Source organism: Macaca mulatta, chromosome 14 (assembly GCF_049350105.2).
Source record: "Macaca mulatta isolate MMU2019108-1 chromosome 14, T2T-MMU8v2.0, whole genome shotgun sequence".
Lineage (NCBI taxonomy): Eukaryota > Metazoa > Chordata > Mammalia > Primates > Cercopithecidae > Macaca > Macaca mulatta.
In genome coordinates, this window is record NC_133419.1 from 1741190 (window position 1) to 1866292 (window position 125103).

The window sequence follows — 125103 nt, forward strand, 5'->3', positions numbered from 1 at the left end:
CGAAGACACCATCTGTAAGAGCCATTTATGAGACAATGGGGGAAATTTGAGCCCTGTCCAGGTTTGATCATATTAAAGAGTTACTGGTATTTGTTTAGCTGTGAAAATGGATTTTTGATAAAGGGTTCTTATCTTTTGGGAACATGAGAAGACAGACAGAGGCCCACTGGGACTTGCTATAATAAAAGGAATCTAGAGACGGAGTTGCATGGTGGGAGGCACTGGCTGGCCATTTGGCGGTACTCATGGAATCTAAGGAAGCCTTGGAATGTTTGTGTGTGTGTGTAAAATTCTCCCAATAGAGGGTTTGGAAATAATCTGCCTTCAGACTACAAGGCAAGTTTCAAATGCAAAGGCCCAGGGGTCAGGAGCCCCTCAGAACTGTGGGTACCTGGCTTTCTCTCCACCAAGCACTCCTGGCAAACATGGGTTGTGACTCGTTACGGAGAAGTTGCCCCTGGGCATTTGTGAGTCAGGGCTGCTGTGTGTCAGAGCGTAGCCAGCAGCAGCTTTGGGACCCTTCCCTCCACGTGGCCCTGGGGCGCCACTGTTCAAGTTCCCAAAGGACAATCCAGCTTCCCTCCGCCTTGGCCTTGGCAGCTGAACACCTCATTCCTGAGCAGCCTAAACACACCCAGAGACTGACCAGTAGGTCTTAAAACTTTGCTCCTGCACCATCTGACATCCGACTCACTCAGCACAGCCACAAGCTGCAACAGACATCCAAGACATAGGAGCTTGAGAACACGGGGGCCACACCTACAATGGGGCAGCTTATGAACAGCGCCAGACCCAGCAAGCCAGGATGACAGCCACTGACACCCCATTACCATGGGAATCTTGGGGCTTGCGTGTCCAGCACCACCTCCATGGCTGCATAAAGTTAGACATGGGAGGGAGGGAGGAGAGGAAGGAGGGAGAGAAGGCAAAATGGAGCAGGTGGGTGGGTGGATGGATGGATGGATGGATGGGTGCCTGGATGGATGGATGGTTGGATGTTTGGGTGGATAAATGGGTGGGTGGATGAGTGGGCAGATGAGTAGGTGGACGGATGGATGGATGCATGGATAGAAGGATGGACAGACAGGTAGATGGAAGGATGATTGAGTGGATAAATGGATGGGTGAATAAGTGGGTAGATGAATGGATGGATGGATGGATGGATGGATGGATGGATGATTGGATGGATGGATGGATAGACAGATGGATGGTTGGGTGGATAGATGAATGGATGGATGGCTGGGTAGATAGATGGATGAATGGATGGATAGATGGATGAATGGATGGATGGATGGATGGATGGTTGAATGAATGGATGGATGGATGAATAGTTGTGTGAATGGATAGATGGTTGTATAGATAGGTGGGTGGATTAGCAGGTAGATGAGTGAGTGGCTAGCTAGCTAGCTACCGATCTATCTACCTATCCATCTGGCTATCCGTCTAGCTAGATAGATGCAGAGAGAGAATAGACAGGGGCACACAGAGGATGAAGGAAATGACAGATGTGAACGTATCTGCGAAGCCCCATAGACATGCAGATGAACACACACTAGCAGGAATAGCCACTGACATCCCAGGCACCTTACAGCTCTCCATGCTTCCCACATGGTAACTTATTAGTTAACTCATGGCAGCCCTTGGACATGGGTACTGCAGAGGGGGCATGTGAGGCACAGGAGGGCCCTCCTTCTTGCTCAGCATCCTGCAGCTAGTAGGCAGAGAGACCCATGCCAAGTGTCTCTGGGTGCCATGCTGGCACCTACAGAAATGCAGGGTTACCCAAACCCCTGGGGATCAGATGGGCCCACAGAAAGGACAGAAGCTGGGCCCGTGGATGACCCAGAAGCTCAGACACACCCACAAGTACACGGAAGTAGACCAGGGACCCACAGAAACTCCAGAGTCAAGGAGATTCTTGGAACCGCAGAGGGGAACCCACACAGTCAGACACACAAAGCCAGATGGCTCTTTGACCAGGATGCCTGCCTGGGCAGTGAGTGGATGGGTTAAAGGAACTTTCCTCAGTCCCACACCCCACACCTCGTGCCATCCAGACCTGCCCGCAATTAGGTCAGGGAGGGGTGGCTGAGAGTGACTAGGAGAGGGCTGACTTTGGGCCACACCAGCCAACAGCAGGTATCACCATGAAGTGACTCTAGGGCCTGAAGAAGCCATCGAGGCCAGCAGTAGAGAGGTTCCACTGCCACCACCCCCAAGCCAACCCTCCTCTCTACCCTCAGGGCCTGCCCTGAGCCCGCCAGAGTTCTCTGTATTTGGACTCGCTGCCTTTCCGGCCGGCAGCCTCAGCAGGAACCAGCCCTTTGCTGGCCTACTTTGAGCTAATCCTCCACCCTGCCCTGTGGACACTGGGCAAACAAGCAGCCAAGTGGACTGGAAGTGTACCTGGGGCCACTCAGGGTCTCCAGGCAAGGAGGGAGAGGAGCTTGGGAAGTTCCAGGTCCCCAGGTCACCGCAGGGCAGCTTCCAGGCCAACACAGGCCCAGTTGGATTCTGGTGAGCTGGTCCTGCGCCCCTGCCGTGTGCCTGCGTTGCTTCTGCCTGGAACACTGGCCCTCCGATCTCCAGTCCTAGGACAACCCCCAGGCCACTGAAGGCTTGCTGGGTGCTCTTTCCCTGGGAAGCACTGTGGGCATAGGCTCTTGCCTAGTGCTGGGCAGGCCTCTCCAGACCCTGACATGGGCAGTCTGTGTACCCCTGTTCCCTGATCTTGCCTAGTGCTGGGCAGGCTTCTACGGGCCCCCACATGGACAGTCTGTGCACCCCTGTTCCCTAAGCATGGGCTTAAGCCTGGTGTTCCTGTGCCATCCCAGGGAAGATGAGCTGCCCTGTGGGTGGGTCTGCTCTGGCCCTGGAGGACCTTTCTCGAAGGTTAGAGTCCCTTACCTACCAGCCCCTAACCATGTCCAGTTCTGGAGAGGGTGGGCGTGGACAGGGAGGCCCACGGGGCTGCTGGTGGCCAGGCCTGGAAGGGCAGGCTGGAGTGAGGGGCAGCATACCCAGGGGGCAGGTGGGCTACAGGCCTCTGGAGGTCCCCGCGCTCCCCCGCCCAGCACCAGGCTCTTGCATGTCTTCACCTCTGTTCAGAATCTGGTCCTAAAGAGGTGGCAGAGGCTGGAGGCTGAGAGCCACCCCAGACTTAATGGAAGTGAACAGGAAGCCCCCATGATCCAACATGGCTGGAACATGCTGTGGCTGTCAGAGGCGGGAAAAGCAGGACAGCCGTGCCCGCTGGCTGGCTGGGACTGGGCAGAGGCTGCCCAGAGGAGGGTGGGCCCAGCCTCCTCCCCATCCTGCTGGATGAGGCCAGATTTGGTTGGCTGGACACTGTGCTGGCCACTGGTGGACCCCATGTGCCCCACTGGAAGCCAAAGGAAGTGGCCAGCGGTCAGGAGCAGAGGTGGAGGTGGTGAGACCTGCAGGCGCTGGGCAGCCCGGGCATCCGCCCATGCCCTCGCCTGCCAGCGTCTTCTCACAGAGCTGGGTGGCACCTGACATCTCTCTGTGTGTGCCTTGGCCAGGAGGGCAGCGCAGGGTGCAGGGAGCCAGTGGCCGCCGCAGAACTAAGACTCGGCCCTTCCAAAGCAGGTTTGTGCAGAGTCTAGACGAGCTACAGGATGTTTCCACCAAGAAGGCAGCTGCAAGAATCAGGGCGACAGCGGAGATCCCAGAGTCACCTGGGGAGCTGACGTGGAGAGAGCGAGCATGTGTGTGCGTGGGTGAGTGTGCACATACATTGTGCGCACAGGTGCTTAGCAGTGTTCCCGTGCCTGGTGTGCGTGTGTGCGTGTGTGTGAGGCTGTGTGGGTCATGCGCCCACACTCACAGGCGAGGGCTGGGCTGACACTGCCAGAAAGTGTCTCTTGTCCTCTGTCTGCAAGCTGATGCCTGGTGCTGGGCAGGCCTCTCCAGACCCCGACATGGGCAGTCTGTGCACCCCTGTTCCCTGATCTTGCCTGGTGCTGGGCAGGCCTCTACAGACCCCCACATGGGCAGTCTGTGCACCTGTGTTGCCTGAAGTGTGGGACTAGGCCTGGTGTTCCCGTGCCATCCCAAGGAAGATTAATCCTGCTGGGCTGCCAACTTCCACAGACCCCGATATGCTGGGGTGACCTTTGTGCTTCGAGGGGTCTTTTTTTTCCTTCTCTCCCAGCCACTCGGATGACTTCAGTGGTGGCTTCTGAGGCCTCAATGTCAAGGACTTAAGGTAACCCTCCGGGTTCTGCTCAGAGCTCGTTTGGGGGCGGAGGAGGGTCCCAGGGCGGAGGGCTGTTCAGAAAAGACCCCAGTTCAGAGACTTCTGTGCAGACCAGGCCCCCAGGACGGAGACTTTTATCTAGAAAAAGGACCCTTGTGGGGAGGGACCCCAGGAGGAAGGCTCTGAACAGTCAGGGGTCCTAGGATGTCCCTCCCCGGGAGGAGGAGGGTCCAGGCCTGCACTGGAGAGGCCGTCGAGAGGCCTGTGTACGGAAGGGGGCGCCCGAACGCCTGCCAGGCTGGCGGGCTCGGCTGGGAGGCAGCAGGCGGAGTCTGGCCCGTAGGGCAGGGAGGGAGAGCAGGGGTCGGGCGGGAGCCGGAGGTCAGGCCACCTCCAGGAGCGGCCAGCAGACAGCAGGGGGAGCTTGGAGTCCAGCTGATCCGGCTCTGCCGGCAACCTTGCTGCTCTGACCCCTCCGGCAGAGGTGCCCTGTGGAGCCAGTCAGTCTTTTCGGCCAGCAGTCGCCCTTGGGGATGACCACAGGGGAGGCTGAGAAAGGCCCTGAGGGCACCTTGGGGTTGGATCCTGAGCCACCCCGGACGCAACTCGGGGGAGCCGGGACTCAACCCCTTGCCCGCCAGCCAGGCAGGTGGGGGGCCCCAGTCAGGGCTTGGTCAACGGGGAGCCCCAACCCGCATCACAGATGCACCAAGCCTGCTCGAGGGCAGTGGGGAGAAGTGCGGCCCTCAGGATGTCGGGTGCTCCAGGCCTGAAACCCTCTGGCTGGTGGGCCCCTCTGGAACTGCAGGGAGGAATCTGTGGCCAGGGTGGGGCTGGAGGCTGTGGGTGACCCTGGTTCCTTTCTTATTCTCTGAGCCCAGCAGCCACTGTCTTGGACTGCTGTGAGTCACACAACCCTTGCCCCAGGTCTGCACGCAGTGACAACTGCACACAGTGACACCGGCCCAAAGTGGGGCCTGCAACGGTGACACCTGCACACGGGGCGCTTGTTCACAGGGGGTCCGTGCACGGTGCAGGCAGTGCCCGCAGGGCGCTGGTTCAGCCTGGTCAAGGCGTGGGAAAGCCCCCGTCGCACCTGCAAGTCCCCCACCTACTTGAAGGGAGCTCCCGGCTCATCCTACCAGGAACCCGGGGGGCTCCGAAGCCAACCTCTGGCCAGCCCCTGAGCTGGGGGTGCCTGGAGAGTGTGGGGCCGGCAGCAGTGGGAACGGGGCTGGAGTCCTGAGCAAGTGGCAGGGGGCGGGGCAGGGGGGACACAGCACCAGGACAGGCGGGGGCCCCAGGGCTCTCCAACCTGGGGGTCAACTGGGACTTCCGGGTCCTAAGTGTGGGGACCCCACAGGGCGGGACCCAGTGCCCTCCTTCTATCCAGGGATACAAAGCAACCTGCTCACCACAGAGCCTGAATCGGGCCTCCTCTTCTTCACCAGAAAACCTGGACAGCCCCTCATCCAGCTCCCAGAGAGCCCGGCTGGCCCCAGCATATCCGAGAGTCTGCCTGCTCATCTCTCCCACGGGGACCCTGGTGGGTAGGACCCAGCTCTCACTCACACAGGGGCTTGGAAAACTGAGGCAGCTCCCAGGTGACCCCAGGAGTCCCCTAGGACAGGAGACGTGGCATGCACACTGCGTCATTCTCTGACCTCCAGGAAGCACACGGTCAAGAGACTTGGGAGGCTGAGCCAAGGGCCTTCCCGCAAGGGAGACAGAGTGGGCGGGGGCGCAGGCTCCAGTGGGCTCTCTCCCTGTGCCACAGCCTCACAGCACCCAGCGTCCCAGCCAGGTTTGGAGCAGGGGGCCGGGGTCTGCAGCCGCCAGAGGTGTCACACCCCTACCGCCTGCCTCTGCCTCCACTCCTCTGGCCCGGGACCCTGTCCCAAGCCGATGCTAACACATCTGACAGCCAGGCCGCCATGTGTCCCAGCCCAGGCAGCCAGTGGGTGGGTGGCCAAGGCAGCCTGGGCAGGAAATGGCAGCGCGGTGGAGGGCCCTGGAACATTCCTCCAGCCTGCGCGCTCACTGATCTCTCTGGCAGCCAGTCCAGGACATGCCTCAGTCGGGAACTGGGCTCCCACACCCCAACACCCCCTGGTTTCCAGGACTCTGTGTGTACAGGGAAGGCTTTGAGCACTCGGCTCCAAACTGAGAGTCCCCATTCTCCCCTCTCGCCCCACCTCGGTCAGCCCCTGCGTCTGCCCCCACTCCGTGCTAGTGCCAGCGGCATGAGGGTTTGTGTTGGCTTTTGGCCAAACCCTGGAATGTGCCTGCTGGCTGCACGGCAGCTGTTCTTGGAACCGGGCTACAATGCACAGACTGTCTCTGAGACGTGGGCGGATGGGGTGCAGACTGCCCAGAGCTGCGCGTGAACCCAGGCCCTGAGACAAGGCTGAATGGTCTCATACAGGCCGACACACCAGTGAATGGGCTCGGGGCGTCCAAAGATGCAGCAGAACCTGGAACTGGCACTGGGGGCCCTCGAACTGGGACTCGGTCTGTGTGAGGTGCGGGGCACAGGTGGCTGACGGCACATGCTGCTAAGAACCCCTGGTGAATGGGGAGCAGGGCACCCCAACACTCAGACTCACGGGGACTCGTGGTCCAGGTGCTCAGGAGGGGTGTATGAGCAACGGCACCCTGATTCCAGAGGGGCATCTACAGTCACAGGCAAAAGGCATGTCGCTGGCTGTGCAGGATCGTGGGGGAACAAGGCACCCCAATTTTAGGGTCAGTGGGGTTCATGTGTCTCAGATGCTTCTGGGATTGTGAGGGCTTCAGGCCTCTAGGAAGGGGCACAGAACCCTGGAGGCTTGGGTGGTGAAGCTGAGAATTCGTGAATAGGGCACAGAGGCGTCTGGACAGGGACGAATGTAGCTCCCACGGCCGAGACAGCTGCTAACGAAAGGGCAGCGGGTGTCCAAAGACACAGGGGAACTTGGAACTGGCACCGGGGGCCCTCGACCTGGGACGTGCGTCTACGTTCAAGGCAGGTGGTGGGGGCTAGGCTGCCAAAGACCCTGACAGACGGGATACAAGGCATCAAAGCCCTCAGGCAGCTAGAGAAGAGCGGGGCTCAAGGGCTCGGAATGTGGGTGCACGGTCCCCAACGCTGCATGGGGTGAGGTAAGCCGTCGCACAGCGAGTTGGGGTGGAGCGTCCAGAGACCTGGAAACCCAGGGCAGAGTGCCCGTTGGGCTGATGGCTGAAGTCCTCACTACTCAGACTGTCGGAGGAGGGGGTAGGACACCCGGTCAGCTGCCGGACACTCAGACAAGGAGGTTCCAGAGCCAAACTGTCTGAGCGACCGGGTCCGTGGGACCTGAGCCTTCACAATAAGAGGGCCCCGTGCAGGGGGACCAGGAGGAAGGGCGAGTGTCCAGACACATGGGTGAATAAAGGCTATGCTCTCTCTGTCCTCAGGGGACTGGGAGCACCTTTGCAGATGAGTGCAGTGTCACCCACACTGTCAGAGGATTCCAGACACGCACCACTCAGAAACGCGGGTGAGGAGCACCCGCCGCGTCTACGCTGAGAGCTGCAGAACGGGCTGCCGGGCCCTCGGGCGAAAGGAGACAGCCAGGGCTTGTGGGGTCAGATAACCTCACTTCTGACATACAGGGCACCACGACCTTCAGAGTCCTGGGGTCCAGGCTGCCCAGACACTCAGGCAAGTGGAATGTCAGGGCCCCAGTTTCTCCGTCATCCAGGTATTCGAGTGATTGGTGTTCCGGTTCCAGAACTGTCAAGAGGGTGGATGGACAGAGACTTGCCCAAGCCTCTAAGCCATGGGGTCCAGAGACCCAGACACTCAGGCTGATGGGAACAGGAACCCACACACTGACACCAATGGGGTACAGGGCTCTAGGTGTTTGGAATAATGGGGTACACGTGTCAAGACGTCAGATGATTGAGGCGGAGGCTCAGCTCTTCGGAGGCACGTTACAGAGCCACGGGAATGAGCAGTTCTCAGACAGGCAGACATGAAGGCAGAGGGGGTGCACCCAGCAGTGAGGTACGTGGAGCACAGGACGTCCAAAACCACAGGAATGAGGCACCAGGCTCCTGGCCCTGGGCTGGCACCCAGGCTTAAGTATCATGTGTCATGGGGGATTCAGAGGGTTCAACAGGTGGGGGGCGCGCTGTCCTGGCACCCTAGTGACAACAGGAGACAGAGAAGGGGCAGGTCACCTGACCCTGGGCATGAGGGAGGGGGCTGCACAGGCACTCAGGTCCCCAGACTGTGTCCCCCAGGCACTCTCAGGCATGGGGTGTAGAGATTCTGATGCCAGGGTTCCTGATGAACACAAACCCCCCCCAGACAAGGTAAATGGGGTCCACACAAAGCTGTGGGGCATTGGGCCCCAGCCATGAGGTCCCCAAGGCCCTTGGGAGATGAGGTCAATGCGGGGAGGACACGGAGAACTCCCATCCTCTGACACGGCGGCTGCGATAACGGCCATTTGAGGAGTAGGTTACACGCCCCCCGACTTCCAGGTGACAGGAAGACACCCAGACACTTCAGGACGTGGGGGTTTCATCGCCAAAATCCAGAGGCAAATTCTCAGAGGATAGGAATTGAGCCCACGGATTCAGCACCAGCCATGTTCAGAGGAGTGGGGTGCAGGTCCCAATGCCCAAGATGGAGCAGAGCCTCCCAGAGACTCGGTGATGGGGTACAGCCTCCCCGGAGGCTCAGATCATGGGGTGCAGCCTCCCCAGATGCCTGGTTGATGGGGTACAGCCTCCCGGGATGAAGAGGCACAGACAGTATGCATGAAAGGTGAGTGTGGCACATACAAGCTAAGACACAGAGAATGGGCACAGGGCATCCCAAACCACAGAGAACCATGGCAAGCTGAACTCCCCCATCCCCAGCCATCCCAGGCCCCAGTTGATGAGGGTGCCTCAGCCCTGCGGGGCGCAGCAGCTGGGGTCAGAGTGGGCGGGCAAACACACGCTCACTCAGCAGACTTCTCTTTGTGTGCCAGTGATTCCTGGCTCCCCAGAACCAGCGTTCGCCTTGCATTCCAACCTCAAGCATTCCCCAGGCGACCTCAGAGGAAGCATCCCCGTCCAGGAGCCCCACCAGGGTCTCCACGAAGCTGCTGGCTGCCAAGCCGCCGTCTCGGGGCCTCGGGGCTGGCCTCGGGCTCCAGCTCTGTTTGGTTTTCTCCTTCCTGCCCTGGAACCTCAGACGCCCATCTGGCGTGAAGGCGCCCATGTACTGGGGAAGGTACAAAGCCCCTACACAGCTGGCTGCAGAGAACTGCGCGCGGGGCACGTAGCTCAGCTGTACCCTGGGGCCGGCGTCGAGCCACCCCCTGCACGTGTCCCCTCGCTTGCCTAAAAGCCCCACTAGGGCAGCCTCCGGCCCTTCTCATCCCAGACTGGGTCAGACTAGGAGACAGACCCCTGCCCTGTGCAAACACCAGAAGGACGTACACATCCCCACACGCCCAGGGCCGCGTGTGACCGGAGGGGCCCGGAAGTGCACATGTGTGCCCACACGTCCCCCTGCTGTGGCACAAAAACATCCTCGGGGCCTAGGCTATGTCCTCCATACGTGCTGCCTGACCAGCCCCACAGGGCCGGCCCTGCTGGGATAGGTTTTCCCGTTAAGCATTAACCAGCAGCAGATAAAGGCTCTGAGGAAACGCCCTGGCCTGGGGTGGCCACTCCACGGTAGGCCCAGGTCACGGATTTGTGTAGAGTGACCAGACCAGACTAACCAGCCAGAGCAGAGGGAGGGAAGCTTAGGCTATAGGCCCTGCTCGGGGGTCCAACTGAAGCAAGAGGCACTGAGGTTAGATCGGAGTGAGGACTTCCAGCCACTCGCCCAGCTGATAAGGGGGTTGCTCATTAGGAAACCAAGAACTCAAGAGGTTGGGTTAGTCCAGTAGGAGCCAAAGGCACGGAGGGGAATGGCCTGAGGGTGCCTGGGGCTGGAAGCGGAGGCAGCGGCAGAGCCAAGCAGGCCCTCCTGGCTCTCTGTGAGCCCCCTGCCCCACACTGCCCAGGGCAGCCCCACCTGGCCCCTACCCTCCTCACACTTAGTTCCCCCACGACCCACAGCACCTGAGGTGCCCTCTTCCAAGCCAGGCGGCCCTGCACCTCAGGACCCCTCCCGGCATGCAGAACCTGCTCAAACCAGGTTCAGCCAGGCCGCCTCCTACTGCCCCTCACCAAGGCCAGCCTGAAGGGCCCATCACCCCCTCCTGCAAAGCTGCGTAGGGCTCAGGGTGCCCCCAGCACCAAGAGACCCTTGGAAACAGGCTGGAGCCCAAATGCTCGGCCTTTGCGCCTCGGGGAGACCTTCCTAACGCGGGGAGTTGCCCAGTTCTCACGGGCCAGCAGTTGTGGCCACAAGGTGGGGCTCCTGCAGCCCTGCCCCCCGCACCCCTCCTCCCCCAGGAGAGAGTTCCCCGTCACCAGAGGCAGTGCTGTCTGAGAGCTGGACTGGCCTCCGGGTGTCTGAGAGGAAGGCCTGGTGGCTGGCCGGCCACAGGAAGCGGTGGGTGTCAGGTGAGAGCTTTTACACCTGGGGGGCTGCCATCCCCCGCACTCGGGGAAATCTTGCTTTTCCAGAGGAAGGGCCCACGGAAAGGTGCTCCCACGGAAGCAGAAAGCATTCCATGTAGATTCACCGTAGAGGGAAGCATTAGCAAGCCTGAAACAGTGCCTGGTCTTGGGCTAACAAGAAGTCTAAAGGAGGGGCTCGCCCCTGTTCTGCCTGGTGGGGACTGGGGGTCCCAAGGGGTGGGATTTAGCACAAAACCTCATGGCAGCTCTCGGGGTCCTTGGGGTGACCAGGGAGGGCTACCTGGAAGAGATGGGCTCACACTGGCCTTGGAGGGTGAGCAGGATGGGGATGCAGAGCAGCTTGGCAGCTGCAGGAGCAGAGCAGCCACCTTCGTGGGGAGAGCCGAGCTGCCTTCCAGAGCCTTAAGGAGCCTCCTGGAGCGGTGGCCAGGCGGGGAGCCAGGGAGGAAGGACCCGTCTCCCTTTCCTGGGAAAACATGGTGTGAACTCCCAGGGAAGGTTTTCCCAGCAGGGCCACAGGAGATGGACAGCCAAAGCTAGACAACGGGGAGAGCGGCCCCGGAGGCTCAGGCAGGGAGGGCGGGGAATTCCCAGATCAGGGCCGGGAGACCTGAGAGCCCCCAGCGCCCAAGGGTCTCCAGGGCGCTGTCCCCAGGAGCCGGGAGGGAGGCCGGGTCCTGAGGGGTGGACGGCGCCACCTGGTGGCCACACGCCTGCTGTACCTGCACCTCCTTCGGGTCCCGGCGGTCCAGAGGGACCCTGCACCTCCCCAGGCCTTGGGACCCTCAGCGTCGGCAGCCAGCGCCCCCAGGGTCCTGGGGTACTCCAGAACAGCTTCTGGGTGGCCCCTGTGCTCCTCGGGGGACAAGGTCACCAGGCTGGCCCAGGAGTGCCGCTGGCCGGCTGCAGCAAATCACTGCAGGGGTGCTCTCATCTCCCCGCCCTGACCGTTCTTAGACTAAAGGAGGGGGGGATGCCAGCAAAGCAGGGGCACAGGGGAGGAGTGCACGCACACGCACACATGCCTGCACTCACAGATGCAGATTCTGTATTGGCAACTTATCCGGAATCTCAACCATAAAAATCTCCAGTGAAGCTACTTTAATCTCAGCACGTACACAGGCTCTGACATTTCAAAAGGAGAAGTTGCCTTTAAACTCCACGTGGGGAGGAGGCAGTGGCCTGTTTGAATCTGGCTGGCACAGTCCTGCTCCAGGGACCCTGTGGACCCAGCCCTTTCCATCAGCCACCAGTAGGGGCACTCTGCCAGCCACGTGTGGGACGCCCAACCCACCTGGGAGTGTCCCCCAGGGGCCGAGGGGCTGCCGAGGCCAGTACACCCACACTCCATCTGCAGGTGACTCATGCAAGGGGTCCCCCGAACAGGACGAGCTCTGTAATTTGTGAGGCCCAGTGCAGAATGAAAATGTGCAGCGTCTCGTTCCAAAATTAAGAATTTCAAGATGGCCCCAGCACGCATTAAACCAAGCAGGGACCTCTCTGAGCATGGGGCCCTGTGCACAGGATGCAGCCTGGAAAGCTGGCCCTGACCTCCGCATCTCCTTTTGTACCTCTAATCCCTCCACAGTGCTGGCCCCTCTGCTCTGGGGACAGGCTGGGCTTCCAGGGCCATGATGGCCTCCAAAGCCACAAAACTAGAGCTCCCAGCCTCGGTCCACTCGCCTATAAAACACCTGGCCTGCTGACCTCACAGGGACAACATGCATGTGGGGCTGGAACCTGGACCCTCTCTCCCCCTTTGAGCTGCAGCCCCCTCCTCTGAACACTGGGGGTTTGGGTCCGTTCTGGGAGTGTGCCTGCCTCTCCCAGCCTGCCAAGGAGTGGGGCACTGATGCTGTGTGCGTGTGTGCACGCGCGTGTGTGTGTGTGTGTGTGTGTGTGTGTGTGTGTGTGTGTGTGTGTCTGGAGTCAGGGTGGGGTCCCTTTCTGTCTGTCTACTTGCTCTGCCCCAGACTGGGGGGCTGCATAGGTGAGGGTATCTGGCCTGAACAGCTGCTTATTTCCAAAGGGATGGCCCAGACTGGGCCCCTAAGGCCAGGCTGACTTGGACATGACGAGAAGGCCCCAGGCTCTTGTGGGCAAAGCAGGGGAGGCGCCGACGTGGAGGAACACAGTCTCCTGGCCGGCTGCTTCTCTCCGGGGCGGGTGGAGTCAGGGAAGAGCTGAGCTGGGGAGTCACCCCGGGCCCGGGGTCACCGTGGGCCCCATGTGGCACCCTGGTTCCCCTGCCTGTAGGTGGGAGGAGCCAGTCTGTCCAGGTGTGCTCCCTCCCCAGGCCCCAGGAAGGCGGGTACAGGGGCCAGCAGCTGCACCCACCCCACCCTCCTTCCCACCCACATGCCGAAGGGTGGCCAGAGGCAGGCAGGTGGGCGAGTCCAGGCGGCGGCTGAGTCAGTGTGTGAGGAATGTTCTGGCCGCTCCCAGCTGCACCCTGCCCCTACCTGCCCCCACCTCACCTTCGTCCCCAGGCGCTGTGGCCCTGAGCCCCTGCCAGGAATGCACCTTTAGCTGAGGCCTGCTCAGTGAGCTCCCCCAACAGCCAGCCCTGCTCCTCGCCCCACGACCCTGCAGACCCCTCTGGGCTTCCATGTTCCTGGGGGCTGCAGTGAGCATGCTCCACCTGCACGGCTGGAAACCATAGTGGGCCCCAGCTGTGGTGGGTCCTGGGGTAGGGGCAAGGAAGTGATGGGACCGCAGAGATGAGACCCCCAGGGATGAGATGGGACCCCCCAGGCAGGGCCCAGGGTCCAGGACCCGGGAGAGAGAAGCAGGGAGGGAGAGGGCTTCCTAGTGGAGGAAGCATCCTACAGTGGGGGCAAGGGTGCTCTGAGGGCCGGTGAAGGCAGGGACTAGGCTGCCCAGGCCCTGCCTGCTTGGCTGGGGCTGGGGGCTGTGGGGAGGTGGCCAGGAGGCTGGGCCTGGGCAGCTAAACTGGAGCTTTGGCCAGGGTCCAGAGCCTCCCTCCCTTCAGCTTCCTGCCATGCAGAGCCCTCGCCCCTGGCCACCCTAGGCTGCTTCCTTGCCCAGCAGACCCAGCACTGGTTGCTGCCAGGCAGATGGGGCACCGGGCAGGGGCTGGAGGGGCTGCCCTCCCAGCTGACCCAGCCTCCTGGGCCGCTTCCTCCAAACCAGCAGGGTGGAAAGATGGGGCACCCACCAGACTCTCCCAGTGCCCTGGCCCCAGCTGGTACCACAGCTATACCTGGGCTTATTCCAGACCTCATCGCCGGGACCCCCTGTGAGTTGTGGGACTCCCAAGAGGGGTGTGGGGATAACCCAGCCAAGTGGGGGCTGCAGCTGTCCGTAGATGCACTCAGCCCGGCCTCTACCCCAGGGCCCCGCTGGGCTCTCATTGCAGGCGCCCTTGCCGCAGGCGTCCTCGTCGTCTCCTGCCTCCTCTGTGCTGCCTGCTGCTGCTGCCGCCGCCACAGGAAGAAGCCCAGGGACAAGGAGGCGGTGGGTCTGGGCAGTGCCCGTGGCATCACCACCACCCACCTGGTGAGGAGCGGCCCCTTCTCGCTCAGTCCAGAGAGGGCTCGAAATCCAGGTTCCAGAGCCTAGGGCGGTGAGGCGAGTTCAGCCCCAGGGACGGTTTAGCCGCCACAGAGGCAGGGGCAGCGAGGGCCTTCCTGGCAGGGAAAGTGGGTGAACGGAGGTGAGGAGGAGGTCACGCAACAGGGGCTGCTCCATGGGCCCAGGGGAGCCACAGCGGGTTCTTGAGGAAGGCAAGGGATACCACAGACCCCACGTTTGAGGTGGGTTTGGCTGGTCTCACACAACACACAGCGAAGCCGAGGGTTTGTGCCTGTCAGGTGGCCTGGCCTGGCCTGTCATGTAGTGCTGCCCGGGAGCCCAGGGCTCTGATGGGGCATGATGCCAGCACCACCTGCCCCTTGTCCCGACTCACTCCAGGTGCAGCCTGATGTGGATAGCCTGGAGTCCAGTCCGGGGGGCGCTCAGCAATGGGGGCGCCTGCAGCTGTCCCTGGAGTACGACTTTGGAAGCCAGGAGGTAAAGGACCTTGCTGTGCAGGACCAGTGGTTCTGCGAGTTTCCGGAAGGGGTGATGGGTGGAGTGCAAATCCTGTGCCCTGGGTGGTGGGGAGCTGACAGGGCAGGGGCCCTTGGCTGAGCCCACCCCCCTGGCTCCCAGATCAGGGTGGGCCTGAGGCAGGCAGCCGACCTGAGGCCCGGGGGCACCGTGGACCCCTATGCGCGGGTCAGCGTCTCCACCCAGTCCGGGCACAGACACGAGACAAAGGTGCACCGAGGCACGCTCTGCCCTGTGTTTGACGAGACCTGCTGCTTCCACGTGAGTCAGGGATGGTCGGCTGGGTGGGCCTGGACAGCTGGGTGGGCCTGGGCTGGGGCAGCAGGGCCTGGTTCACGCCGCTGCCTCAGATCCCGCAGGCGGAGCTGCCGGGGACCACCCTGCAGGTGCAGCTTTTCAACTTCAAGCGCTTCTCGGGGCATGAGCCCCTGGGTGAGCTCCGCCTGCCACTGGGCACCGTGGATCTACAGCACGTTCTGGAGCACTGGTACCCGCTGGGTCCGCCGGCTGCCACTGAGGTGAGGCGCTGATCACCAGGTCACAGCCCAAGGCAGAGCTGGCAGGGCCCTGAGGCCTGGTGGGCAGCAGCTGCGGGAGCCTGAACCCCAACTCGGCCAGAATCACCCTCCCGGGCTGAAGCTCCTCTTGCCGCCCGCAGCCCGAGCAGGTGGCAGAGCTGTGCTTCTCCCTCCGGTACGTGCCCAGCTCAGGCCGGCTGACCGTGGTGGTGCTGGAGGCTCGAGGCCTGCGTCCAGGACTGGCAGGTGAGGGTCACACCTGCCCATGCTGGTGTACAGAGCGGGGGTCTGTGCTCGGCCCTGAGCCCTGGGATGCCCCTTCGGCACCTCTTACCCTCCCAGAGCCCTACGTGAAGGTCCAGCTCATGCTGAACCAGAGGAAGTGGAAGAAGAGAAAGACAGCCACCAGAAAGGGCACGGCTGCCCCCTACTTCAACGAGGCCTTCACCTTCATGGTGCCCTTCAGTCAGGTCCAGGTGGGTCTCCGGGAGGCAGGGGCAGAGCGGGACCCAGTGCCGGACCACGAAGACCACAGTCTTTCTCCTCCAACTCCGACACATGGCCTGTCTCTGCACAGAATGTGGACCTGGTGCTGGCCGTCTGGGACCGCGGCCTGCCGCTCCGGGCTGAGCCCGTGGGCAAGGTGCACCTGGGTGCCCGGGCCTCGGGGCAGCCCCTGCAACACTGGGCAGACATGCTGGCCCACGCCCGGCGGCCCATTGCCCAGTGGCACCCCCTGCAGCCAGCCAGGGAGGTGGACCGCGTGCTGGCCCTGCAGCCCCGCCTGCGCCTGCACCTGCCCTTGCCCCACTCCTGAACGCGCCGCGTGCCTCGGTCTCCCCGCTGAGCCCAGGCACTTGCCCAGGCCGCCCTGCAGGACCACTGCAATAAACGCCTTCTCCTGCCACTGTGTGTCTGGCTGGAGCCTGGAGGGGATGTAGAAACAGGGCCTGGCTCCACTCGCCAGGGCCCCCCCACAATGACAGGGGAGGGGCTCCTCTCCAGAGTCAGCCAGGCCCTGAGGCCTCTGACTGGTCCCTGCCGGACCCTCTGGCAGGGGTGGGAAACCTGCCCACGAGCACCGATCCCCACCCCCGGGCCACGTGGGAAGACCTGGGAGGTGGGGGCCAGAGAGTCGGGACCACATGGGATGGGGCGAGCTAGAGCCAGCCCTGTAGGGACACAGTGGGCAGTGGTGTTTGGGGGCCGGTGAGCGTGGAGGGAGGACCCCCAGCACCTCAGAGACCAGCACTGCAGGGCCTTCCCCGCATGAGCAGCAGGGGGCAGCAGATGCCTTCGGAAGTTGCTGGGGCCTTTAGGGGCTCAGTCCTGGCCGGATGCCCCTCCCAGGCCCCACACATCTGGGCTGCCTTAGCGGCTGGAGCCTCCACGCTGCTGTTTCCTCTGATCCTCCCCATGGGGCTGCGAAGCCGGCAGGGCTGGGGCCAAGAGCCCCCACTCCGAGAGGGTGCCAAGTCACGGTCCAGGGGGCCTCTGCAGGGCGGGGGCCTGGGGGCTGGGGGGGTGAGGGCCGCCTCAGGGTCTGAGTGAGAAGGCAATGCCAGGCCTGCCCGGGCAGCCAGGCGGGCCCCAAGCCCCCGCAGGTCAGAGAGGCTCCCAAGGCAGGTGGTGCCACTCTCCTTAGGTTGAAGGATGTGTTCCAAGTCGCCCGGCGAGGGGACAGTTCCGGGAAGGCTGGGAGGGGCCCAGAGGCACATGCGGCGTGCCCCTCACTCCTGGTCCTGCTCCCCAGGCAGGGAGATAGCATCACGCAAGGAGGGGGCAGTCCGCCAGCCCTCGGCCGATGTGGCGGAGCCTGGAAGGCCACATCTGGAAGTCCAGGCCTCACCCCGGGAGCCAGGCTTGCCGAAGGGGGTCAGGCCTGGGCTGAAGTGGGAAACGGCCCGTTGCAGGGGCTGAGTGGGGAAGCTGGCCCAGCAGGGAGAGGCTGTGGCTGTCACCCAGCAAGCAGCCAGGTCGGTGGGCTGGACGCTGACCTCGGGCGAGATGGGCTGAGGCGAGGTGTGGATCCTCGCAGTGACCCCTCAGCTGACCCAAGCCGTGTGCCCGGCCGAGGCCACAGGCAAAGCCAGGCACACTGTCCTCAGGCTCCTTACAAGAACAACAGAGGCATCTCCAGCGCGTCACCAAGCCCTAAATAGAGCAGCCCAGCCATGGCATCCCCCACCAAGACTTCTTGGACTGGGCGGCAGCACGCGGCCAGGCCAGGCGGCCGGACAGGTGGGGAGGTCTCTGCGGCTCTCCGCGCCCCCATTGGTCTGAGGAGGACTCCATGCCCTTTCCGAGCAGGGGCCCAGCCTGGGGGAGGCCATTTATACCCCTCCCCCTGGGCCCACCAGCCCAACTCACTGCTGCCGGCCTGACCTCGCTCCCAGCCCTGCTGCCCAGATTCTAGGTGAGGCCCAGCCCGGCCCACCAAGGCCGGGGCACAGGATGTGGCTCGAGCTAGTTGAGGGAGGACTCCCTGGGGCAGGGGTCTGGGGGCCTGGGGGATGCCGCCGGCAGCCCTCTTTGGGGGCCTGCACGGATCCGGGAGCGAGAAGGAGATGCTTGGGGAGGCAGCTCTAGTGCGAGGCAGGTTCTAGACAGGCCCTGACCACCAGGCTTCATCTCTGGGGACCCTGGAAGGAGAGTTTAGGGGTCAAGAAACCCCAAAACCTGAACCCCCAGGCCAAACTGAGGAGCGATTTCTTCCACGCACTTAGGCCCAAAGCCAAAGCCAGAGGGTTAAAAATAACAGCGTCACTGAGGAGGCCACCTGTGCTGGCCCATCCCGCCCTCCCTTGGGGACAGCTGCAGCTCCTCAGGCTATGCCTGGGACATTTTGGGAACACTTTCTCCTCTTACTTCTCACCCTGGGGAATTCCAAGACATTGTCCTTGAAGGAGGTGAGAGTAGGGGGTGGGAGGGAGGGGCTGTCATCGGGAGGCCTGAACCCCTCACCACCTGATGGGCACAGGCATCGCGGCGGCAAGGGCCCGGCCAACACCCCTTCCTTCCTCTCCCCACAGGCTCCAAGCTCAGGACCTCAGGATGGGAGAGTAAGTAGCACCCCTGTACCCCCATACAGTGACCCTGCCCACCTCCTGCCCTGTCCACCCCATCACACGCTCCGACCCCGCCAGACATGGCCCTAACCTCTGTCTTCTCTCCCCGTCCTGCCTGCGTCCTCTCTCCCTGGACAGTGAGGAGGTAAGTACTTGCTGGGGGCTCAAAACAGGACGAGGAGGGAGCTCCCCCAACTCAGGATAGGTCATCGGTCACAGCCTCAAGGCCCTAAGGCCCAGGGAATATGGCCCGGCCCTCCCCGCTGGCAAAAGTGCCCCACCCACCCACCAAGACGCAGCCGAAAGAGAGGAAGTGGCTGCCCCGAGCCTTCTGGGGCAGGGGAAGTGCAGCTGTGGCCTGGTCACAGGGGAATCACTTCTTCTTTCTGATTCCTGCACTTCCTGCCCCTACCTCGCCGGCCGACCTGCCCCCAACTGGCCTTGAGGCTTCCTCTCCCCCAACCTCTGGCCTCCCAGCACCATGTGCCACCTGGGCAAAGTGTCACACACCACACAGCGTGTCCCAGAGCAAGGTCTGGGGCCAGTGAGGCCCAGACTGCCCATCATGGCCTCGGGAGCTCCCAGGCTCCGCTGGTCCCTGAGCCGGAGCCCCTGACCTGGCCAGGGAGCCTGGAGAGGGGTGGGGGTGCTCCAGGCCTGGAGGCCCTGACTCAACCCCCTGTCCCCTGCCCTGCAGAAGCGGAACAGGGCCATCACGGCCCGCAGGCAGCACCTGAAGGTAGGTGTGGGCTCCCCGGGGGCCGCCCAGGTGGGTCTGCAGGGGGGCCAGCTGCAGCCCCCTCACCGCCTGCCCCGCCACAGAGCGTGATGCTGCAGATAGCGGCCACAGAGCTGGAGAAGGAGGAGAGCCGCCGCGAGGCCGAGAAGCAGAACTACCTGTCAGAGCATTGCCCGCCACTGCACATCCCGGGCTCCATGTCAGAAGTACAGGTACTGGCCCCTCCCCGGCCGCCTCGCCTCCCCAGCAGCAGGCCTGCCTGCTACCTCAGTTTCCCCACTTTTGTCAAGAGGGCCAGCGGGGTGGTCAGGGCAGGGGCAGGTGACCATGGCTGCCAAGTGTCAAGACGGTCACCCGCCCCCACACCCACCCCTAGGAGCTCTGCAAACAGCTGCACGCCAAGATCGACGCGGCTGAAGAGGAGAAGTATGACATGGAGGTGAAGGTGCAGAAGAGCAGCAAGGAGGTGAGTGGTGGGCGCAGGCGGGCAGCAGGCAGGCAGGCAGTAGCCCAGCGGGCAAGTGGGCGGGCCAGGGAGGCCGAGGCCACCAGGACCTCAGGCTTCCACCTGGCTCTCCTGCCCACAGCTGGAGGACATGAACCAGAAGCTGTTTGATCTGCGGGGCAAGTTCAAGCGGCCCCCGCTGCGGAGGGTGCGCATGTCGGCTGACGCCATGCTCAAGGCCCTGCTGGGCTCCAAGCACAAGGTGTGCATGGACCTGAGGGCCAACCTGAAGCAGGTCAAGAAGGAGGACACAGAGAAGGTATGTGCCGCGGGGGGAGCACCACCACACCTGCCCTGCCAGGGGAGCATCTCCCACACCTGCCCTGTCCCTGGGGAGCACCTCCCACACCTGCCCTGCCAGGAGCCCTGCACCACTGCCCCTCCAGGGTGCCATGCAGGTGACACTCCACTGCCCAAAGCAGAGGGTAAACTGAAGCTGAAGGTGGTGTGGACCAGGGTGCACACATAAGTGGGGGGGCCTGAGCTCTCTCCTGCCTTCCCCTCCACAGGAGCGGGACCTGCGAGACGTGGGTGACTGGAGGAAGAACATCGAGGAGAAGTCTGGCATGGAGGGCCGGAAGAAGATGTTTGAGTCTGAGTCCTAGGCTACTCACTGCCCCCACGCCTGCCCTGGTGCCCGGCTCCCAGCAGAACATACTAGGGGGATGCACCCAGAGCCTGCCAGGGAGGGCTGGCCTCACCTCCACTGTCAATAAAGGATTTGAATCCCCATGGCTGGTCTGGTCTGGCTCTCCCCAGCCTCATCGGCCGTGCTCTGGACCCCCGCATCTGTGGCCTGCAGTGTGGTCAGTGGCCAGCGGGGAAAGCCCGGGAGGAGGCCACAGGGGTCCTGGGGATTTCAGGCTGGGAGGGAAGCTGCTTCCAGCAAGGAGGTGAGCCTGGGAAGGCCCCTACAGGGGAATCCACCCCAGGCTGCATGGGGCTGGTTGGTAAGGGCCCTGATAGGTCCCTTGGCGTTCCTGGGGCTTGGCCTGGGCATGTCCAACACGCAGGGCTGGGGACGGAGGCTGCGGGACCGAGCCAGGTCTGGGTGGGAGTTCCCGAGATGAGCAGGTCTCCCATTTGCACAGCCATCCAAAGGCCCTGCTGGGGCTCCAGAGAGATCCACACATGTGACACACGCATAGCCTCCGCAGTGCTGGGGGCGGCCCCCTATTCCTCCCAAGCTGCCCCTCCTCAGGGAGCTCATCTGAGGCAGGAAGCCAAGGGCTACATTAGACCCCAGGCTGCTGTCCACATGTGCCCACCCCCAGATCCTCCTGCTCATCCCCCTCCCACATCACTTTAGGGGCAGACCCCCAGCCCCGGGGCCTCCCTGCTTTTCCTATCTGCCCCCTGCCCTGAGGGCTGAGGCCTGAGTTGGGGGTAGGGCTGGGCACGGGGAGCGTGGAGGGTCGAGCCTGCATGGTGGGCCATGACCAGGCCAAATTGGTAGTCTCCCGGCTGGGGACCAGCATGGTGCTGGGGGCTGGCCGGCCTGGTCACTGGTCCTTACTGCCACCCTGAAAGGCAGGCTGTGTCACTCCTCACCATGCCAGGGGACCAAGAGACCTGTGCCCATCGGGCAGGGGCTAGTCCTGGCCCTGACCTGGCCCCAGTGCGGTTCCCAAGTCTTTTTTCCACTCAGCCCCAGATCCCAGCCCCATCTGGCCACCAAGGACAAGGCAGTTGACAGGTCCTGACAAGACCGGTGACAGCAAGGCCGCGTTATCAGCCCTGCTCTTTGAAGGTTGACAGAGCAGGCACGCCAAGGTCCCTGTGCTCTGATCTGCTCTGGGGAGCTGCCAGCCCGCGCTCTGCCCTTGTCCCCGGGAGGTCTGTTCGACTGATCTGCCGGAGGTAGGACGTGCAGCAGCAGTTCCGCCTCGGGCTGCCTTGAGGGACTGACGTCAATGGGCGCCTGGAACGGCCTTGGCTGTGTGCAGTCCCCTGCCCCCCCGGGCACCCTCCAGCCCTGGCACTCAGCTCTGATCTTTTCTGTAGCTGGAGCCCCACGCCAGTCCAAACCCCCCACCCGGGGTTTCTCCCAGAGCCTTCTGTAGGGGAACTCATGGAGCAGGGCAGCTTGGGGCCAAGGGGGCACTGCCTGGTGGGTGCAGCCATGGTGGAGGTGCATGGCACCCCATGCCAGGATGATGGGACCAGGCGCGGCCCAGGGTGTAGGAGGCCGTGGGGCACAGAAGAGACCTGGCCTGTGGGGGGGACGCTGCACAAGGCCAAGCCTCAGCTGTGGCCTGAAGGAGGACAAGCGCGGAGGCAGAGGGTGCTACAGGCCGGAGCACGTCGCAGGCAGAACCAGGCGGGCAGCAGGCAGAGCAAGGGACAGGCGGCGGTGGGGCCTGGCCTCGGACCCCTTGCAGGGGACACAGCAGCTTTCCAGAGCCTGTGCCCACCGGGAAAGGGGGCTGGACCCGAACCCACAGGGCATTAGAGGAGTGTGGCAGAGGAGCTGAGGTAGGAGCATCACACCTGGCTCCCAGCCTCAAGACTCAACTCGGCCGGGGCAGACGCGCTATGCGGGAAGATTCTCTTTTTTATTTCAAAGCAAGGAAACGTTGAACACAAACACGAAATTCCAAAGATTGACCCTCTGGGGTGGGTGGGGTGGGGCCAGAGCAGGGGCGGAATGGAGAGGACCCCTACGCTGATGTAGGTTTGGGGAATGTTTTAATTCTTGGGCTGGATAGTAGATGCACGGGTGTTTGTTAAATTCCCAACAAATGAGTAAGGGAGTAAATGAAGGAGTAAGTGAGAGGCCTGCGGAAAGCAAGCCAGCAGATATCAAACCGGCGCCCCCCGAGCCCGGCTCCTTCCCCCTCGGGTGATGCTGGTGTCCCTGCTGGAAGTGAGGCCTGCGGCCAGTGCTGCGTGTGGCTGTCCCCCAGCTCTGCATTCTAGAAAGACCTCAGCAGAGTGGAGCACAGAGCAAGTCACCGCTGGGTCAGGGGAGTGAGGAACGGAGACATGGAAGGGGCTGGGTCCCCAGGACTTGTTGGCTGAGGGACGTGAGGAAGGCAGGCACCTGCTGGGGGCACGGGTGGGCAGGGACTGTTCTCCAGGGCAGGAGCCCTGAGAAAGTGGCTTTGGGAGGAGGTGAGCCACTCACTTTGGGGCTGCTGGGTTTGGGGGCCCTGTGGAAATTCCTAGGGGAGAGCTGGCCCAGGCAGCCGGAGCTGTGCTGGGCTGGAGATGTGGATGTGGGTGTCCTGGGTGGTGAGCCGATGGGCAGAGGTGCCCAAGGCCAGGGCGAGAGGAGAGGAGGGGGAGGGTGGGGACAGCCAGGGCAGCTGGGGCAGCCACCACGAGCCCCAGGGTAGTCCCAGAAGAGGAGGGGGACAGGCCCAGGGCAGGGGATGTGGGCAGGCCTGTGCATGACTCCGGAGGTCAGGGAGGACATGGCCTCTGAAGTCCCGGGTAACCCGTGCTGGGCTGTGGCCAGGAAGGGGTTGGGGAAGACTGGGCACAGCGGGCCAAGGAGGGAGGGGTGGGAGGAAGTGCACGGGGCGCCCCTGGAAGTTGCGGCTGCTGGAGACAGAAGGCAGGGGTTCCTCGGGGAAGGCAGGTGTGGGTGCTTCTGCACACGTGGGCGTTTCCTGCTCTGAGACTGAGCCACCCAGACGCAGACACCCCAGTATCAAGGAGCACATCAGGCCCCAGGCCCTGTTCTCTAAAACCATCCTCGCCTGAAGGACCCAGGGCTCCTCGGAAGAAGGTTGACTGCAGGGCGGGGCAGGAAACGTGCAGGAAGAGCCTGCCATGTCCTTTCTGCTAGGAGGCCGCGGTGACGCAGAGGGCCTGCCCTGTGCCCCCGCCGATGGGAGCGGCCATCAGGACACAGACTGGCAGACAAGATAACACTCAGCGTCCGCGGCGAACGTGCTCAAGTTCACGGCTGCACTGTGGTTACACAAAACATCTGCATTCCAAGGAAACAGACCTTCAAGTCTTTAGGAGGAAAGGAGGGAGACAGAGAGGCAGAGAGACGGAGACAAAGAGAGAGAGACAGAGACAGAGAGACACACAGGCAGAGAGACACGAACAGAGGCAGACAGAGAAAGAGACAGAGGTTCAGAGAAGCAGAGAGAGGCTGAGAGGCGGAGAAGCAGGGGTCGAATGGCAAAGCGGACGTGTGCCCTGGGTGAGGGGGGTACAGATGCACCTTGTCAAATTCTTATTCTTGAAACTTATCTGTGGGTTTGAAATTATTTCCCCCGAAGCTAAACTTTCCTTTAAACGTTAAAGCAATACAATTTGTAAGCGACAACAAAAACAGACGGCATGAAAACCACCACAAGTTAACAGAGAGGACCTCACAGGGCTCAGGTGTGGGTAGAGAGGTGCCCCAGAGGGTGTGGGGGACTTCGGGGGTGGTGGGGGAGGCTGAGGACTGCGTGTGTGCCCCTGGCTGAGGGCCAAGGGCGGGGCTGGGTGCCAGGCCTCCGGGGACACCTTGGTTAGGGTTAGGGTTAGGGTTAGGTTTAGGGCCAGGGATCCAAGGCTGGAAAGTTGCCCTTCAGGGACAGCAGGAGGGAGGCCCGGGTGCCCTGGGCAGGGTGGGCGCTGGGTGGAGCTAGGACGAGGCAGGTCACAGGGCTTTGTTCTCTCTGCAGGGCTGAACTCAGAGGGGCTTCCCCCTGACCTTCACCCTCACACACTCGGTCAAGGGGAAGCCAGGAGTGGGGTCCCAGAGGGGGACACAGAGTTCCCCCATGAATGTCCACCTGCTGGACCCCCTGTGTGGTCCTCAGGGGTTCACTGGGCTTCCACTGAGGGGCCCCAGGATCAGGGCTGGGCTTCACGCTCTCTCCTCAGCTGTGCCTCGCCCCTGACCTGTCCAGCCCTGTGTCCTTTTTGTTCCCCTGGCACCGGCTGTGCCTGGGCCCAGACCCACCTTTGCAGGCCGGTGCCTGGCTCCAGCCATCCTTGGAAAGCTGAGCCCGGCGCTTGCCAGACCTCACCCACTCCTCCGGCTCCAGCTCTCACCAGACGGCCCTGGAGCCCAGGGTTCGAGCTGCCTCTGTGGCTCAGCCCCCCACTCCACCCCAACGGGGTGCCCAGCCTCGGTTTACCCAGACGTACGATGAACATGGAGATGAGAGCGTCTGCCTCACTGGACCATCTGGTAGGCAGGGACCCGGCTGGCACCTCCTGCCTCCCTAAGCTCCTCGCCTACCATGCCCCCCAGAGTCAGCCCGACTCTCCCCCAGTCCCAGCAAGGCCTGGCTCGGACCCCTGTACCACCCAGCTGCGGAATATCACACCAGGACCACCAAGCCTGCCTCTGCCCCAGGCCTGGAAGCTTCTCCCCAGACTCTCCCTGTGGCCGTCTCCTTCATACCCTTTAGTTCCGGCATGGTCACCTCCTCCGTGAAGCCCTCCGTGAGTCCCCCAGCCATCTCTGTGACTTCTCCTGGTTATTTTCCAGAATGACCATGGGCTTGTTTTTTCATTTGATCACTGTTCGTCTCTTCCCCTGGGAGGGAAACTCCACAAAGTTGGGGACCTGGAGTTATTTGCAGCTGTGTCAGCGCTGCTGGGGCAAGCGGCTAGCTTACACCCATGACGGGACCTGGGGACAGGGATAGGCGTCTGCATGGGGATTGTCTAACAGTCCCTACAGGACACTGGGGCCACCATGTACACTGGGGTCCTCTGGCAGCCGGCGTCCCCCGTTGTGCGGGGCTGGTCGTGACCAACCAGGAAGCTCCCCGGATCCCCCTGTTGCTTCCGCCTCCTGCAAGCACCTCTGTCCCCTCGACAAGCACAGCCTGGCCCCAGGGCCTCCCCCTCTCCTGGCCCCGTCACCCCCACCTCCTCACCACCCCCTCCCATCTCCCTTTGCTCCCCGTCCTTGCCAGGCTGCTCTTGACTCCCTGTCCCCTCCTTGAGCCATCGGGAAGGCCTGGGTCCTTGCAGACCCGAGTCTCTGCAGCTGCCCCTCCAGCAGGCCGCCAAGAATCATCACGGCATCGGGCCGGGCAGTTTCCACAAGCTTCCTCCTCCTGATCCTCCCCTCCGCCCCCTCCACCAAGCCCCCAAAATCTTTCACTCACACCCCAAATCACCCGGGCCCCCCACCTCAAACCAGAGGCCACTGGGGCAGAATCCAGCAGTTATCACCGCCCTCTCATGAAGTGTCCCACGCCCCCCAGAGCACATGTCCACAGCGAGGCCATTCATGGCACTCAGGTTCGCTCCCTGCCTGCAGGTCTCAGCCAGCCCTGCTCTCGCTGGAGGTTGAGTTTCTCATGAGTGAAGGCCCCAGTCACTCTGATGCCACCAAATAGTGGAGACAAAACCAAGCTCTAAAGATTTTAAAAGAGTGAGAGAGGAAAAAAAAAAAAAAAGGAAGGCCAGGTGTGGTGACTCACGCCTTTAATCCCAGGACTTTGGGAGGCTGAGTGGCGGCCTCGAGCTCAGGAGTTTGGGACCAGCCTGGGCAACAAAGTGAGACCCCGTCTCTACAAAACAATATAAAAATTAACTGGGTGTGCTGGTGTAGGTCTGTGGTCCCAGCTAGGGAGGCAGAGCTAGGCTGAAGCAGGAGAATCGCTTGAGCCCGGGAGGCGGAGGTTGCAGTTAGCCCAGATCACGCCACTGCACTCCAGCTTGGGTGACAGAGCGAGATTCTATCTCAAAAATTAAAGCTTTAAGAATTTAAAGAAAGAAAGAAAAAAAAAAAAAAGAAGGCCAGGCCGATGGCTCATGCCTGTAACCCCAGGATTTTGGAAGGCCAAGGCGGGTGGATTGAGGCCAGGAGTTTGAGACCAGCCTGGGCAACATAGCAAAACCCCATCTCTACGAAATTTTTTTTAAGTGAAAAATAAAGTAAAAACTAAAAGCAAACAAGATAAATAGCCAAGCTCTCCGACTCAAGGCCTTTCGTGCCAACCGACGCCCATCTTGTTCGACCCAACCTGTGTCTCTGCGTCTGCTGGAAAACTTCTGCCCTCGGCTGGCCTTGAACCCTGGGCTCCCCCAGTGCTGCCTCCCCAACCCCCGGCCTGTCCACTCTGTGAGGGGCAGTTCTCTGGTCACTGCCCTCTCCTGGCATCCCTCCGATCCACCCGGCCCCCTCGAAGGCTTCCCCGCCCCTTTCCTGTCTGTCTTTGTCTCCACTGAGAGCTTCTCTTCCTCACTCTCTTTACTCCTGGGCCAGATTCCCCAGCTCACCAGTGGCCACGGTCAGTGGAAGGAAAGGGACCAAGGGACCCCAGCTCACGTGCAGGGAGAGGGCACAGCCCCCAGCTTTGCTCCCCACAGCAAACGCCTCCAGCACCTGCGGGTGCCCACAGAGTGATTCACCAGGGAGGGGCGCTGCGGGATGTATTGTACTGAGGAATGTCCTTTCCCGCCCATGGTGCTAGCACACAGCGTCTCCTGCCCAGGTCTCTCCCAGCTCAGCTGGGACTTCTACACGCACCTCCAGCCTGCTGCACAGGTCCTAACCGCTGGCTTCTCCCCTCAAATCCAGAGCAAGACCCTGCACCACCCAGACATCTGCCTTGTGGCCTCTGCACCTGGAGTGTCCCTGTGTCCTGCCCGCCTGGCACAGACCTCCTCCTGGATGACCCCTCAGGGCTTTGCTGCTTGGCTCCATCCCCTGGAGTCTGATGCCCTCAGCTCGCTCCATCCCAGAATTCAAACTAACTCATTGCCTGACACAGCCGCTTGCTGGTCCCCGTGCTGCTCGCTGGACCCTGCACCAGATTTGGAGACAGGACAACCGAGGGGCCGGAGTTGCCCTCCACACACCTCCCTTAGAGTTTCAGGAGGGAGTGGCACTGAGGGAAGAAATGATTCTGCATCTCATTCTTGGGTAGACTCTTAGCTCTTCAGAGGAAGGCTATGTTCCTATTTAACCTCCCACCCAGCAGGGCCCACAAGGTCCTCAAACATGCACGGACTGCCCAGGTGCAGTGGTTCTTGCTTGCACTCCCAGCATGGGAGCACATGGGAGGCTGAGACAGGAGGATTGTTGGAGCCCAGGAGCTCAAGACCAGCCTGGGAAATACGGCAAGACCCCGTCTGTACACACAAAAATTTTTTTAATTAGCTGGGCATGGTGGTATGTACCTGTGATCCCAGTTACTTGGGAAGCTGAGGCGGGAGGATCACTTGAGCCAAGGAGGTAGAGGCTGCAGTGAGCCTTGGTTGCACCACTGCACGTCAGTCTGGGCAACAGAGCAAGACCCTGTCACACACACACACACAAACACACACACACACATAAATATGCCCGGACTGCCTGAGGGGTGGCTGGGCCCCTGCTCGGGACACCTCCCCCCTTGCCCATGCCTGCCAGTCCAGGCTGAGTGGAGGGAAGGGCTGGAGGCAGGGGCTTGGCCAGGGAGGGAAGAAGTGAGAAGGGGGTGGACCACATGGACTGGGCACGCTCTGGGATGGTTTTTACTTTTGTTTCTTTGTTAAAATGTTGAGTGATTTGCACATCAACGTGGAGGGTGTACGGAGGACAGGCTCGGGGGACGGGGAGGAAGGTGGATGGGCCACAGGATAGCGTCTGGGGAGGAGGAGCTGAGTGAGAGAGCAAGAGTCTGCCTTCTCCACGATGGTGATGTGGGCAGGAGAGAGGGCTGGACGGCCACAGGAGGACACCCCGCACCCTGGCTTCCCTGCCCTCTGTGATTCGGGAGGTGAGGGCGCACATCTGCTGAGAAGGCCTCCCAGAGCACCGTGAGCATCCTGGAGTGTGGCCTATTCCTCAGCCTGGGTTCCCGGAGAACAGGGCAGGGTTCCCCCACACTGTGGCCTGCTTGCGGGACGCACCACCAGAGCGACTGTCCTGCTGCCCTGCCGCTGCAGTGATGTCGAGCTCCCGCATTCTGGAAGTCCGAGATCCCGGGGTGGACAGGGCTGGTTCTCCCGAGGCCTCTCCCACTGCTGGGGTTCCCGGTGCCCCTTGGTGTGACTGTCCTGTGGATGCCTCACCCTCATCTCTGCTGTCTTCTCATGGGGAGTTCCCCACCATGGGTGTCCATGTCCACATTTCCTCTTTTTGTGAAACGGAGTCTCGCTCTGTCGCCCAGGCTAAAGTGCAGTGGCACGATCTCGGCTCACTGTAACCTCCGCCTCCCAGGTTCGTGCCATTCTCCTGTCTCAGCCTCCTGAGTAGCTGGGATTACAGGTGCCCACCACCACACCCGGCTAATTTTTTTTTTTTTTTTGGTATTTTTAGTAGAGATGGGATTTCACTGTGTTAGCCAGGATGGTCTTGTCTCCTGACCTCGTGATCTGCCCGCCTCGGCCTCCCAAAGTGCTGGGATTACAGGCGTGAGACGCTGCGCCCAGCCCACATTTCCTCTTTTTGTAAGGAAACCAGTCACACTGGATGAGTGGCCACCCTCCTCCACCATGACCTCATCCAGCTAATGACACCTGCAGCCACTCTGCTTCCAAACACGGTCATGCTCCGAGGGACTGGGCTGGGGTAGGGTTAGAACTTCACCATATGAACGTTGTGGGGGGCATGATTCAGCCCCAACAGGGTTGGGTAGGCAGAGGGGAGGAGGGCACACTCTCCAAGCCCCGGGGCAGGCCGATCATCACCCCAACCTTCAGCTCCAGGGTCTATGGGCCTCCCGCTCTGGCCACGTGGCTTTGTAGACCTGGGGCTGAGCGTGGTTTTGTGCTTTGTGTCTCCCTCTTGAAATTCTTAAGGTTTTTTTGTTTTTGTTTTTGTTTTGTTTTGTTTTAGGTGGAGTCTAGATCTGTCGCCCAGGCTGAAGGGCAGTGGCACGATCTTGGCTCACTGCAAACTCCGCCTCCCAGGTTCAAGCAATTCTCCTACCTCAGCTTCCCGAGTAGCTGGGATTACAGGCGTGTGCCACCACGCCTGGCTAATTTTTGTATTTTTATTAGAGACGGGATTTCACCATGTTGGCCAGGCTGGTGTCAAACTCCTGACCTCAAGTGATCCACCTGCCTCGGGCTCCCAAAGTGCTGGGATTACAGGCGTGAGCCACCACGCCCGGTCAAAATTCTTAATTTTGAACCACAGGGTCCTGCATTCTTATTTTGCTCTAGCTCCAAAAGTGAGGCAGCCTGTCCAGCCTTCGGGCAGTAGAGGGCGGGATGGGGTGGACCCCAGTCTCCATCTGCCTGTTCTCTTCCTGGCAAGGTTCCTGAAGCTCCCAGTGAAGAGTTTGGGGCTGCCCTTCTGCAGGCCAGGGGAGGGAACACAAGGGCAGATGGACATGGGCATTGCACCTGCTGACACGGCGTCTGGATGGGTGGGTGAGCAGGATGGCTGCAACCTGGAGGCGAGACCTTACCGCCCCGAGGGGAGCCGTTTCAGGATGGCCTCAGGAGGGAGGCTGCAGAGTGAGAACTGCAGGGCCGTGCCATGTGCTGCTCTGCAAGGGGGGCTTGGGGGCCCTTAGGGACCCCCAGGGAGGAGGCACGGGGAAGATACAAGCATGACCTATTCATCTCCACAGCGCTGGGCCTGGCCTGGTTCTAGCCCTGCCCATCATCTGGGCCACGGATCCCTCTGGTGCCTCCACTCGTGAGGCTCTGAGTAAGCCTCTGCCGGTCTTTGCGGTGTTTGGTGGGTGGGGGACTCGCTGCCTCCCATGGAGGCGGCTCCTGGTTCGGCCCCAGCCTGATGGGCCAACACTCTCCGCCCTGGGCCTTCCCGACCCCTGGCCTCTCTCCAGCCCCTCTTTGCCTCGGGAACCCCTGCAAATCCTTGCTGGTTGGATTTCTCAGGCCCAGCCGCTGGCCAGGGCTCCCTTCTCCCCTTCTCCTGGGCTGAGGTTTCCAACAGGGAAGCCTTTACCTCCTCCGGGGCTGCCCCACTTCGGCCCAGCTTAAGTCCTCCCCTGCCTCAGCTTTTGGGGTCTGGCCCCCACAGTCATGCCTCCTCCTGACCCTGGAGCCGCTGTGTGGCCACTCCCAGAAGCTGAGGGCAGTGAGGGCTGGAAACAGCCTCCATCCCTCCCCTCGGCCCTGCCTGTGCCTCTCGGGAGGGTCCCTGAGGCACCCCCATTAGAGCCTGGGGACACGAACCACTCGGTGGTCAACTCCAGCGCCCAGAGCATGGAGAGCAGGGGCGGGGGGGGGACGAGGCAGCTGCCCAACAGCTCGGCATCAGCCAGGGAGCCCAAGACAGAGCAAGGCACCTGACGGGTAGGATGCAGGGGCACCCCGGGCACAGCCCCTAAAGCCCCCTGGAACCCACAGCCATTTGGGGTGCTCAAGGCAATGACTCCAGGCTTTGAGAAAAGGTTCCACCAAGTTCCATGAGAGCCTGTAGGAGAGCCGGCCTCTGGGGAGATTTCACCCAAAGAGGCTACAACGCTCACATGGTGCTTATGGGATCACAGACATGCTTGTCCCTGATGCTGCAGGAGAACCAGCCACTCACAGCTGAACCTGGCGGCCAGAGCTACTAGCGGGGACCAGGGGCAGCATGCCCCGCGCCCTCCCAGCCTTGATGAGCTGCCTGAGGCCATCTGGGCCCTTGCACCCCGTCTCCGTCCCCCAGGCCCCTGTAACTTGCTTAACGCTTCCTGAGAGGTGGTTTGGTTTTTTGTTTTTTTTTTTTCTTCCTCTCCTCTTGTAGCAACAGATTAAAAAACAACACCACCCCGACCCAAGCCAAGATAGGTTCCAAACCTCAACCTGCCGCCGGAAGGGGGAAGTGAAACCCGGCGGGGGGTGGGGGCTCCGAGGCCGCCCCAGAAAGCCCTGAGAGCCACAGCACGTACACCCACTCCAGGAATCTGCCAGCACCCTGTGGGGCCCAGACTACAGGCCGATGGCAGAGGCTTCGAGTGACCCAGGCGCTGAGGAGCGGGAAGAGTTGCTGGGGTAAGGGTCTGTGGCGACACCCAGCGCCCTGTGCCGTGTCCACGGGTGCATAGTCCTTGAGCTGCATGGATGGTGGAGAACGGGGGTGGCTGATGGGGAATCTGGGCTCCTCGAGGAGAGAATGTGGATGTCCAATGGGGAAGCTGGGGACCCACAGACAGGTGTCAGGAAGTCTTGCCGGGACCCCCGTCTCATAACAAGGGTGGAGGCCTCTTCTGCCTGCCTCTGTGCCCTGAACTCACTAGGGGAGGCGCGTGGGATCCTAAGCCCATGGTGGATGCCTGAAGCGGGGAGACCCCAAGACGTGGCCTGGACTGCTGGGGAGGAGCTGGGGACTGTGGGCCCTGTTAGCTTGGGAAGAAGCGAGGTGGGGGCTGGGGAGCAGCTGCTCTGGGAGGGGTGGCACTGGCCTGGGCCCAGCCACCTGCCCACAGGACTATCTGAGAGGGGTTATCCTGCCTTGAGGGTCTGGAGGCTGCCAAGCTTGGGGTCCAGCAGGCCTCAAGGCAGGACACCCAAAGCTGCCTCTGACTTGCTGTAAAGGACAAGGCCCAGGATTCTGACAGGTGCCTGTGCTGGGTGCCGGCCACCGTGTGTTGGTTGGGATGGGGACATGAGGGGGCATGGCAGAGGTTGTGTGTGGGACTACCAAGGCCAGAGCTGGGCAGAAAAACCCCGCAGCCAAAGGCCTCCTAGCGGGCAGCTGTACTCTGTGGTACCAATGGACATCCAGCCCTGTGCTGGGGCGGGTGGAGAGGGCTAGGGGCCTGGTAAGTGGGCTCCGTGGCAGGGGGGAGCTGCCGGCCAGCAGGCATCCAGGCATCGCAGCTAAGCCTCGCCAGGGGAACCTGACTTGCCCCCGGTGCAGGTCCCAGCAGAGATGGGAGGGCTCAGGGCGTGGGGTGCGGGGACAGGCAGGGCTTTGAGGGGCAGAGGGGCAACATGCTAATGGTCAGGGGATGGCCCGTGCTGGGGATAGAGGCCAGCTTAGGAGCAGGCCAGCGGGGGCTGTGGCCTGGTGTGCGGAAGGGAAGGTGCTGGGGCCCAGGTCACAGAAAGGGCGTGACGCCCGGAGTCACACAGGATGAACCTGAGAGGAGGCCCAGGGTGACGCTCACACACCCCAAAACTGCAGCCAGGGCTGCTACCAGGCTCTGCCTGGGTGCTGACGGCAGAGGGTCCCTGTCTAATCGACCCAGGGCGGTGCAGGACCGCCTCCCTGCCTTCATGCAAAGTGGGTCCTGGCCCCAGCTCCTGTGCTGTGTTGGCAGTTGCAGTCACTGTCCTGTGTCTGTGTCCTTGGTGGCTGTCACATTGCCGTGGGCCTGGTGTGTGTGAAGGGTCTGCATCTCGGACTTCTTGCTGCCAAATCCCACTGGGGCACAGGTGTGGGGGCTGCTGAAGGGACGCTGCGTGCCGTGAGTGGAGTGGAGGCTAAGCAGAGGCCACGGCTGGCTGGGGGCTGGGTCGGGATGTCCGTGCCTGTCCCCAGGGAGAAGTGGGAGGATGCCCTGCCCAGGCCGTGCACAGGGAGACAGGCTGCTGGGCGCACAACAGCTGTGTCGGCTCCAAAACGGCCCCTCCTGTCAGCTCCGCCCCCAGCCCTGGACGAGGTGCTGCTCCTGGTCACCTCATGCCCATAGAAGGGCAGGACTTGAGCCTCTGGGCTAGGGCACCCCCACCTTCCTCCTTGGCCTCATCCTTGGCCACCCCCTCCCAGCTGTCTCATATGCCTTGATCCCCGGGGCCAGGCAGGGTGGGGGGTTGGGCGGCCATGGCCAAGGCGCAGATGATCCTGGGGCATCTTGGTGCAGATCCCGGGAGGCCAAGGCTGCACCTGTGCCGGGCTGTCAGGAGCTCCAGCTGGAGGACGATGGTTCTCCTGGGCTCTGCAGAGCCTGGACTCCCTCCTTGGACATCCCCGGCCCCTCCAAATTGCATGGGGTGGGGAGCCAAACCTGACCTTTCAGAACGAAACTGAGAGCCCGTGCGGGGTAGGCTTCTCATTTCAAAAGGTGATTAAGGGAACCGGGGAGTTTCCTGTCTAGGATGGGACAGAAGTCCCCCTGCACCCAGACAGGGATGTGTGGCCTAGGAGGCCCCCCGTGGGAGTCCCCAGGAAGGCCCAGGCTGGGCGGGTTCGGCTGAGGCTGGAGAAAAGCAGATGAGACATCCCCCCACGCGTCTCACAGGGCACCAGGGATGCCAGGCTGTGACGGTCTCAGGACATGCCCCCCACACGAGGCCCAGGGCAGGCCAAGCCCCTCCAGCCGGACAAGTGGGTCCAGCCCCTCAGACTGTCCCATGATGTGGCCCCTCCCCTCAGACTGCCTGGGATGGGGCCAAATTCCTCAGAACCACCCCTCCATGATGTGGCCTTTCAGATGCCCCCAGGACAGGACTGTCCTCTCCCACCGGGCCTCAGGCCAGAGCAGGTCCCCTGACCCTGGGCGGGATCCGGGCTCCACTTCGGCTGCCAGCCAGGCTGGACTGCAGTTCCTCCACTCGGGGGCACTCCTGTCTCGCCCGGTTGTCCAGCTGACAGTCACTAGCTTGTCCTTGTCCCTTGGGGGCAGGGATGAGGATTTCACAGAGCTCCCTTGTGGCTCTGGGGGGACTCCCTGGTGACGCTAGGGGGACGCCTGCCCTCCATAGCCCCCAAGAGCAAGACTCCCCACCCTGAGAAACTACCCAGCCTTGGGGGCCTTGAGGCGATGAGGACGGGGCAGTCCCGGCCCACAGCTAGGGAGGGTCAGGACACCCTCTCAGACCTTGGGTTCGACATATCCAAATGTTGGAACCCAACTCTGCAGGGGTGCACCCTCCCTGGGGTCACACTTCGTATGTGGCTGCAGTGCCTGTCCTTGGCCCAGCTGCCCTGGGGCTCCCATCCCATGCCCACACCTAGAAGGCAAGTCTGCCTGCCTGCATGCCATCCCACAGACACCCTGGTGGCTCTCTCAGTCTGCCCCTGTGCAACCCAGGCCCCTACCAGGAAGACCCTGCCCCCAGTCTGTTCCCCATGCATGACCAGGCCGTGTCTCCCACGCAAAGAACCATTCACCAGCTACAGGCAAAGACCATGGCTCTGGGTGGCCAGGCCAGGCCCTCCTGGCCTGGCTGAACTCACTTCCCATCCCACCGGCTTTCCCAGCTCTTCCCAGTTTTGGAAGGTGTCAGAGCCCTGGCACGTGCCCCTCCTAGCATCACCCAATCACCCTGCCCCTCTGCAGACCTTCAAAGGCTTGCCCAGCCCGCGGTGGGAGGCTGCTGCCCGGGGCTCTGGCAGGACCTGCCATGGACAGCTCCAGTTCTGCAGCCCCACCTGGCCCATCAGAGCCTCCCTCGCTTCTCCATGTGCTGAGCTGAGTTGGGAAGGGGAGGGATGACCTGAGGGGCCTCTCTGGCAGGGACCCTTCTGGACTCTGTCCCTGGAGAGCCTCAGAGCTCTAGATTCTGCAGGAGGACGGGGCTGAACTCACCTGGAGGCCCCAGGCAGCCCCTGGGAAGCCTTCATCTGAGCAGCAGGAGCCCACTGGATGGAGCCCCCAGGCAGTCAGGCCCTTGGGCAGCCCTCCCGCCCACCTTCCCTCCCAGTAAGGGCCGGGCACCACCCAGAGGATGCACAATGCTCCAAGCTGGGGTAGGCGGCCCTGAGAGCCCCCAGCAGTGCCCATGGCTGCTCAGGAAAGAGGGCAGAGCTGGGGACAGTCGGGGAAGCCACCTCAGCCCCAGCCCTGGCCCCACAGGGGCTGCTGAGGGAGGTTGGGATTGAGGTCTAAGCCCTGGGGCTCCCTCCCTACACCTTCCTGTGGTCAAGACCTGATGTCTGGACCCGGGATCCCTGGGGAGGTCCCCTTCCTCCTGCCCTGGGCAAGGGGTCTCAGGCACCTGGAAGTTTCCCAGGGACGCAGAAGGATGTCTTCTTCCTCTTGGGCTGGCAGGCGCTGCTGTCCGCTGACACCCAGCTGGGCTGTTTGCACAAATGGGAGCATCACAGGCCCCACCCCCGCTGATTCTAGAAGCCAGAATCCTTCCTTCCCCCGCCCCCTTCCTGGTTGCCTTGTGTCTCCTAAAACAATCCTGTAGCCACAGAAGGGCAGTGCCAGGAGGGTCTGGGGGCCAGGTGGTCCAGCTGGGACAGGCCCTGGCAGGTGGCACCTTGGGGTGGCAGGATGGTGGGCCTCCCCTCCACTACCCTACAGGCCAGCCTGCTCAGTTCCCTGAGAAGGTGCCAGACGGATGGGTGAGCCCTAGAGAAGAGGAGGGTGTCGGCAGTGGAAACAGCCAAGTGGTCTCCCGCCTGAGTCCTCAGGCTAGTGAGGGGTGGGGGTGTGAGCTCTGCCTTGCAGTCCCAGCCCCTGAGATCCCACTGCTGGGGGAGAAGGAGGGGGATGGGCTGCAAGGCCCCAGGGCTGGTCTTGCATGAGCTGCTATAGGCCTAGAAGTGCTTTCTGGGTGAGTAAGCCCTACCCCTCTGAGGCCTCAGTTTCCCCATCTGCACACTCAGAATGTAGCTACTCAGACCAAACACTCGCTCCATGCCAGTCTTTGCCAAGTTATTTATTTATTCATATATTTATTTATTTATTTGAGACAGAGTCTCGCTCTGTTGCCCAGGCTGGAGTGCAGTGGCACGATCTCGGCTCACTGGAAACTCCGCCTCACAGGTTCAAGCAATTCTCCCACCTCAGTCTCCCGAGTAGCTGGGATGACAGGCACCTGCCACTGCCCCCCGCTAATTTTTGTATTTTTAGTAGAGACAAGGGTTTCACCATGTTGGCCAGGCTGGTCTCGAACTCCTGACCTCAGGTGATCCACCCGCCTCAGCCTCCCAAAGTCCTGGGATTACAAGCATGAGCCACCGCGCCCCACTTTTGCCAAGCTTTTTAAACCAAGCCTCTTGTTTCATCCCCCAGAGCTGTGAGGCAGGTTCCTGGAGCTTCCCATTTCACAGATGGAAACCGAGGCTCACCGGGGCCAAGTGCGTTGTCCAAAGGCTGCTCCCTGCCTGGGGAGGGGCCAGAGTCCTTGCCCCCGTGGGGTTCGGGTGCTGAGGGCCCACAAGACCCGTGAACACCAGCAGGGAGCAGGACTGGGCTGCCCTTCCCGGGGACTCTCTGACCCCACACCACACACCAGCCACTGGACTCAAAGGCTCCCGAGAGTGCCCGAGCACTGCTCATGGCCAAAGCTCAGCATGCAACCAAAGGGACCTCCCGGAAAAGCAGAACTGGGACTGGGCGCTGCTGCACCAACAAGGTCCTCCACTTCCCTCTAGCCCAGCCCCGCCCAAATCCCAGCCCTCAGCATCTTTTGGGGGGCCACTAAAGACCTTCTGGGAGATGGCAACCCAGGACCACAAGGCAATCGGAGAGGGCTTTCCGCATGCGCCGAGGCAGACAGAACCAGGCCCTGGCTGTGGACGAGGATGTATTGATACTTAGAAGAGAGGGAGGCGAGCGGGTTGGAGGGGCTCGGCCAGGGGGCAGCTCAGCAGGGTGCCTTCCCCAGGGTTAGACTGTCTCCAGCCAGCCCAGCCCCCACCCCGTCCCCAACATCTAGGGACCTGGAAAGAGGTTCGAGGGGCTGTATGGGGGTGGGGTTGATAGGAGATTAGGGGGTTGAGAAAGTCAGGCCTCCTAGCCGTGTACACCCAGCACAGCCCCGCCAGTGCCAGACACAGGCAGATAAGGGAGGAGAGAGATGTTGAGCAGGGGTGGAGGGAGGAAAGCCCCTGGCCCTTTCTTGGGGCCAGGCAAGTCCTATCCAGACTCCGTCTGCTAACTGCCTCCAAGCTGCTTGTGCTCTGTCAGGGAAGGGAGTTTGTGGCAGGGAGGGCCTTTGAGTCACCTGTATCCCCCAGCAGGAGGGGGCAGGCACTCTGGCCCCTGACCGTGAAGCCTAGAGCAGGGCCGCTCTGTGCAGGGCATTCAACAGCATGAAGGGTTCTAGCATCCCTCCTGGGTTCCTAGATTCCCCGGGAGCAGGGGTGCAGATGCAGGGGCCTCTACACACACCGCACGCTTGGGGAGAGTGGCTGAGGTGTCCAGGAGGCCCTGTCCACTGGGGCAGGGGGTGGGTTCTATACCCAGTGCCCTTCCCAGAGCCCCCGATCTCCAGCTGCCCATGGGCTGCAGATGAGGGTTCAAAGTTGCACATGGGTCACTGCCCTGCTCTACCCCTGGCAGGTGGGACCTCACCTATTGCTCCTTTCTGCTCCAGAGAAGAGCACGTCCACCTCATCTCAGAGGTGCCTCTGCTCCTCCTTCCTGGGTGGAAATTATACTTTTGACAGTTTGGTTTCTGAGGCAAAGCTGACTCCTCCCCTTCTCCAGGGTACCTGTCCTCAGAAAAGCAATGGGACTTGGGATGGAAGGATCTAGCCAATTCATTCCAGATGAATCTAGAAACAATCCTTTAGCCTTTCTCCTAGACTCAGTCCCAACCAACATCTGAGCTTCATCACCACCACCCAGCACCCAACATTCACCACCTAGCCCCCAGCGCCCAGCTCCCAGCACCCACCACCCACCACCCACCACCCTGGACCCTACCCATGGCTCTGGCCCATTCTCCTGCTGTCAGCAGTGCTTGCTTGGACAGAGGGCCACACTGAACAGATGCCTGCTCCAAGCATTTGGAGGCTGCCTCCTTTTTAAATCAGAGACATTTATCTACCAGGGATCACTTGGGAGCCACTGAGGCCACCACCCTGTCTTCCCCTGTCCCCATCGGCTTGTTCAAAGCACCTTGCACTGGGATGCTGCTCTGTGAACACATATTTGCAGGTATGTGTCAGGAATGATGAGAATGTGTCAATAAGAAGACAGATCCCTACCCCTGTAGCCCCTGCTTAGGCTCTATCAAGGTGCTCAGCCTCCTGGGCCATGGTGGTCTGCTTTATTCTTGGGCCATGAGCTTATGAACCATGTCTTAGTCACGTAAGAAAGGAAAAATAAAGATTAGAAAAGAATCAATTATGGAGAACAGTATGAATGCATGGAAAGATGAATGAAGAGTGATAGGAAGTAGGAACAAATGGATGGATGGATGGATGGATAATTGAATGATGGATGGATGGATAATTGAATGATGGATGGATGGATGGATGGATGAGTGGATGGATGGAGGGATGAGTGGATGGATAGGTGCATGGATAGATGGACAGGTGAATGAATGGATGGGCAGATGGATGGGGGTGGATGGATGAATGGGTGGATGGACTCATGTATAAATAGAATATAACTCATGTATAAATAAAAAGAATTATTTAGTAATTGATTAATGGATGAACAAATGAGCAGATGAACAAAAATAGATTGATGGACAGAAGAACATATGTATATATGGATGTTTGGAGGAAAGGACGAATGGATGGGTGGATAGATAAATGCAGATGTGATATTTAGAATATTTAACAAAGCATGTGGTACAAATATTAATCTATGAGAATGGGTGCTGATTATATTCATACATTGAACTGTGTTGTACCTGTGTATCCTGGCTGATCATCAGCCCAATAGCTAAGTGAGCAGATATGCCAAAACAAAAGATGAGTGGATTTATGGATGAATGGATGATGGACGAATGGGTGTATAGATGGGTGAATGAATGTATTGATGGAAGGACACATGAAATGGAAGTGTGGATGGGTGGATGAGTGGATGGCTGGAATATGGACATATAAATGATTGGAAAGATTAATAGAAGGATGTCAGGAGAGGTAGACATATGGATGGATATGGGTAATAGATAGATGAATAGAATAGATGGATATATGGGCGGATATAACAAGAGATGAGTAGAAAGATAAATGGATAGATAATGAATCAATAGACAACTGAATCCGTGCTAGGTGAACGATTAGAAAGACAGATGTGTGAGCAGACACTACTAAATCAGTAATTTTGCACTGTCTTCCTGGAACACGTCCTCCCATTTCTCTCATCTCTTTTTAAATAAGAAAAGAATTACTTCTTTCCATGAGGCTTTCATATATAAAAATCCAAGGAGATAATTACTTATTTCCATGAGGCTATCATACATAAAATATCAATCCCCCCAGAACTCCATATGCCTTTACCTTGATTTATATTTTCTGTCATATTTTCCATCATCTGACCTTTATTTATTTATTTATGTGTTTGTTCCAAATGAAACATGATCCTCACTGAGAGTAGGGACTTTGTTAGTGCTGAATTCCCAGCACCTTCAAAGTGTCTGAGTTCAGTACAATTTATTGAATAAATATATGGAAGGATGGAGAGATAGATGGATGGATGGATGGATGGATGGATGGATGGATGGACGGACGGACGGACAGATGGATGGATAGATGGATGGATAAATATATGGATAGATGGACTCATATACAAATTTGTAAATGGAGAAATTAATGGATAGATGTTTGGTTGGTTGAGTGAATAGGTGGGTGGAAAATAATAAGTAACATTGATTATGGGCAGACTATGTTCCAGTAACTGTTGTAAGTGTTAAATCATTTAGATGACTTAATAGACAAACTGATGGGCACACATGTGTACAGAAGGGTAAACACACGTGTGTGTATAATTGGAAATGGGATTCGCTAGGTGAGAAGATAGATGGGCATATGGATGGATAGTCAGAAAGATGTATGAATGGATGTATGGATGGTATGGGTAAATAGAATATTTGGACAGACAAATGAAAATAAGAAAAGAAGAACATTTGGATATAGAAAGATACATTAAAGAAGGATAAATAGCTCACTGTTTGGCTGGCTGGACAAACGGACATACAAATGGATGAGTGAACATGTAGATAACAGTAATTAGCATGTAATGAGTGGTTAAGTTCCAAATGGATAGATGGCTTGCTAAATGCTTCTAAGTGTTTTCTACATATTTAGACATTTAGATAAATGGATGGATGGCTAAATGGATGGCTTACTGAATGCATCTGTGAAGTGTTTTCTATGTACTAAGACATTTAGGTAAATGAATGGAAGGATCGATGGATGGATGTCAGATACTTGTTCAATGAATAGATGTATAGAGAGGGGTGGACATGGTTATATGGATGGATGCCTGAATGGGTTAAATAGAAGGATATATTATGTTTATATAGATAATTGGATGAATAGATACATTGGAAATTGATGATTGATAAGTGATACATGAAAAGACAGGCATTCATACAGAAGGATGGATGGGTGAATGGATGGGTGAATGGATGGATGGATGAATAATGGGTAGATAGATGAGTGGTTGGATGGACGGATGAATGGATGGGTAAATGAATGGATGGCTAGGTGGATAGATGGATGAGTGAATGGATGGATGGATGGATGGATGGACGGATGGATGGATGGATGGATGGATGGATAAATGGATGGATGGATAGGTGGATAGATGGATGAGTGAATGGATGGATGGATGGATAAATGGATGGATGGATAGGTGGCTAGATGGATGAGTGAATGGATGGATGGATGGATGGATGGATGGATTGATGGCTGGATGGATGGATGGGTAAATGGATGGATGGATAGTGGATAGATGGATGAGTGAATGGATGGATGGATGGATAGATGGATGGATTGATGAGTGGATGGATGGGTGAATGGATGGGTGGATGGATGGACGGATGGATGGATGAGTGGATAAATGGATGGATGAATAGATGGGTGGGTGGATGGGTAAAATGGATGGATTAACTGATAGATGAATGGAGAGACGGACAGAGAGATGGATGAATGAGTGGGTGGATGGATGAGCACACACATAACAGTGGAGTTGACATCAAATACTCTCCCATATTGTCCCTCACAAGACATGCCCTAGTTGTAAAACCTTGAGTCTTGGCCACTACATATAAATATCTGTTCTTGTCACTTTCCATCTATCAGCATTTCTGACAGATGATCATTCCCTAGTGACAGGGAAGTCCTGCCATTCCAAGGTAGCTCTTTTCCCTGTGGGAATATTCTTCCTTCTTTTGAACTAAAATACGCCTTGGCCACATTTCGTTCCTGGCTCTCTGTGGCTGGGACTCCCTCCAGAAGTCAAAACAGGAGGCAAGGAGGAAACAGGCAGGTTGAGGTACAAATGAAGCACAAGCTCACTGCGCCCCCACCCCAGGTAATCTCACTTCACCTGGGTGATCTGGCCTCCCTGAGTGATCTCACTTTCTCTGTGTGGTCTCACCTACCCCTGGTAATCCCACCTCCCCTGAGTGATTTAACTTTCCCTGGGTGATCTCACCTCCCCTGAGTGATCTCACCTCCCCTGGGTGACCTCCCCTCCCCTAGGTAATCTTGCCTTCCTTGGTGATATAGACTTCTCTTGGTGACCTCCCTTCCCCTGCGTGATCTCACCTCTCCCAGGTGATCTCACCTTCCCAGGGTGACCTTTCCTCCCCTAGGTAATCTCGCCTCCCCTGGGTGATCTCTCCTTCCCTAGGTGGCCTCACCTCCCCAAGGTAATCTGGCCTCCCCTGGGTGATCTTGCCTCCCCTGGGTGACCTCCCCTCCCCTGGGTGATCTCACTAAATGTTTGTCCAACCTGAGGTCCAACCCTGGCCACCATCCCTCCTGCTTACTCCAGAATCCTGTGGCCTCTGCAGCTCTGTGGACGCTGGGTATGTGGGGTCAACACCGTGGTCTCTAGTGTCCATTCCCTGCTCCTCCTGGGTTGTGCCGGGAGAGGGGAGATGCTGTGGGCTCCTCTCTCCAGGACTGGCCGAGACCCATCCTGGTGCGTGCGTAGGGAGTGGGGACGGACTTCCTGACCCCCGCAGTCTCCATGGGCTAACCCACCACCTGAGTCACCACAGCCCGAGCTATGGACCCATGTGGAATTTTCCGATTGTCGCCGCCACCCCCGGGCGCGCTGCCCTCAGCGGTGATTCACTCGCTCGCAGTGAATCTGTTCACAGCCTCACCCTTGCTTCCCTCAGTGTTCCCAAGGTGCTACGCAGCCCCAACTGCCTGGCCCGGCCAGAGTCATGATAGCTGGGGAAACAAGAGGGGGCTGTTCTCCGTGGATGTGGGGATGGGGAGTGGCATGGGCGGGTGGCTGTGCATGCACAGATGGTGGCCCAGGACAGTAACCCGGTGGCCAGCGGCCAGCAGACCCGGCTCTGGTTCTGGCTGTGCCAGGCCCTGGCTCTGTGACCTTGGAGGCCAGTGCTGCTGGCTGGACCTTGGTTTCTCCATCCGGGACATGGGTACAGTGGTGGTTCTGAGTGTCAGCAAGCTGGGCAAGCCACCGGATGTGAGACTGCCGTCGTAGAGCTGACCCTCGGTGAGCCCTGAACACGAGTCCTGACCCTCCCCTCTCCGGGCCACCCGTCCCTCCCCTCGCCCGGCCACTAGCCCCGAATGTTCTCCAGTGAGTCACAGTAGCCAAGCCCAACCAGAGGAACAGAGGGCTGGGCTGCTCCTCCCTGGGCCAGGGCCAGAGGACGGGGGCAAGGGGGGCCTGGCTGGCGAGGGCACCAGGGTGACTTTGTGCCCACTGGCCACCTCTTGGGACCATGGTGTCCCAATACCAAACCGAAGACGCCACGTTGGTGGCATCTCTGCTTCTCGGGGCATCTCTGCAGTCTGGTCGGTTAGGGGGGCACCAGGAAAGGCAGCAGCCTCCCCATTTGGGGACCAGAGAGGGTTCCTGGGGTGCCAAGCCTTCTCCAGAGGTGACAACGAGAGCAGAGGCCGGGAATGAACAAAGGGAAAGTGGAGAACCAGGAGGGGGGAGAGGGGAGGAGGGGAGAGGAAGGGAGGGGAGGGGAAGGGAGGGGGAGGGAAGGAGGGAGGGAGATAGAGATAGGGACAGAGACACCAGAGGGAAAGGAGAGAGGAGAGAGGGGCTGAGTGCGAGACGGGGAAGGAGGGGACGGGACAAAGAGGAACCAGCGAAGGGTCCAGGCCTGCGGTGATGGTGAGGGAGGTGGCAGGTTGAGCGGGGGCTGGACCAGAATGGCCGACGAAGAAGAAGAACAGAGGAGGGCCCGGGCAGGGCCTGGCAGAGGGCATAAGGCACTCTGAGGTGGGAGGCGACGATGGGCAGAATAGGCCCCAGTGCCTGGGCAGGGGCACCACGGAGGGCTAGGGGAGACCGAGAGGTGGGCAGCGGCTGCCAAGGTGGCCGGAGGGGAGAGGCGGAGGGAGGAAAGGAAAGAGGAAGGGAGGGAGGGAGGGAAGGAGGCAGCCACGCTGCCCATCAGCGGGCCACAGAGATCTGGCTGAGCCCCACGCTGCTGGGCTGGGAGGGTTTTCACTCTGACATTTTTACTCTTCTCGGGAGGAGGAGGTGGAGGTGGAAGAGATGGAGGCGGGAGGAGAAGGGGGCTGGGGGAAACAAAAGGGAAGCAGCTGCTGGGCGTCCTGAAGTAAGAGAGGGGAACGGGAGACCCACAGTCAGGGAGACCCGCAGGGATGGGGACACAGGGACCAGTCTGCCCACAGGGAGCCGGCCCGCAGACTCCTGTGCCAGGGGCCAGAGGGGCCAAGACACACAGGCAGAGGGTCACAGGGACGAGCAGACCACCAGACAGAGAGAAGGGACAGGGGAGGGGTGAGAGCCAGTGAGAGACCGAGGGCCAGGGCAGAGCGCCAAGGAAGCGCAGGAGCGAGAGGGGCAGGGAGAGGCAGGAAAGCCAAGGAGAGCCAGGCATAAGGGGCAGGGGTGCGGGAGGAGGGCAGCAGAGAGGAGGACCAGCAGGACAGGAGCCTTCGAAGATGCTGCTGTATCCCTGGGGCTGGGGTCAGGCCAGGTCGCCGCCTGAGCAGAGGCTGCAGCATGGGCAGTCCTGAGCTGAGGAGGAACTCTAGCAGACAGGGCCTGGATACCCTCTTGAGGTAGGTCCCTCCTGCCCCGGCTGGGCATGGAGGGCAGGGCAGGGTAGGATGCTAGTGCTGGGCTGCCACATGCACTGGGCCAGGCCCCCGGGCATGGGGCCACTGGGCCTCCCCCAGCTTCAGTGGGCTCCACTGCCCCAAGAGTGGGCAGGGAGAAGGTGCCAGGCTGGCCGCGTGTCCACGTGTGAGTGTGGAGGCTGCTTGAGGCCTCTCCTCCTCCCAGCTCCTGGCAGCCGCCCCCACATCCTCCTCCCCTGTCCCACCTGCACTGCCGGCTGCACTGTCGCTCTCTCGCACCTCTCCCCGAGCCCCAGGGCTTCTGCTCAACTCTGAGCCCCCAGGATGAAGGGCCCATCCTCTGAGTGGCCTCTGGAGCCTCCCGTGGGGTCCTTCGGACCCTGGGCACGCTCCTGTCACCCTCACTTCACAGATCATGAAACGACTTTGGGCTGAGCTCACCCGCCTTGGCCGCATCACACCAACCCTGAGTGGGAGGCTCCTCAGGGCCAGGGAGGGTACCTGGGCCTTGTCTACCTGCAGGCATTGGGCCAGTGTGGTGCCCTCTCCCCGCCTGTTTCTTCCTCTGTAAAGTAGTGGTGTGACCCCTCATGGGGTCAAGCAGGAGAGCAGAGTTTGGAGGGCCCAAGGCTCCTCAGGACCCAGCCTGGGCAGTCAGATATCCCTCTGCATCTTCAGCCACTCAGCCACCTGTAGTGCCCTTCCTCCTCCTCAACCTTTCAGGTTTTTAGCCAAGTTGAAACACCACCACCTCCTTGAAGGCTGCCTTGCTTCTTCCTAACCTGGAGGGCTGCCCTGCTCTGACTCCCTTTGATGGCATAGAGCATGCTGGCCGGACCTCAAGCTCCTGGGAGGCAGAGCTGGCATCGGTCAGCCTGCCACTGCCCACCCAGGCCAGGCACTCCATGCTGAGACTCTGAGAGAGCAGGGAGCCAGGGATGCCCATGGGGGTGGGCTCAGCAGGGTCTGAGGAGTTGAGGGCAGCCCGGCTCACCCCTCCTCCCCAGCTCCCACTTATTGAGTCCCTGCAGATGCAGAGAGATAGTTCTGATCCGGTCCTCACCTACAGGGTCTCCGGCTGCCATCCCAGTTCAGGACCAGCACCAGGATCTGCAGTGGGCCCCTGGCTGGGCACACCTCATCCCAGCCTCCCCCTACCCCTGCCCCCCGATGAGCCTCCTCCTCTTGGGCTTCCAGGCTCTGCTGGTCGGACCTCCCCTCCCTGCCCAACGGGGATTGTGTTTCCCCAGGGAATGCTGCTGTCCCTCAGGAGCTCTGTGGCCTGGGATTTGAGGAGTGCCTGGGGTCAACCCCCCAGACTCACCAGTGCTACTTAACAAATGGGCCCAAGAGAAGGAAGCGCAGTCCCCGGGGGAGCAGCAGAGTCCCTGCCTGTCTGTGCAGGGGCTCACCCCCTTGTCACCAGGGGCTTGGCCATGAGCACCCGTCCAGCAGGCCCAGCACAAACTGCACCCCCGGGTGAGCAAGCAGCACTCGGGGTGCACTGACGCCGCATGGGCCCAGGCTCCGGGCCAGTCCCTGTGGACCTGGGGAGGACACAGCGGGGAGGGGACCTCATTAGAGGTGGTCAGGCAGTGGGATGGTGGCATAAGGACCCGTCCCTTTGAACTCCCTGGGAACTCGCCCTGACGGGGGCCAGGCAGAGGGCAGCAAGAGTCCCTTGTCCAGCTATGGGGGACAATCATGGTGAGCTACATGAAGCAAGGCTCACACGTGTGCACTAACGCACACCTCCTCCAGGACACAGACCCAGAGACCACTGCACCGCACCCACCCACCACACGCACACTCGCAAGCATACACGCACACACATGCACACGCACATGCACACACACACACACACTACCACCCAGGACAGTGCTGCACTCACCACCACTGCCATGATCACTTCTCTGCAGTCTCCAACAGCTCAAACTTCCCCAGTCTCAGCCCTCCAGGCCCAGCAGGCTGCCCCCTACCCACTCCCTGTTGGATAAAGGAGCGAGCCAGGCCCAGAGAAGCTGTGGGTGAAGAGACTTGCCCAAGGCCACTCAGCAGGGCATGGTAAGCCCAGGTCCGCAGGTCCCTCCTCCACCCACATCACCCCACCCCTTCAACGGGGATCCCCTGGGTGTCCCGCTATGCCGGTTGCAGGGCTGGGAGAGGCATTGCAGTCAGGGAGAGGCATTGCTGTGTCCTCAGTGATGAGCCCTGAAGGGCCATGCTAGGTGCCAGCAGCCGCCAGAGAGCAAATTCAATGCAGTTTACGTTCATTAAAAATGGTGCTCTGGGCCAGTGGGAAAACGTGTCCCCCCTGCCCCATCCTCCCCTGCCCCATTGTCCCCCACCCCTGCCCCAGCGATTCTCCTTGTCTACACCTGGTGTGAGCCCAGGGGCTCTGCATGTAGCCGCACAATACCATTTTCTCCAGGTCTGGCTGTTCCCAGCCTCTGCCAGCATGCGGCTTCTGGCTGGCAGGGTCGGGCCCTGGGCTGACCTCCCCCCAATGCCTCCCTGCCAAGTCTGCCCTTCCAGGCACCTGAGAGTCTGCCCTGTGCCTCCTCCCTGCCCCTGGGCAACTCGGAGCTCTCCCAGGGCCAGCTCGGGCAAGGCCAGTGTTAGGGATGGTCAGGGGACCTAAAGAGGACCTCAGCCCACTTAACTCCAGAGGTCACCCAGACTCAGCCACTGGCCTGGTCCTGCCACCTGTGGGGTCCTGGCTTGGGAGAGGGCAGCAGGCCGGCTGTGAGTGCCTTGTAGCCTGGCCCGGAGTGAAGAGGGGGGCTGGGGATCAGCCTGGCAGACATTCTTATCAACCACTGAGGTCCCCAGAGCCCTGTGCCCACCTCAGCCATGGCTCTTTGGGTGGTGTGAGCCCCTCCAGTCCCTCATCTCCGGCACACATCTGCCCACAGATGTGGCAGCCACCCCATGCTTGGCTCTCCCCAGGCCTCTAAGGCCCTCAGGCAGGGACCCGCCCTGAGTAGCCTGGTCCAGGGACCTCTGGGGCTCCTGATGTGGCCAGTGGGGCAGGAATGGGCTGGCAGCCTGCTGGGCTGGCCCTGAGGGGGCTGGGGGAAGCCAGGCCTCCAACCACAGTGTCCAAAAGGGCGTGGCTGCCTTGGGCCCATCCAGGCCCGAGATCCTGAGGGTGGGGTAGCCCCCGCCCTGGCAGGGCTGGAAGTCCGTCTTTGGACAGAGCCCGTCCTGCCCAGAAGCCCAGCCAAGCCAGCAACAGGGGTGCAGGGACCGAGTGGCCCAGCCCCCTGGGCAGGGTGTCAGGGCCGGAGCCCAGAGGACTGCGGTTCAGGCTTCAGTCCCAGCCGGCGAACCAGAGCTGGGCAGAGCGGCCAGCAAGCGGCAGCCAGGGTGCCCTGGGCACTCGACCCCCAGATGCCCCTGCTGGAGCCGTAAAGGGGAGGCACCCTGAGCCCGGAGGGAGCATGGCCCCAGGGACTGAGCATCCGGCTCAGAGCGGCTCCACAGAGGTTGGTAGCCTGGGGTTGACCACAGAGGTCTCTGGAGGGCAGACACGAGCCGCTGCAGGTGGGAGCTTGTAGGAGAGAAGCCCTTGGGTGCCCCCTGGATGGGGTGGGGACCATCAGAGAGAAGGGTGAGGGTCTCTAACCCCAGCCCCAGGCTCCAAGTGGGCTGAGACCCGTGGCCGTGAGGGTTGGCTACTGCCCGTGACGGACTAGGGAGGTCTTGGTGAGAGCCGAGGTGGTGCTTGTGGAGGTGAGATTGGGCACCAGGCCTGGCCAGGGATGCTGGAAGGGGGCAACACTGTGCCTGGGGCTCTGAGGGTCTCTCAACGAGAACAAGCCCTACCTGGGGAGAAGTGAACAAAGAAAAGAAAGAAAGAGCGAAGGCATGAGAAAGACATGAGAGAAAGGGAGGGAAAAATGTGGAAAGGGAGGGCAAGAGCAGGGGCTGCCTTGAAGAAAGGAGAGGGGAGCAGAAGTGGGTGCAGGGTGGCGGCAGGAGGGGAAGGGCAGAGGGAGGGGCTGAGTTGCGAATGGAAGCTGCGTGAGGGTCCCGGGCACTGCCCTGTGCAGCCGACCCCAGGCGTGAAAGGAGGGGTCTCTCCCACATGGGCCCCACCTAGCAGGTGCCTGGGGCAGGAGGCTGCAGAGCCACTGTCTCACGCAGCTCCTTGGTGCTGCAAAGACGGGAGGTGGGAGGAAAACCAGAGAATCGAGAAATGGATGCTGAAGGAACGCGGTGAGGCCAGGCGAGGGCTGGCGAGATTGCCAAGGAGAGGACGGGCGAAGAAAATGGAGCGCCCAACAGAGGACGGGGCACGGGGGAGGGCTGGCTTTCCCTGGGACTGAGGAATGAATTTCTGCGCCCGGACTTGGACCCCCTGGGTCAGGACCCTGCCCTCCACTCACATTCAGGGGCAGCACCTCTTCCGGCCTCTGTCCCTGCCTGGTCTTCCCCACACCCAGTTCTTGGGGGTTGAGGGGTTGGAGCCCCAGCCACGTCATCAGCTCCCTAGGACCCCCACATGAGATGCGCACCTCCGAGCCTCCGTGTGCGCGCCTGTAATGGGGATGCTGGGACTGCGGCCCTGGCAACTGTTGTGAGGACGGAGGTGCTGGCTGCCCTGGTGCTCGCTGTGCCTCTTTAAATGGGGATGTCTGGACCTCAGGCGCAGAGGACCAGGGCAGGTCCACTTGACCTCAGCCACTAGGACTTCCCAAGGCCATGTGAGTCTCCCACGGCCCACTGAAGCTGGTCCTTCATACCCCATTTTGCAGATAGGAAAGCTGAGGCTCAGGGAGCCTCCAAAGCTTACCCCTGTCCTGGGAGTTGGCAGGGGGCGTCCACAGTACCAGGGGACACACACCAGGAAGTCTCCTGGGGAAGGAGGGCCAGCCCAGGGGCAGACTCTTTTCTGTGCTGCAACGTCTCCCCTGCACCCCAGGGATGATGAGTCTGGGAGGGGCTGGTCACCCATGAAAGCTTCGGGGAGGGGCTGGTGGCCAGGCCGGGCACCCCAGAGCTCCACAGGCAGACATGGCGTGGCGGCGTCAGGCAGAGAGCTTGGTGGCTGGGTGCTATGGTAGGAAGATCCCAGTGCTGTGAGAGTGAGACAGGTGATTGAATGCCAGGCTGGCTTGCCCGTTCTCTGTGGGTGCCGGCTGTGGCTCCCGCCCAGGTGGGCACCACGTCTGAATAATGTATGAAGCCTCCGGTTGCATGGAGGATGGAAGCGCTTTGGGCAGCATCTGTGGGCAGAGCCTTCAGGGATGTGAGGTACATCTGGGCACAACTAGCTGGCAAGGAAAGAGGATGGCAGAGCCTCAAGCCGATGCCAGGGACTGGTCGCGTGTCCCGGAACGTGCCAAAAACCTGCCTCGTGAGCATGGCGAGAGCTCTGCCAGGGCAGTACCAGCTGGCCCAGGAGCCGCAGGGCTCCCGAGGGCCATCCAGCAAAGGCGGGAGGCGTAACCGGGCTGTCAGTGGGACCTGTGGGTGTCAGGGCTCCTTGTTCCCCTCCTGTGGGAAGCAGGCGCCGAGCGAGGCTGCATGTAGATGCCTGTGAGGGTGAACTGTGGCGGAGGACACTGATTGCCGGGTGCAGATGAGGGCCCCAGAAAGGTCCCCCAGGTTGCCTCACTCGTGGCACGGGCCCGGCAGCATTGTGGTCAGTGACACGGAGGAGGACAGAAGGCCATGTGCACAGCACGCAGAGCAGGAGGAGGGGGGAAGAAAGAGCAGGCACGGGGCAAGTGGAGCCGCAGCCATGCCTGGATGCAGCAGGCAGGGCCACCCACGAACAGGGCGGGGCCCTAACCTCCGACCCAGGCCGGTTGCAGCAGATGGGGCAGAGATGTGAAACAGCTGCAGAGCGGGACGAGGGTGCTGCCGGCACAAGGCTGACCACGTAGCACATCAAAAGAGGTAGGGCACCCAGCGCAAGGGAGGTGATGGGCTGGTCAGTGGGACATCAAGCCAGTTCTGGACTCTGCTCTGAGGACAGTCCCTGATCCAGCCTCTGAGGACTAATGGGAAGCCAGGGGTAGAGGGGCTGGGGAAACAAGGCTCCATTGTCCAGTCTCAGCAGGGGGTCAGGGCTTGGGGCTCTGTGGAGGCCACACCATGAGGTTTCCAGGGTCATAGATACCCTGAGGTCAACACTGTCTGCCGGTGCGTGGGCACCCCTCCTGTTGGGTGTCTGGGTAGAGTTGGGGTCTGTCTGGCTGGCGTAGACACCTTTGGGACTGGGTGTGTGTGGTGGGCAGGCCTGGGCTGCAGTCACCCCGGCCCACACTGGTAGAGCTGGGGTCTGTCAGGCTGGCGTGGGCACCTTTGGGACTGGGTGTGTGTGGCGGGCAGGCCTGGACTGCAGTCACCCCGGTCCACACTGGTAGAGTTGGGGTCTGTCCGGCTGGCGTGGGCACCTTTGGGACTGGGTGTGTGTGGTGGGCAGGCCTGGGCTGCAGAGTCACCATGGCTGGCACTGGTAGAGTTGGGGTCTGTCTGGCTGGCGTGGGCACCTTTGGGACTGGGTGTGTGTGGCGAACAGGCCTGGGCTGCAGTCACCCCGGCCCGCACTGGTAGAGTTGGGGTCTGTCCGGCTGGCGTGGGCACCTTTGGGACTGGGTGTGTGTGGCGGGCAGGCCTGGACTGTAGTCACCTCAGCCCGCACTGGTAGAATTGGGGTCTGTCTGGCTGGTGTGGGCACCTTTGGGACTGGGTGTGTGTGGCGGGCAGGCCTGGGCTGCAGTCACCCCGGTCCACACTGGTAGAGTTGGGGTCTGTCCGGCTGGCGTGGGCACCTTTGGGACTGGGTGTGTGTGGTGGGCAGGCCTGGGCTGCAGAGTCACCGTGGCTGGCACTGGTAGAGTTGGGGTCTGTCTGGCTGGCGTGGGCACCTTTGGGACTGGGTGTGTGTGGCGAACAGGCCTGGGCTGCAGTCACCCCGGCCCGCACTGGTAGAGTTGGGGTCTGTCCGGCTGGCGTGGGCACCTTTGGGACTGGGTGTGTGTGGTGGGCAGGCCTGGACTGCAGTCACCCTGGCCCACACTGGTAGAGTTGGGGTCTGTCCGGCTGGCGTGGGCACCTTTGGGACTGGGTGTGTGTGGTGGGCAGGCCTGGGCTGCAGAGTCACCATGGCTGGCACTGGTAGAGTTGGGGTCTGTCTGGCTGGCGTGGGCACCTTTGGGACTGGGTGTGTGTGGCGAACAGGCCTGGGCTGCAGTCACCCCGGCCCGCACTGGTAGAGTTGGGGTCTGTCCGGCTGGCGTGGGCACCTTTGGGACTGGGTGTGTGTGGCGGGCAGGCCTGGACTGCAGTCACCTCAGCCCGCACTGGTAGAATTGGGGTCTGTCTGGCTGGTGTGGGCACCTTTGGGACTGGGTGTGTGTGGCGGGCAGGCCTGGACTGCAGTCACCTCAGCCCGCACTGGTAGAATTGGGGTCTGTCCGGCTGGCGTGGGCACCTTTGGGACTGGGTGTGTGTGGCGGGCAGGCCTGGACTGCAGTCACCTCAGCCCGCACTGGTAGAATTGGGGTCTGTCTGGCTGGTGTGGGCACCTTTGGGACTGGGTGTGTGTGGCGGGCAGGCCTGGACTGCAGTCACCTCAGCCCGCACTGGTAGAATTGGGGTCTGTCCGGCTGGCGTGGGCACCTTTGGGACTGGGTGTGTGTGGCGGGCAGGCCTGGGCTGCAGTCACCCCGGTCCACACTGGTAGAGTTGGGGTCTGTCCGGCTGGCGTGGGCACCTTTGGGACTGGGTGTGTGTGGTGGGCAGGCCTGGGCTGCAGAGTCACCGTGGCTGGCACTGGTAGAGTTGGGGTCTGTCTGGCTGGCGTGGGCACCTTTGGGACTGGGTGTGTGTGGCGAGCAGGCCTGGGCTGCAGTCACCCCGGCCCACACTCATAGCCTAGTCATGGCATCACCACTCTGGGGTGAAGTTGAGGCAGGAGCTCGGGGCCCTCATGTAGCACTGGGTGGGTCATGAAGCTCAGGGGACTTCAGCATGGGAGGAGGCGAACCCATCGCCTCCCAAGTTGGATAGCAGTCCCAGCGGCGGGGTCGGGGGACAGAGGGAAGCAGGTTCGGATTGGGTGGGTAGGGAACCCAGAGGAACAGACCCTCCCTGTGTGCCTCTCCCCAGAGGTAGAGGCAGGAGAGGTGGAGGCAGGGGGAGGTGGAGGCAGGGAGAGGTGGAGGCAGGGGGAGGTGGAGGCAGGGAGAGGTGGAGGCAGGGAGAGGTGGAGGCAGGGAGAGGTGGAGGCAGGAGAGGTGGAGGCAGTGAGAGGTGGAGGCAGGGAGAGGTGGAGGCAGGGGGAGGTGGAGGCAGGGAGAGGTGGAGGCAGGGAGAGGTGGAGGCAGGGAGAGGTGGAGGCAGGAGAGGTGGAGGCAGTGAGAGGTGGAGGCAGGGAGAGGTGGAGGCAGGGGGAGGTGGAGGCAGTGGGAGGTGGAGGCAGGGAGAGGTGGAGGCAGGGAGAGGTGGAGGCAGGGAGAGGTGGAGGCAGGAGAGGTGGAGGCAGTGAGAGGTGGAGGCAGGGAGAGGTGGAGGCAGGGAGAGGTGGAGGCAGGGGGAGGTGGAGGCAGGGAGAGGTGGAGGCAGGGGGAGGTGGAGGCAGGGAGAGGTGGAGGCAGGGAGAGGTGGAGGCAGTGAGAGGTGGAGGCAGGGAGAGGTGGAGGCAGGAGAGGTGGAGGCAGGGGGAGGTGGAGGCAGGGGGAGGTGGAGGCAGGGAGAGGTGGAGGCAGGAGAGGTGGAGGCAGTTAGAGGTGGAGGCAGTGAGAGGTGGAGGCAGGGAGAGGTGGAGGCAGGGGGAGGTGGAGGCAGGGGGAGGTGGAGGCAGGGAGAGGTGGAGGCAGGGGGAGGTGGAGGCAGGGGGAGGTGGAGGCAGGGGGTGGTGGAGGCAGGGACAGGTGGAGGCAGAGGGAGGTGGAGGCATGGGGAGGTGGAGGCAGGGGGAGGTGGAGGCAGGGGGAGGTGGAGGCAGGGGGAGGTGGAGGCAGGGGGAGGTGGAGGCAGGGGGAGGTGGAGGCAGGGGGCAGAGACACAGACAAGCCTCAGGTCATCAGGAGTTGGGGACTGGCATCTGAGATTCAGGGAGGATGGGGAGAGGGGAGGGCTGTGCATGTGGGGAGCAGGTCTGTCTCCCCTTGGCTGTGCCTCCCTGGGGAGTCCTAGACAAACGCACGGTCACTGCACCCCTTCCTCCCTGCCAGGACCCTGCCCACTGTGGCGACCCCCAGGCTCAGAGCAGGCACAGGAGCCCCTCCTTTGAGAGACTTCCTGCCAGCTCCCCTCTGTGGTTCCTGATCCACATCGTGGGTCAGCGCTGGTTTCTTGGCAACTGCTAAGATCTGTAAGGGCAGGGAAGAGAGAGCTAACTCCTCCGTCTTTGGGTCCCTAGCACCTGACAAAATAAACTGCTGGCTAAGGAAAGATGGAGGGAGGGAGGGAGGGAGGGAGGGAGGGAGGAAGGAGGGGAGGAAAGGCAGGAAGGATAGAGGGAGGAGGGAAGAGGGAGGAGGGAGGAAGGGAAGGAGGGAAGGACAAGGAGAAGAATGGAGGGAGGAGGGAGGAGGAAGGAACTGGACCGAGGCTATGGCTATAGAAGAATCGAATCGTGCCCTGGGCCATCCCAGGCAGGCTGAGAAGAAAAAGCCGGAACCAAGCCTGGGCTAGCTGGGTGGTTGTGGGGCAGGAAGTAGCCATCAGGGTGGCAGCCGGAAGAGCAGGGAGCCCCGCAGAGGAGGGAGGCTGGGGACGGTAGGGGCAGTGTCGGGGTGAGGTCTGGTCTCCCCATGCCTCTTCCTAGGAACGAGACCTCAGGCTCCACTCCCCAGCTGTGAAATGGGCGAGAACTGAGGGTGGCTGAGGCTCGGGGTTGTTCAGGGCGGGGTGGGGCTCTGAACCCAGCAGGCCGGGCACCCAGGCCAGGGCTCCAGGGGAGGCCAGGTGGGGCGAAGGCCAAGAAGGGGCTGGGGCTGGGCAGGAAGGGCATCTGGTGACCAGAGCCCTTTGCCTGAGCCAGCGTGGGAGGGAGGTGGGCTGGATGAGTCAGGGAGGCGCCAGGAGGGGCCTTGTCAGAGGTGACCCCCTCTGTCAGCCCCCAGGCCACTGAGCCCTGGGTACCGAGAGCCGGCAGGGGAGGCTGCAGACAGAGGAATGGAAGCTCCTTGGTTTTGGGGGCTCGGAGTAGAAGCACCTAGGGGGTCCCTCAAGAGGCCCCCAAATGCTGCCCCATGGTGAGAAACCAAGAGAGGCCCTGCAGGAACCCCCAGGTTACAAAGCGCTGCCACTGTGAGAAGCCAACCCTGCCGGCTGGGGCTGGGCTTTCTGCCTCACCAAGCCTTTTCCCACCCAGAGGACCCAGAGAGGGGCAGCTGTCCCCCCCCCGGGGGCACAGCGCCTCCTCCCTGTGTGATGGGGTGGGGCCCACAGTCTCCTTTCTCGCAACCTCCCCGGGCTGACCCCGGGTTCCACTTGGCCATGAGGGCTTCGGTATGTAAAGCCCATGGGAGGCAGAGCCTCCCGCCCCCACCAGTTTCCGGCTCTCTGTGTCGCCCCCAACACTGGGCTGGTGCCATGGAGGGAGGCTCCGCCTCCCCCGCATCAACTCGCCAGGGAGCTCCGTCTTCCCAGGGTTGTGAGGGAAGCCAGCTCTGCAGGCCAATGTCCAAGTCCAGGCGTCGCCTCCTCCAGGGAGCCTTCCAGACCCGATCTGTGCGGCAGAGGCCCAGAAGGACCTAGGCGTGGGGATCCTAGCGGGAGGCAGAGGACCCCGCACATGCAGAGAGGGTCCGAGTGCTTCCTCCTGAGTGGGGGTCACCCATCTGGCTCCAGCCGCACAGAGCTACTCCCTCTAAGCTCTCCGGCTCTCTGCCTTCCTGCATTAGCTCCCACACCTGGCTGGCAAACCCCAGCTCGTCTTTCAGACCCAAGTTCAAGGCCTCCTCCTGCTCCGGGCGGCTCATCACCTGGCCTCCCCAGGCAGAGAGGTGAGAGTTCTGATCGCTGGGGCGTCTCCCTCGCCCCCTGGCCCAGGACTACAAGGAAAGGGGTTGACTCCCTCCCTCCCCTCCACGCCCAGCAGGGTGCAGACAACTGGGAAGGTGCTGGAGGCCCAGGGGTCAGGCTGAGCCAGCACCAGGCACTGGGGGGCAGGTTCCCATCTCTACACCCCAGCCCCAGGCGGATGGCGTGTGCCCCTCCCGCTGCCCCACCTGTCACCCACGTGCTGACCCCGGGCTGTCTCTGCTCCTGGCTCCCCTCCCAGCTTCGTCCCCAGCTGCCTCTCCAGGGAGGGGTGACAGCTGGCCCGTGCTACACCCTCGGGCCCCTCCCTGGACTGCCCCCTCCCTGGGGCGGGACCCCTGCGTGTGGTACAACCAAGGGGCCTGCTGATGGGGGCTCATGTGAGCCGTGCCCCAGAGCTGTGGGTGTGGGTGCTGCCAGCTGCCACTGCCTTTGCCCTGGCTTCCCAGATAGACCCAGACCCACACTCCGAAGCTGTGTTGTGAATGCTGTGGTGGGTGCCTGGTGGGGTCGGGGTTGCTGTCCCACGACCCTCTGGAAGCCTCAGCCATGAAGGGCCCCTGTGGGCACCTTTTCCCGGCACACTGTGCTGTGTTTCCCATTCTTGGGCTCTGCAGTGACTTGAGGGGGCAAGTCTATGACCACAGGGGAGGCTGGGCTCACGAGGGGACCAGAGACCTCAGCGCCGTGCAGGGAGCCCTGAGCCACCCTGGTTGGAGGCCCAGCCCTACTCTCCAGGCCTCCTGCCAGCTCCCTGTGGTGTCCAGGGGACCTGTGGTCCAGCCCGGAGGAGGAGTTCCCCCTCCTCTCGACATCCTGCCTGCAGCCCCTGCTCTTCACCAGAACCTCCTCACTCCCCAGGACCCCAGAGAGGACCCTCTCCAGCCAACCACTGGGCTCAGAACAGCCGGGTGAGGCGGCCACAGGAGCTGCCTGCAGGGGGCAGAGTCGGGACGGGGACCGAGCCGGACACTCATTCTGGAAGTGTCTGCAGGGGGACGTTGGAGGTGGGCAGCTGGGAGTGCCGAGCTGCGGACGAACATTGTCAGGCCCTCGGTGGGGACTGGGAGGTAGAAGTGGGGGGGTCTGTGGAGGAAGGAGAAGAAGGGCCAGCGTCCCGAGTCGGGGGGTGGTCGGCAGTGGATGAGGACGGCAGGAACAGACCCGAGCTTGGGGAGTCCCACTCAGAACAAGGCACCGTCAGGGTTCTGTGCATTCTGGTGATCCTGGCTGGCAGCCAAGCCCCGAAGCGGAGCCTGGGACTGTGAGGGTGTGGGGGTGTGCCGGGGTGGGAGGTGGATGGAGCCCCCCCCTCCACTGCCTGGCCCCTTGGGCTGAACCTTGGGCTTCGGAGCCAGAACAGACACAGGAAATCGCCTAATTGCATTTGCGCAGGAACACCAAATCCCTCGCAGCTGCACGGGGCCGAGCCAGGGCCACGGGTGGGGTCGGCCATTTGAGAGTCCTGACAGCTCTGCTGTGCATGCCAAGGGGCCTGGGCCGTTGGCCGGGGGGCGCCTTTCCCAGGCCAGAGGCCCCCACCCCACCCCAGGAGAGCTGCCCCCCTTTCAGTTCCCAGAACAGAGCCCAGCTGTGGAATAGTGAGGGGGTGAGGTCATGGGGAGGGGGCCCACATGACTCACATCCTGGGGTAGGGGAAAGGGAGGAGACGGGGAAGGGGCCCAGAGGCCTCCACGTCCTCAGTCTGCTGGGTCAGAGGCCAGGGGCTGGCGGGGCTTCTCCCCAGCCTTGGGTTTTAGGGGAGACACCAGGAGATGCTTACTCTGCACCCCCACTCTGTCCTCCAGGCCCCTAGCCAGGGAGAGCTCAGTCGGGGTGATCTTTGAGGGGCCCCAGCTCGGCAGGGGTGATGTTCCCAGAGTACACACCTGGGCCTCGTGCCAGGACCGCACTGCCGTTGTCAGGGCAATGGCAAGGCAAACAGTCAATGTTTGCCTCACTAAACAGCCTCACGAAAGTGAGGCTGCGGCACCCGGAAGGGATCCCTGGAGGGGGACGTGGTCGCCTTGTTCCCAAGCCTGTTTGCACACACACGTGACTGTCAAGGGTTCCCGTGTGTGAGCACGAGCGTACTTGTATGTGCCTATGGGGTGCGGGCGTGTGTGCCTGTGTGGCTGGAGTGTGGGCTTGTGGAGAACGTGTGTGAGTTGGGTGTGCACCTGCGTGTGCCCCGGGCCTGGGGAGCCCGAGCACGGCTGCGCTCCATGTGTAGGACATGAGCTGTGAGCAGAGCCAGGGCCTTTGTGGGGCCGTTGGGGCCCGGACTTATTGCCCATAGGGGTGCACCCGAGGAAACGTGTGCACACGAGTATCTGGGGTCTCTGCACCAGTGTGGGCTTTTAAGCTCTCCTCTCCCCTACGGCTTGGTGGAGGGGGTCTGTGGAGCTGGAGTGAGGGCCCTGGACCCATCGGAAGCCCAGGTCCAAGGAGGAGCTGGGGCTCCATCTCATGCCCCAGGCCCAGGGGCACACACCCCAGCTGAACCCTTGCTCACATGGAGGGGCTGGGACATGGGAACACGGAGAGCAACATGGCCAGGCTTCCCCTCCATGGAACCCCTCCACCTCCTCAACACTCTGCCCCAGTTCTGCACCACCCTCCGTTTGGAGGGGCTGGGGCGTGAGTGAGCATGAGGGCCCCTGCGCCCCAGGCTCTGCCTCCCCAGGTGGAACGAGGCCCAGCAGCCCCCAGCCATGCGGAGGCCGGCAGAAGCGGGAAGCTGGGCCTCATCTGCCCGGATGATGGGAGCCAGGTGTGGGGAATTAAGTGGCTTCCTCGGGGGCCGGGAGTTGAAGGCATTTCTGAGGAGCAGGACAGGCAGGCGGATTCGGGGGCGTAGGGGGCGGGGTGCACAGGCGGCTGGGTTTGCGTGGCTGGAGTCCCCTGTGGCTTCGGTGGGGGGAGTGGGCCTTGAACTCGGGCCTGTGGAAGGGCCTGGCTTTTGTCTGAGAGGCTTAGGGGAGACCTAGGAGAGATTAGATCATGTGCTGGCAGGGCTGTCTGGCCAGGGGACTGGGGCCTGGTGGGGATCAGGCTGCAGGGTCAGGCAGCGGACACTGGCCGGGAAGAACTGAGACCCCAGCGGCAAGACCCCAGCCCTGCTCCCCGTTCTGGCCTGGGCGCCCTCCCTGGGTCTGGGATAATAAGCCCTGTAGGAGTGTAGAGACCCTGGACCCCCGACTCAGGCTCTAGGAGGGCGACGGGAGGCAGGGCCACGACAGCTGAGGCCGAGGTGTCTGCAGGACCCGGACTGTCTGAGAGGTGCCGGGCCGGGGCTCTGATAACCGGGTCCAGGCCAGCCTGTGTCTACCTCTGTCCCCCAGTGGGGCATGTGGGACCCCGAGAAGCCATGGTTTCAGTCTCTGAGAGCAGAAGCACTCCCTTACCTCAGTTTCACCATTTTTGAAATGGCTCAAATGACCGGGCGAGGTGGCCCATCCCTGTAATCCCAACACTTTGGGAGGCCGAGGTGGGTGGATCACCAGAGGTCGGGAGTTCGGGACCAGCCTAACCAACATGGAGAAACCCGGTCTCTACTAAAAAATACAAAATTAGCCGGGTGTGGTGGTGCACGCCTGTAATCCCAGCTGCTCAGGAGGCTGAGGCAGGAGAATTGCTTGAACCCGGGACGCGGAGGTTGCCGTGAGCCGAGATCGTGCCATTGCACTCCAGCCTGGGCAACAAGAGCGAAACGCTGAAACAAACAAACAAAAGAAACAGCTCAGAGAGACTCTGCAGAGGGCTCTGAAATAAGGATGGGGTGGGGTTGGGTGAGCCGACCCTGTAAGGTGCCCCCAGCTATGGGGTTAGGCCCAGGCAGGAGCCCACCGGTCTGCTGGGCTTCTGTTAGCAGGGCTGGTGGTGGGACAGGAGGTGTCCTGCCTGGACATGTGCGGGGCCTCCTTTCCTCAGCCTTGGACCTCATGTGGGGCCCCCTTTCCCCAATACACCCTGCGTTTGGGGTGCAGGAGGGAGCACCCGCAGGTAGGGTGGAGGTGCCACCTGGCGACGCACTGTGGCCAGTCTCCCTGGACTCCAGTATCTTCTTCCTGGGCCCTCCAGGGTCACCTGGGTCTAGGTCCTGGCTCTACCTAGGGAGGAAGGTGGGCTGGGAGAGGGGGACAGAGGAGCTTTTGTCATGTCCTTGAGTTTCTTCAGGCTTGAATGGGCCTTGGAGTCCCACCTTCATCCCCACAGGGCACAGGGGTGCCCAGATCCTCACAAGGCCCCGGGACCCTCGCCTGGGTCAGAGGGCACCTCATGACCACGTGGGCAGCCTCTATTTAAAGATGGACAAGGTGAGGCCTGAGGGCCAGCCTGGGACTGCCCTCGTGGACCAGGGCTGCCCACACTGTGTGGCCCAGCAAGGCCCTGCATAGACAGGAGGAGTGGGTGCAAAACCGCGCCGGTCTCGGCTGTGGCGTGACTGTCCCTCTGTGTCCCCCACCAGGCCCACTGCTCAGTGGAGCGTGGAAGACGAGGAGGAGGCCACCCGCGACCCATGCCGGCAGGAGAGAGACCGGCAGCTTCAGGCCCAGGATGTGGACGGAGGCAGCCATGTCCCCGAGCGGCCGGAGCACGAGATGCTGTGAGCAACCCCCACCGCATGCCTGGCCTCTGACCCCTGTCCGTGCACCCTGGGGCCTGAGCTGAGGGGGAGGTCAAGGGCCTGGGCTTGGGGGTCCCAGTGCAGCACGAGAACAAGGAAGAGCCCCCAGAAGCAAGCACGGGAGGGGGCGAGTACTCCTGGGGTGAGGGGGGCTGCGGCCCTGGGTGAGGGTCTGCTAATGCCTGGCTGCCTCCTGGACGTTGACCCAGGCTCTGTGCTCGTGAGCTGGGCCTTGCTTGTACTGCCTCTGACCCCAGCCACGCAGCCAGCCCCTGGGCCCCCAACCAGACTCCCCCGCCAATGACTCACAGAGCCACGTCCAACTTGGCGGCCAGGCTGGCTTGCTTCCTCCTTGGGCCCAGGAGGCCTCCGCGGCTGGGCTGGGCTGTTTTTCCAATAATGCTCCCCTTCCTCCTGGCCTCTTTTGTTCCATTTTCTCCGAGTCAGCAGCCTTGGGTAGAGTGGGGTTCAGCGGTCACCACGGTCAGGCCCTCGGCCACCCCCGCCAAGAGCCCTAGCTCTCCAGGAGCTCACCCTGCCACATAGGCGCTTAGGAGGAGCCTGGGGATCAGGGCAGCCCTTGGGGAGCCCCAGGATGATAGGGGAGGCATAGCCCTGCCCTAGGGAGCCCCAGACTGACGGGGGGGGGGGCCCAGCCCTGCCCTAGGGAGTCCCAGAGTGATGGGGGAGGCCCAGCCCTGCCCTCAGGGAGCCCTACACTGATGAAAGAGGCGCAGCCTTACCCTCAGGGAACCCCAAACTGATGGGAGAGGCATAGTCCTGCCCTCAGGTAGCCCCAGACTGATGGAGGAGGCACAACCCTGCCAAGCCTCAAGGAGTCCTGAACTGATGGAGGAAGCACAGTTGTCAGGCTGCCCCAGACTGATGGGGGAGGCACAGCCCTACCCTCAGGGATTCTCTAACCACAGGAGACACAGCCCAGAGCCAGCTCTGTGGCAGACAGGGTCTCCCACACTTGGAGCCCAGGGCCTGAGCAGGTGCCATGAGGTGAGTGTGGGCCCCGAGCAGAGGAGGCAGCAGCCGCCCAGTCCTAAGCTCCCCCCTGCTACCCTCAGCCTCAGCCTGAAGCCCTCGGAGGCCCCTGAACTGGATGAGGACGAGGGCTTTGGCGACTGGTCCCAGAGGCCAGAGCAGCGGCAGGAGCATGAGGGGGTCCAGGGCGCCTCGGACAGCAGAGAACCCCCCCGGTGCAGGAGTCCTGAGGGGGAGCAAGAGGACAAGTGAGTGAGGGCCCCGAGGGTGGGCAGTGGGCAGAGCGGGGCTCCCGCCAGGCCTCGAGGGTGGGCGCTGGGCAGAGCAGGGCACAGCAGGCTCCCTTCAGGCCCTCAGCCTGTGCCTGAGCAGCCACCCCATCCTCCCCTTTCCAAGCCGCCCCTGAAATGCCCCCATGGCCAGGAAAGGGGGAGAAAGGAGGGGAGGGAGGAAGAGGGCGAGACAGCATGGTGGCCGGCAAAGGGCCGCGAGGAAACCTCATTCTGGGGCTCTCCAGGGCCCCTGGGCCCCATCCAGGCAGCTGCGGGGCCAAGCCGAGTGCTGCCACATCAGCACACAGCTGCGGCCGCTTCCGTAATGGAGGCTGAGAGCCGCCGCCGCCCCTTCCTCCCTCGGGGCTGGCTGATCTCCATTCCCACGGAGGGGAGCAGGTATTTCCAGATGTGCATGCCGGAGAGTGGGGTGGGAGGACACACTTTCCAGATGTGTGGATGTGTGTGCCGGCCTCAACCCCAGTGGGCCCAACGGGGGCTGCGTGCAAGCCCCACCTCACTACCCCTGCCCAGCCTGCTCGGGGTCCTTGCTGCTCTCAGATACTTGCGGCCACGATGGGGCCGGCCCCACCCGCTCTGCGGGGCCCGGGCCATCTAGGACCCCAGCCCTGCTCAGGACCCCCTTGCCTTGAGTGGGACCAGAGCCCGTGGCTGGGCTGACAGTTCTCCCTGGTCGGGGTCCTTCCTGCCCCCTCTGAAGTCCTAAACCAGCCTGGAGCTCTCGGGACCAGTGTTGCTGAGCGACGCTGCCTTGTCCTCCTATAACCAGGGCACCGGTCGTGGTCTGGCACAGTGCTCGCTGCCCCCTCCCCAGGCCTCAGTCTCCCCCTACATGCTTGGGAGTCAGCAGCCCTGCATTTCTGAGCCGGGGCAGCGCCCTTCTCCCTGGCCTCGGGCCTAGGCGGGCCAGGCTGCTCCCAACAGCAGGGGGCGCTTTGACTCTTCCGTGAAACCCAGCTCGAGAAGCCGCCCTACCCCCTGCACCTGCCAGGCCGCACAGACTGGCTGCTGAACGGGCCCTCTGTGTGGCTGCTGCTGGCTCAGACCCCTGCCCACCTTGGGCGGGTGGGTCTGGGTCTTGGCTGGCACGCACACCCAGGGGCCTGAAATCATGGAAAATTCGAGAATTTCCCATCTTCTCCTCCAGGTTCAGTCCTGCTCAAATGCAGAGCCGCTGGAAGCTGCCAGCTGGCTGGCCTCCCCTCCCCCGCAGCCGGCAGCCCCTTGGCCCTGCTACTCAGTGGCCTGGCCCCTGCCCCTGCCTAGCCCTCCAAATGACCCAGCCTCCAGTCCCCCACACACCCCAGGGCCCCCACAGGGAGCCGAGCAGGAGTGGTGGTCCCGGCAGCCTGGCCCCCCGGGCACCTCACCAGACCAACTGGGTGGGCGGGCAGCTGCCAAGCTGAGGCCCAGCCAGGAAGCTGGGGTTGAACCCAGCCTCAGTGCCTGGGGGCCCCTCCGTCTGTAGAGCCCCGCCTGGGGGGGGACTGGGCAGTTCCCCAAGGGCCTCAGGCCCTGACACAGGGACCCAAGCAGAATGCGCCGGCTCTGAGGCCGCTGGACCTTCTTTCCCAATGGGCTTGGGTCTCAGATCCCTTGGCACTCAATTAGCCTGACTACCTGCATTTTACAGATGGGGAAACTGAGGCTTGGAAAAAGGAAGGGGTCAACCAAGCAATCCAATGGCCCTAGAACGGCTTTGCCTCCCTTTCCACCCACAGGCCCGGCCTGCATGCTGGTGAAAAGGAGGACGGTGATGAAGTCCACCTGGAGGAGTTGAGTCTGAGCAAGGAGGAGCCAGAGCCAGAGGACACTGTCCAGGACCACCTGGGGGCCGCAGGGGCTGAGGAGGAGCAGGAGGAGGTGATGGCTCCACCTCAGAGGGTCTGACTGCACCCCCACCCCAGGGATGAGCCTGCCTTTGCTGTCTGCACCACTCTGTGGGCCCTGTGGGTCTAGCCCAAAGTGGGTCAGCACCCCACACCCCTAGACCTTGCAGCCCCTTCTGGGCCCACATTCTCAGAGAGGGTGAGGCTCGGTGATCCTCTTGCAAGATCCGGAGACATTTCCCCAGATTCCTCAGTCCCTCCCCACCAGCTCTAGAACGGGAGCATGTCAGGGCCACAGAGAACCTGGGGCTCAGGGAGGAACAGCATTTGTTCCCACAGGTGCTGGGCAGGGCAGGAGGGATACCAGCAGAGGGTCACCTGGGATGTCTGTTTTGTCTTGTTTCTTTTCTAGCACCAGAAATGTCAGCAGCCCAGGACACCCAGCCCCTTGATCTTGGAGGGGACCATTGAACACAGCTCACCTCCTCTGAGCCCCACCACCAAAGTAGGTCAAGCGGCAAAGCCTGCCATCTTCTCCCCTCTCCCAGACTCATACCCAAAAGGCCAGTCCCACATGCCAGCCACAGGAAGACCAGGCCCAGGCCCGGCTTTTGTCTGCTATCCCCCGCATTTCCTGATGCTCAGCAAAGCCCCATGATATAAGGGTTGGGGGTTGGATTGGTGGATGGAGTAGTTGTGGGGATGGAGGGTGGGCTTTACCTCAGCTGCTGCAGGCCTGTGTTTCTCTCCACCCTCTGCAGCTCATCGACAGGACCGAGTCCCTAAACCGCTCCATAGAGAAGAGGTCTGTCTGTCTGTCTATCTGCTTTCTGGGCTCAGATCTTAGGTTTCCCCAAGAGGGGGTTGAAGGGAGTCACAGGGTGGAGATCTGGAGACCGAGGGGCGCTCTGGGGGAGGCTTGGGCAGGTTGGGAGAAGCCTTGTGGGAGACATGGGGCCTGACACATCTTCTACCCTCCAGTAACAGTGTGAAGAAGTCCCAACCAGACTTGCCCATCTCCAAGATTGACCAGCGGCTGGAACAATACACCCAGGCCATCGAGGTATTATCTGGCTCCTGTCTGCTGCCAGGTCCCTCCTCCATCCTGGCACCATTCCTTCATTCAACCAACGCCCTTCCATCCAATCAATGCCCCCTTATTCAACCAACACCCTATCCAACCAATGCTTCTCCATCCAGTCAGTGCCCCACGACCCAATCAGTGCCCCTCCGTCTAATCAATGTCCCTCCATGTAACCAATGCCCCTCCGTTCAATCAATGCTATTCCATCCAACCAAAAATCTCCCATCCTATCAATGCTCCTGCATCCAGTTAATGTTCCTTTATACAACCAATATGCCTGCAACCAATACTCCTCCAATTATTCAGTGTTTCTCTATTCAATCAATGCCCCCATCAGAACAATACTGCACCATCCAATCAATGCCCTTTCGTGCTATCAATACTCCTCCAGTCAATCAACCAGTACTCCTTAATCCAATCAATGACCCTCCATCCAATCAAGATTCCTGCATCCATCCAATACTACTACACCCAATCAATGCCCCTCCCATCCAATCAATTCTTCTCCATCCATCAATGCTTCTCCATCTGACCAATACCCTCCATCCAACCAATACTTGTCTATCCAATTAATGGCTCACCATGTAACCGATGCCAATCCCACATGCCAGCCCCTCCATTCAATCAGTATCTCTCCATCCAGTCATTGCTCCTTCATTCAACCAATACTCCTCCATCCAATCAATGTCCCTTCATCCAACCAATATTCCTTCATCCAACCAATATTCCTTCATCCACCAACTCCTTTCAATACAACTAATACACCTTCATCCAGTCAGTACCCCTATTCGTTCAGTGCTCCTCCATTCAATCAATTCCCCTCCATCCAACCAATGTTCCTCCAGCCAACCAAAACAACTTCATCCAATCAATGCCCCTCCATCCAATAATGCCTTGCATCCAATCAATGGCCTTCTATCCTATCAATTTCCCTCTAACCAACCAAAATAGTTTCACCCAATCAATGCCTCTGCTTCCAATCAATGCCCTTCTATTCAACCAGTACTTCTTTATTTAATCAGGACATCTCCATCTAACCAGTATCCTTCCATCGAACCAATACTCCTCTCCTAAATCAGTGCTCCTTCATCCACCCAGGGCCCCTCCATCCACCCAGTACTCACTTATCCAACAAACACTCCTTTATCTTGCCAGTATTCCTCCATCCAGTCAGTGCTCTTCTGTGCAACGAATGCCCCTCCATCCACACATTACTCCTTCACCCAATCAATGCCCTTCTATTCAACCGGTACTTCCGATTTCAACTAATTCCCCTTCAACCAACCAATACTCCTCCATCCAACCAGTACTCCTCCATGCAATCAATGTTCCTCTACCCAACCAACATCCTTCTATCAAACCAATATTCCTCCATCCAATTAATCCCTCTCCATCCAACAAGTACCCCTCCATCCTATCAATGCTCCTGTATCCTACCAATATTCCTCCATCCAACCAGTACTTCCCCATCCAATCAATACTCCTTCATTCATTCAGTGCTCCTCCATCCAGTCAATACCTTTCCATTGTACCGGTGCCCCTCCATCCAACCGATACTCCTTCATCCAATCAATGTCGTGGCATGCGATCAATGCCCCTTCATTGAACCAATATGGCTCTGTCCAACCAATACTACTCCATTCAATCAATGCCCCTCCATCTAACAAATACTCCCTCATATAATCAGTACCCCTCCATCCAATCAATATTCCTTCATCTATCAACACCTTTTTGTACAACCAATACTCCTCCATCTAATCAATGCTCCTCCATCCAACCAATACTCTGCAATTTAACCACTGTGCTTCCATCCATTCAATGTCCCTCCATCCATTCCATGGTCCCCCAGCCCTACCCCATGAGCAGCATGGAGGCAGACCCACATCTGTCCTGTGCGCCATCATCTCCCTGATGCTCTTCAGGACCGGGAGATGTCTCACAATTGCATTGAATGTAAGAAGGCACATGTTTTCAGTGATTCCCCACTCTAGGGCTGCATTGGGAAAGCACTCCCAGGGAAAATACGAACACAAAGCAAGGGGTTGCCCAGTGTGACCCTCTGATGTGACCACGGTGGCTGTTCACTAAGGTAATCCTGATGCTTTGCCTCCTCTGCAGACCGCTGGCCGGACCCCCAAGCTAGCCCGCCAGGCCTCCATAGAGCTGCCCAGCATGGCCGTGGCCAGTACCAAGAGTCGGTGGGAGACGGGTGAGGTACAGGCTCAGTCTGCCACCAAGACTCCGTCCTGCAAGGTAAGGTCCCCTCCAGGGGCAAGGCTAGGCTGCAGAGCCAGCACCTGGGAGTTTAGCAGCAGGCCAGTTTTCTTTGTTAAGGCAAGCGTGGGACTGTCCAGCGTGAATGTGGGTAGACAGAACACTGAGGCACTGCAGTAGGGTTGGGTTCACCCTTGCTGGTGTAGAAGGCTGTGTTGTTTGAGTGGAGGTGGATGGCACCTTTATCCCTTTCCCTGCCACTTCCACTGGGATCACACAGTAGGCAGGTCCCAGGCCCCCTGACCAGGTAAGGCAAGGCAAGAGAGAAGGGCCCAGGGCTTCTACTCCCCGAGATCCAGGGGTCTGCACTTGTGACATATCCTTCTGCTGCCCCCAGGATATTGTGGCTGGAGACATGAGCAAGAAAAGCCTCTGGGAGCAGAAGGGAGGCTCCAAGACCTCATCAACAATTAAGGTAGAGCCTTAATGTGGTTGGTGCAGGAAGGGTGGGTGCAGCAGGGGAGGGCAAAGAGGGACTGTCCTCTGCATCTGTGAGGGCTTCCCACAGGCAGAGGCATTGTCTTTCTGCTGCTCTCACCTTCACTCTTGGTCTCCTTCCCCAACAGAGCACCCCATCTGGGAAGAGGTATAAGTTTGTGGCCACCGGGCATGGGAAGTATGAGAAGGTGCTTGTGGAGGGGGGCCCGGCGCCCTAGGCCTCCTGTCTCGGTGAGTCCCCGGCAACCGGCAACCCGTAGAGTGGGACGAGGTGCACGCACGTGCACTGTGCTGGGAACTTGGCAGCCTGGAGGGGGCCTGGAGCCCTGTTGCATGCTGCAAGGGTGGACCCCGAGTTGGCCAGAACCCAGACCATCTCAGTCTCCCAGCCCTGCACAGATGCTGCCTCCCTCATCTGACACCAGATTCAAACTCTCTGTTCACTTCACTGGAGACAGCCCAGCTCAGCCACTGCTCCACTAGGGAAGCTCAAGGCTCCCATCTGGGACTCCCCAAAAGCCCCAGCAGGGCTCATGAGGGAAGTGAGGGGCAGCCTGGCCACCACAGGGCTAGCATTGAAGAAAGCAGGTGGCATGGAGCCCAGGTTCCCTGACCATCTGTATGCTGGTGGTCCATAGAGGGGCAGGAACTTAGGTCCTACTCCCTGTCCCAGCCGAGAGTCATTCAGAGGTCCTGATGCCCTCCCCATCCCATGCTGCAGACAGAGCAGTGCCACTCCTGCCATGGTTAGACACACATTTATTAGTGACCTGGACCCCAGGCTCCATTTCCAGCACCCATCACACCCCAGGGTGGGGCAACTGTCCTCCTACCATCTTCCCTGCCAAACCCTGACTCTCAAGCAGCTGTGGCAGAGGCTTTTTCTGGCACCTCTGTGTCCCTCTCCTGTGGTTGGTGACCCCTGCCAGAGCCTGGCTGACTGCCAACTGGGCGCCTTCACTCTCCCTGCCGGGGTCACAGCCCCTTCTCGGTCCCACTTGGCCAGGCTGTTCCCACAGGGTTGGGACTGAGGGCTCCCTCCTCATCCAGCGGTCAGAGCCTGGGCGTGGCCAATGCTGAGACCCTCGCTGTCCCACCAGTGAACCCCTCGAGTTCTGCCCCCTCAGGCTGTCAGCCCCGGTAGGGGACGCAGAGGGGGGCAGTGAGAGGGGTCACGCTGGGCCCTCCTCTACCCCCTGATAAGCCCCTCCCTGCCTGCCCCTGAGCACTTGTATTGGTGCCAAGTCTCACGCTGGCTGAGGCTCCCCCTGCACCCTAGTCCCAGGGTCTGGCTCTGCCATCAGGAAGAGCACGCAGCAAAACTGCTGACTGCTCCTGAGGCCGATGGCCAAGCCAGCCTGACTGCACCCATGCCTCAGCAAGCAGAGATCTGCCCCCAAACCTTTGACAGCAAAAGGGAGGAACAACGCGAGGCCCAGGCCCCTGAGCAGCCTGGCCTAGGTCAATAGGTGCGGTCCTCCGCCATTTTCCCTAAAGTTTTCATCCCAAGGCCCCCATCCCACATCCCAACGCAGACCCCTTCTCTGTTCCCCTCACACCACTGCAGCCCGGGGGCTCCAGCTCGTCCTCTCTGCCCTTTCCACCTGATCACCTTCCTGACACCCAGACTTCCCTCAGCACCCCGTGTGCCCTTCCCAGGCTGCCCTGCACCCCATGCCCCTTGGGCCCTGGTGCATCTTCATGCAGTAACTATGGGCCCCCAGCTAGAACCTCAGCCCCCTCTTCTGTCCACCTCATGGTTCTGGGCCCTGGGGGCCGTTCCGGCCACTTCACTAGAGCCTCCAGCCAGTCGCTGTGCGGTTGAAGTTCTTGGGCTGAGGGTTCAGCTCCAGGATGGAGCAGACTGTGGGAGGGGGCCGGGTGGCCTCCTGCAGCTTCCGGGCGTTGAAACGAGGCCGGTACAGGAAGGGCAGGCGGGTGAGGCCAGCTGGGGTGCGCTCCCCACCGCTGGGCCCCGTCAGGCGCCCTCGGGCCTCCACCACCGACATGCGGTACAGCACAGCATCCCACATCCTGGAGGCCCGGGAGGCGGGGACCCGGGGCACGGCAGGGGTGGGCGCCTCCTGCTCTGTGGGGGCGGGCATCTCCGGCTCCAGGCTCTGCCGCGGCCCTGGGCACGTAGGCTCCGGGGCCTCCTCCAGCAGCTGCTTCTTGAGCCGCGTCCAGCCACTGAGCCGGGGCTTGGGTGCAACTTTGGGGACAGGGCATGGGTGAGGGCCTGATGGTGGGGTAGGGGATGAGGCCCAGGCGGGGCTGGACACTCGCTCGGCCTCAGCGGCAGGGCCAGCCATGGGGGGCTCCTCCAGTTGCTCTCTGCCAGGGCCCACGGGGGTCAGGTTGTGCGGTGAGGACTCCAGCGAGTGGCAGGTCGGGGCTATGGGCACCACGACCCTGGCACTAGCCTCTCTGGGCACCGAGGCATGGAAGCTGGGTGGCGGCCGTGGTACAGGGGGCTCCTCAGGCCGGGGACTGGCAGCCTGGGCTGTGGTGGGCAGTGGGCGGATGTGAGCCACTGGGACCAGGGGCTGGGCCCTGGGGAGACGTGGGGTGGCATCTCCGTCCTGGCTGTTGGATCCCCCTTCTGGGGCTGTCCTGGGGGGCTCAGGGGTCCCGTCGTGTGGGGATGGTGCCAGCTGGATGTGCACCTGGGTGATGTGGGTGCCCCCAGCCACAGGGGCTGAGACAGGGACGAAGCCACTGGGGGGCCGGGCAGGTTCTGGGGCCGGGGCTACAACCTGGGGCCCCGTGGCCTTGTGGGCAGCTAGAATCCTGCGCTGGGTGAGGCCGACAGACAACGTGAACTTCTGCAGGGGTGACGCCATGTGGTAGATGACGGGGGTGTGCGGGGAGCGGGGTAGGGCAGCCACTGTGCGGGGAGCCTCAGTGGGGCGTGGGGCTTCAGGAAGGCGTGGGGCTTCGGCGGGGTGCGGGCCCTCAGCAGCGTGCGGGGCTGTGACCTCCTGGTCGTGGCTGGCCTCACTCACGGGGGACAGGGAGGTGCGGAAGGCCCCGGGTGGGGCGAGGTGCGCGCCCCCCATCATCTTCTTCCGGGCTGCCTTCCTCAGGAGCTTCTGCAGACGCAGGTTGTCCTTTCCTGGCTTGGGCAGCACGGGCGGTGGGGGTCCAGGGGCTCCCTGGAGGCTCGGACCACTCACCTCGGGTGCCATCGACGCGGCTGAGATGAGCATGGCTGTGTCCTAGGGTGGGAGGGACAGTAGTCAGGCCAGCCCTCCTCCCCACCGAGGTGGGAGGCCTGTGCCTCCTGTGATCCAGGGAGGACCTGGGGCCAGGGCTGTGGGGGCCTGAGTATTCGGCTTCCTAAACACCCAGAACCTGCCGGGGCCGTCCTGAGCTCGACTGTGCCTTGGGGACTTTGGGGTGGCCCGACCATCACCCTTGTGTAGAAATGAGGCCACAGAGACCGAGTCCCTCCAGGGATGGGGCTAGAACCTGCCTCCAGGTCTCTGTCCTCCATGCCACCCCAGCACAAAGCAGGCCCCAAGTACACAGCCTGGGTCAGGCCACAGTGCCGTGTGGGCTGGGGTGGGAGACGTGGGTGAGCTCCAAGTGACAGGCATGCCCCTGGCCAGCTGCTGGCTGGGCCCACGGCTGGAAGAGCGGCTGCCCACAGACACGTGAGGGGCGCCCCGTTGTCGCCGGCCCGACCACAGGCGCGTCCGCTGCGAGCCAGCGGTGAGGGGTGGCGGCCAAGAGGCTCGGGAAAGCTGAGGCTGCATCATCAGAGGTAGATCGGCAGGAAGGTGGGAGCAGTTTTCGCTGAGCTATGCTAAATGGGATATTCCCGCAGACCTCCTGTCTGGGGTGGTCCGGCCAAGCCGCCCACCCTGGTTTCTGGGCACCACGTGTTTGCAAGGACATTGACAAATGGCATCTGGGCTGAGCCAGAGGCTGTCTGGTTTGGGGAAGGAGGAGTCCTGGGGGCTGCTACTGGTGGGGGCTGGCTCTGCCAAGGCAAGAACAGAGCTGCTGGAGGGGTGGGGGCGGAAGGAGCCTGCCCAGGACCTACTCTCAGCTGCCGGTCTCCTCTGGATGACAGGACGGCAGGAACCACGAGAACCCCGGTTCTAGCTCCCGGGGTGGGCAGGCTGCTTTCCCTCCACCTGGAGTCAGGTCTCCAGCCAGAGGTCCTGACCCAGGGCACAAGTGCTCACACTGGGAAGCAGGCCTCTGAGGCAGGACATCTTCTCCCGTGGTGGAGTCGGAGTGTGGGCAGGGCAGGGAGGCCAGCAACGAGCAGGCTCTGTGGGCTTGCAGGAGGCAGGTCTGTGGCCCCTCCCTGGACCCTAGCCTAATGCCCCCTGCACCCCATGCCTATGTTCCAGCTTCCTGGGTCTGCAGGTCCAGACGGGCGACACCCTCCATGTACCCAGGGGAGATCCCAGCCAGACACCTGCACCCCCGCCCTGGCTAAGAAGTTGCTTCCTGTTGCCAGCATGACCTACCCTCGCCTCTTTGACGCCCCCCGCTGCCACCTCCTTTTGCTCCTGGACCCTTTAGCCTCTCTGCCCTTCCTCTCTCTGACCCCAACCACCCCCCGCCAGCTCTGCTTCTCACTACCTGGGGGAGGAAAGAAACTCCTGATCGTTGGCCAGAGGAACTTACCCCGGAGAGGCCAAGTACCTTCTAGGAAGTTAGGAGGTTGAGGCACAGCCCTGTGCAGAGAGGGCGGGTCACCCCCCAGATCCAAGGGGAAACTGCAGGTCAAGGGCTGGTAACGGCCACGCAGGAAGCTTGATGCTGCATCCCCCCCGCACTCTGCTTGCCACCCCCCACCCCGCCATTTTATATAATAAAGCTCCCTGTGTATTCTCGTGTGCTGGCTGTCTTGTACTCACTAAGGGGGCAGGGCTGGCCAGGATGGAAAGATTGGGCCAGTGGCCAGCCCATTCCCACACTGCACAGCATTCTGTGGCCTCTGGGTTCAGGCAGTCTGACCTGTCTCATGGCCTTTGCAGTGTAAGCCTCCAGGACGTAAGCTCTCTGGTGGCCTAAGTCAGAGCACACACAATGGGTGGGGTCCAGGCTTCCTTTTCCAGAATGTCCGTGATATCCCTACCCCCACCATGACTAGCCCAATATAAACTTCTGTGCCCTGACTGTGCACTCACTGAGGGCAAGATTCACCTCGGAGCCTCCCCCAACACCACCCAGGAGGTGCTCAGTGAAGGTTTGGTAAACAGTCAAATGGGTGGATGGGTGGGTGGATGGATGGATGGGTGGGTGGGTGGATGGATGGGTGGGTGGGTGGATGAATGGATAGATGAATAGACGAATGGGTGAATGCGTGGAGAGATAGGTGGGTGAATGGATGGGTAGGTGGGTGAGTGGATGCATGGCTGGGTGGGCGAGTGGAGGGATGGGTGAGTGGATGAATAGGGGATGGATGAATGGATAGAGGGATGTATGGATGGGTGAATGGGTAAGCAGGTGGGTGGATGGATGGATTGATGGATGAATCAGTGGGTGAATAGGTGAGTGAATGGATGGGTGGGTGGGAGGATGGCTGGCTGACTGGCTGGCTGGCTGGCTGGCTGGATGGATGGATGGATGGATGGGTTAGTGAATGGATAGGAGGATGGATGAATGGAGGGATGTCTGAGTGGATGGGTAGATGAGTGGATGGATGGATGAATGGAAGGATGTCTGAGTGGATGGGTAGATGAGTGGATGGATGGATGAAAGGATGGCTGGATGAATGGACAGAGTGAGGGAGGGAGGGATGGAGGGAGGGATGAGTGATGGATGGGTAGGTGGCTGGGTGGATGGATGGATGGAAGGAAGGAGGGATAAATGAAGGGATAGGTATGTCGTTGGATGGATGGATAGGTGGATGCATTGGAGGGATTGATGAATGAAGGGATGGATGCATGGATGGGTAGATGGATGGACGGATGGATGAAGGGATGGATGAGTGGATGGACGGATGGATGGATAGGTGGATGGATGATGGAGGGATGGATGTGTGGGTGGGTAGATGAATGGATGGATGAAAGGATGGATGGATAGATAGGTGAGTGAGTGAGTGAATGGATACGTGGATGGATGAATGGAGGGATGGATGAGTAGATGGGTAGATGGGTGGGTGGATGGATGGGTGAAGAGATGGATGCCTGGAAGGACAGAGGGAGGGAAGGATGGATGGAAGAAGGGATGAATGAGTGGATGGGTAGGTGGGTGGGTGGATGGATGGATGAGTGGATGTATGGATGGACGGATGGAGGGAAGGAGGGATGGATGAAGGGTGGGTGGATGAAGGGATGGAGGGAGGGATGGATGGAGGGATAGATGGATGCATGAATGGGTAGATGGATGGATGAAGAGATGGATGGATCGATGGATGGATGGATGGATCGATGGATGGATAGATAGATAGATATATGGGTGGATGAATGGATGGATAGACTAATGATGGATGGACAGATGGCGGGAGGGATGGAAGAAATGGAGGGATAAATGAGTGGATGGGTAGGTGATGTATGGGTGGATGAAGGGATGGACAGACAGAGGGATGGATGATGGAAGAGGAGGGAGGAAGGAAGGAAAGGAAGTAGTGAAAGTGAGAGTGAATGCATGGGAATGAATAGATGGGTGGACGAATGCACAACTGTGAAACAGCAGACAGCCTGGGGACATCCTCCCTCCTGTCCCTCCTCTCCCAGCTCCTGCACTGGGGCCTGACACTCAGCCCTGCAGCCCTCAGTGTCTGGGAAACCCCTTTGAGGAGCAGGCCCCCCAAACTCTGATGTTCTGGACTTCACTTTGCCATTCCCTTGGCTCCTCACAGCCACTATTTTCTGAAGGTTTCATGTCAAACCCTGCTTGTCTCATGAATACACACAGTTCAGAAAAGCAAAACCTCGACAGAGCCACCACCCACACAAGGGAGATGATGTGTCCCCATCCTTTCTCAGATGCCCCAGCCACTGAGAGAGCATCCAGGCCACCCTGCCCAGCTGGGGAACCACCCGGTGACAGCACTCCCTTCCTTTCCCACCCGATCTGGATGGGACGGTGACCAAGGGCAGCCGGCAGAGGCAGGCCCAAAGGCCGCAGCTGGGCACTCAGCACTGGGGTGCAGAGTGGACAGCACCAGGGGCAGGGGGTAGTTGGGATCAGCAGTGCTGAGGAGGCAGCCACTGCCCCCGCCGGCCCCCGACCAGCCCTGGCCTCTTGTCAGATCCTCCGCACCCCTCAGCTCAGCCTCGAGGACAAGGACCCAGGGCCTGTCCCTCTGAGCTCTGCCTAGCCTCAGCCCTGCTGTGTTTCTGGTGCAGCCTCCCCTCCATGGTTACAGCAACCCCATGCCTCTGCTTCTGGAAACCTGGAGGTCAGGCCATGCCCAGTGCAGACGTCAGGAGGCTCAAAAGGGCTGCAGCCTACGAGGCCCCTGGCCAGGGATGGCAGACGAAGCCCTTAACCTCTGTCCTGTCTGCCAGAGCAGCCACCTGACATCCTGTGACCCTTGCTACAGGCCCCTAGGCCAGCCCCACACAGAAGACGGCCATCATCTCTGCAGAATGAATCAATTAATCTGCACAATCAGAAGCACTAGGCATGTGGGGAGGCAGCTACCTTGGGCTAGAGCAGCTCAGTCCCCAAGTGCTGTGTCAGCTGCTCCTGTCCTGGGCCTGGCAGTGTCTGAGCCCACAACTGGGCCAAGTGGCCTCAGGCTGAAACCAGTTTGGGCACTCAGGTCAGCTCAGGGCATGAGGAGAGGCTCAGGACCCTCTTGGTCTCCACAACTCCCAACCATGCGTACTGGGTGCTGGGACCTAGATTGAGGGACCCCGGCCACCATCTGGGGGTCACCCAGGCAGAGCTGAAGCCAAGACACTCGGGAGGTCATCCTCCCTCCCACAGCCTGCTCCCCACTCCCTGGGCTTGGCTCAGCTTTCACCAGTTTCAGAACCTTCCCCATCCCCCAACAACTGCCCTAGAGCCAAGGCCCCATGGTCCGTCCCATGGTCCGTCCTCAGACTCTTCCTGCATGGAAATGCGTCCCCAACCCAGGCTGGGCCTCCCTTGTGCCGTGCCCCCACCCAGGTCTATAGTGGCCCCTGCCCTGCCTCCTCTCTCGGACCACCCTGGTCAGGCCAGATGGCAGCAGGGCGCAGGTTACCTGGTGCAGACCCTCGAGGCCGCTGGTGCCTGCTCTGTGCAGTCCCTGCTACGCCTCAGGCCCAGCGCCCTAAGCGGGAGGTCGCCGATACCCAAAATAAAACCTGCCCTGTGCTTCTGACCTCAGCCGGCTGGGCGGAGAGTGCCTGCCAAAACCCGAGGAGCTGGGCGGGCAGCACCCTCCCCTGCTGGCCACCCGGGGCCAGTGCAGGGCCATGGCATGCCCACCTTCAGATGCGCCCCTCAGGACCCCTGGCTTGGGCGAGGACTTGGGTGGGCACAGGCTTCCCAGGCCTGCGGACTGAGCCATATGTAACCACAATGGTGGGCTCAGGGCTCCGTTAGGGGAGCCGGCAGGGCCAGCCTGGAAAAGGAGGTTGGCCCCACCATGGGAGAGGACAGGGTGGGCCCGCCGACCTGCAGGAAGCTGCTCAGGTGCCTCTGAGGGAGCAGCTCTGCAGATGTCCCCAGTGGGCAAAAAGTTGGTCATGGATGTCCAGGGGCCAGGGTTGTACATGGCCCCCAAAGCCCTGCCCATCGCGGACATGGACGGGGAGGGGAAGGTGTGGAGTGCAGAGGAAGCCACGGACCCAAAGCAGGACAGGGACGTTCCCAGCAACTCCAGCTTCAAGAGCCTTCCCAGTGCCCGGCACTCAGGGGGAGGCAGGCAGGGGACAGGCCCCGTCCTTTGAAATGGCAGCCTGGGGCCAGCCCGCCTTGTCGTGTGACCTTAGGCACACCCTGCCTGTCCTGGGCTCTGCGGCCTCATTCTTCCATGGAGGGCTGGAATGAGGTGCCAACCAAAGCCTTCCAGAAGGCCCCCGGCCCGGCGCCATGGCACTGTGAGCCCCTGCGCGTTGACCTGATGTCCCTGACTCTAAGCCTGGGGAGGACAGGGACCTCGTCTGTGCCTCTCGGGACTCACCCCTGTCCTGGGCGCTGGCCAAGAAGGAACCAACCTGTGCCTAAACCGGAGAGTTCCACAGACACCACCGCCCACGCTCAGCCTGTGGGGCCTGAGGGGAGTAAGGGGGCCGGTCAGGGTGCCCGACTGCTCTCCCCCACCTGTTGCCTCAGTTTCCCTGATCCAAGAGGCAGGGCCATCCAAGCTGGTGGCCTCACTGGCCAGCATAGGGGTCATCAGAGGCCAGGAAGGGTGTCTGCTAGTCGGACGGTGCCACCTGGAGTCCTGAGGAAAGAAAACCAATCTCCACCAGCCACCATGAGCCTGTGGGAGACGCTGGCACAGATGGTAACAGCCACTGCGAGTGCCCAGGGTCCCGGGGCCCCGGGGTGAGAGAGGGCCTAGAGGGAGGACCCAGACCCTCACCCAGCAAACTCCAGATATAGCTCCCTCCGATGGCACCAGCCCCAGGCGAGGTATGGCAGACTCGGACTGCAGCCAGCCTGGCCATGTCCCTGGCCCGCTTATTGTGTGGGCCCCAGTGGCGTCCACCTGGGGAAGCACAGCTGACCTCTAAGGGGGTCTCAGATGGGATGGGGGCCTGGCCTCAGTTTCATGGGGGGTCTCCCAGGCCTCAGGCTGCTTCCTCCCCTAGGCGAGACAGCAAAGGGCCTGGGGCATTGGGCTGGGTAGCGAGAGGGAACCCTGGCTGTGCAGACCCTTTTCCTGGACAAAGGTTTACTCCCACAGAACATCTCAGAAAGAAGGGGCAAGGAGATGGGAAACTTGGCAGCCCGGCTCTGGTGACCCCCACATCAATTTGGCCCAAAGAGAGCCTCGGCTTTGTGCCCCAGGGCCACCCAACACCTTCCTCCTCCCCTCCTCGGCCCATCCAGAATGTACCCGCTGCTGGAAGTAAAAATAGCAGCTGACACCTCCTGGAGGCGGAGGGAGGACCTTGCCTCCTTCTCCAAGCACGTCCTCTGCATCCTGGCCTCCTTCATCCTCCTCCTCTGGCTATTCCTATACTTGGTAAGGGGCCTGCACGGGCACAGCCCCCCCACCCCCCCGCTGACTCCACACACACCCCGGCCACCCAGCCACTGGCCAATGGGCTGCTGGGAAGATCAAATGTCACTATAACACGAGGGTGTGAGCCGGGCGCCAGTGCCTGCAGCCGGTCCTGTCCACAGGGAGCTCCAGCCCTTCTCACACTCAACCCGCAGGTGGGTATGGGCAGGAACGGCCACCCAGGGCTGGGGCCGATGGGGCCTCCTGCGTGCGGGTGGACAGCCCCTTGTTCCAGGGACACTCTGGGGTCCTGGGGCACCGAGGTCCCAGGCCCGTGTGGTGCCGAGCATCTCAACTTGAAGCATGGTGGCTCCAAGCCCCCAGGTGGCTGCTCCAGGGTCCGGAGAGTGTGGGATGCGGACACAGTGGTGTGATGGTCTCTGCATCAGGAGGACACGGAAGAAGGCAGAGTGTGGGAGGCCGGGAGGGGAGAAGTCGGGGCTTAGGGACGCCCAGTGCTAGGGAGTGGCCTGAAGGCAGGAGGCAGAGAGGCGCGGGGTGTGAGTGGCAGGGAAGAGGCCATGCAGGGGCGCTGCCAGGGCTTAGGTTGCCGGCTTGCAGCTGCCATGCAGACATTTGCCCGGGCCCATCCTGGCCTTGCCATGCTGCCCTTGCACCTGGGCCTCCAACACCGCCATTTTGTAGAGACAAAAACAAGGATAGGAGGGCAGGGGCTCATGTATGGTCAGCCCAGGATTGCGTCAGGGCAGGGACATCTAAAGCCCTCAAAGTCTTGGGGGCCAGTGTCTGGAGGTGCAGGACAGAAGTGAACAGGGGCTGGACTGGGGCAGGACGGGGCATGAATGAGGAGCTGGGCTCCACGGCGTCCCCCTGGCTGGAGGCTGGAGGAGCTGGTGCTCCTAAGAGCCCCCACCCACCCTCCCTGCCCTGGACACGGTCCCCCTGACTTGTGCCGTCTGATCAGGCCTTGGGCGCCCCTCCTGAAGTCCATGGCGAACATGGGGCAAGGCATAGGTTGTTTGGCTGGACAGCAGGTCTGGGGGCATGGTCAGGACCACAGCAAGCAAGGGGCAGTGGTTCCTGCCTCCCCGCCCCACCCTGGCCCCGTCACCTCCGAAGGAGGGAAGGGTGACGTGTGTGCCTAAGGAACCTGACCGCATAGGTTATTTTCACGCAGCCCCTCTGAGGCAGGCACTAACTGGACACCTGCTTTGCTTCTCAGCTGTTGAAATGCCGTCCCTTGCCCCCAGCACACCCCTGCCACCAGCCCCTTCCCCAAAGAGGGGCGATGACACAGGCCATACTGCGGGGAACAGAACAGCCTTGTGTTGCTTCCAGGCGCTCAGCAGAAAACCAGATGCCTCAGTCTCCCCACTTCAAGAGTGGGCCTTTCCCACCTCACGTCGGTGGGCCTTGAGGTCACCCTGCCTGGGGGTGTCGGGGCACCCATGTGACTCTGGCCTGGGGGCACAGGAGGGAAATATGAGGAGCTGGGGAGGGCCTGGGTGCCCGAGGGTGAGGGGGCCGCTGCGGGCCAAGGAGGGCTGGGCTGTCACACCTGCCTCACCCACGTCTTGGGTTTCTGGGCAGAAATGTCTTGCCTATTTCTGGACACCTCAGCTGCCACTGGCTCCTTATAAATAACCCACCCCAGGCGAGGGCCACGCCGCCCCCATCTTGTGGCAGTCGACAGGTGTCAGCTCGGCCAGGGTCGGGGTGGGCACAGCAGGGCGGGGCCGGGCTCCGCTCCCTCCTTTCACTGACCCTCCTCCATACAGAGGGTGGCCCTAGAGGAGGCTGTGGGGTTTGGGGCCTGAAGCAGCGAGGAGGACAGCACGAGGGGTCGGTGGGCAGCCCAGGACTGGGTCACGCCGGGGGCCTGGGCAACACTGGCTGGTGGGGTTGAGGACGGAGGAGAGCCTGGCCCAGCCGTGGCAGTTACAAGAGGCTTCACTTGAGGGGCAGCAGAGTTCAGGAAGAGGTTCTGGGATAGGGAAAAGCGGCCCCCGTTGCCTGGAAGACAGCTATCTGCTGGATAATTTTGCATGGAGCTTAAGTTGCTCTGGGAAAATTAACATTCTTGACAAAGGGTTTGGAAAACGGTTCCCACCTCAGCAATGCAACGTAGATGCATTTTTAGCTGATGAACGTGTGTTTTTCTTATACAGCCCTCCCAGGGGGGACCGTAACTATTGTCTTCGAGTGATCTGTACTGTGTTGTAATGAACTTTGTTTTCTAAAACCCTGGCCAACATGCCGGTGCAGCTGCTCAGAGCCTCCCCAGGCCTGGCCGCCCGGTGTGCATCGTGGCCAGCTCACAGAGAGATGGTCCCCAGCATGCTGGCCTGGAGCCACCACCGCACATGGACAGGGCAGCCAGTCCCAGGCATGGAGGGACAGATCCAGAGCACCCCCGGGGCTGGGGAAAGCGGCCACTGGGAGGGAAATGGGGGGGCTTCTCAGTGGGCTCCTGCAGTCCAAGTATGCCTTGCACAGAGCCCGGCTCGGGGGGGTGCACGGGAAGCAGCCCAGACCCAACCCAATGTGCTCCGGAGCTCAGCCTCAGTGTCTTCAGGAGACAGGGGTGACAAGACGGAGCAGCTTCCCTACTCTGTGATCTTAGAGGAGGGGTCCTCAGAGGGATGTGGTGGGCACACCAGGGACTCCGAGCACCCCATAGGAAAACGGGCACAGAAGGGAGCTTTGGGCTCAAACAGGGAGGAGGGGTTCTCATGGGGAACGGTAGGCTGAGCAGATTACCCATCTTGGGGAGCCAGCCTCGGTCATCCAGGGGCTTGCAGGGAGACCCCGCCTACACCCACTGGGCAGAGAATACCCAGAGACAGGTTTCAGCTCCATCAGCAGGACTTTTCCAGTGTCCAGAGCGGGCTGGACGGCACACGCCCTGCATTCTGGATGACCCTCCTCAGGGGACGCTGCGGAGAGGATGTCTGCCCTGGGTGGGGGTGGATGCCACGACCTTCCAACATCCCGTCCAACTCCAAGATTCCAAGCTCCAGGCTGGAGCCAAGGCAGGAAGAGGGGACAGAGTCCGGGGCGCCAAGGGCTGGGAGGGGCCAGGAGCCCTGGAGGAAGGGGGGGCCCAAAGAGGTGGACTCGTCCAAGGCCAGAGCTGGCCCCCAAACCCTGCACGCAGTCTCCCCACAGCACTGCTCCAAGAGTCCATCCCCCACCCTACGCTCAGGCAGCTCCGAACTCTCTTTCCATCCTCTCTCTCTCTCTCTCTCTCTCTCTCTCTCTCTCTGTCTCTCAATCTCTCTCTGCAGAAACCACCCACCTTCACCATGTCTGACGAGGAAGTGTGAGTACCTAGCTGGTGGCTACCCCCCGCCCGGCTCGGGACCCGGGCCCCTTGGCTTCTGTGGGCCTGGAGCACGCCCTAACTTGCACAAGTCCAAGCAGAGCCCAGCCTCACCACCTCTCTCTTTCTTTCTCTCTCTTTCCCTGCCCCACAGTGAACAGGTGGAGGGTAAGTATAACCCATTTTCCTTCTACTTCCTGCTCTAGAACGAAGGGTCACACCTGGGCAGGGGGCTGGACTGTGCATACCACATGTCCCCTTAGCAGCCCTACATCGGCTACATGCCATGGGTGCCTTCTGAGTGACCCCCAGAAAACAGCTGTCCGACTGGGGGCCTCGAGGGTCTTTTCCCCGACGGGTGGCCACACAGTCCTGAGGGGCCTGCGGGTCAGGCTCTGCCCTGTCTCTCTGCCTCTCTCATGCCCACTGTGGGACGTGGGCATCCAGGACCCCCGAGCCCACCAAAAGCCACCATCATCACCAGAGCCTCTGCCTTCCTCAGCACCTCCTCTGGGCTCGAGGACCCCCAATTCCACACCCTTGGCCAGGGGGAGTCACTGGCCTGTCTAGGGCCAGGACACACTGGCCTCTCCTCCTCTTCCTCCTCCCTTCACGGGCGGGCGGCCCCTTCTAACGTGGTTCCCCTCTTTTGTTCTGTCCCAATGCAGAGCAGTACGAAGAAGAAGGTAATTCCGGCAACCGCTGCAAGCCCCCCAGCCCCTCCTTAGAACTTAACCCCCTCCCCGTGTGGCACTCACAGAACCCCCTCCCCAGGCTGCTCCAGGCCGCCTTGAGCTTATCAATCAACCATCCATCTCTCTTATCATTAGTCATTAACAATCACCATTCATCATTAATTAATGATGAATGAGGCTGTCACTTAATTAATGATGAATGAGCCAGTAAATCATCACTAACCCCTGTCTCTTTAATTGATTAATATGCACTCATGATCCTTCATTTATCCTTCACCCTCCGTGTGCCGTGGTGTGTGGGGTTCGCTGGGGCTGGTCATGAGGGCCTCACTCTCGTTAACACCAGGTGCCCCACCGTGCCCAGTGCTGCTGTCTTTCAGCCTCTCTCTCTGTCTGCCCTCCCGGCATCTCAGAGTCTCTGCATCTCTCTCCAGTTCCTTTCCACATCTCTCTCGGCACCCTGGGCTCTCTGTGTGCCTGTTTATCTCTCAGCTTCTCTCTGTCTCTGTATCTTTCAGCCTCTTGGTCTCTGTCTCTCCCTCTCTCTCTCAGTCTCTGTCTCTCTTGGCCTCTCTGTCCCCATTTCTCCACCTCCATCTCCATCTCTGTCTCCCTGTGTCTCCATCCCGCCGTACCACCCACTACCCTGTGCTGTAACCCTGGGTGGAGCCTGGAGCCCCCTCCCTGTGCTGGCCAGGTGTGGTCTGTGGGCGTCTCCATCGTGCCCGGGCAGGCGTGGGCGGGCGTGGGCGCACCTGGGAACCGTGCGGGGCGGCAGTTCTCAGGCCGACGACGCTGCCCTGGAATCCCTGGCACCCGCTCAACTGGGGAGCGCGTTCACGAAACCTTAACAGACAGGGCTGTCCTGTGAGGAGTCCTAAGTGCTATGTTTTGAAAATATTTTGAAAACACTTGGCTACCCTAACAACGTCAGCAAAACATTTCTTTTTCTCCCGAAAAGGTGGAAAGACTCATTTCTGGGAGGGAACTGTGGCCCTGGGGAGCCACCTTTTCTCTTGGGGCAGCCACGGGGTAGGCTGGGAGGCCACGGAAGGCCACAGAAGGGTCTTCATGCGACATGTCTCCAAAGACCCCTTGGTGCCAGCCTTGTTTCCGGGCGCACTCAGAGCCGGGGCTTCCCACAGGCCCTGTGGGTTTTGTCCCCGTCCTCACTTGCGTCACCTGCAAAGCGGGACTTAGCAAGGGCCTCTGTGCACAAATGCCTCCAGGCATGGGAATACCCGGCCCCCGGGAGGGTAGGAGGGACCTCAGAACCCCTCTCAGGGACCGGGCCCAGCCCAACTGACAGTGACCAGCTCTGCTGGTGGGAGTCTGTGCTCCCCAGGCTGGCCAGAGATGCAGGACTGACCCCCATCTTTTACCCCAGCCAAGCGAGCCCCAGGCCCTCTTCTCCCAGCCAGCCGGCCTCCTGTCCTTGCGGCCTGAGTACACTCTAATCACTGTCTCTGTTCCCTCTCTCCCCCAACCCCGCCTTCTTCTGCTCCTGGCTTCTCCGGCTCTCAGAGGAAGCCCAGGAGGAAGGTAAGTGGGGTCCAAGGCCCCGGCTCCCATGCCCACTCCCCAGCCTTCCTGCCCCACCCGACATTGACCTCCACCCTGCCTCTAAGGATTGCCGTGTGCCCCTGTCTAACCCTCTCCTCTCTCCCCCTGCCACCTGCAACCCCTGGCTCTCCTCAGCTGCAGAAGTCCATGAGGAAGGTATGAGGACACAGGACTTCTGGTCCCCATGTGGGGCCCGGGGCCTGGCTGGAGCCCACGTGGGGGTGGGGGAGAGGGTGGGGAAGCCACGAGGTACCAGCCAGCCAAGGGGCCTCCACATGTGGCCCTAATGTAACCCACTAACCATGGCCAATGCTTGACCAGAGAGGGCGTGGGGTTTCGAGGGTGGGCCCCCTTCCCCATAGCCTCCCAGGCAGCAGGGCCAGGGACTCCCCAGGCTGGGCTGCTGGTCAGCAGGGCGTCCCCAAGCATGGGGCAGAGGGGACACATAGGCCCACCCTAGTCCTCCACCCCAGGGTGAGCAGCCAAGAGCCCGTGGTAGCGTTGAGCCCTGGGCCTGGCCAGGACCCCCCGCCACATCTTGGGACACCACAGAGTGAGGGGAGAGAAAGCAGCTGCGGGCAGAACCCTGCAGCCTGGCACAGTCAGCTCCCTCGTGCGCGTGCCCTCGCCAGCCCCCCAAGCCTTCTGCCTGTGAGACCCTTGAGGTGCACCCAGGCTGGGGGCAGATGGGAGGGCTGGGGTTCTATGCCCAGATCAGCAGGCAGAGCCATCATTGGTGCCCAGGGCTGCCAGCACCCTAGGAGGGTGGAAAGAATCCCATCAGGGAAAGAAAGAGTGGGCCTCCAGCTGTTGGGATGGCAGGAATGGGGGTCCTGGGGATGCCTTCCATGGCCCGTCTGTGGCTCTGCCTCCCAGGGCTACCAGCACTGCCTTTGTGGGCCCCTGGGGCTGCCTGGCCAGGCTACAACCTTGCCCATGGGCCTTGGTGCCCCGGCCAGAGGCACACACACCCTTCCAGGGGCACCCCAGGACAGACGGGATGGGGGCAAACAAAGGAAGGCCCAGCCCCAGTACCGAGTCTTCTCTACCAAGGGCTAGAGCCACAGCTCACCTCAGTTTCCCCACCTGGGGTGCTCCCAGATGCTGACAGCAGGGTTTGGGGACATGGGACTGGGGTGGTGGCCGTGCCTGGGCTAACTCTGACCGTGTCTTGCTCGATCCCCGCACGCGCCCCACCCTCGGCCTCGAGTGGCGACGGGCCGCTTTTCCATTAACCTCGGACCCTTCTCCTTTGACCTCTGACCCGCGGTTTTGCCTCTTGTTCCGTGGCCTCCTTAGCCCATGAAGTTCATGAACCAGGTACGTGCATGACTTCAATGCCACATGGGCACATGTGGCCATGTGGGGGGTGCAGGAACCAAGAAGGAACAAGAGGGGCCGCGTAACCCCGCACAGCCTGGCCTGCTCGCCCCACCGCCTCAGCCCTGCCAACCCCCCCTTTCTCTGCGCTGCCATCGCTCACACTGGTTCTCTCTCCCTCCCGCCCTCTCTGCCCACCACGATGCTGCTTCTGCAGAGGAAGTTCAAGAAGGTACACTGGTGCTCCCCAGCCTCCAGGCCAGAGCCCCGTCCTCCCTTCTGTCCTCTCTCACTTCCTCCCTCTTGCCCACCGCTTGTGACATTTGCCACCAACAACGTAACCGGTTCTGGCCTCTGGGCTGGGGACAGAGTGAGGACCCCGGCTTAGGAAGCGCTGGTGTCAGCGGGGTGCAGGTTTCCCTGGGTCTCCCAGGCAGAGAGCATTGATTCCATAGCCTGGGGACAGCGAGGCTCTTCCCGGGCTGCCCACAGGAAGGTGGGAGGTGGGGGTGGCCAGCCTTGAGGCCGAGGCAGAGCAGGCCTTGGGAGGACTGTGCTGGGGTCCACTGGGACCCTCTGGATCCGCCAGGGTGGGGTGGGAAGAGCGCGGGAGAGGCCTCCACCCTGCTCCAGTTAGCAAGCCAGAAGTGGGAAGGTAGGGAGGGGTGAGGTGGAAGGGAGGGTGGAGGGGCAAGTGGAGTGAAGCAGAAAGGCAGGCTGAGGCCCAAGGTGGGGACGCTGGGGACCCGGAACAGCCGGGGGCCATGCGTGCAAAGGCGCAGCCAGGTCACAGCATCCCACCCATTGCCTGGGCCCGAGCCAGACACACCCGGAGTGAGGAGGCCCCCTGGGTGGGCCTGGCCTTCCTGGCAGTGGGACTGGCCGTACCCCTGGGCGGAGGTCAGAGAGCTGCACGTTCAAGTCAGGGGCCCCAGCTGGGGAGCGTTTCTCAGCTCCCCCCACTCACGGGCCGTGGAGCTGAGGGGCTCCTCCCTGCTGGGCCTGAGCTGTTGCATGACTCGAGCCTCAGAGCGGCCCCTGGACAAGAAGGGACACGCTAGGAGGGGGATGGGACTCCAGCCGTGCAGGGAGGGGTCCAGGAGATGGCCTATGGGGGTGACAGGGTCGCTGGGTCCCTCTGGAACCAGCACTGAGGCCAGTGGACGGACAGACAGACAGACAGCAGGGGAGGGTGGAGCAGGAGCAGAGGAGGCAGGGCCGCGGGACAGCTTTGCTGCTTGGCCGTGTGGTCGCTCCCCACAAGCACTCAGCCTCCCACCCAACCTCACCCTCCCCCCTGGCTGGCCTTCCCACCCGGGGGGGCTCCTCAGCCACGCACTGCGTCCAGCAAAATCCCTAAGTCAGGGAGGCCGGGGCCAGCAGCCCATTCATCATCCTCACCACGCCGTTCCTTCAGGGCCCTTGGCCAGGCTGTGGCACTCAGGATGCCCCACCGCTCACTCCCGGTGCACACGTCCCCCAAGGCATCTGGAAGGGGTGACCTCAGGCCCACTTGCAAAATCAAGAGTGCTGGCGGGCTCTCTGGTGGGGGCTCCCAGGCAACCGAAGTATCTGCCAGCAAGGAGGACTCAAGGACCAGTGCACCCCGGGCCAGGCACTGGCAAGGCAGGACCCCCACCCCTGGGCCCAGGACTGCTGGCCTTAGCCAAGTGCAGGGGACAGCTCTGGGCCAGACTCGGAGGGCCGAGGGCATTGCGTGTCAATGGCCTTGCTGCTACCTAAGGCCCAGAGCAGGGACTGAAGGAACAGGACAGGCGGGTGCCACTACGCCAGCAGCAGACCCCCCTCCTGGGCCCCAGCCAGGCCAGGCCAGCCAGGTCCACCCCAGGTCCAGGAGCCGAGTGTATCCTAAAAGAAGCCGCCCGTTACTAGGGTGGCCAGGTCAGGCCAGGCAGGCCCCAGAGAAGCCAGGGAGAGGTAGCAGGGGGGTCCCAGAGGGGCCCAGTCTCAGGACAGCAGCATGTGGCAGTCAGACGGCAGGTCCCAGGGAGGTCAGGGGTGAGCACGCCTGGGCTCCTGGCCTGTGGATGGGGGCTGCGGTGGACATTCTGGGCTCAGGCAGGGGCTCCTGGGGCTGAGACCAGCAAGGAGTTAGACATCACGTTGCTGGCGGAGGCTCCTGAGGCCTGAGGGCTGTAGTCATTCCATGGCCTGCTGGGTTCCACCCAGCAACACTGCCTTTACAGGCAGGGCTCAGGCTCCAGGAAGCACCAAGCGAAGGGGCTGCACCCACCCCGGCTGCAATGCCCTCTTGGTGGGGAGGGTCTCAGATTCCAAGGTTGGCCCTGCCAGACCCAAGAGGACAGACCAGGGGGACAGATGAGACCCAGTGCTCTTAGCCCCCCACGTTGCCCCTTGACACTTGTAGGGCCCCATAGGCGCACCCTGGGGAAGAGAGGGTCTGAGTGAGAGGGGTGGGCCCCTTGCCCGCCACAGGCCCCTTGCCCGCCGCTCCCGCAGCTGCGCTGGCTTTTCTCTTGCATGTGTGCTTGTGCCTTTTGCCACCTGGAAGACACCGCAGAGGAGGACGCGGAAGGTAAGGGCCCGTCCCCGCCGCTGGAGGTGCAGGACCCTGGCTGTAGCCGACGCGAGGGAAAGAGGACAGGCTGGGGTCTCTCGCTGCCCTGCCTTCCTCTCCCTCTGTCCTTTTTCTCTTCCCCTGGCACGGGGGCCTCAGAGGGCTAGGCCTTGCTGCTCTGCACCGTGCTGCTGGGGTCGGGCTGCCAGGGCCTCGCAGGTGCCACTGCTCCAAGCTTCTGCCACACAGTGGAGGGGGAGTAAGCGGGACCAGCCAGCAGTGCCAGAGCCCGGGCAGAGCGCCCCCCTCCCCTTTCTCCCGAGCCCCTTTCCTCCCCATCTTCTTTCTGGGCCCCTGTCCTCTTTCCTCCGTCTCCTCCCTGCCCAGCCTTCAAGGATGCTGCCTGTCTCGCTCCTATTTCTTCCCTACCTCTTCCTCACCCTTCCTGCCGGCCCCAGGCCCTGAGTTCTTCCCCTCTGACCCTGCCAGGGGCTTTTGCAGGCCTAGAGCAGAAACAGGACCCTCTTGTTTCTGGGGGTTGGGGGTACACCCAGCTGAAAAGGACGGCAGCTTTCAGCGAGGGGGACCCCAGGGCCCCAGGCGACCCAGTCTCACCCGGGCTGTCTCTCTCCCTCTCCCCATGCTGGTGTCCCTCTCCCCACACTGGTGTCCCTCTTCCCACGCTGGTGCTGTGCGGACCAGAGGAGAAACCAAGACCCAAGTGAGTGTGGGGTGGGGGCGGCCAAGTGAGTGTGGGGTCCCGGCAGGCCCGAGCTGAGCGTGTTCTGGGGAGGGGGCGACCAAGTGAGTGTGGGGTCCCGGCAGGCCCAGCGCCGAGCGTGTTCTGGGGAGGGGGCGGCCAAGTGAGTGTGGTGCCCAGTGAGTGTGCTCCATGGTGGGGGTGGAGGAGCGGGCCAGGGCCAGATGCCTGGAGCCTGCATTCGGAGGGATGCTCAGAGCACAGGGTGGGAGGGATGAGGGTCACCTGGGAGATGGGCTTGGAGGCCCGGCAGGGTGTGATGTTGCGCGGGGTCATTCGGCGCAGACGAAGAGGGGGCTTCCTGCAGGGGGAGGCTACTGACGCAGAAGAAGGGAGGAGAGGTGGGAGGGAGAGAGTCGAAGAAGGAAGGCAGGGTGCCGGGTGCAGGGAGTCGGGCCACCGCGACACCTCATGGCCTTCAGGGGGCCACATCATGCCCCGCCATACTGCGAGGACTCCCAGAGCCCTAGATGTGAACATCGACAAGAAAGTGAGTCCAGAAGTGGGGAAAGGTGGGAGACCCACCCCAGAAACCCACCTCAGAATGACACCTTGACCGTGTCCGAAATAGCTCACTGTGCAGGGGCCCCTGTCCCCCTTTGGGGCAGAATTCGGAGCATCTTGTCCTCATGGCACCTGCTTGTGAGCACTTCATGGGTTTGTTTTTTTACTGCACCTCTTCTGACTTTTCTGCTTTTGATCAGTGCTCACCAGCCGCAGCACTCGCTACGTGATTCACCCTTTTATCTCTCGGGTGCTGTTGCCTGCGTTCTGCCCTGTGCGAGGTGGAATCTCATAGTGTCTTAACTCACTGTTGGTTCCCACTTGGGGAGCATTGCAGATCCTCAGAAGAGTGAGAACATCGGAAGGGTACAGCCGGCATATTCCCATCCTTTGCACTGTATTTTTCAGTGATTTTAAGTACAGTAATGCCAGATCACGAGATATTTTCTCATTTTAGAAAAATTGTTTGTGTTTTCATTATGAAAATAAAACACCTCATGAAAGAAAATTTGGAAAATATATAAAAGTCAAATGAAGAAAAAAACGTCATCTATAACTCTCCCACCCAGCCAGCCAGACTGTGGAAAAGAGCAGAAAGAACTAAAAAGCCTTATTTCTTCCTTTTTTCCATGCATAGCGCTTGGAAAAAAAGATTTAAAGTCGGCCCTGTTTTTCAAACATCATGCCGTCTCTGCAGCCTTGAATTCTGCTTTTTTAAAATTTAGCACTATTCATAAGTATTTTTCCATGTTTTTACACAGTCTCCTTAAATATTTTGAATGGCCACATAATATTCCATCAATTGGACAAACCGTAATTTTCCTAACCATTCCCCTATTGCAGGCTTTCCCCAATATTTTACTATCATAAATAACGCCGGTTGGAAAGCGTTTTCTGTCTTTAGGGTTATTTCCGTAGGCCACATTCCCAGAACTGGAATTACTGGGTCAAAGAGTATGAATGTTCTTAAGGCTTTGACATCCACTGCCAAATTGCTTTCCACAAGGGCCTGGCCAACGCCGTCTCCTACGTGGGATGTGAGCGGGTCTGTGTCCCACACCCTCCTCACCCAGGGACAGGAACGTGCTTTTACATTGCAGCCTCTGATGGATGAGAAACGGCACCTCATGGCTGCTTGGCTTTGCGCCCTAACAGTCACTCGGGGCCAACATTTCCCTGACTTTGGGATGGGTCGTCTTTTCTCTGAGAACTCATAGCCATGACCATTGCTCATTTGTCTCCTGGTGGAAGAATCTCTGTGTTTTCTTAGTCATCAGTTTGCATAAGGATATAAGTCTTCTCTGTATTTGCTGAAAATATTTTTTTAGTCTTTTTTTTTTTTTTTGCCTTTCCATTTTCCGTTTTTTTTTTTTTTTTTCACATACATAAGTTTTTCATTTGCGTGGCGTCATCTGGCCTTCTTTCCCTTAGAGGCACCTTCTGGTGCTTCTGAGCTTAGGAAACCTTTTCCTGCTCCAGTTTTTGATTGATATTTAGCTCCACTTTCTTCTATGGTTTGTTGGAAAAAAAAAATGGTTGTTGTTTTAACTCTTTGCTGCATCTGGAATGTATTGGTGAGAGGAGGGGACTGCACACCCAGCCGGAGAGGGGCCTCGCTTCCCCTCCAGATTGCTTTCTTCCCAGCCCCCCTCCTCCTTCCTTTGGGCTGCCAGAGAGAAAGATGAAAGAGGGGCTGGGGAAAGGCACAGGCTCGCAGTGGCCGTTCCTGCCCAGGGAGACCACCGCCACCCACAGTGGCTGTAGCTTCTCACCCGACCTGGCTGCGTCTGTTTATCTGTTTGAGAAGGAAACGGAGGTGCCCTCCTGGTAGCTGGGGTGCAGTGACACTGGCAACGGCCGGAAGCCGAAAGGCAGATGGCAGCGCTGAAAGCTAAAGCATTCTTGAGGGTCTCAAGCCACTCTCAGGACGGTGGGCTACAAACCCCGTAAGAATAAAGCTGGGGCAAACGTGCCGCTGGGCAGGGCATCCTCAGCTAGGGGCCAGAGCAGGAGGGCACCAGGGTCAGCAGGGGCCAGCGGGGAAAGCGCTAGGCTGACCCTCTGGGGTGGGTTCCCGGGTCTCTGCTCATGGGCCTCTCTGTCTCCTCTTCAGACTCACTGCTCCTAAGATTCCAGAAGGGGAGAAAGTGGACTTCGATGTAAGTTTACAGGACTCCGGTCAACACGGCCACGATTTCCCCATACCCCAGCTTTTGGGCTCCAAGCCAGGCCTCAGATGGTCACTTCCTCCCAAGCAGCCAGAGCTGGGGCCTCCTGGGTCCGGACAATTCTACCATAACTTATTCCTGGACCAGAGGAAATCCCTCTAAAACTAAACTTCTCTCTTCCCTTCTCCTCTATCTATCCTTCTATCCATCCATCCACCCACCCACATAAGCTCTACCCATTCACCTATCCATCCACCCACTCACCCACACACCCACTCATCCACCCAACCATTTATCCATCCATCCATTCACTCACCCACCCACCCACCCATCCACCCAACCATCCATCCATCCATCCATTCATACCACTCATTCATCTACTCATCCATCCATTGATCCATGTATCATCCACTCACTCATGCAACCATCCACTCATCCACCCTCCCACCCACCCACCCATTCACCCATTCATCCTCCCATCCACCCGCCCATCTATCCACCCACCCAGCCACTCACCCACCATCCACACATCCTCTACCATTAATCCACATATCCATCCCTCTGCCCATCTACCTATCCATCCATTCATCCATCCACCCAGTCATCTGTCTCCATCCTCTCTCACTCATCCACCCATCCATCAGTTCATCTGTTCACATGCCTCTCTATTTATCCAACAATTTCTCTCACTCAGCAGTCTTCTCTCTGCCAGGCCCATGCAGGGCATCTCTGAGGATGATGACAGAGCCAAGTCAGGGCCAGTTCATCCTAAGGATGCTGAGGAGCTTATGGCTGGGCACCATCCCTGCTCTGTGGCTCAGAAATCAGGCCACCCTTGGCCTCTATGAGGATAGCAGCCGTGGCAATGTGGAGAAGGGGAAACATTCCTTGCCACTTGCCATTTTCATGGTGGCCAAGGGATTCAGGGCTTATCTGCTGTGGCAAGGGAAGGGACCTCTTGCTGCAAGGCAGGCCAGGCAGGGCAGCGGTTGGAGAGAGGGGTGGGTCTGACGCCCACTGCCCCTGCCCACAGGACATCCAGAAGAAGCGTCAGAACAAAGATCTAATGGAGCTCCAGGCCCTCATCGACAGCCACTTTGAAGCCCGGAAGAAGGAGGAGGAGGAGCTGGTCGCCCTCAAGGAGAGAATTGTGAGTGGGGCAGTTCAGGTTGCAGCAGGGGCTGGTGGACACCCTCGGAGGACCTGGGGACAGGGCTAAGCAGACGCACTTCTCCGGCCGCAGGAGAAGCGCCGTGCAGAGAGAGCGGAGCAGCAGAGGATTCGTGCAGAGAAGGAGAGGGAGCGCCAGAACAGACTGGCGGTGAGAAGGGCATCATCCCTACCGCTGTCTCACCAGCGAATGAACCCCAGGCCCAGAGAAATGCAGGGGACTGAGGCCTTCCTCCTCCTGGGGTTCCCATTGTCATTGGCCAATGATCAGAGCCACTGGCTAAGTCCCCCACGCCCTGCAGAACCCCTTGCAAGACAACAAATCCTGGCCAAGACCTGGAGCTTCCTTCCAGATAGTTCTAAGCCCAGGGTGGGTCCTTCCAGAGAGTTCTAAGCCCAGGGTGGATTCTTCCAGAAAGTTCTAAGCCCAGGGTGGGTCCTTCCAGAGAGTTCTAAGCCCAGGGTGGGTCCCTAAAGCCTGCCCAGAAAGCACAGCCCTCTCTCCATCCCTGAGCGTGTTGGGGATGGGGTCTCCACAGGAGGAAAAGGCCAGAAGAGAGGAGGAGGATGCCAAGAGGAGGGCAGAGGACGACCTGAAGAAGAAGAAAGCTCTGTCTTCCATGGGAGCCAACTACAGCAGCTACCTGGCCAAGGTGAGTGCCGCTGCTGGGAGCGTGGTGGCAGCCTTCAGTGTGGGCTGCGCCCTGCGCCCTCCTGAAACCAGGCCCCTCTCTTTGGACTTGTCCCCTCCAGGCTGACCAGAAGAGAGGCAAGAAGCAGACGGCCCGCGAAATGAAGAAGAAGATTCTTGCTGAGAGACGCAAGCCGCTCAACATCGACCACCTCAGTGAAGACAAACTGAGGTGAGGGGTGGCTGCTGCGGGGCTGCCGACTGCTCCCCAAGCCTCCAAGGACTGTGCTCCTCAGTGGCTGGAGGAGGACTCCAGGGCCCCGGCCCCGCCTTTGGGGCTTATTCAACAAAGCCTCACCCCTTCCTCTGCCCCAGGGACAAAGCTAAGGAGCTCTGGGAGACCCTGCACCAGCTGGAGACCGACAAGTTCGAGTTTGGGGAGAAGTTGAAACGCCAGAAATATGATGTGAGTCCTGGCACCTCCGGCCCTGGGGCCCTAGCAGCTTTCACCCACCAGCCACAGCAGCCACTCCCTGCGTCCCGAGCTAACTCTGGACCTGCCCATCACAGGGCCCTGGGCCCTGAGAGGCCCACACAGGCTGTCGCCACTGACCCCTGGCTGAGGCTGCTCTCCTGATGGGGACTGTGGCCAGAGCCCGTCCTCCTGGCTGGCCACGCAGCACCCTGAGCAATGAAGCTGACCCCTGTGGGCGGCCCTGGTCACCCCTGCCATGAGGACTGTCATGGCAGAGCAGCCATGGCTGAGTGGACTCAGGGTTCATTTTCTGAACCTCTCTAAGCTTAAACAAAGTCCCCATCATCACCGAGCTCAGCCCTGGGGCACTGAGGCTGTCCGGTGTGGGGCGTCCTTTCCACAGAGCCTCCTCCGCAAACCCAGGCTCTGGCTTCCACCAGGGCCCCAGACATCTGCTTCCTCAGGGCAGGCAGAGAGGGGTGACACGCTGCACCCTGCGGCTGGAAAAGGGGGCCTGAGACTGTGCCGCTCGGGGACGGAGCAGAGCCCCCATCCCTTGCAGGCGTTATCGCTGCAGGCAAAGCTGCGGCTGGGGAAGGCAGCCTGCCTGGGTGGCCTCAGGGACTGGGGTGCAGTGTGGGAGCTAGGATGGAGGCCGAGCTGCTTCCCACCCTCCCAAACACCCGTGTGGGCTCCAGGGGCAAGGGGCGCAGCCATGGATGACCTGTGTGCTTGGGGCAAATGCAGACACTCCAGCATCACCATCAAGGACACGATGTCCACCCTCCAGCACCGCCAGAGGCCCCAGGGGAGAGCAGCTTGCCCACGGGGCCTGTGCTCCACTCGGGTGCAGGGGTGCGGGACGACCCGTCCAAGCCAGCCAGGCAAATCCGAGCACCTTCTCAGGGGCTCTGCGCACACCACCTGTTCCACCCGAGCTTCCGCGAGCTCCCCTCCCACAGAAGCAGGATGATTACACTCCCTCCCAGAGCTGTCCCCAGGGGGTCTAGGCATGGGGGACAGCCCTGACTTCACCCTCGGGGCTCTCCCAGAGGGGCTGGCCCTGAGATGGGCTTCACTGCACAGGACCCAGGCTGTGTTCCCAGAGCTGAGTCAGGGACCCACACTGGCTCTGGATAGATGCGGCCACAGCGGGTCCCTAGGGACTGCAGAGCCTGGAGGGCCATCACCAGGCCAAGCTAGCCCACAGCTTTGATGCTTCAGCTGCCCATCCAGTCTTGTAACCATCTTGGTCTTTCTAGATCATGAATGTCCGGGCCAGAGTGCAGATGCTGGCCAAGTTGTAAGTAGCCGGGTCCGCCCTGGGCCAGGCCCGTGGGTGTGCGCTGCACGGTGAGGTGAACCTCTCGCATGGCAAAAACCTGGGTCGCTCAGGATGTTGGTGGCAGGGGGCCTGGAGCCTTCCTCCTGCCCCCGCTCTCCCCTTGTGCCTGCAGCTGGGGGCTTCCCAGTGGCCGCTGCCCTGTTGGCAAGCGAGAAAGGGCCCCCACCTTCCCAGGAGCTCCGCCTCAAGCCAGCAGCGGCCACGGAGTGCCCCCGGGTACAGGCAGGAGGGCAGGAGCGGCTGGCCCAGGAGCTCAGAGCTCAGCAGTTGAAGGGAGCTGGAGCTGGGAAGGAGGGGTCTGCAGGCCTCACCTGCACCCTCCCCACCCCCTCATCCATGCTCCGTGCCCCCTGCCCCACATCCTGCCGCAGGCTGAAGGTAAGTGGCCAGCTACGGGCTGCTGTGTGTGGCAGTCCAGGCCAGTACAGGTTGGCGAGAGTAAGTCCAGGCACGAGCCCGAGGGCCAAGGGACAGTGTCCCCCTGCACAAGGAGCCAGGAGACAGTAAGGGAGCCGAGGAGCCCTCGTGGGGGCCCAGCAGCCCTGGGTCGCTCAGCCCAGCCCACCCTGCGGTGGAGACGGGCCTTCACCCAGTACACGCAGGCCTGGCTCTTGGGTCGTCGCAGTGAGTCACTCATGTTGTTCACAGATCACCACGCTCAGAAGCCGCATCGACCAGGCCCAGAAGCAGTGAGTAGCCCTGTTGTCCTCACTCCGCGCTGGGCACAGGGGCCCTCCCGGTCGGCCGCTATCGCCAGTCCCTAACAAGGGCCGGTGGTGGCTGGCCTGGGCGGGCAGTAACGAGACTAACCCGGTCAGGCCACCCAGGCCAGCATGCACAGGCCTGTGGCCAGGGACCCGGAGCCTCCTCCCTCTCCTGCATGCAGGGGAGCCCTGGGGGATGGCAGAGTCAGGAGGAGGGAACCCAATGGGGCTTGCTTGTCACGCCCTCGCCCCGAGTCTGGCACTGGCTGCAGGGAGAGGGCAGCCAGGGGACCCTAGAAGGGGCTGCTTCGGTGGCCTTTGGTGTAGCCAACCTGGGCCCCGGGGTATCTGCCAGTGTCCCACCCTCCAAGAGGACCTAGGACAGGAAGTTAAGCAGCCAGGGCTTCGTCACCAGCCCCTCTGTGACGCTGGGCAAAATCATGGACTCCTCAGGATGGTGACGCCTCGTCCATAAAATCATGTCCCGGGGGGCTGTGGGATCCCTTGGCACAGCCACTTGACCACCCGCACAGGGCTGCACCCAGGGTGCCCTCGGCAACGCCACACCGGGGATCCTGTCACCGAGCCCAGCTGCGCAGCCAGTTCCGTTTCTCCAAGGATCACGGTGTTTGGGGGCTACTTGGAGTTTCAATGTTTTCTGGGAATTCTTCTCCCTCCTCCTGTAGCCCTGGCTTCCCTGTGGCGCCCGGGGCAGGCTCCTCCCTGGTGCACGCGACCTCACCGTCTCCCTGTTGTGCCATCAGGGGTCGTTGCAGGCCCCTCTGAGGGCGGGCAGTCGACGTGGTGTGCATGTGCCTGCGTGTGTGCACGTGTGCATGTGCTGAGGGTGCTCAGGAACGTGTGTGAGGGCACGGCCTTTGCCAGCCAGGCGTCCTGCTGAGCAGCCGCATCTGAAAGGGGCTGGCCTCGCGGGCCGGAGCACACCTGTCCTCCTCCTGCCTCCATCCCTCACCCGAACCCAGCTCCTCCTGGCTCTCGGCCCCATGAAGGCCTCAGACAAACGGGGCAGGTTCCTGGGACCGCCACCCCTCAGAGGCCACTGTCTGGAGGGCCAAGGACTCTTTCGAGCCCAAGTGAAAGGATTATCATTATCTGCCAAGACAGTCTTCCCAAGCTCGGGGTCTGTCTGCAGTGGTACCTCAGGCAAGGAAGGAAGGACAAAGGGAGGGTGCCCTGGGCTCACGTGCCAGCTCCCTAACCACACTAATGACCTAGGCCCGCCAGGCACAGGTGAGTGGGCACTGCCTGGACTGAAGCTGGGTGTGCACCGAGAGCTTGGGCCGGGCCTGTGCCCGGAGAGCAGCGTGGGGTCAGGCTGAGCGTCCACCCAGAGTGGAGGACCAGGAGGGGCACGGCCAGAGGTCCTGACCCTCAAGGATCACTTGCTTCCCATTTGCAGCAGCAAGAAGGCTGGGACCCCAGCCAAGGGCAAAGTCGGCGGGCGCTGGAAGTAGAGAGGACAGAAAGGCCCCTCGAGGCAGAGACCCTCCGCCCTCGTGCCCACCAGGGCCGCCCGTGGGACTCCACATCCTCCGGCCCCCACAGTCCTGTCAGGGGCTCCCTGACAATCCTGGGGGTGAAGAGGCCATCCCAGGGCATCCCCCGCATCTCTGTCCTTGCTGCCTCTATCCCCTGGGGCCTGTGAATAAAGCCGCAGACCCCCTTCCACAGTGTGTACTTGCTTCTGCATGGGGGGCCCTGGGGGACACGGGGTGGATGTGGGTAGGGGCTAGCCAAGGGCACAGCATCCTGGCCATCCGCGGGGCCAGCTCAGGAGGTCACTGGCCAGCACGTACCACCTGTTACTATGGCCAGGGTGGTGCCTGGATGCCCATCAGATGCTGCCCATGGCTTTTCCCTCTAAAACGCGGGCCCCATCCCCGCCCGAGCCTGTAGGACCCTCCGCTCTCCACTTCCCTGGGGTCTTTCTGCAGCAGGGATCTGCAGGCCACACCCCCAGCCCCAGACCCCGTCCCTCTGTGCCAGTCAATCCACTGGGGACACAGGAACTTTGCCTCAGGAGGGGGTGAGGGAGGAGGGCAGAGCTGCAAGGAAGACTTTGCCACCCCCTAGAAAGGTGGAGGCAGGCGGGAGCGGCTCCCGCGTGAGGGGCACCCCAGGCCCTGGTGGGGGCAGTGCAGGAGAGCACACTCCCAGCTCACAGCAGGCGGGGAAGACACAGACGGCCTTCTCCAGAACGCAGGACGGCAGAGCGCATGCGGGTCGTAAATCTGAAAATCCTGACCAGAGAGAATTATGGAAAATATAAATCACAGAAATTGGATCAAGACGCAGAGACTTGTACAGCAAAATATTCACAGAGGAAGGTTTGGAGTCCAGAACGGGCCCCAGAAAGACTCGGGGGCGGGCGGCCACATCTGGGAGTTCTGCTGCTGGGGAAGGGGGCCAAGGAGGGAGGGAAGGGGGAGCAGCACAGCACGGCCTCCTCAGCCTGGGATGGGGATGGGGACGAGGCCAGGACCTGGAGGACAAAACAGAACCTCCAGATACCATTACACGTGTGCAGACCCCGCAACACACACACACACCACCCCCCCCAACACACACATCACCCCCCACAACACACACACACACACATCACCCTCCACAACACACACACACCACCCCCCACAACACACACATCACCCTCCACAACACACACACACACACATCACCCCCCAACACACACACACATCACCCTCCACAACACACACACACACACATATCACCCCCCCAACACACACATCCCCCCCCACAACACACACACACACACATCACCCTCCACAACACACACACACACCACCCCCCACAACACACATACACACATCACCCTCCCAACACACACATCACCCCCCACAACACACACACACACACATCACCCTCCACAACACACACACACACACACATCACCCCCCACAAAAGACACACACATCACCCCCCACAACACACACACACCACCCCCCACAACACACATACATCACCCCCAACACACACACACATCACCCCCACAACACACACACACATCACCCCCCACAACACAATCACCCCCACAACACACACACATCACCCCCAACACACACACACACAAACACCCCAACACACACACAAAAAAAATCACTCCCCCACAATACACACACACATCACCTCCCTTACACAAACACCTCCCCACAACACACACACACATCACCCCCCACAACACACACACACACAGAAACATCACCCCCCACAACACACACACACAAACATCAACTCCCACAACACACACACACATACACAAAAACATCACCCCCCCCCACAACACACCACACAGAAATATCACCCCCGCCCACAACACACACACACAGAAACATTCCAGGTGTGTGACCCCACACACAACACACACACACACACACACAGCAACATCATCCCAGGTGTGTGACCCCACAACACACACCAATGTGCACCGTCAGCCTGCACCCGCACAGCAGGCCTGCACGCGGGAGTCTCAGCCACACCGTGCCTGACGAGGCGTGTTCACTGGGTAATGCAAAGGTGGGAACTGGGGTACCCCCAGGTGAAATCTGCTGGTTGGATGTCGCCAGTCTTGCTGTGCTGCCTGGTTCTGAAAGGCCCCCAAGGAGCACCAAATGAACAGGAGGCAAGCAGGTATGCTGGGGACAGAGGTGGTCACCACCCATGGGCAGTGGCTCCGTCCCCCACGTGTTCCACAATTGGGACTGGGAGTGCGGTGGGAGCCCGTGGCAGCATCACAAGGGAAAAGGAGTCCGTGATCCCAGTGCGCAACGCAGCTCATGCTCACCGCAGAGCACAGGGTGAGGTGTCTGGGACTGGAACGAAATGACTTGGCTTGGTGGAACAGACAGGGACAGAAGCAGAGCCTCCAAACCAGAGGACGCGTGGGAGACAGTGACCAAAGCTGGCCACGGACACAAGAATGCCCCAGCCAACTGTCTGCCCTCTGCAGCCAAGTCAGAACCCAACTAAGTGGAAGGCGGCCCTTTCAGCAAGGGTGAGGAAGTAAAAACACACCTGAATCGCGCAGGGATCAGGGAGGACGTGGTCAGAGAGAGTGGGCGAGGCTGGAATTGAAGGAGAATGGGAGAACCCAGAGCAAAGCCCTGGGTGCAGCTAAAACAAGACAGAGGGACACGGGGGGCCTGGATGCTTACATCAGAAAGGGGGAAGACTAAAAAACAAAGAAAACAAAGTATGGATTACCCTCGAACAAAAAAATAGAGAGGGGAAAGTATTAATAAGTATGCATCTAATTTATGAAATTAGGAGATGAACAAAACACTAAAACCAAGGGAAAGAGAAGAATGGAAATAATTAAGAAATGTAAGAGGTTAACAGAATGAAAAATAAAAATTGATGAAGATCAACCAAATTAAACATCGCTGCTGTGTGGGCCGGGTGCAGTGGCTCACGCCTGCAATCCCAGCACTTTGGGAGGCCGAGGACGGCAGATCACTTGAGCCCAGGAGTTCCAGATCAGCCTGGGCAACATGGTGAAAACCTGTCTCTACAAAAAATAAAAACAAATTAGCCAGGTGCGGTGGTGGGTGCCTGTAATCCCAGCTCCTTGGGAAGCTGAGGTGAGAGCATCGCTTGAACCCAGGAGGCGGAGGTTGCGGTGAGCCGTGATCTCGCCGCTGCACTCCAGCCTGGGTGACAGAGTGAGACTCTGGCTCGAAAATAAATAAATAATTTTAAAATTGTTTCTGTGAAAAAACTAATAAATAGTCTAACATCTGGCAACAAAATTAGCAGAAAGAGGAAGAGACACAAATAAGCCACGTCGACGAAAAGAGGAACGCCATGACAAAGGCTGCAGAGATGACATTGTGGTGAAAGAATTCCATAAACAACTTTATGACAATTTAAAAACTGAGGAAAACAGCCCACTCCCAGGAGAAATATAACATGGAATGGACTCCAAGTGAAGTTCAAACCCTGCATAGACTAATTCATTTTAAAGACATTGGATCTTGCATTCCGAATCAGGGATGCAAAGACAAAAAAAGACATTGAACCAGTAGTTAAATCTCCTACCAAGCAAAAAACAGTATGAATTTTTTAAATTACATTATGACCAAGGGGGTCCTTTATTATTATTTTTTTAGTTTTACCTTTTTAAAGAGATGAAGTCTCACTTCGTCACCCAGGCCAGAGTGCAGTGGTGAGATCCTGGCTCACTGCAGCCTCAAACTCCTGGGCTCAAGCGATTTCCCACACCTCACCCTCTCACATAGCTGGGACCACAGCTACGTACCAGCACACCTGGTTTTTTTTTTTTAGAGATGGGGTCTCACTATGTTGCCCAGGCTGGTCTCAAACTCCTGGCCTCAAGTGATCCTCCCAGCTCGGCCTCCCAAAGTGCTGGGATTATAGGTGAGAACCACCATTCCCGGCCTTGAGAGTTCTTTTAATGTGATAATAGTTTTACATCAGAAAACTGAATGACGTAGTGATTCATGTTTACAACACATAAAGAATGTAAAGACTAAAAAATAATTTGGATAAAATATACCATCACTCATAGACAGACATTCTGGTCAACTAAGAACAGAAGACAGGTCCGGGCACAGTGGCTCACGCCTGTAATCCCAGCATGTTGGGAGGCCGAGGCAGGCGAATCACTTGAGGTCAGGAGTTCATGACCAGCCTGGCCAACGTGGTGAAATCCCATCTCTACCAAAAAATACAAAAAAATTAGCCAGGCATAGTGGCGGGTGCCTGTGATCCCAGCTACTCGGGAAGCTGAAGTAGGAGAATCAACTGAACCTGGGAGGCGGAGGCTACAGTGAGCTGAGATCGCGTCACTTATTATTTTATTTTATTTTTTGATACAGAGTCTCACTCTGTCACCCAGACTGGGGTGAAGTGGCACAATCTCGGCTCACTGCAACCTCTGTTCCCCAGGTTCAAGCGATTCTCCTGCCTCAGCCTCCTTAGTAGCTGGGATTACAAGCTCCTGCCAGCACACCTGGCTAATCTTTGTATTTTTTGTAGAGACAGGGTTTCACCACATCAGCCGGGTTGGTCTTGAACTCCTGACCTCAGGTGATCCACCCTCTTCGGCCTCCCAAAGTGCTGGGATTACAGGCGTGAGCCACCACACCCAGCTAGGAATATATGTTCAACAAGATATAAAAACCACAAACCAAAGAATAAAGAGATTGGTAAATTCAACAAGAAAAAACTAAGGTCTTTAATAAGTGAACTTCTCTTCATCAAAAGACACCATAAACCAAGCCAAAAAAAACCAAGCCATCTCTTGGGAGGTGTTTGTAACACGTATCACTGATCAAGGATTAGTTTTCACTATCTAAAAAGAAGGTAGGACACCATTAGAAAAAAGGCAAGCAATTGAATAGAAAAATGGGCGAGAGGTGGTAACAGGTAGCTGGCAGAGAAGCGAAGCTGAATTGTCAGCACACGCATGAAAGGGGAAACTAAATTAAAACTGCAAAGTGGATGAACAAAATATAAACATCAGTCTGGAGAAGGAAAAGTTCATTTTTGCAGAACACCAGCTCAATGGAGGTGAAACAACAGCATTAAGAATGCACTGTTTTGCAACCACTGATGGGATCACTGATTGAGACAAGGATTATCACTGGATGCCCAAGTCAAACGTGAAAGTTAACGGGGGCCAGTATGTTCAGTTTCAAAGAACCACCTGACTGATTACTTATAAAGTTAAAAGGGTGTCTTGAAAATAGAGAACAACAGCCAGGCATGGTGGCTCACTCCTGTAATCCCAACACTTTGGAAGGCCAAGGTGGGTGGATCATGTGGTCAGGAATTTGAGACCAGCCTGGCCAACATGGTGAAACCCTGTCTCTACTAAAACTACAAAACTTAGCTGGACATGGTGGTGGGCGCCTGTAATCCCAGCTACTTGGGAAGCTGTGGCAGGAGAATCCCTTGAACCTGGGAGGCAGAGGTTGCAGTGAGCCAAAATCGCACCACTGCACTCCAGCCCGGGCAACAGAGCGAGACTCCGTCTCAAAACAAAAAACACCACAATGGCACCCAATGACATCTCGGCCAGCGTACAGGGTGCATCCCTCAGTCCGGCATTTGCACTGCTGGGTACAGATTGCTGTTGGTCACTGCAAAGAATCAGAAAACCTCCACACATTCACCAAGAAGAGAATAGACAGGTACACTGTGGTGTATTCATAGATGGGTTCTACACGATTAAAACTGACCTGCGGCTGTGAGCCACCAATGGCGAGTCCCGGACACAGCAACCACACTGGGGTGGCGGTGAAACAGTTGCAAAAGGAAAACTCATGCTACTTACATGACATTTAAACAATATTTTTATATTTTAAAATATCACATGCACCTGGATATAGAGAATACACACTTATGATGAAAGGTCCCGGCCAGCAGAGGGGATTCCATCGCAAAGGAGCTGCACAGAGCACTCAACTCAGATGAAGTCATCATGTTGTATTTCTCCTTCTCCTTCTCCTTCTCCTTCTCCTTCTTCTCCTTCTCCTCCTTCTCCTTCTCCTCCTTCTTTTTTTAGATAGGGTCTCACTGTGTTGCCCAGGCTGGAGTGCAGTCACTCACACCCTCACGGCTGACTGCAGCCTCAACCTCCCAGGCTCAGGTGATCCTCCCATTTCAGCCTCCTGACTAGCTGGAACTACAGGTACACACCACCATGCCTGGCTAACTTTTTTGTTTCCGTTTTTGTTTTTGAGACGGAGTCTCGTTCTGTCGCCAGGCTGGAGTGCAGCGGCAATCTCGGCTCACTGCAACCTCTGACTCCTGGGTTCAAGCGATTCTCCTGCCTCAGTCTCCTGAGTAGCTGGGATTACAGGCGCCCGCCACCACACCCGGCTAATTTTTGTATTTTTAGTAGAGACGGGGTTTCACTGTGTTGGCCAGGATGGTCTCGATCTCCTGACCTCGTGATCCACCCGCCTTGGCCTCCCAAAGTGCTGGGATTACAGGCGTGAGCCACCGTGCCCGGTCCCAACTTCTGTATTTTTTGTAGAGACTCACTGTGTTGCCCAGGCTAGTATCAAACTCCTGGACTCAAGCCTCCCAAAGTGCTGGGATTACAGGCTTGAGCCACTGTGCCCGGCCATGTTGTTTTTCTTAAGCTAAGTGGGGGCTGGGTAGATGGGGGCTCTTCCTAACTTTATTTACGCCTCCTGGCATAGTTTAAATAGTTCCTGATTGTTAACTATAGGGGGAAAGGCATTTGCTGAAAGTCAATTCTTGTCTCTGAAAGCAAAACAACACGAAAGCTCAAGAAACTATAGAAAACTATAAATAAGCACTTCCTTTATCTCCCCTTGCTGTTGGAACACGAAGGCGTTCCAGTCCAAGACAGGAACCCAAGAAGGATGCCTGCTTTTACCATTACTGTTCGACCCTGGTCTGGAAACGAAGGACAATGCCAGCGATGTGAGGCGGAAATGAGACGTATAACTTCTGGAAAGGAGGAGCCAAAACAGCACATTCCTAGGAGCCCCCAGAGAGTCGGCGGAAGAGTTTTCAGAAAGAATGAGAGAATTCAGGAACGCGGCCAGATGCAAAATACATATTTTAAATCCGTTTTTAAAATTATTTTCCAACCACCACCAGCTAGAAGATAAGGTAGAATTTGAACACTTTTTACTCTAAAAAAACCCGAACAAGAGTATAAAGTACTTAGCGATGGTCCTCTTGAAAAGTGTTTGGAGTCTGTAGCAAGAAAATGACAAACCTGAATGACAAATGTAAGAAAAAACTTTTGCAAAAAAAGAAAAAAAATGGGTAGGGAGTTTGACTCTTACAAAAAATCATTTCTTTCCAAATCAATGTGTAGGCTTATCAGATTTTCAACCAACATTCTAGTGAGTTTATTTGGGGGTGGGGGTGGGCGGGGGTGGGGAGATACTTGGCAAAAAGAAGCTGAAATTCATACAGGAGAAACACGGAGGAACGGCCAAGAACATTTGGAACATCAGAGCAGATTTCAGAAGTGAAGGTGATGTAGCAGATTCATATTTAGAGCTCCCTGCGGACCAGCAGTCGGACAAAGCGTCTTTGGCCCAGGCCCCGTAACTCTCACAGCAGGCTGAGGAGGTAGATGCTCTTATCCTTGGAGTCTTCCCAGAGAGCAAACCGAAGCTCAGAGGGGGTTGAACAAAATCCCGAAGGTCACACAGCTACAAGGCAGTGCAGTCAACTCTGAGACTGTGACTCCTGACTTCACGACCACATCTTCTGTAGGTTGTAACACTGATCCTCATTCCACAATACCTATCCCGCAATATTACGTGTGCACGGGAACCTCGGGGTGGCAGGGTCGAGGAAGGCTGGGGGGATATTTCATAAAAGAGGTCAAGAAAATTAGGTATGCACTGGGTTAGTGTGATTTGCTCTCCACATCAAATGCCAAAATACAGTCCAGGTGAATTACAGAGGCCATGACATGTGGAAAAAAAAAAAAAAAAGGTTAAAAATAAAGCCAGAGGCCGGGCACGGTGGCTCACGCCTGTTATCCAAGCACTTTGGGAGGCCGAGGCGGTTGGATCACCTGAGGTTAGGAGTTCGAGACGTGCCTGGCCAACATGGCAAAACCCTGTCTCTACTAAAAATATAAAAAAATAACCTGGGCATGCTGGCGGGCGTCTGTAATCCCAATTACCGGGGAGGCTGAGGCAGGAGAATCACTTGAACCCCGGAGGCGGAGGTTTCAGTGAGCCAAGATCACGCCACTGCACTCCAGCCTGGACAACAGAGCGAGACTCCATCTTGAATACATAAATACATAAGCTAGAGAGATGCGTGGTGCACACTCATCTGCTTTCACGCTGGGGAACAATGTTTCGGGCTTTAGAACAGTGGAAACACGATGGAAAAAAGGGGCAGCTCAGCCCATTTCACTACTTCACCATGTCAAGTTTCTGTCTACCCAAACATGTCCACCAACATTAAAAGGCAGATTTCCACTCCTGGCTGAGATGGGGTAGCAGAGACTGGATTTATCTTCCTGCCTGAAACAACCAAACAGCAACACAGAACAGACAAAATACACAAGACAATGAAACAACCAAACAGCAACACAGAACTGACAAAACACACAACACAATGAAACAACCAACACAGAACAGACAAAACACACAACACAATGGCTCTCAAGACCCCACACGTGGGCGGTGCACAAATGTGCTTCCCACGCTGGGAACTGGCCTTGGGGGCCTCTCGCTGCCTGTGCAGTTTCTGGTGGGTTTCCAAGCTTCAGTGCAGGAAGTGGGAGTTGAGATGGAGGCCACAGAGTCCCTGAGCGGATGAGGCAGAGCTGGGGGTCTCCAGGCAGCTGAAGTTCATGACGCTCACAGAGCTGCCCAGAGAGAGAAGCTGAGACTGGAGAGTCCCCTGGAGTATTAGGGACGGAGCCATCAGCACATGCCAGGGGAAAGGTCCCAAGGCAGGAAAGCACTCTCAGAAAGGACTAGAGAGACCAGTGCTGGGCAGTGCCGGGCGCTCGCATGGATCTAGGAATTGTGTCTGCTCCCACCAGCCACAGCAGAAAACCCCATCACGCACAGCGGTGGGGTGCTCAGAAACAGCTTGCCCCCATGGTGGGGAAGAGTTAGCCCACACTATTCCAGACCTCCCTTACAAATGGTAAAAGTAATACTTGAAAGGATCAAACTGCTTGCAGATAAACAGCTACATTCCAGAACAAAGCTCAGGAATATTTGTGGAAATATAAAAGGATCCAGCTCCCACCCGAGTTAAAGTTTACAATGTCTGCATTCCGATAAAAAATTATCAAAAAGACACAGAAGCAGGAAAGGGTGACCCATAAAAAAGAGGAAATATCAGTCACTCAAAGTCAACTGCGGGACGCTAAAGCTCACCACTAATACCCTACGGCCGCCCCTAAAACAACAACACAAAGAGTTACTGCGAAAACGCCAACGAACAAGATGACGTGATGAATCAAACTTCTCACGAACGCAATGGGAGGCAGAAAAAAGAGTAAAGGGGAGAAAAGAACAGATGCGACAAATAGAAAGCAAGTAACAAGGTGACGGACTCTAACTTAACCATACCAGTAAGCACGTTAAATATCAATGGGCTCAACTCCCCAATTAAGAAGCAGAGGGGCCATGCATGGTGGCTCACGCCTGTAATTCCAGTAGTTTTAGAGGCTGGTAGAGGAGGATCCCCTGAGTCCAGGAGTTTAAGACCAGCCTGGGCAACAGAGGGAGAATGCATCTCTCCAAAAAAAAAAAATTTAGCTGGGCGTGGTGGCATGTGCCTGTAGTCACAGCTACTTGTGAGGCTGAAGCAGGAGGATCCCTTGAGCCCTGGAGGTCGAAGCTGCCATGAGCTGTGATTGCACCAACACACTCGAGCCTGGGCAACAGTGAGACCCTGTCCGCACACCCCCAACAAGAGGTTGTCTAATTGATAAAATAGCAAAGCCCAACTATGTACTGCCAATAAGAAATATGGTTTAACTGGCCAGGTATGGTGGCTCACACCTGTAATCCCAGCACTTTGGGAGCCCGCAGTGGTAGGATTGCTTGAGCCCAGGAGGACAAGAACACCCTGGGCAACATTTCTACCAGGATTTGGTAGAAACCCCATCTCTACAAAAAATACAAAAATTAGTGAGGCGTGGTGGCACACACCTATAATCCCAGCTACTAAGGAGGCTGAGGCACAAGAATCGTTTGAACCCAGAAGGCAGAGGTTGCAGTGAGCTGAGATCGCGCCGCTGCACTCCAGCCTGGGCGACAGAGCAAGACTCGGTCTCAAAAAGAAAAACAAAAGAAGAAAAGTCTCAAATCAATGACCTCGCTCTCAGCTTAAGGAAAATAGAAAAAGAAAAGCAAATTCAATCCAAAGTGGGCAGAAGAAAGGAAATGGTAAACATCAAGTGGAAGCTGATAAAACAGAAAACAATAAATAATAGAACAAAATTGAGAAAACCGAAACTTGGTTCTTTAAGAATATCAATAATCCTGATAAGAATATCAATAAACCTTTCACCAACTTGATGGGGGAGGGCCCAGGGAAAGGAGGAGAAGGACAGAAATTACCAATATCAGGAACAAGAGAGGTGGCGTGAGTACAGATTCTGCAGACATTCAAAGAACAAAGAGGCCGGGCACAGTGGCTCACGCCTGTAACCCCAGCACTTTGGGAGGCCGAGGTGGGTGATCACCTGAGATCAGGAGTTGGAGACTAGCCTGCCCAACATAGTGAGACCTCATCTGTAATAAAAATACAAAAATTAGCCAGGGGTGGTGGTGGGCGCCTGTAATCCCAGCTACTCAGGAGGCTGAGGCAGGAGAACCACTTGAACCCAGGAGGCAGAGGCTGCAGTGAGCCAAGATTGCACCACTGCACTCCAGCCTGGGTGACAAGAGCGAAACTCCGTCTAAAAAAATAAAAATAAAAATAAAAAAAAGAAGAAAATATTGGTGAACAGCTTTATGCCAATTAATTTGACAAGTTAGATGAAACAGATAACGTCTCTTGAAAAACTGAAAATGCCAAAGCTCACACAAGAAGAAACAACTGACCTAAATAACTCTCTCTTAAAAACTGAGAGAGCAGCAAAAATCCTCCCACAAAGAAAATTCAAGCCCCACATGGCTGCCTGATGTGTGAATGAGTCTTTACTCAATTAAACTCTGTTGAATTATCTAAGGCTTCTCTTTATTTTTATTTATTTATTTATTTATTTTGAGACAGGGTCTCCCACTGTGGCCCAGGCGGGGGTGCAGGGGCACGATCTCGGCTCACTGTAGCCCCCGCCTCCCGGGTTCAAGTGATTCTCCCACCTCAGCCTCCCGAGTAGCTGGGATTACAGGCATGTGCCACTACGCATGGCTTATTTTTGTTTGTTTATTTATTTATTTGTTTAGAGATGGAGTCTCGCTCTGTTGCCCAGGCTGGAGTAAAGGGGTGTTCTCTCTGCTCACTACAACCTCCGCCTCCGCGGCTGAAGTGATTCTCCTGCCTCAGCCTACCGAGCAGCTGGGATTACAGATGCCTGCCACCATGCCTGGCTAATTTTTGTATTTTTAGTAGAGACAGAATTTCACCATGTTGGCCAGGCTGGTTTTGAACTCCTGAGCTCAGGCGATCCTCCCGCCTCAGCCTCCCAAAGTGCTGAGATTACAGGCGTGAGCCACTGTGCCCGGCCAAGTTTTCTCTTTAAACGGATGGCATCAGAAGTGGATCTGGCGTAGAGCTCCCAGAGGCCCCCAGGAGCTCTGACTGACCAAAGGAGGACCCACAGGGCCCACTGTGCCCTCTGCTCTCTCAGAGCAGCCGGGGTTCGTGGGAAGTTCTCTCTTGGATTCCAAAGCTTCATGGATGTGTGTTTTGAGCTATCTGAGTTTGCTTGAGCAAATTTTTTATCTAAACTGGGTTCAGAAGTCGTGACAGAAACTGGACTGGGTCCAGGATGGAATCTGATTTGATCATCCACTGGCTTGGATCCAGTAAGAGGCCCTTGCATGTCTGACTGGGTCAGGCAGAAACTAGCTGTAAATGGCAGGACTGCAGCAGGTACGCACTCCAGCCTGGACACTCAAAAGGATTTTCGTGTTCTACTCTCTTGGTTTCTTTTTCGTGCACACTAAGGTAGGGAAAAATCTTTGCTAAGTTAATCGAGGGGATCTAAGAGCCAAAGCCAAGGTTTAATGTAAAATGGGATCCTTCGTCTCGGAGAAACCGAGTACCTTCTGGCTTGTACGTCCATCCGTGTTAGGTCCCGGACGCAGCAAATGTTTACAGAAATGGTGGCATCTTACTAACGGTGAATGGAAATTATGGTGGGATGTTCCAGGTGAACACCGCTGCACTTTAAGAAGTGCACCTAACCACAAGGCCTCCTAATGAGTCCCATCGGGGATGCTGATTGATATGAAGAAGCTTCTAACATGATTTCAATATATTTATTCCCTATTTTAAAAGTGTCTGCACAAAAGGCAAATAAGTCCTGGCAAGGTGGCCCACGCCTGTAATTCCAGCACTTTGAGAGGCCAAGGTGGGAAGATCGCTGGAGCCCAGGCATTTGAGACCAGCCTGGGCAACACAGTGAGGCACCCGCCCCCTCCAGCCCCTGCCCCGTCGCCCTGCCATCTCTACAGAAAAAAAAAAAACAAAAATTAGCCGGGCACGGTAGCACTCACCTGTAGTCCCAGCTGCTTAGGAGGCTGAAGCAGGAGGCAGAGGCTGTGTCAGAGGTGTGTGAACCTGAGCGACACCATCTTGAACAGGAGCTGGGAACAATGAGGCTGAGACCTAGTGGGCTGCATTCCCAGATGGTCAGGCATTCTTAGTCACTGGATGAGACAGGAGGTCGGCACAAGATACGGGTCATAAAAACCTTGCTGATAAAACAGGTTGCAGTAAAGAAGCCGGCTAAAATCTACCAAAACCAAGATGGTGACCAGAGTGACCTCTGGTCGTCCTCACTGCTGCACTCCCAGCAGTGCCATGACAGTTTACCAACGCCATGGCAATGTCAGGAAGTTACCCTATATGGCCTAAAAGGGGGGGCATGAGTAATCCACCCCTTGTTTGGCATATCATCAAGAAATAACCATAAAAATGGGCAACCAGCTGCTCTCGGGGCTGCTTGGTCCATGGAGTAGCCATTCTTTATACCTTTACTTTCTTAATAAACTTGTATTTGCTTTGCGCTGTGGACTCACCCTGAATTCTTTCTTGCACAGGATCCAAGAAGCCTCTCTTGGGGTCTGGATCAGGACCTTCTCCTGTGACAACTGCAGTGAGCTGTGATGGCACCACTGCACTCCAGCCTGGGTCTGGATCAGGACCTTCTCCTGTGACAATCGCAGTGAGCTGTGATGGCACCACTGCACTCCAGCCTGGGTCTGGATCAGGACCTTCTCCTGTAACAATCGCAGTGAGCTGTGATGGCACCACTGCACTCCAGCCTGGGTCTGGATCAGGACCTTCTCCTGTAACAATCGCAGTGAGCTGTGATGGCACCACTGCACTCCAGCCTGGGTGACAGAGCAACACCCTGCCAAATAAGATAAAGACAAAATAAGATAATAAATGTAAATTAATTAATTAAGACAAATAAAAAGCTTAAGTGACCAGTTGACAAGAAAAAAATGAATCTTCTGGGCTCTTGGCCTGGTTACTATCCCGGACAGAACGCTATCCTAGATGAAAGATTTCTAAAAGGTCTCTCAGATCCAGCAGGCTTACTTCAGATCCATCCACGCTGAGCCCAGGCAGAGGGAAGGCTTTCTCCGCCCTATTCCTTAATGGGCCCCACCCTGTACTCCGTAATTTTAGCTAAGAAACAGTAGTTACAGTTAGAAGCACCACCTATCCATAGGTTGGTGTGAAAGTAATTGTGGTTTTTGCAATTACTTTTCAACCAGCCTAATAACTCAAATGCACCTTTCTGACATTCAACTACTATCTTGAAACCATTTTGTGAAAGAAATTTACATCTCCACAAGACATTTCCATTTGCAATGTCTGGGAGGGACGTACCTTGGTTTTAAATTTACATAACAAGTCACGTTTGTTTAACGTGCTTTTCCTGGCCATCTTGTCTTAACTGGGCCTTGCTTTTTTCTTGATTTGAGCAAATGATGGTACAGTATTTAAGCTGAAAGTCTCAGCTCTGTACTTTTCAGATACACATTTTCTGCCTTGTTTCACCTAAGAGTTATATTTTTTGAAGGCAAATTGTTCCCTAGCTAACAATTGCTTAGTATGATAAAACAGGTAATCAGAAGATTGATTGTCTAAAGGGGGAAAAGAAAAACTACCTGAAAGCTGGCAAATGAAAATTCTTTGTGAAATCTGTAAGATCTGTTTCTATCTGTGTCTGTTATGACTATATGTCTCTCTGCATTACATGTATCTGATAATATTTAGGAAATAAAGCTGAAACCGCCTTTGCACTGTCTCTTTGAGATGGTGAAAGACATCCAACTTAATTGACTCCATCTTGCCTCTTTTTTTTTTTGAGATGGAATTTTGCTCTTGTCGTCCAGGATGATGTGTAATGGCACAAACTTGGCTCACCACAACCTCCACCTCCTGGGCTCAAGGGGGAGGCAGTTCCTGCCTCAGCCTCCCAAGTAGCTGGGATTACAGGCATGTGCCACCATGCCTGGCTAATTTTGTATTTTTTTTACAATTTTGTTTTGTTTTGTTTTGTTTTTTTACAAAAAGTACAGGCGAGGTTTCACCACATTGGCCAGGCTGGTCTTGAACTCCTGACCTTGTGATCTACCCACCTCGGCCTCCCAAAGTGCTGGGATTTCAGGTGTGAGATTCATGAGCTCAGATTTAAATACTTTGGCATCTTATTTTATATGTATAGAAAATCTAAATGTAGGCTGGGTGCAGTGGCTTATGCCTGTAATCTCAGCACTTTGGGAGGCCGAGGGGGATGGATTACCTGAGGTCAGGAGTTCCAGACCAGCCTGGCCAACATGGTGAAACCCCGGCTCTACTAAAAACTACAAGAATTAGCCAGGCATGGTGGCCTGCACCTGTAATCCCAGCAACTTGGGAGGCTGAGGCAGGAGAATCGCTTGAACCCAGGAGGCAGAGGTTGCGGTGAGCTGAGATCGCACCACTGCACTCCAGCTTGGGTGACAGAGTGAAACTGTCTCAAAAAAAAAAAAAAGTAATCCCTGCACTTTGGGAGGCCAAAGCAGGCAGATTACCTGAGGTCAGGGGTTCGAGACGAGCCTGGGCAAAACATAGTGAAACCCCGTCTCTACCAAAAATACAAAAATTACACCTGCACCCCGGCGTGGTGGCACGTGCCTGTAATCCCAGCTACTCGGGAGGCTGAGGCAGAAGAATCACTTGAACCCAGGAGGCAGAGGTAGAAGTGAGCTGAGATCAGGTCACTGCACTCCAGCCTGAGTGACAGAACGAGATGCCATCTTAAACAACAAACAAAACTAAATGTATTAGATCTGTAAACAAATATTTGAAGAAACATCTTTCTAAAAAAATTATGAAGTGGTTCTCCTCTACAAATACTGATATAAAATAGTTCACAATTATTTCTTAGGGTTTTCACTGGGATTTGGGTTCCTAAGTGTAGTTAACATTTGCAATTAAGACTACGATAGAGATAAGAAAAACAATGCTGTATACAGAAAATATAAAAAATCAAGATATGCTTTTGGTGAGAGAAGGTATAAAGGCATGAAAAATGTGTGTTTAAAAATCATTTTTTCTAGTTTGAAGCTACTTAAAGCTCATTTCAAACTGAGAGAATAGGCCGGGCGTGGTGGCTCATGCCTGTAATCCCAGCACTTTGGGAGGCTGAGGCAGGTGGATCACCTGAGGTCAGGAGCTCGAGACCAGCCTGGCCAACATGGGGAAACCCCGTCTCTACTGAAAATACAAAAATTAGCCAGGTGTGGTAGTGTTTGCCTGTTTTCTCAGCTACTCGGGAGACTGAGGCAGGAGAATTGCTTGAATCAGGGAGGCAGACGTTGCGGTGAGCCAGGATTGTGCCATTGCACTCCAGCCTGGGTGACAGAGTAAGACTCTGTCTCAAAAAAAAAAAAAATCAAAGGAATAAAAAGATGCAGGTAAAACAAAAATATAGAAAGTTAAGAAGAAAAATTTTAAAATTATATGTAAGATTCTAAAAGGCTTAGGAAAACCTTGTTTAGTCACGAGATGAGTGAGATTGGATGGACTTTTTTTTTTTTGGAAACCAAGTCTTGCTCTGTTGCCCGGACTGGAGTGCAAAGACACATCTCAGCTCACGGCAACCTCCGCCTCCCGGGCTCAAGCAATTCTCCTGCCTCAGCATCCCGAGTGCCTGGGATGACAGGCACCCGCCACCACGCCCAGCTAATTTTTTGTATTTTTAGTAGAGACAGGGTTTCACCATGTTGGCCAGGCTGGTCTCGAACTCTTGACCTCATGATCCACCTGCCTCGGCCTCCCAAAGCACTGGGATTACAGGCGTGAGCCACCACCCCTGGCCAGATTGATTTGTTTATAAGGTTTTATGAAAATTAGTTTTAGTATTGATAAATATACTAGTCTAAAAGTAAAATTTGCTTCTCTCTTCTGAACAAGAATTTTTATGTGTATTAGTAAGAGATAGTAATAATGATTGCTAATCTTTTGAATAAACTGTGAGAGACAGAGAGAGAGAAAAGAGATTCTGTCTCATGCTGTCTTTCTCAGTGTAAAAAACTGAATCCCTTCTCTAACAAAGAATACAGGTTTTTGCTTTTTAAAATCTTAGAAATATCACTTTGGCTAAAAGAATGACAATTCTACAGTCACCTGTAAACCTATTTTGCTTGAGTGTTTTAGATCTTTGACATTTTTGACAGGCTTCCCAAAATCACATTTAAATTGTAAAATCAGGTATCTTTTCAACTTCAAACTAATTTTGGGATGCTACTAAGGGCCCCTATAGTATCCAAAAAAGAGAGTGACAGAAGTATTTGATAAACTAAATTACATGGGAAGCACTGCCAAATAAGAAATGATGTTTAACCTTATTTGAGATATTGTTTATGAATACATCATTAATATGTGCTCCAAAATTGTATGGGATTCCTAAAATTCTGATACATCTTGGCACATGCTGTCACTCATAATTACAGTTATGTTAAGTTATTGTTGGCCAGAGAAATAACCAAAATTCCTTGTCAATTCTGTCTTTAACCATGGCCATTTTAAGTCATTTCCATAGTTAATTGCTTTTTTCTGACGTTTCTGAAACCTCTTCACAAGCATGCACAATCCTACAATACTAAGTCTTCTAGGAGGTTCTTGAAAGGATAGAAAGGACCCTGGTAAAAAAACAAAAACAAACAAACAAAAAAAAAGAAATGACCCTGGTAAGCCCTCTCGAATAGGCTTCTGGTAACTTTGGTGTAATATAATTTGGACTGGGTAAAAATTCCTGGAACTCTAACAAAAACATTGACTGGTTTATAAAATGGCTAACCTGGACATATAAAACATTGACTGGTTTATAAAATGGCTAACCATGGACAAAAATTAATTGAATACCAAGAAAATACTTTGCCAGCTTTTCATGCTAAATCAGCCAGTACCCAATTTGAATAAAATCCATAGTCCAAGTCAAATTACCTACGATAACCCTTCTAATAAACAGCGCTATACACCTGAATTGGAGAAACAAAATTGGTATTTAAGAAGATATAAGTCCAGTGTCAAGCATGGACACACGGACAGCCCAGATGGTCACCTGGTTCTTCCTGTGTCCTTAAATCTTCTATTATTAAATGCTCTGCACGCCATGACTCATCATGGAAGAGACAAAATAATCCAAATTTTATATATATTATATATATTTTTTGTATATACATATTATATATACATCAGGTAGACATGTGTTTGGCATGGTGACTGTTGTAAGTTGTTAAAATGGTTTACGACCAATGTTTAGTTTGCCAACCCCATAATCCTGGGAGGACAATCAAAACTTCAATTATACTTCTGCTACTTGATGGGCCATTTAAACATTACTGGAGGGATTTCCTTCCATTGTCATTTTCAATGCCTGTTTTCTGATTATATAGAAGCTTTCCCAGGCAAGAGCACTGATGTTATAGCAGTAGCTAAAAGAGTATTAGAAAATTGTTTTTCTCGTGGGATGTTCCTTGAGAAATCTCCAGTGACAGAGGTACTTGTTCCACTGCTCAAGTGGAAAAACTGTTAAATAAGTTGTTGCAGATACAATAATATTAAAAGCAAGGGAACTGAATGAAGTGGGCTGCCTTGGTCAAGGGTGTTGCAGGTAGATGGGCCATCGGGTCCATTTCCAGTGGAAAACATAGGTTGGCACCTTATGAAATAGTCCCTGGAAGGCCTATATAGAACCTCATGTATCTTCCACTCCTCATCTCCGATATGACTAAAGGCTCCAAGGCCTTAATGCATTATGCCTGAGTATATTTTACCAGGTACAGATAGCTTTCCATGGTACACTGAGGACTCTACTAAGCCCTTCACCATCTAAAACTCAGACATTTGGTTTTCTGAGAGTAGCACAGAAAGACTGTCCTTGCCACCCACACTGCAGTGAAACTTCAGGACTTTGAACCCTGGGTTCATTATCTCACAGCTCAAGAGGGCACCGCCAGACTCTAGGAACTGCAGCCCCCTCGGAGATTTTAAGGGCAAGCTAATCAGGGAAGTCTCTCCGCAGAAGCAGACGGCATCCCAGACGTGAACAGCTTTTCCCCAAGAACCTATCTTGAGACCGTTATGCCTCTGAACAACAGAACCAAAAAGGGATCTCTTATGTGCGCTCATGGGGTATATTTTTATTTGTGGAGGGTTTTGCAGCCAATCCTACACGTGGCCAACCTTTTGCCTTGACAGTTGGAAGATGAAGGGTCAATGTAGGTGGAAAAAAAAAATTTTTTTTTTGAGACAGAGTCTCTCTGTTGCCCAAACTGGAGTGCGGTGGTGTGATCTCAGCTCATAGCAACCTCTGCCTCCCGGACTGAAGCAATTTTCTTGCCTCAGCCTCCCGAGTAGCCGGGATTATAGGCACCCACCATCATGCCCTGCTAATTTTTGTACTTTTAGTAGAGACAGGGTTTCACCATGTTGGCCAGGCTGGTCTCGAACTCCTGACCTCAAGTGTCCACCTTGGCCTCCCAAAGTGCTGGGATTCCAGGTGTGAGCTCCTGTGCCCAGCCTGGGTGAAAAATGTGAATGGTGCCTTTGTTGCTTTATAATCAGTCACAAACATCGGTCCATTCCTCTACACCACAGCTTAAAGAGAACTCTGGCAAGAGCTTCACTCTTCTAGATGGGCATCATTTCTGAGGCCTCTTTTTCCACAGTTTGGAGTAAACGAGGCAAAGATTTAAAATGTATCCCTCTGCCGGGCGCGGTGGCTCACGCCTGTAATCCCAGCACTTTGGGAGGCCGAGGCGGGCATATCACGAGGTCAAGAGATCAAGACCATCCTGGCTAACATGGCAAAACCCTATCTCTACTAAAAATATAAAAAATAAACTGGGTGTGATGGTGGGCGCCTGTAATCCCAACTACTCGGGAGGCTGAGGCAGGAGAATCACTTGAATGCAGGGGGTGGAGGTTGCAGTGAGCTGAGATCACGCCACTGCACTCCAGCCGACGAAGCGAGACTCCGTCTCATAAAAAATAAAAATAAATAAAAAGTATCCCTCGTAATTGGCTCTAGAACAGATTCTACTCCAAAGGCTATGGTTACACAACAGTCCTTAAATTCTCTTGCTAAAGGTGTGTGAGATGACAGACTTGCTTTGGATTCCTTACTAGCTAAACAGAGGAGTATCTGTACCATTGCTGACGCTTCGTGTTGCGCATGGAGGAATGTATCGGGTATTAGAAAGGTTCGGTCGTAGGGGATTAACAAACAGGCTGCTTGTTTGAAATGAGTAGACTCTTTATCTAGCTCACTCTCTGATCTGTTTGATTTTCGTTGGTTTGGTTCACGGGACCCCACCTAAGGAGCATGCTCCAAATTCTTGGTATTAAATATGATCTTCCAAATAGTCATAATACTCATCTCCCTGGTGCTCTGTATTCTCTCACAAGTTTTACATGTTTGCACGCAGCCATCTGTAGGATGTTAAATGGTGTCTCTTTGACGGAGCAACAAGAACTCAAAGAAACACACGGCCATGAGGACATCGTAACCCACGAATGACATGCTGTGACCAGGAGCCCGAAGTGGCGGTGACTGAGGGGGGTGCTAAGGCCCTAAGGCTTGGCTACACTTTCCACTAAATGAGAACCTGACCAAAGGCAGGGAATTTTTACACAACATTATAAGAGGCCATTGTTTTGAACTGAGCTCCTGCAAGAGGCCCCAACAGATCAGACCAAACGCAGATGGAGTCACGCAAGCTAAATGTGACACCATCAAACTGAAGCTTTAGGGAAGCGGATAGGTCCTAAGGCAGACCAGGGTTTGTTTTTCTGAGCACATGAAATTCCAGCACAAGGAGGTTCCTCTCTATTCCTTACAAAAAATAGAACCCTAGGTCCTCGTTCCCACTTACGAAACCCATTGTTCTGCTATTTCCCAGCGGGACTTGGGACCAAATACGTACATTTACGATGGCGACAGGGACGTCAACGTCTAAAGGGGGAAATCGTTAAATTAATCTTGGCGTAAAGCTGCCTCCTGACATAGTTTATGTTCCGCCTTCTCCATCCGCCATGAACTGAAACCTAACTGGAGATGTAAACAGACTGAAACCTGCCCTTGTGTCACTCACCGGGTTTCCGCTCATCAAGGGTGCCGGCCGTTCCAACCGTGTTCAGACAAGGCAAGCGTCGAGCTGCAGCCCCTCCGATGGTTTCTGGGCTTTGCTTCCATTTTCTGTACCTCCTTTCCTTTTCCTGTCCACCAATCTTCAGCCATGCAGCAGTACCGGAGCCTCTCGGAACCTATTTGGGTCTGGGGGCTGCCCAATTAGCGAGTGGTTCTTTGCTTCATTAAACTCTGTTAAGTTTAATTTGTCCAAGGTTTTTCTTTTAACGGTACAGAAAAGCATTTGAAAAATCCAACATCGGTTCCTGATTTTTTTAAAAAACACCACTCAGTAAATTAGGAATAGAGGGGACTTTCCCAACCTAATACAGGATATCTATGAAAACCCCACAACCAATGGTGGAAGACTGAACATCTTCTCACCAAGAACAGAAAGGAGGCTGGGATGTCTGCCTTCATCACCTCCATCCAACATTGACCTGGAGGTTCCTGCTCGTGCAATTAGGCCCCTAAAAAGAAATAAAAGCCATACAGACGAGAAAGGAAAAAGAAAACAATCTTATCTACAGATAATGTGACCATCTAACCCGATGGAATAAAAAACAAAAAAAAAGCTACAAGAATTACTAAGTGAGATTAATAGGGTTAATAGAATAACAAGACTGATATACAAAGTCCATTGTGTTTCTATAAAATGGTAATCAACTATCAGATATTGACATTAGAAAATACCACTTCCTAACTGTATAAAAATAGACAATACGCAGAGGTCCATCTGACAAAAGATGTGAAAGACCTCCAAATTGAAAGAGTAAAACATTCTCGAAAGAAGTTGAAGAAGACCTGAATAAATAGGGACATCCAAGGTTTGTGGATTAGTAAGTTCAATACTGTTAAGATGTCAACTCTCCCTACATTTGTATAAATTAACAGGTCCATTCTAAAATCCATATGGAGGCCGGGCGCGGTGGCTCAAGCCTGTAATCCCAGCACTTTGGGAGACCGAGGCGGGTGGATCACGAGGCGGGGAGATTGAGACCATCCTGGCTAACACGGTGAAACCCCGTCTCTATTGAGAAATACAAAAAACTAGCCGGGCGAGGTGGCGGGCGCCTGTAGTCCCAGCTACTCGGGAGGCTGAGGCAGGAGAATGGCGTGAACCTGGGAGGCGGAGCTTGCAGTGAGCTGAGATCCGGCCACTGCACTCCAGCCTGGGTGACAGAGCGAGACTCCGTCTCAAAAAAAAATAAAAAAATAAAATCCATATGGAAAAGCAGAGGAGGTAGAAGAGCTCAAACAATCTGGAAAAAGAACACAACTGAAGAGCTAACATTCTAAGAATTCATATTAAGACCAGAGTAATCAAAACTGAATGATACTGGTGTAAAAATACTCAAATAGATCCAAAAGAAAATGGTCCAGAAATAAGCTTACACATACATACTGATGACTTTTTTCAGGCAGGGTCTCGCTCTGTTGCCCAGGCTGGAGTGCAGTGGTGCAATCTCTGCTCACTGCAGCCTCAAATTCCCAGGCTCTAGGGATCCTCCCACCTCAGCCTCCCAAGTAGCTGGGACCACAGGCACCCACCACCATGCGCAGTTCAGACTTTTGACAAAGGTACAAAGGCGACTTGGTGCCCACTTGTAGCTTCTTCAAGAAAGCATGCTGCAACAATTTCATATTCAGGGACAACTGGATCTCCACATGCAAAAAGAAAAGAAGAATTTGCATTCATACCTCACACTGTATACAAACACGGACTCAAAAAGGATCATGGGTCTCAATGCAAAGCTGGAACCATAAAAACACAGGAGAAAATGTTTATGACTCTGGATAAGGCAAAGATTTCTCAGACATGATACCAAAAGCACAATTCCTAAAAGAACAAATTGACAAACTGAAATTCATCAAAAATGTTTAAAATTTGCTCTTCAGATGGTTAACGGTGAGAAGACAAGCCACCAACTAGGAGAAAAATCTTTGCAAATCTATTTCATCAAGGACCAATTCAGAATATATATAAAGAACGCTCATGGGGGCTCACGCCTGTAATCCCAACACTCTGGAAGGCCCAGGCAGGTGGATCACTTGAGGTTAGGAGTTTGAGACCAGCCGGACCAACATGGTGAAACTCAATCTCCACTAAAAATACAAAAATTAGCCAGGTGTGGTGGCAAATGCTTGTAATCCCAACTACTACTCGGGAGTCTGAGGCAGGAGAATTGCTTGAACCCGGGAGGCAGACGTTGTAGTGAGCCAAGATGGTGCCACTGCACTCCAGCCTGGGCAACGAGAGCAAAACTAAAAAAAAAAAAGAAAGAAGAAAGAAAGAACTCTCAGACTTAACAATAGGAAAACAAATAACCCAATTTTACAGCAACAGGCAAAAGATCTGCACAGATGCTTCCCCCAACAAGATATATCAGTGGCGAAGTAGCACGTGCAAAGCTGCACAGCGCCGTTGGTCCTTGGAGACACACAAGCCAAAATCACAGACCGCACCCTACACGTCTAAGAAGGGCCAAAGTCAGCGAGATGAACCACTCCAACTGCAACATGAAATGAGAGCTAGGCCGTTTCTGAACAAGTTTCACACACACTTCCCACGGCACCTAGTCATTTTATTTCTAGGTCTCTCCCCAAGAGCAAAGGAAATGTATGTCCTTCTGAAAACCAGAGTGTGAATGCAAATGGACACATTACTTTCCATCGTTCAAAACTGGAAACCACCCTGATGTCCACCAAGAGATGAACAGATGAGCGGGGTGGGGTGTACCCATGCTGTGGCAATAAAAATGAGTGTTTACAACAGACACAGCAGCAAGCATGGATCTCAGAATAGTTACGCTACGTGACAGAAGTCAGACAAGGAGTGCATGCGTGCTGCAGGATGTCATTTATGTAACTGTAAAAAAGCACAAACACTTGGGTGCAGGGCTCATGCCTGTAATCCCAGCCTTGGGTGCAGGGCTTATGCTTATAATCCCAGCACTCTGGGAGGTGGAGGCAGGAGGGTCACTTGAGCCCAAGAGTTTAAAGCTAGCCTGGGCAACATAGCAATACCTCGTCTCTACAAAAAAAATAAAAAACTTAGCCAGGTGTGGTGTGTGCACCTGCGGTCCCAGCTACTCGGGGAGCTGAGGCAGGAGGATCCGTCGAGCCCAGGAGGTTGAGGCTGCAAGGAGCTCTCATTGTACCACTGCACTTCCACACTCCAGCCTGGGAAACAGAGACCCTGTCTCAAACACACACACACACACACACACACACACACACATATACACACACACTCTCCCACACTCCCACACTCCAGCCTGGGAAACAGAGACTCTATCTCAAACACACACACACACACACACACACACACACACCCCAGCCTGGGAAACAGAGACCCTGTCTCAAACACACACACACACACACACACTCCCACACTCCGGCCTGGGAAACAGAGACTCTATCTCAAACACACACACACACACACACACACACACACACTCCCACACTCCAGCCTGGGAAACAGAGACCCTGTCTCAAACACACACACACACACACACACACCCCAGCCTGGGAAACAGAGACCCTGTCTCAAACACACACACACACACACACACACACACACACCCCAGCCTGGGAAACAGAGACCCTGTCTCAAACACACACACACACACACACACACACACACACACACACACACTCTCCCACACTCCCACACTCCAGCCTGGGAAACAGAGACCCTGTCTCAAACACACACACACACACACACACACACACCCCAGCCTGGGAAACAGAGACCCTGTCTCAAACACACACACACACACACACACACACACACTCTCCCACACTCCCACACTCCAGCCTGGGAAACAGAGACTCTATCTCAAACACACACACACACACACACACACATACACACACACACACTTCCACAATCCAGCCTGGGAAACAGAGACCCTGTCTCAAGCACACACACACACACACACACACACACTCACACTCCCACACTCCGGCCTGGGAAACAGAGACCCTGTCTCAAACACACACACACACACACACACTCACACAAGCAGAAACCAACCAGGACACCGGTTGCTCGGGACTGGGAGGTCCAGGGTGGGAAGGAGAGTCACACAGGGCACCGGGACAATTTTGGGGCAATGGGTGCGTTTGTCTCCTGATGGGGTTGGCTTCATGGCTCTCTCTGTAGATTAAGACCGATGGAATCGTACAGTTTAAACATGGCAATGACTACATGTCAATGACACTCCCAACGAAGGTGTTTTTAAAGAGTAAAAGGCAAATGACAAAACTGGGAATATACTTGGAATCAAGTATGACAGAGAAGGAGTAATGTCATTCATACATTAAAGGCACTTGGAAAAACACGTAAGGAAAACATTCCCACCCTAACTAGTTTGCTCAGGCTGCCGTAACAAAGCACCAAGTCCAGGGAGCTTAAATGACAGACATTTGTGCTCTCACAGTCCTGGAGGCTGGAGTCTCAGATCAAGGTAGAGCTGGCTCCTCTTGAGGCCTCTCTCCTGGGCTTGCAGATACCACCATCTCCCTGTGTCCCCAACGGGGCTATCCCTCTGTGCATGTCTGTGTCCTCATCTCCTCTTCTTATAAGGACACCAGTCCTGTTGGATTAAGACCCACCCATATGACCCCATTTAATTTAATTATGTCTTTAAAGACTCCATCTGCAAAAACAGTCACATCCTGAAGCACTGGGGACTAAGGCTTCAACATACGAGATAGATATATATGTGTGTGTATATATATATACACACATACATATATATATTTTGAGATGGATTTTGCTCTGTCGCCCAGGCTGGAGTGCAGTGGCACGATCTTGGCTCACTACATTATATCCTCTACCTCCCAGGTTCAAGTGATTCTCCTGCCTCAGCCTCCCTCGTAGCTGGGACTACAGATGCCCGCCACCACGCCTGGCTAATTTTTGTATTTTTAGTAGAGACAGGGTTTCACCCTGTTGGCCAGGCTGATCAACCCCTGACCTCAGGTGATCCGTCTGCCTCGGCCTCTCGAAGTGCTGGGATTATAGGCATGAGCCACAGGGACTGGCCTCAAGGTAAGAATTTTAAGGGGGACACAATTCAGCCTGTAGAAAAAATGAGCAACAGACAGAAACAGCCAAGTCCTGGGATCCGAAATATGAGCAAACGACATGCACACGCCACTACACCTGGCTCACTTGTCTATTTTTTGTAGAGACGGGGTCTCACCATGTTGCCCAGACTGGACTTAAACTCCTGGGCTCAATGATCCACGCGCCTCGGCCTCCCAAGGTGTCGGGATTACAGGTGTGAGCCACCGTGCCAGGCCGAGGCTGCGGTTTTCAATGAGGTGGTGAACGAGGCCTCCCTGGGAAGAGGGCGTGGCAAGTGTCGGGGTCAGGAGGAGAGGGTCAGCATACGCCCAGGCCCTGAGGCCTGGGAATCCCAAGCACTACAGGGGCACAAAAAAGCCATGTGGACCCTCAGAGGCCCCCGACCACACCATGTGAGGGGTTGACTACCTCTGTCACCCCTCTTCGTGGCAACCGAGAGCAGGGTTCCTGGGAGGGCAAGAATGGTGGGGGAACTGGGATTAAGAAGGGGCTCCTAGAATGGGGGCACTGTTGAGCCCTAGGCCACCAGGAGCAGGTGCTGGGCAGGGGCTCTGCTGCTGCAGCAAAGGGCCAGGTTGCCTGGGATGGTGGGAGGGAGCCGGGGAGGGGGGAGGGAGGGGGAAGGAGCAGGAGGGGTCGATGGGGAGACAAGAAGTCTCTAATGGTAGCTGATTCTGAAGGGCTTCGTGAGGGAAGCACCAGCACACCCCCACCTGCTGTCCTGGTCCTGCCCAAACGCAGGCCTCCCACATGGGTGGGGGGCCTTCTCTTCTGGTTGGGGGAAATGCCAGGTGGCCACGTGTGTGGCTGGTGATCGCAGGCTGGTGCCGTAAGGAGCTTTGAGGCTGCAAGGAGCTCTCGCTGTGTCACTGCACTTCCATACTCCAGCCTGGGAAACAGAGTGAGACCCTGTCTCAAAACACACACACACACACACACACACACACACACACACACACACACACACAGCAGAAACAGGCTGGGCGCGGTGGCTCACGCCTGTAATCCCAGCACTTTGGGAGGCCGAGGCGGGCGGATCACAAGGTCAGGAGATCGAGACCATCCTGGCTAACACAGTGAAAACCCGTCTCTATTAAAAACACAAAAAAATTAGCCGGGCGTGGTGGCGGGCACCTGTAGTCCCAGCTACTCAGGAGGCTGAGGCAGGAGAACGGCGTGAACCCAGGAGGCAGAGCTTACAGTGAGCCAAGATCGCGCCACTGCACTCCAGCCTGGGCAACAAGAACGAAACTGCGTCTCAAAACAAAACCAAACAAAAACAAAAACAAAAAAAACCAAGGGGGTTGCCATTCTTCCTAACCTTTGAAAACCTGCATTTGAACATGGTGGCTCATCGGTTTGCGCTTATACTGATTTCACTACAAGTGTTTGCACTTTTTTTGTGCGTTTATTGGCTGGACGAATGAATGAGTCTATGAATGAATGAATGGGTGTATGTGTGAACAGCCCCTCCCCCACCCTCTGTATGAATGAATGAGTGTATGTGAACGACCCCTCCCCCACCCTCTGCATGAATGAATGAATGAGCGTATGTGAACGACCCCTCCCCCACCCTCTGCATGAATGAATGAATGAGTGTATGTGTGAACGGCCCCTTCCCCACCTTCTGACCGGATTCTCATCTGCAGGCTGAAGGTGCTTTCCCAGCTGAACTTGTCCGTCCATTCCCTTAAAATCCTTCAGGGCCCCTCACTGTAAAAATGCCCCATCTTCCCCAGCCTGACTCACAAAGCTCAGCCTAGGGGCTGCCCTTGCAGCGGGGCTCCCGGCTCAGGTCTAGCAGGTGGACACAGAAGACCGTGTCCCGACACACCTATGAGAACGGTCCAGACCCAGAACACTGACAACATCAAACGCGGGTGACGTGGAGGAGCAGGAAGCGCCACCACTGCAGTGGGAACGCCAAACGGTGTGGCCACTTTGGAAAGCCGCAGGGCAGTTTCTTACAAAACCAAACGTCCTCCTACCATACAACCAGCAATGGCCCTCCTGGGTGTTTTCTGCAAATGAATTGAAAACTTGTGTCCACCCTAAAACCTGCACACACGTGTTTACAGAGGCTTTATTCATCACTGCCGAGACTTGGGAGTAAACAAGAAGTCCTTCCACAGGCAAATGGATAAATCGAGGTACATCCAGACAATGGAACAGTATCCGGCCCGAAAAGAATGCACTATGAAACCACGAAAAGACCCAGAGGAGCTCTAGCTGCATCTCACTCATGGAAAGAAGCCAATCTCAAAAGGCTACGTGCTGTATGACTCCAACGACACCACAGCCTGGAAAGGGCAAAGCCAAGGCAGCAGTGGAAAGACCCAGGGCTGCCAGGGGCTGGGGGAGAAAGGAACGCACAGGCGGGGCAGAGGCGGCTTTTCAGGCAGTGACGCTTCTGTCTGACACCATAATGGTGGCTAAAAGACATTTTGCAAGGATGAACCCTGGGGTAAACTCTGGACTTAATAGTAACGTATCAATATTGGTTTATCAATTGGAACAGATCACACCACATGATGCAAGATGTTAATAACGGAGGGGGACTCAGGGAGAGGGGTCTGTGGGAACTCTGTATACTCCCTGAACAATTTTTCTGTAAGCCCAAAGTTGCTCTAAAAGATAAGGTCTATTTAAAAAGGACCAATTATTGGGCCAGGTGCAGTGGCTCATGCCTGTAATCCCAGCACTTTGGGAGGCCGAGGCGGGCGGATCACCTGAGGTCAGGAGTTTGAGAACAGCCTGGCCAACATGGTGAAACCCCATCCTTACTAAAAATACAAAATTAATTGGGCTTGGGGGCCCGCACCTGTAATCCCACCTACTCGGGAGGCCGAGGCAGAGGAATTGCTTGAACTTGGGATGTGGAGGCTGCAGTGAGCCGAGACTGTGCCATTGCACTCCAGCCTGGGCAACACAGTGACTCTGTCTCAAAAAATAAAAAATAAAAAAATAAAATAAAATAAGGGCCGGGCGTGGTGGCTCACGCCTATAATCCCAGCACTTTGGGAGGCCGGAGCAGGCGGATCATGAGGTCAGGAGATCAAGACCATCCTGGCCAACATGGTGAAACTCTGTCTCTACTAAAAATACAAAAATTAGCTGGGTGTGGTGGTGCATGCCTGTAATCCCAGCTACTCAGGAGGCTGAGGCAGGAGAATCGCTTGAACCCAGGAGGCAAAGGTTGCAGTGAGCTGAGATTGCACCACTGCACTCCAGCCTGGCCACAGAGCGAGACTCCATCTCAAATAAATAAATAAATAAATAATGACAATTTATTAGTTGTTCAGATAAACATCGGAACTTCAGATTTAACTGGGCCTGTATTTATCTGGCAGCCTTAACCTCGTGCAGACCACTGATCTCAGGAGGGGCAGGCAGAGCGAAAGTCACCCTGGCATTTGTGTTCAACGGCAGGTGGGAA

The 125103-nt window shown here is 57.9% G+C and overlaps 5 protein-coding genes across 58 annotated transcripts; 4 read left to right on the top strand and 1 right to left on the bottom strand.

Annotated features, from left to right (window-relative positions):
- Positions 1–10648: 10648 nt before the first annotated feature.
- SYT8 (synaptotagmin 8) lies at positions 10649–18712 on the top strand. Of its 26 annotated transcripts, none has more exons than XM_028833031.2 (9): positions 10651–10759; positions 13931–14036; positions 14133–14296; positions 14711–14809; positions 14951–15109; positions 15199–15366; positions 15507–15612; positions 15709–15842; positions 15944–16273. In XM_028833031.2, exons 2-9 carry the CDS (start codon positions 13943–13945, stop codon positions 16181–16183), a joined length of 1164 nt encoding a protein of 387 aa, XP_028688864.2. In that variant the 5' UTR covers positions 10651–10759; positions 13931–13942; the 3' UTR covers positions 16184–16273. The 26 variants fall into 26 exon arrangements, with proteins under 26 accessions (XP_077817792.1, XP_077817796.1, XP_028688864.2 ...); XM_077961679.1 differs by lacking the exon at positions 10651–10759 and adding an exon at positions 13265–13454; XM_077961680.1 differs by lacking the exon at positions 10651–10759 and adding an exon at positions 13296–13454 and having other exon boundaries at positions 13934–14036.
- Positions 18573–20410, top strand: TNNI2 (troponin I2, fast skeletal type). Its single transcript, XM_077961688.1, has 5 exons — positions 18573–19173; positions 19257–19385; positions 19550–19639; positions 19761–19937; positions 20188–20410. Exons 2-5 carry the CDS (start codon positions 19263–19265, stop codon positions 20281–20283), a joined length of 486 nt encoding a protein of 161 aa, XP_077817814.1. The 5' UTR covers positions 18573–19173; positions 19257–19262; the 3' UTR covers positions 20284–20410.
- Positions 20411–31417: 11007 nt separating this feature from the next.
- On the top strand, positions 31418–71789 carry LSP1 (lymphocyte specific protein 1). Of its 12 annotated transcripts, none has more exons than XM_015113334.3 (11): positions 31418–31531; positions 59872–60009; positions 61107–61271; positions 63038–63179; positions 63558–63650; positions 63907–63950; positions 64127–64208; positions 66348–66482; positions 66841–66918; positions 67070–67172; positions 71306–71789. In XM_015113334.3, exons 1-10 carry the CDS (start codon positions 31479–31481, stop codon positions 67157–67159), a joined length of 1020 nt encoding a protein of 339 aa, XP_014968820.2. In that variant the 5' UTR covers positions 31418–31478; the 3' UTR covers positions 67160–67172; positions 71306–71789. The 12 variants fall into 12 exon arrangements, with proteins under 12 accessions (XP_014968820.2, XP_002799485.3, XP_077817818.1 ...); XM_077961692.1 differs by lacking the exon at positions 31418–31531 and adding an exon at positions 43360–43455; XM_077961693.1 differs by lacking the exon at positions 31418–31531 and adding an exon at positions 43413–43563.
- Positions 67684–75236, bottom strand: PRR33 (proline rich 33). Its single transcript, XM_077961689.1, has 2 exons — positions 75103–75236; positions 67684–70159 (listed from the first exon to the last, which is right to left on the bottom strand). The coding sequence occupies exon 2, from the start codon at positions 70148–70150 to the stop codon at positions 68735–68737; it is 1416 nt and encodes a 471-aa protein (XP_077817815.1). The 5' UTR covers positions 70151–70159; positions 75103–75236; the 3' UTR covers positions 67684–68734.
- A 1910-nt stretch (positions 75237–77146) lies between these two features.
- Positions 77147–95920, top strand: TNNT3 (troponin T3, fast skeletal type). 18 transcript variants are annotated; one of them, XR_013403404.1, is made up of 18 exons: positions 77147–77231; positions 80325–80359; positions 80514–80527; positions 81028–81045; positions 82579–82596; positions 82753–82773; positions 83917–83937; positions 84155–84169; positions 86471–86494; positions 87179–87197; positions 89854–89899; positions 90942–91058; positions 91152–91229; positions 91618–91731; positions 91832–91941; positions 92085–92175; positions 93447–94218; positions 95654–95920. XR_013403404.1 is itself a non-coding variant. In XM_028833036.2 (18 exons), the coding sequence occupies exons 2-18, from the start codon at positions 80343–80345 to the stop codon at positions 95706–95708; spliced, it is 819 nt and encodes a 272-aa protein (XP_028688869.1). In that variant the 5' UTR covers positions 77147–77231; positions 80325–80342; the 3' UTR covers positions 95709–95920. The 18 variants fall into 18 exon arrangements, 14 of the variants coding, with proteins under 14 accessions (XP_028688869.1, XP_028688868.1, XP_028688873.1 ...); XM_028833036.2 differs by having other exon boundaries at positions 93447–93487; XM_028833035.2 differs by having other exon boundaries at positions 94178–94218.
- The last annotated feature ends 29183 nt before the right edge of the window (positions 95921–125103 follow it).

Bases quoted from the DNA above. Each gene is read 5' to 3' on its own strand.
- LSP1 (XM_015113333.3), top strand. From the start codon at position 44,317: ATGGGCAGTCCTGAGCTGAGGAGGAACTCTAGCAGACAGGGCCTGGAT. The intron at 61,272-63,037 runs GTGAGTGAGGGC...TTCCACCCACAG, and splicing joins GAGGGGGAGCAAGAGGACAA to GCCCGGCCTGCATGCTGGTG. The intron at 66,919-67,069 runs GTAGAGCCTTAA...CTTCCCCAACAG, and splicing joins AGACCTCATCAACAATTAAG to AGCACCCCATCTGGGAAGAG.
- SYT8 (XM_077961666.1), top strand. From the start codon at position 13,943: ATGGGGCACCCACCAGACTCTCCCAGTGCCCTGGCCCCAGCTGGTACC. The intron at 15,367-15,553 runs GTGAGGCGCTGA...GTACGTGCCCAG, and splicing joins GTCCGCCGGCTGCCACTGAG to CTCAGGCCGGCTGACCGTGG. The intron at 15,613-15,708 runs GTGAGGGTCACA...TTACCCTCCCAG, and splicing joins CCTGCGTCCAGGACTGGCAG to AGCCCTACGTGAAGGTCCAG.
- PRR33 (XM_077961689.1), bottom strand. From the start codon at position 70,150: ATGCTCATCTCAGCCGCGTCGATGGCACCCGAGGTGAGTGGTCCGAGC.
- TNNT3 (XM_028833036.2), top strand. The intron at 82,774-83,916 runs GTATGAGGACAC...TGGCCTCCTTAG, and splicing joins TGCAGAAGTCCATGAGGAAG to CCCATGAAGTTCATGAACCA. The intron at 91,732-91,831 runs GTGAGTGCCGCT...TGTCCCCTCCAG, and splicing joins ACAGCAGCTACCTGGCCAAG to GCTGACCAGAAGAGAGGCAA.
- TNNI2 (XM_077961688.1), top strand. From the start codon at position 19,263: ATGCTGCAGATAGCGGCCACAGAGCTGGAGAAGGAGGAGAGCCGCCGC. The intron at 19,386-19,549 runs GTACTGGCCCCT...ACCCACCCCTAG, and splicing joins GCTCCATGTCAGAAGTACAG to GAGCTCTGCAAACAGCTGCA. The intron at 19,938-20,187 runs GTATGTGCCGCG...TCCCCTCCACAG, and splicing joins AGAAGGAGGACACAGAGAAG to GAGCGGGACCTGCGAGACGT.